Raw genomic sequence first — 144,179 nt, forward strand, 5'->3', positions numbered from 1 at the left:
GGGGTAGGCAGGGTCTCCTAGGATCACAATGGGCATTTCGACTTCCCCTATGCTGATCTTTTGGTCCGGTAAGAAAGTCCCTGCTTCCAGCTGCCTGAATAGGCCAGTGTTCTGAAAGATGTGTGCGTCATGCACCTTTCCAGACCAGCCTGTGTTAAGTTCTGTGAAACGTCTATGGTGATCCATGAGCACCTGGAGAACCATAGAGAAATACCCCTTATGATTAATGTACTCAGTGGCTAGGTGTTCTGGTGCCAGAATTGGAATATGCGTGTTTCAAGGTTCCTCCCCCACTCTGAACTTTAGGGTACAGATGTGGGGACCTGCATGGACACTTCGAAGCTTAATTACTAGCTTAGATCTGGTAACACTGCCACCATCCAGAAATTTCAGTGTCTGGATCACTTTCTGTCCCCCCAAAACCTTCCCCTCCCTGGGCAGCCTTGAGAGGTTTTTTCACCAAGTTCCTGGTGAACACTGATCCAACCCCTTGGATCTTAACACAAGGAGAATTTAACCATCCCCCTCACTTCCCCCCACCAATTCCTAGTGAGTCCAGATCCAATCCCCTTGGATCTTAACACAAGGAGAATTTGACCATCCCCCTCACTTCCCCCCACCAATTCCTAGTGAGTCCAGATCCAATCCCCTTGGATCTTAACACAAGGAGAATTTAACCATCCCCCTCACTTCCCCCCACCAATTCCTAGTGAGTCCAGATCCAATCCCCTTGGATCTTAACACAAGGAAAAAATCAATCAGGTTCTTAAAAAGAAAGCTTTTAATTAAAGAAAGAAAGGTAAAAATTATCTCTGTAAAATCAGGATGGAAAATACTTTACAGGGTAATCATATTTATATAGCCCAGAGGAACCCCCTCTAGTCTTGGGTTCAAAGTTACAGCAAACAGAGGTAAAATCCTCTCAGCAAAGAGGAACATTTACAAGTTGAGAAAACAAAAATAAGACTAACACGCCTTGCCTGGCTGTTACTTACAAGTTTGAAACATGAGAGACTGATTCAGAAAGATTTGGAGAGCCTGGATTGATGTCTGGTCCCTCTTAGTCCCAAGAGCGAACAACTCCCAAACAAAGAGCACAAACAAAAGACTTCCCTCCACCAAGATCTGAAAGTATCTTGTCCCCTTATTGGTCCCCTGGTCAGGTGTCAGCCAGGTTTACTGAGCTTCTTAACCCTTTACAGGTAAAAAAGACATTAACACTTAACTATCTGTTTATGACAGCGTGCCATCTATCACCCCTCTGCAGTTAGGGAAACCCATTTGTGCAAAGCCATCCACAGTGTCACGCATGTTGTCCAGCGTCACGGTCTTTTGGAGCAGGATGCGATTAATGGCCTCTCACATTTCTGCCAACACGAGTCCAGCGGTCGACTTTCCCACTCTGAACTGGTTAGCGACTGATCGGTAGCAGTCTGGAGTAGCCAGCTTGCACAGTGCAATCGCCACATGCTTCTCCAATGACAGGGCAGCTCTCATGCTCGTGTCCTTGCGGGCTGGGGCGAGTTCATCACACAGTCCCATAAATGTGGCTTTCCTCCTCCAAAAGTTCTGCAGTCCCTGCTCATCATCCAGATGTGCATGGCAATGTTTCCCAAGCCCAAAAGCAGCGTTCCGCTGTGGCCAGCACCTCAGTGAATGCCACAAGCAATCTCGTGTTGTAGCTACTACATGTGGCGAGATCAATGTCACACACCTCTTGCCTTTGTAGTTTAAGGAATAACTCCATTGCCGCTCATGACAAGTTGGTGAGAGCGAGCAACGTATTGGTCAACAGTGTGGGATCCATTCCTATAGATGGAAGAGGCAGGGCGCTCAGTATGCAAACTGTTGAAAGATGACGCCAAATGCGGATGGAAGCACAGGGATTGCTGGGATGCAAAGCAATGCATCACAGGGCATTGGGACAGGACCCAGGATGCCCTGCAACCAGGGGTGAAAGTAACTTACAGGACTTACGGGTACTGCTGGAGTCCGGAGGGGACGTGGCCTCTCAAGATTTAAAGGCCCTGGGGCACCAGCTGTGGCTGGGAGACCCAGGGACTTTAAATCAACCAGGGGCTCCCAGCTGCAGAGGTAGCTGGGAGGCCCCCAGAGCTCAGGGGCAAATTAAAGGGCCCGGGGCTCCGGGTGCCACGGGGAACCCTGGGCTTTGCGGGGCTGGGACAGGTATTTAAAGGGCCAAGAGCTTCTGCTGCTGAGGGGAGCTCCAAGCCCTTTAAATCCTGGCCCCACCCGGCCACCGGAGCCGTGGCCAGGATTCAAAGGGCTGTGGGCTGCCCGCAGCTGCAGGGAGCTCTGAGCCCTTTAAATCTCAGCTGCGGCGGGGGGTTTAAAGGGCTCTGGGCTGACCGCAGCCACGGCAGCCCAGAGCCCTTTAATTCTGGCCCCAGCTGGCCGCCGGAGCCGCGGGCGGGGAGGGCTTAAAGGGCTCTGGGCTGCCAGCTGCGGTGGGGAGCCCAGAGCCCTTTAAATCCCCGCAGCGGAAGCCGGTGCAGTCCGGCACGGCGTACTGGCTTGTACCAGCTACCTTTCACCTTTGCCTGCAACCCCCCCTCTGCCTTCCCATAGCTCTTAGTGGCAGAAGAAGAAGAGATGCTCTGTGAGGATAGCTGCCCAGAGTGCACTGCTCTGAATACCACTGCAAGTGCTGCAAATGTGAACACCCTATTGGGCAGGCAGCTGACAATGTGAACACACAACAGCCGTTCTCTTCAGCGCCCTGAGCGGCGCTGTAACTTCCAGCGATGTAACTCTGCCAGTGTAGACATACCCTTAGAAATGGTAAAAATTTAAAATCTGCTTTTCCCTGGTTTATTGGAGGAGCAGTGTGAGGTATAAGCTCCATTTATTGTGAGTGCTTAACACCGTACTTGAAAGGCTAAGGTGTTGACTCTTGAATGTTCTAAATAAAGGAAGCCTTTGTTAATTAGCCACTAAAGATAGCTAGGTGTTAAAACCAAAACAAGTTCTAAATAGTCTGACTAAAATCCCTTCCTGTTCTAAGGGGCTCTACTTTCATTGTAATGTCGTTTACACCAGTGGTTCTCAACCTTTCCAGACTCCTGTACCCCTTTCTAGAGTCTGATTTGTCTTAAACCACTTGCTTACAAAATCCGACACACACATACAACTGTGTCACAGCACACGATTACTGAGAGATTGCTTGCTTCTCATTTTTTACTATATAATTATGAAGTAAATCGACTGGAATATAAATACTGTATTAACTTTTCAGTGTGATACTTTGAAAGCGTTTTTTACTGGTGAGCCTTGTCTGAAGCCCGAGCCTCAGGCGGTGGGTGTCAAGCGTGTAACTTAGCTTTGTGGGGCCCCGGTGCAATTGCCCTGCTTGCCACCCCCTAATACTGCCCCTGCACTTGTGATCCCCCCCCCCCCCAACCCATCCCATGACCCCCCGGGAGCTGCAATCCCAGGTTGAGAAACACTGATCTAGATGGGTACCCCTGGAAGATCTCTGCATTCTCCCAGGGGTGCACATACTCTTGGTTTGAGAACCATTGGTTTACGCTACACTAGCCCTCCAGGCAGCAGCCTTCTTGCCTGGACAGGACGTGTGCATGCACATGTGGACTCAGGAACGATCTCAAAACAACAATCTCTTTATACATCAAAAGAGAACAAAGTAAACAAACCCAATCTATTTTTTTTTCTTTGCAAGTCACCTTTAGTAACAACCATACTGAACTGAAACAAATGTTGGCTATTTTGGGTGCTTATCTGACCCCCATCGCTTAGTGTCTGAGCGCCTAATAATCTTCAATGGACTTATCCTCACTTTATTTTATAGTTCATTTTATAGCTGGGGAACTGAGGCACAGAGACCTGGGGATTGTCTACACTAGAAATGCTACAGCGTCACAGCCGCAGTGTTACAGGTGCGCAGCAGTAGTGCTTCAGTGTAGACACTACCTACACTGACAGGAGGGATTCTCCTGTTGGCGTAGGTACTCCACCTCCCCAAGAGTTGGTAGCTAAGTCGATGGAAGAATTAGTCCATTGACCTAGCGCTGCCTTTGTGGGGACTTAGGTCGACTTAACTACACCAATCAGGGGTGTGGATTTTTCACGTTTCTCAGTGATGTAGCCAAGCCAACCTAACTTTCTAGTGTAGACTAGGCCTTGAAAACTTGCCCAATGTGTCAAAGAAAGTCTGTAGCAGAGCAGGGAATTGACCCCAGATCTCTCAAGTCCTAGGGTTATTCTCTAACTACTCTGAAGCCTTCTTCTCTGAAGGGCTACGATCTTTGAGAAAATGAGGATTGCCTTTTCAAGGGTTTCAGTTAGACAGTGAGGTTGGTCATGCACAGACTTAAAATATATAATCAAACAGTAACTTCTGGTTGGGTACTCTAATCAGTGTTCCATTGATGACGCTGTGTGCTGTACTCCTGAGGTGAATCGGCTAAATACTGACTAAAAGAACCATAATCTACTGATTTCAGTTATGTGGTTACATACTATACCTAGAGTGCCGAAGATCACCTAACATTGGGAAAACCTTGCATATGCAAGTTGATGCTCGTTTAAGTGCAGTATCTCGTCAATCTCTGCCACAGGATTTACTGGCATGGCTCAGGCTGCTGGGTGACCAAGATGCTGTGTCATTCAGCAGTAAGAAGGTTCATGAATCCTCTTGACAAAATCCTTGGGAAAACCCTGATTAAGGGTGCTATAGCCTTAATGAAATCTTACAATATATCTTTTAAAAATCAAAATGAAATTCATTGTCCTTTAGCTATGTTTTAATTTTTATAGCAGCATAAAAATCTCGGGATTACATGCATCTTGAGACCCCGGAGTTCATAGTGAGCATACTTTTAACATGCAGGGCTAAGCTAAGAATGGCTCATGCATCAAGCAGATGGAGCTATAACTTATTTCTGTCTTGCAGAGTACAAGTTTAGATCCAAGGATTAAAACTGATTGAATATCCATCTGAAGGTTATATATCAGCAGAGAGAAACTTGAGTTCTAATTACACCAGTAGCTTTTGATATTGTGAAATATAATACAAAGTTAACTCACTCACTCACAGGAAGCCAGTTGCTAATAAACAATCATGTTAGATGCAGCATTAGAAATGAAGTAACTGACTAAGCATTTTCTGTGGTGTTGGGTGAGTGCAGGCTAAAAAGTGAAAAAAGCTGTCCAAGTTTTGATAACTCAGGGCAGAATGCAGTTCTTCTCCCTTTGCAGAAGGGTTAAAGAGATGCCATCCTAAAGAGAGAGGTTTAGAACTTCTATAAGGAGTGTAAAAGCTTTTTAGATGGGGGAAGAAGGATTGTCAAATCCAGCCCAGTTACGCAATTTAAGAAATCAGAAGCTCAACTTAAAAAGCCTCTTCCAGGGTAAACATCTGCTGGGTAGCATGTCAAGGGTTTGTAGCAATGCATGGAATTTAAAAGTGTGCTGGGTAAGCTTCAGGGCTTTTAACTGTGCTGCTGCTTGGCAGGGAGGGTGCACGTTAAGTAATTGGTTACAGCAGGATTTGTTGTGTTTGGCTGTTGCTGTGCATTGTAGAGTGCCACAACCACTTCCAAAGTGGCTCTATCTTATTAAGGGCTGCACCTTGTAGTGTCTATTGTGTTTAATAAAACTGCTGTTTGCAAACCTTATTAGGTAAAAGGATTATGGTACTTTTTTTGAAAAGTATCCTTATGCTACTGTTAACAAGAATAGACGTGAACAGGTTAAATAGTTCAGTTTCTGTCCACTTTCCTTATTTCTTCACGTTTTCCCTCTATCTTTTGATGAAAGTAGTTTCTCTATCCTACCTTCCCTGCTTCTTGGCAGTTTCTCACCCCCCACCCCCAGTTTGGTTTCCCTTTTGCTTGGGACGCTTGCAAATTGCACAGGAAAGAATGAATGGGAGTGGGAATGAAATTGTTCTAATCGTAAGCTAGTCACGGGTTCTCACAACAGATGCCGGTCTGACAAACTTTCTTAAAATACTTAACTTTAGGAAAAACAAACCTGCACATATACATGCCCAAATCCATTGTAATTTATTCCTGAAGGGTTTTTTGCGCACTCAGTAATAAAAATAACGTACAGTTGAATTTTGGTGCCCCTGGTCCCTGCTCCTTCCACCGTGTCTCTTCCCCCCCCCCGCCCCCCAGACTCTACTGCTTCCCCCCTCCCAGTGCCCTGAGCTCCCTTCTGCAGCTTTGCACCCTGGGCTCAACCTGCTCTTTGTCTCTTGGCCTGGCACCCAGTCAGGCTGGCATTGCTGGAGCCCCGCAGCTGGAGCTGAGGGGGAGAGGGAGGCTGAAGCCCAGAGCCCCATGGCTGAAGCCAGGCAGGGGGGCTGAAGCCTGGCAGCTGAAGATTGTGGGGTGGTGTGTGGGGGGAGGGGCTGAAACCCTGCCTCGGAGCCCCTAGGTGCTGCAAGGAGGGGCTGCTGCTTTGTCCTCTCCCCTATCTCTGTTCAGGAAGTGGTCATGGCCTCAGGAAACCCCCCTGGTGGCCGCATCTGAAAAATGATATAAGTACGACTTCATGCAAGGCAAAATGCTTCCCATTTGTGCTGAGAAGAATGTCATCTTGACTCTGTATCAGAAAGCCTTTATAAATGCCATCGTTCTCATGCTGAAGGCAGTCAGCTTGTCATTCTATTTACACTGTAACTGCAATACTGTAGCTCTGGAAGTTTTCATTATAGCCTTGCTTATGCAGGGGTTGCTAAGTGAAATTATGCTATCAGATCAGGTTTTCTCATCGGGCGTATCTGTGAGAGGCTGACTCCTTTAGAGTGAATGCTTTGACAAGTCCATGGTAGAAGCATCCACTTCAAATCACATCTTAAAGCTTTTATTTTTTTTGGAAACTTTTTCTTCTGTATAAGAGGCGTCCTGTGGCTTCTGAATACTATCTCTCCTATCACACTTCCTGCGTTTATTCTATAGATGTCTGATCACAGAATTCATGGTGGAAGCATGCTTTTGTTCATGCTCCTCTTGACTTTGTAGTGAGTAACAAGAGTAGAACAGGAGCAGAGACTGATTCTACTGAGATTATAGAACTAGAAGTTGTAGTAATATTCTTTGGATCAAGTATAAAATACCTTTAACCATAAAGAGGTTGCAGATGCATCTTCTGGTGCACCTGAGATAAGGGGCTGCTTTCATCAGATGAGTCTGTCATTCTGAAGAAGAAAATGATCAAGTGATTAAAAAAATGAATCCCGATTAAACAATAATTGAATACCGTTTATTTACATATTTTTGGATGTTTTCTACATTTTCAAACATATTTCAATTATAACAAAATACCAAGTGTACAGTGCTCACTTTATATATTTTTTACAAATATTTGCGCTGTAAAAAAACAAAAGAAATAGTATTTTTCAATTCACCTAATACAAGTACTGCAGTGCAATCTCCTTATCATGAGTTGAACTTATAAATGCAGAATTATGTACAAAAAAAAACTGCATTCACAAATAAAACAATGTAAAACTTTAGCGCCTAAAAGTCCGCTCAGTCCTATTTCTTTAGTCAATTTCTTGAGCTCAGACAGACAAGTTTGTTTACATTTGCAGGAGATAACGTTGCCCACTTCTTGTTCACAATGTCACCTGAAAATGAGAACAGGTGTTCTAATGGCACTGTTGTAGCCGGTGTCACAAGATATTTACATGCTAGATGCACTAAAGATTCATATGTCCCTTCATCTTCAACCACCATTCCAGGGAACATGTGTCCATGCTGCTGACGGGTTCTGCTCGATAACAATCCAGTGCAGTGCGGTCCGACGCATGTTCATTTTCATCATCTGAGACAGATGCCACCAGCAGAAGGTTGATTTTCTTTTTTGGTGGTTCAGGTTCTGTAGTTTCCGCATCAGAATGTTGCTCTTTTAAGACTTCTAAAAGCATGCTCCACACCTCATCCCTCTCAGATTTTTGGAAGGTACTTCAGATTTTTAAACCTTGGGTCGAGTGCTGTAGCTATCTTTAGAAATCTCACATTGGTACCTTCTTTGCGTTTTGTCAGATCTGCGGTGAAAGTGTTCTTAAAATGAACAACCTGTGCTGGGTCATCATCTGAAACTACTATAACATGAAATATATGGCAGAATGTGGATAAAATAGAGCCGGAGACATACAATTCTCTCCCAAGTTGTTCAGTCACAAATTTAATTAACACATTATTTTTAAATGAGAATCATTAGCCTGGAAGCATGTCCTCTGGAATGGTGGCCGAAGCATGAAGGGGCGTACGAATGTTTAGCATATATGACATGAAAATACCTTGTAATGCTGGCTACAAAAGTCCCATGCAAATGCCTGTTTTTCCCTTTCTGGTGACGCTGTACATAAGATGTGGGCAGCATTATCTCCTGTAAATGTAAAGAAACTTGTTTGTCTTAGTGATTGGCTGAACGAGAAGTAGGACTGAGTGGACTTGTAGGCTCTAAAGTTCCGCATTGTTCTGTTTTTTGAGTGCAGTTTCCAAATTTAAAGTCTCCTTGCCCCAGGACTCCCAGCCTGAGTTTACGATCCTCGTGGACGAAGGAAAGGTGGTAGCCAAGACCTCACTGCAGGCCTCTCTCAACTCGGTGGATGCAGCAGCCAGAACAATCACCTCAGGAGTGGTGATGAGGCGCTCGGCGGGGCTTCAGGCCTTCTGCCAGAGGTCCAAAATACACTTCAAGACCTCCCCTTCAAAGGGTCTGGTTTCTTTTCGGACTAAACGGATGCCAGGCTGCATAGCCTCAAAGACACCTGGGCGACCCTCAAGTCATTGGGGATGCACACCCCAGCTACACAGAGGAAACCTTTCAAGCCCCAGCCGCCGCAGCAAAGGCAATACCAGCCTTGCCCTAGGCAGGAGCGTATTGCAGGAGAGGCAGAGACAGCAGGTGCAGGCGGAACAACGCGCCTAGCCAGGGCCAGGGCAAGCCGCAACCTGGCAACAAGCAGGGGTTTTGAAGGTGTGCTCAAGGACAGCATACTGAACCAGTTACTGGATCTTTCCCTGTTTCTTGAACCGCTTGTCCCACTTCTACCGTGTGTGGTCCCGTATAACTTCAGACCGTTGGGCCTTACGCACGGTACAAGTGGGATACACGCTTCAGTTCTCGTTCCCTCCCTCCCTTCCACCCCCCTTCTCTGTCCCTGTTCAGGGACCCCTCTCATGAGCAACTCCTTATGCAGGAGGTACAAACGCTCCTCGGGGCAGTGGAAGAGGTCCCTCGGGATCTAAAGGGAAAGGGGTTTTACTCCCGTTATTTTCTCATCCCCAAAGCAAAGTGGGGGGGTCTTTGACCCATTTTAGATCTGTGCAGGCTCAACAAATTCTTAGTCAAGGTCTGTTTCCGCATGGTTTCCCTAGGCACTATTATTCCATCCCTGGATCTGGGGGATTGGTACTCTGCCCTCGACATGAAAGATGCATACTTTCACATGGCTCTTCATTCCGCTCACAGGCGGTTCCTGCGGTTCACCATAAACCAGCACCATTACCAGTTTATGGTCCTTCCCTTCAGTCTAGCAGCAGCCCCTCATGTGTTCACGAAATGCATGTCAGTGGTGGCAGTCTTTCTACGAAAAAGGAGAATTCGAGTATACTCGTACCTAGACGACTGGCTCCTGGCGGGTCGGTCCGAGGAGGAGGTCCGTTCCCATGTGGCGGTGGCACTGGACGTATTCCGCAGGCTAGGTCTCCTAGTCAATGTGCTCAAGTCCTCCTTGATACCCATGAAAGGCTGGAGTTCATCGGAGCAGTCCTGGACTCGGTATAGGCATGGGCGAGCCTTCCGGAGTCCAGATTTGTGGCCATCCAGCGTGCCATAGACTCAATGCCGAGGTTCCCCACAACCACGGCCAGATGCTGCCTGAAGCTCCTAGGGCACATGGTGGCATGCACTCATGGTCAAACACGCTTGCCTGCGGCTCGTGTCTTTGCAATTGGGCAACGTATCTCGCTAAGTGGAAGAGATTCTCCTGTTGGTGTGAACCAAAACATATACAGCCACTCCGTTCCAGTCATCCTGGAATACCTACTGCAACTCAAGCATCAAGGTCTCGCCCCCTGCTCGATTAAAGTGCATCTGGCTGCCACTTTGGCGTTCCACCTGGTGGAGTCTGGGCATTCTGTGTTTTCCAACCCTATGGTAGCCCGCTTCCTCAAGGGAGTGGAGAGGGTGTTTCCCTACTCATGCCCACCGATCCCTCCCTGGAACCTTAACCTGGTCCTGACCAAGCTCATGGGACCCCCTTTCGAGCTCCTAGCCTCTTGCACTCACCTCTCCCGGAAGGTGGCGTTTTTGGTGGCCATTATGTCCGCAAGGAGGGTGTCTGAGTTGAGGGCCTTCATCTCGGAGCCCCCTTATACAGTTTTTTTTTTAATAAGGACAAAATGCAACTTAGGCCACATCCTAAATTCCTCCCTAAAGTAATCTCGCAATTTCATATGGGGCAAGACATTTGTTTCTTTCCCAAACCACACATGGACCCGAGTCACCATAGCCTGCATACTCTGGATGTCCATAGGGCCCTGGCGTTCTATCTGGCGCGGACTAGACCTTTCTGCAAGTTGACACAGTTGTTTGTCGCCATTGCGGAAAGAATGAAAGGACTTCCTGTCTCGACACAATGGATATCATCGTCCATTGTGGATTGCATCCACATAGCATTGTGGTGCTATGAGCTCACCAAGGTGCCAGCCCCGGCGATCACCGCTCACTCGACTGAGGACGCTAGAGCCTTAGCAGCTTTCCTGGCACAGGTTCCACTCCAGAAGATCTGTAAAGCAGCCGCGTGGTCGTCGGTGTACACTTTCACAGCCCACTATGCAGTCCATCATCAGGCCAGAGAGGATGCAGCCGTCGGCAGGGCTGTGCTTCAATCAATTGTTCCATAACTCCTACCCTCCTCCTATGGTAAGCTTGTGAGTCACCTAATGTGTAATGGATGTGAACAATCACTCAAAGAAGAAAAAATGGTTACCTACCTTTTCGTAATTGTTGTTCTGAGAGATGTGTTGTTCACGTCCATTACACTTCCCACCCTCCTTCCCCTCTGTCGGAGTCTCCGGCAAGAAGGAACCGAAGGGGGGTCGGGTCAGCAGAGGTATATATGCACCACCATGAGGCGCCACTCTGGCAGGGGCCTCCCTGCCGGCCCAACAGGAGCCGCTAAGGGAAAAAGTTTCCGACATCCATGCACGCGGTGCGTGCACACCTAATGTGTAATGGACACGAACAACACATCTTGAAGAACAACAGTTACGAAAAGGCAGGTAACCGTTTTTTCTTGGAGATGTGTTCCATGTGTCTTTTCCATGACTTCTCCTCCTTCCCCTCCCTACCCGAGTCTTTCCAGTTGGAAGGAACCCAGTGGAGTCATGGGCAGCTTGGCCCTTTACACCTGGGTGCAGTGGTGTGAGGCACCAGAGGGAGCTCATCCTGCCCCAACAGGTACTGCTGAGGGAAACCTCTCCAACAGCTGTGCCTGAGGTGCACACTCACCCACAGTGGTGTGGGTATGTACAACAGATCTTGCCAACCGTTACGGAAAAGTAGGTAACCATATTTTAAAAACACGTTGAGGTTATGCAACTGAACCTGAATTTCCAAGCTATTTTGCAGTAATCATTCATGACACTTTAATTTGATTCATTGGGATTTTGAAAATCTAGTGTACTGTACATGCAGAATAAAGCTTTGGGGGAACAAACTTGTCAAAAGGAGTTTCACTGCAAAGACTAGAACGTGTCTGCTAACTCAGGAACTCGTTTTATCAGGTACATATTCCTCATTACAAAACTGCCATCATGACGTATTGACGGCTCCTTTGGAAATTATTTGAAGCTTTTATAGACATGTATCCTCTACTGACCCATTGTTCTGTTTAAAAATGAGTCTCTTCTTGTATTTACTCAGGAGCTCTGGTATTCAGCTGTGGTGGCTCACATCTTCCCTAGTGGAGAGCCACAAAATCATTGTGAGGCCGTTACATTATGATACTGCACCGGTTTGGCTGAGCTTCATTTCATATTGATGCAACATCACAATGAAAATGTTGCAACTCATCAAGATCTTGGAGTGTGGTTTTGTGGCTCTCTGCAACTCCTTTCAAAGCTGTCGTGTCCACTGTTCCAACATCTCTTCTGACTACTGGGAGGGATCTTTGCAGTGTTCCTTTCCTTAGTGCACTTAGGTCCACTCCACCTGACTGTCTTGTGTTGAATATGGAGACGTATGTGGGGCAAGGGCTCCAATGAATGACAGTCAATTCATGTTGCTTGAGTCCAGACAGTGTTGTGAGCTTGAGAGTCCTGAAGGAGTCGTATGTTGGTGATGGAGAAGACTGGTATGGTTCTCAAGGAGCATTCTTAAGTAGTTGGATATTGTGAACTGTATAATTACTGTAATGTACTGTAATGATCAATTTAATTACACTTGTGAAAAATCTGCATAATTACACTTTTTTTCAAGGATTAGGCTCTTGTGTAAATGTTCAATATTGACTTTGGCTGAGGGAAATATCAAATTCATTTTTTCAAGAGAACTAATTTGGCTCACTCACTAACAAAAGAAGGTGGAATTATAGCATAACTATAGCTGCATCATAGTTAAAATTGAAGCTCGCGTTCTGTTGTAAGCCCAACTTTCAAACCCGCACACTTATTTTCCGAAAAGAGACAAACCTTCCTGAAATTCCCTATGCTGCATCTCATGCGAGGCTCGACTTTGTCTGGGAAGCTGGATTAAAAATTAGGAGTTTTAATTTATGGTGTCTTGAAAAATTGTCTTAACTTTCATTATTTACTTATTTTGACGGGTGAACTCTTTTTGTTCTATATGTAACTCACTTCCCCTTGTGGGTGAGGCCTCCGCTGAGCTTGTGTGTGATGACGTAGCATGAGGAGAGGTGGTCTTTCAGATAAGTAGACCCTACCCCCTTAGGGCTTTACTTGCTGATTTTTATCTATAAAATTCTAACTGGTTAGAGTTGCCAACTTTCTAATTGCACAAAACTGAACCCTCTGCCCCACCCCTTCTCCATGGCCCCACCCCAGCTCACTCCATCCCCTCTCCCTCCATCACTCGCTCTTCCTCGCCCTCACTCACTTTCACCAGGCAGGGGGTCAGGGTGCGGGGGTGGGAGGGATGAGGGAAGGAGGTTGTCCCGGTTCCCAGCCAGTGGGAGCTGCAGAGCTGGCTTTAGGGGCGGGGATAGTGCGCAGAGCCTCCTTGACCGCCTATGTGCCTAGGGGCCGCAGGGATCTGGTGGCCGTTTCAGGGAGCTGTGTGGAGCTAGGGCAGGCAGGGAGCCTGCCTTAGCTCTGGACCTCTACTGTACTGCTGCAGGCCGGTTGGCGCTGCTGACTGGAGCTGTCACGGTCCCTTTTCAACTGGGCATTCCGGTCGAAAACCAGATGCCTGGCAACCCTCTAGCTGGTAGTGAATAGGGAACCAGTTTAGATCCAAAAGCACTGGGGTCATGTGCTCCTGGAAGGAGGTACAGTGTAACAAAGGCGCTGCCTAATTCTGCACCAGCTTCATTGCTTAGGGCATGTCTACATTACACTCTGGATCAACGGGCAGTGATTGATCCAGTGGGGGTCGATTTATCGCGTCTAGATGCGATAAATTGACCGCCAAGTGCTCTCCCGTTGACTCCGGTACTCCACCAGAGCGAGAAGCGTAGGCGGGGTCGACGGGGGAGCGTCAGCCGTTGACTTACCACAGCGAAGACACCGCTGTAAGTAGATCTAAGTACTTGGACTTCAGCTACGTTATTCACATAGCTGAAGTTGCATAACTTAGATCGATTCTCCCCCATCTCCCCCTTGTAGACCAGGCCTTAGTCTCTTAAAATCATCAAAATGGCTCCGCCTACAAACTCAGGTTATTTTTTATTGGCTTTGCTGACAAGAAATTCTTATTTCTTTGAAGGGAAAGCTTAGAAAAATTATCAGCTTGTACCCCAGACCAAGTGCAGCAGGGAAACAATTAATAGGCTTCTTAAAGAGGGATTATCAATGAATCCCTGTACTGAGACTGTGGTGGAAAAATACTCCATACGGTTTGTCTTCAAGTGTCCGGATGTAGAAGTGGTCCTTTGCTCTCCTCTCCTTTTAATCTATGGCTGTAGCCAGCACAGAATTCTTACCCAGGACTGTGTGCGTGTGAGAGAGAGACACTAACTTGTTACTGACTCCAGATACAAAGAAAATAAAATTTCCTGGTAACTTCTTGGTAGGATTTTTGCATATATTTTGACAAAATTTAGGTGGCACCATTGTGGGTGAATGGGTACTGTAAAGGGGGTGGCTAGAGAGGTGACACAAAATTTATATGGCTGTAGAAACAGGCTGGGTTCCTTGGCTGCTCATCTCTACATATTCTGATAATCAGGTGTAGGTTTTGTTGCAAAGGGAGTGATAGCGTGTTTGCTGGACTCCATTGACGTGCACACTTCCAACCTTAATTATTTTTAAATTAAGTTCAAAGTTAATGAATTTGTAGCTGCATATTTTCAGATGGAATTCTAGCCTCATTTTTTTTGAATGATTATAACTTTGATTATTATAGGTGGATTCTTTTCTTTTGGCTTCTCCACACAGGGATGCTCAGAAAGGTTAATCCAAACTAAAGTTGTGAATTAAAAGTGGATTAATTTAACTGCATTAAACCCTCATGTGGACATTCTCATTCAAAAACAAAGTGGCCTTGATTCAATTTAGTTTAATGGGCCTATGTACACTTGGTCACTAAAAGTTACCTAGGGCGCTTCAATGTAATACTGTTTCAAACACTTTTTATGTTAAAATGCACCAGCAGGGTCTACACAGACCAATTAATGTGAAACATGCTAATTTGCTTTGGCAATCATACTCCCAGAGAGTGCATTATCCCACCCTGTAGACAAGCCCTTGGAAACTAATAGTCTAAAGCAGGTTAAAGCCAGGAAAATAAAATTTGTACAGAAGTCCAACTCTGTTCCACTTTCTAACAAAGTATATCCATGGTGTCCAAGTCAAAAATAAAAGTAGGTTGTCAATTCTGGGCCTACAGTTAGATTTATGGCTTTATTTTGATGTGTGGATGCTTGCATGTATGTTCCCTTGCATTTCTGCTTTGCTTATGTACTCCAGTGTCAATGTGCATGTATGGTAATGTGATGAACTCCATAGAATTCTCTTGACGTCTTATACGCTTCAACTCAGATGATTAGTGTTATTACATGATTCATAAGAACAGCCATACTGGGTCAGACCAATGGTCCACCAAGCCCAGTATCCTGTCCTCTGACAGTGGCCAATGGCAGGTGTCCCAAAGGGAATGAACAGACAGGTTATCATCAAGTGATCCATGCCCTGTTGCCCATTCCCAGCTTCTGGCAAACAGAGGCTAAGGACGCCATTCCTGCACATCCTGGCTTATAGCCATTGATGGACCTATCCTCCATGAATCTACGTAGCTCCCTTTTGAATTCTGTTATAGGATTGGCCTTCACAACACCCTCTGGCAAGGAGTTCCAGAGGCTGACAGTACGTTGCATGAAAAATACTTTCTTGTGTTTGTTTTAAACCTGCTACCTATTAATTTCATTTGGTGGCCCCTTGTTCTTGTACTATGAGAGGGAGTATATAACACTTCTTTCTTTATTTTCTCTATACCACTCATGATTTTATAGACCTCCATCATATCCCCCCTTAGTCGCCTCTTTTCCAAACTGAAAAGTCCCAGTTTTATTAATCTCTTCTCATACAGAAGCCGTTCTATACCCCATATCATTTTGTTATCTTTTTCTGAACCTTTTTCAATTCCAATGTACCTTTTTTGAGATGGGGCAATCACATCTGCATGCAGTATTCAAGGTGTGAGCATACCATGTGTTTATATAGAGGCAAATATGATATTTTCTGTCTTATCTATCCCTTTCTTCATGATTCCCAACATTCTGTTTGCTTTTTTGACTGCCACTGCACGTTGAGTGGATGATTTCAGAGAACTATCCACAATGACTCCAAGATCTTTCTGGAGTGGTAACAGCTAATTTAAACCCCATCATTGTATATGTATAGTTAGGATTATGTTTTCCCAATGTGCATTACTTTGCATTTATAAACATTAAATTTCATCTGCCATTTTGTTGCCCAGTCACCCAGTTTTGAGATCCTTTTGTAGCTTGTCGCAGTCTGCCTGGGACTTAACTATCTTGAGTAGTTTTGTATCATCTGCAAATTTTGCAACCTGACTTTTTATCCCTTTTTCCAGATCGTTTATGAATATGTTAAATAGGACTGGGCCCAGTACAGATCCCTGGGGGACACCACTATTTACCTCTCTCCATTCTGAAAACTGATAATTTATTCCTACCCTTTGATTCCTATCTTGTAACCAGTTACCAATCCATGAGAGAACCTTCTCTCGTATCCCATAACTGCTTATTTTGCTTAAGAGCCTTTGGTGAGGGACCTTGTCAAAGGCTTTCTGGAGTTTCGCAATTCAGGGCAATTGCATTTGTGTTTCCCCTCAGCACTTCAGCAAGGGCACCCACTCTCAGCCCTCTGGCTTCTCTGGCCGTCACCTCTGTTGGGTGGAGACACGCAACTCTCTCCCTTCTGACGGGGATATTTCCAGGCTGAACAGTTCCATGTCTTCACTGTGTTATTCCTAGCAGATACCACACAGTATCTGTGCAAGCCTATTTTATGAAGGTAAAAGCACTACAGAGAAAACATGAAAAACAATAAGAGACTCTACACACATACTAATAAGCTTACCAGGGTTCCCTCAGCCCTAACACAGGCTGTAGTAGGAGCAGTGCTTCCAAACCCCATCCTGTGGTTTCAAGTTCATCACATCTTCAGCTCAGAACACAGTGTTTTGGGGCCTCAGGAGTCATTTTAAACCTTCCCTAAAGATTGGGGCCCTCCATGGACTAGGTCCTGTCCATTTGCCCTGACCCTGTTTAAAACCAGGATATTTATCCAACAAATCCTTTCTTTGTCTGGGGCAAGATTCAGGACATTCTTCAAGGTAGGCCAAGATTTAGGCCTTGGTTTTCTCTTTCCTCTTCCCTTCAGCTCACTTCAGTTATATCATATATCTGGCTATATAATAGGCTGAAATTTGATTTATCTTGGCTAAATTAAAACTTAATAAACGTGGTTTAACTTTTTGCAAAAGGTTTGGATTGAGGGGTGACACTCTGTCACCCGTTACCCTGTATTTATTGGTTCTTGCTGGACAGCCTTTGAAGTATTTTGTGATGTGTTTTTTGGTAATTAAAAAATGTAAATTCCTGAAAATCAGGTGGTGGGGAACCCCCCCGCCCCTAAACTAATGGACACTAGTGTTATAAACGGTAAAGCTTTCCTGTACAGACTAAGAGCCTCTGAGAGGTGATTTGTCCAAGGATAACTGATTCCAGAAATTCTTATTTATGTAGATTTGCACTTAAGAAGTAACTATTAGTTTTGATATAGTAGCCTTAGAAGTAATTATCTAAAAAATATTGTAGTAGTTAAGGAATCTGAAAAAAACTGACCTGAAACTAATTCTTGTTTTCCTTTGTCCTTAGATTTTTTTTTCTTTTTTTTTAAAGGAAGTAGTTGAGAAAAAGCACAATGGAGTTTTATGAGTCTACCTATTTTATCATCCTCATTCCTTCAGTGGTTATTACAGTCATCTTCCTATTCTTCTGGCTTTTCATGAAAGAAACATTATACGATGAAGTCCTTGCAAAACAAAAAAGGGACCAAAAGTTTCTGCCTTCTAAGACGGATAAAAAGAAAACTGAGAAGAAAAAGAACAAAAGGAAAGATGCTCAGAATGGGAACCTCCACGAGTCGGATTCTGAGAGCACACCTCGGGAGTTTAAACTGTCTGATGCTCTGATTGCAGATGAAGAGCACGTACTTCCTGTTCCCTTGGGTCTGACTGAAGCTTCGAGCACTGTTAGAGAACGGAAGAAGAAGGAGAAGAAACATAAGACTGTGCAAGAGGAGCATGTGTCTAAGGAGTCAGAAGGATCCAAGCCTGCAGGCAAGAAAATTGAACCAGTCCCTGTTACGAAACAGCCCACTCCACCCTCTGAAGCAGCAGGATCGAAGAAGAAACCTGGGCAGAAGAAGCAGAAAAATGGAATCGGTATCTCATGTTACATATATTACTTGCATGCCAAAACTGTGTTCTGCTTATTGCAAAGCAATGTAGTATTTAGTTATTTATCAGAACTGTTCTACCAGTTCTGCATTGGGCAAAAGTTCACTTCTCATTTTTAAGGGTTTTTTGCTTTTTCCATATTTCATCTGGCAGTGATAGTCCCCCCCCCCCATTTATTTACCTCTGCCAAAATTGGTGAGAAGTAGAACTACTTTATCTCCTAATTTTGCTTTGTTCTATGGTTTGGCTAAATTGGTCTTAAGCTATTGAAGGCTTGATTACCTCAAAGACTGCAGAAAAATGTTTGCTAGACACTCTCTGGCATCATGCTATCCCAAAATGAGACCCTAGGACATGAGAGAGATGAGATGGGTGAGGTAATACTTTTTATTGGTCCAACTCACCCACCTTGTCTTGCTCATATCCAGGGATCAACATGGCTACAACAGTACTGCAAACGCTAGCACCTAACAGCTGCTCTGATGAGAGTGGGCATACATAAAGCTCTGACTCCTATGACAATTAATTTTGCTTTAAGTTCCCGGGCTCTTTATATAAGTTGGTTACTGCGAAGTCCGATACCTACGATAAGAACCCTTTCCACTGGGTAACTATCTTGGAGCTGTAAGAAGTAGAAAATTTTAAATAAAATGCTACCTGGAGCTAGAAAAGAAACTGGTACAGCCGTTATAGCCAACCTCAGTTACTAGAGTGTAGATCCTTCCTGCAGAAGGCAAGGACGCTGCCTGATCATAGACTGACATCTTGGCTTGGTTTTTATCCATATTATCGAGGTAGCAAAAGCTAGTATGTTAAATGTGTTAACTACAATTGCTTAAATATGAACAACGGTTTAAAAATTATTCCAACTCTTAAAATAATTCAAAAACAATTGGAGGTCTTGGCCTTTTTACATGCAGCTGTAACCTGTTAGACACAGAGTGGAAAAAAAATTACATTGTTGGTTTGTGGTTTAGAATAGAAAAGCAGATGTACTAAATCCTACAGTGTGGGTATTCAGATCTTTTAAGAAACTGTCTTTGTGGGCCTGGCTATGAAATGTGGTTTGAAAAGACTGTTTTAAGGGCAACCACAACTAACTTTTGTCTTTGGATTACAGAAACTGCCATAACCCTATTGTGTGTTCCAGCTCTGATGGGAAGATCATGTGGTATACTCTCTCCAAAAAGAGATCTGAATGTCTATTAAAAGCAACTTTAAAAGCAATAGTTCCATAACATGGGACATTATTTTCTGCTTCTCACAGTTCCAGTGTTTTGAGTGGGGAGAGGGGAATTGTTTAAGGAGGTGGCAGGAATACGTTGCTGAAAATGAGAAGTTAACTTTTGTAACAAGACCATCAATTTTGCTTTTGTGCTGCAACGCATCTTGATTGGAGTTGTTAAAACTAGAGAATGCCGATTGCCATTTGTTTCAGTCTTTGGTTTCATTGCTCTGTGTTCTGCTTGCATGTCTAATTCCCAGCATTGCTGCTGCTGCTAAGTTTGCTACAACCCTGTATTGTCTTTGGGTTTAACTTGGCTTTATTACATATGCACGCAAAACTTTAAATTCTGATTAAAGTGTAGGCAAGAGTGTCTTCAGTCCGGAATGCCTTTACTGCTTATTGCAGTTTCACTGTTTAAATGTAGTTATTTGTAAATAGAGAAGTGAATGTCTCTCTCATATCCTTTTTGTAGATGACCAGGATTCAAAGAGTGAGTCATTTACGTCTCTTACCAAAAAACAAGACCCACTGCTGTTCCAGCATGAGATAAAACAAGAAAGTGGATCGGGAAAGAAGAAAGTTTCTACAAAGAAACAAAAAATTGACAATGGTGAGATAATACTACAGAATATTTCTTGGTTCAGATATCATTAACTGGGTATTATGTAAATAGGTGTGCTCTTGAGTAGCACAACGAATTTACATTCCCTAAGATTGGTAAAGGAGTAGCTTTTCTAATTAAAAAAATAGGAATTTTAGAGAATAAAGACATTTTAACTTCCTTAAAAGAAAAGAAAAAAATATTCAAAATGGGGATTTGTTTTAGGCTTAAAAGCTACCTAGCTTTAGGCAAAAGTCAGTAGAAAGTCTTCAAATTTCAATTACCCCAAGCCTTCTAATCATCCTTTCTCATAAGACAATGTCTCAATGGGACATGGAGTGAAATTGAAAAGCGACATATTTAATACTAATAAAAGGGACTAATTTTTGTTTTACACAACACACAAGCCAATGGTACTCGTTATCACCCAATGACACTGAGACTGAGGCGCTTGGTTAGGATTCAGTAAAGAACTTTGTAGGGTCGGGAACCTCCACAGTTACGTTGGGGATAATAAACCCTCATGTTTTGGAGAATAAGCTGATCATGAACTGGTCCAGGCGGTCATCACTTTGCATTTTGATTACTGCAACATCTTTTTTCTGGCCTTGACAAGTACTTTCTTCCCCTGCTCATATCCATTCCAAAGGCTGCTGCAAGTTCATATTCCTAGCCCACGCTTTGACCGTGTCACCCATCTCTTTGGCTCTCCCTTTACTTTTGCTGTCACATCAAACCTAAGCTGCTTGTCTTCATTTTCAAGGCCCTTCATGGTGTATCCCCGCCCTATCATCTCCCATTTGCTATTGAGATGACAGTTCCTGCCTCCAATCAGCCTGTTATGCCAGCCTCCATCACTCATGTATTTATTTTAGAACAAGCACCTTCCTGCTTCCTCCTCACACTTGGGAGAAGTTCCCTGCAAACATCTACAAAACTGTTATCCTCCTCCAAAAACTCCCCTTAGCCGTGATGCCAAGCTTTCTGCAGGCAATCTTTAGACTGTTGGTGCGCTGAGAGAGACCACTGCCAATCATGCTGACCAATATTTTCTTGTTTCCTCTGACTTCCCTGTCTGTCTTTATCCATCTGCCTCTTGTTCTGTTTGCACAGTGCCTGGCACAGTGGTTCATGATTGGGGCTTCTAGTTGCTATGGTAAAACAAATAGTAAAAATAGCTGCTTCATGAGAGAGCTCCTCAGCGGTATCTTATTGCATAACTGTCCATAAGGGAATTTCTTGGATGTTCCTCTGATGCATATGGGGCTAGTCGCTGTCAGACAGGTATTGATCCTGTATGGCATTTTCTTTCTTCAATCTGTTTCAGCCAGAGTGCTAACATTTCTTGGACCGTAGACCTTGCCCAGGCAGAGGGAAATCTACCAAAAACTCAAATAATTTCCAGCACCAGGTCAGCTGAACTGGCATGAAAACCAGTAATGTAGTCACGAGTCCAACAGTCGAGCAGTTTTTACCCCTGTTTGGATTAGACTCATTTTTCAGCCAGTTTCAGTAAAACGGTGAGGGGGAGATGGCTGTAATGCGCTTGCCTGTAGTATGGCTTCCAGCTGGTTCAGCAGAACTGCTCTTACATTGAGGTTAGATGTAATGATAAACTTTCCTGGAGTAGACATAACTATGTACAGGATGGGGACTTATGATTCAGAGGGAGTATAGAGTGCTCGGCTAAGCGTCAGAGCTGGTTTCTCTTGCCAGCGCTGACCTGCCGGGTGATCTTGGGCAAATCACTCCACCTCTTTTGGCAGGGACTGTCTCCTGCTGTGGGTTTATACATTGCCTAGCACTGGGGCTCCCAATATAACTCTGCATTTCTAGGCACTGCTGTAGTACAAATAACCTGTGAGCTTGCTGTTGCAAAATACTAGATTTCTTAGTGAAATTGACTTCAGTCTGCAAGTATGCTAGGCCTGCCTGCTGTCTCTAGAGTATTCTGCCTAAACAGTTTAGTTTGCTTATGGGAATAACCTGCTGGGTGTATTGCCTATAAAGTAGATCAGTACTTCACAAATGTAATAGTCGTTTTTTCCCCACCTTAGACTTCATTAATGCTGAACTCTCCATGGTGTTACAGCCATAGGCAGTCAAGCCTCATAAGTTACATGAGGCTATTTCATTAAAGCAAAATGGAAGTTGGAATATGAGTCAGTTTAAGTGCTAAAAGGCAATATTGACAAATGTAAATTGAGTTATTAAATCATTGTTTTAGAGACACTCATTTGATTAGTTAATTGAACCCCTGTACTCAGGTTATTAATCTGTGGTGAATAATAGGAATGGGGATTTATGAAACTAGCTGATGAAGTTTTTAAAGGGGACCAGGTACATTTCACCCACCTCTTTCTAGCATGATGTGCTTACATTTTGAAATGAAAGATAATTATTATATGACATTAACATGTTCCATGGAACTGTAGTTGCAGCTTTGGTTGATGAGCCTCTTATTCATGCAACTACCTACATTCCTTTGATGGATAACTCTGATCTGAACCCTTTGGTGGAAAAGAGAGAAGTGGCTGATGTGGCAAAACAAGACATAACCGAGGCGATCCAGAAAAGCGGTGCTAAGAAACTGAAGAATGAAACTGATAAAGGTAATGTAACAGAAAGAGACAATGTAATCAATTTACAGCCTCGATTGTGTGTGGAAGTTGCATGAAGCTGTTGAGCTGAAGAGATGAATGTTCAACTCCATCTTCAGAATGTCACTGTACATTGTCAAAATTATTCCAGTAGGAAAGCAGACGTTGATTTTCTTAATCCTGGAAAAAAACCTTTCTTTTTCCCTAGGAATACCCAGTCTTTTGGGGTTTTTGTGACTACAAGGAATTGCTTTTACACTTACACATCCTTTTTTGATCCTTTTTACAGTTCTGGGTAAGGAGCCCAGTTCCCTTAACAACTTCCTGCTGCATATTTGGAGCCCTCTGCCCCCAAAAGAAAGTTCAGAGGAGACCTGCAAGTCTCACTCCACTTAAATTCATTAGACACTCGCTGACTGTCAGTCCTTTCCTGGCAGGGGTGGCTCTAGACATTTTGCCGCCCCAAGCACGGAGGGTCCGCTGGTCCCGCGGCTTCGGCGGTGCCTGCGGGAGGTCCGCTGAAGCCACAGGACCAGCGGACCCTCCGCAGGCAAGCCGCCGAAGGCAGCCTGCCTGCCGCCCTAGCGGCAACTGGCAGAGTGCCCCTCGCGGCTTGCCACCCCAGGCATGCGCTTGGAGCACTGGTGCCTGGAGCCGCCCCTGTTTCCTGGAACCCACCACCAAGCTTTTTTAAAGTCCAGTCATAGGGCTTGGGGGCCTTGGATACCTGTCTGTTTACATACTCACCACCCCCAAATTTAAGTACCATGTACTCTGAGCAAGCCAGTGCGCTACGAGGCATAAAACAATAGGGACCGAAAGAGGCTGCCGGACACAGCAGGACCCTGAAATGTGACCTTCACGTGTTTGAGTGGTGGAAGAGGGGGATGTTGGGAATGAGTGAGGTGGTGACCCATTAGTCAAGCCTGTAAAAAGGATCAGTCTCTTGATGTCCTTATAAACATGATCTAATTAATGACTTGGCAGTGTGCTTTATGGCACTTTGATTTCTATATATGGTAACTTAAATATAGAATTGTAGGGATCCTGGTGACTTTCAGGGGACTTAGCCTGGCACCCCAGCACTTTTCCCCTGTGCTTGTAGTCCAGATGGCTGTTGGGTGCAACTGAGAAGCTTTTAGCCTCACTGTAGTATACATCCCTTGTTTATTCTCTTGAACGTAATTCAAATGTGGCTAATTCTTCTGTCAACTGGGATTTGTCCACCTAATTTAGAAACGTTCCCTTATTTCAGTTGTAAGCTTCTTGGGCACAGGAGCAAGGTTTTCCTCTATTTGCAGAGCACCAGGCACATGTTGCTTTGAGCCAAGCTCTTCTCTTCCTGCGGCGTCTTAACCTACATGACTCCTGCCAGCCAGGGATTTTGGAGTTTCGCTCCATGATAACTGCATTAGTGACGGCCTTAAATCTAGTTACTGCTTGATATGAAGGCCTGTGGTCAAGGCTAATACGGATTTATCTGCTGAATAGAGCAGATAATTAACTACAATGCTCAACATCTTTCCCTGGTCTGTGGGTTTCAGGGTTTTGTCATTCATTGGCTTGTTCTCTTTCTAGGTAATCTCTTGAGTGCTGGTAAAACTGATTCGATTTGCCACCTGTGCTTCTACCACTTCTGTGTTAGTAAATGGGATTTGGTTTTGATTGGACTTGTATCTCAGTACCCACGTCAAATCTTAAAAAGCCCCTTTGGGGAGTGGGTTTGGATCCCTTACTGTTCTTTGTATCTGCTTTTTCTTTATTTCTTTCATTGTTTCCCAATTAATTAGTTCTCACAAGTTTCTCCACTGACATTCATTCTAGTGCTAATTGATGTTTGGTAGGTATATTGAATATGCCAGAACTTTATGCTAAACTTTACTAAAATGACTAATGGTGGAGTATATTTTTCTGAACTGTTATCATCATTCATATACCAAAGATAAGCAAACTGGATCTGACTGGTCTCTTCTATCCACATAAAATCAGTCTGTTTTCTAGGAAAGAATCAGTTATTTTACACTGAGGCTGTTTTATTCCTGAAAATTTCCATTTTCTCCAGTTCAGAGTCATGCTGCTTGATGAATTCAATAGCCTTGCTATTTGCACATCACTCTTACTTACGAAATAATACTAATTGCCCTTTAAATTGGGAACTAAGTGCAAGTTACTGTCTCTTAACCTAAAGACTCTCCTACCTAGTGCACTTAATTCATGTGCTGGTTTTCGTTTTCTTCAACCTGTTTGTTGTTTGATTTGTGGTTGGTGAGTGTGCAAATAGTGATAGGTATTCTAGTAGAACTATATTCCAGAGAGTCAGCTGGCAGGCTTCGTTCTAAATATAAGGCATATTGTCTTCACTGAATACGTGACTCTTTGCTGTTTAATTTCAGTTTGAAACATCATAATACATGTGAATGTGCCTACATACATTTATTAGTTTGGAGCAAAGTAAATGACTATAAATGTAAATGTCGCTATCATTTAATTATAGAAAATGCTGAAGTAAAGTTTAAGGACTTTCTCTTGGCTATGAAGAGCATGATCTTCACTGAAGATGAGGCCCTTTGTGTGGTTGAGCTGCTAAAGGAGAAATCCAGTGTGATACAGGATGCCTTGCAGAAGGTGAGCACTGTAAGAGCTAGATATTACTATTTATTTTTAATACACAGGTGTTTGGAAGGGACACTATTAAGTTAGCTAGTCCAAAAATGAGACTTGCCTGAATAATGGCTGTCATGAAGATCTTGCATTCATTTCCAGAACGCCTCTTTTTCTACTCACTCAGCGTTGTTTGTGTATAAGAACATAAGAACATAAGAAAGGCCGTACCGGGTCAGACCAAAGGTCCATCTAGCCCAGTATCTGTCTACCGACAGTGGCCAATGCCAGGTGCCCCTGAGGGAGTGAACCTAACAGGCAATGATCAAGTGATCTCTCTCCTGCCATCCATCTCCATCCTCTGACGAACAGAGGCTAGGGACACCATTCTTACCCATCCTGGCTAATAGCCATTTATGGACTTAGCCACCATGAATTTATCCAGTCCCCTTTTAAACATTGTTATAGTCCTAGCCTTCACAACCTCCTCAGGTAAGGAGTTCCACAAGTTGACTGTGCGCTGCGTGAAGAAGAACTTCCTTTTATTTGTTTTAAACCTGCTGGCTATTAATTTCATTTGGTGACCCCTAGTTCTTGTATTATGGGAATAAGTAAATAACTTTTCCTTATCCACTTTCTCAACATCACTCATGATTTTATATACCTCTAACATGTCCCCCCTTAGTCTTCTCTTTTCCAAACTGAAGAGTCCTAGCCTCTTTAATCTTTCCTCATATGGGACCCTCTCTAAACCCCTAATCATTTTAGTTGCTCTTTTCTGAACCTTTTCTAGTGCTAGAATATCTTTTTTGAGGTGAGGAGACCACATCTGTACACAGTATTCGAGATGTGGGCGTACCATGGATTTATATAAGGGCAATAATATATTCTCAGTCTTATTCTCTATCCCCTTTTTAATGATTCCTAACATCCTGTTTGCTTTTTTGACCGCCTCTGCACACTGTGTGGACATCTTCAGAGAACTATCCACGATAACTCCAAGATCTTTTTCCTGACTCGTTGTAGCTAAATTAGCCCCCATCATGTTGTATGTATAGTTGGGGTTATTTTTTCCAGTGTGCATTACTTTACATTTATCTACATTAAATTTCATTTGCCATTTTGTTGCCCAATCACTTAGTTTTGTGAGATCTTTTTGAAGTTCTTCACAATCTGCTTTGGTCTTAACTATCTTGAGTAGTTTAGTATCATCTGCAAACTTTGCCACCTCACTGTTTACCCCTTTCTCCAGATCATTTATGAATAAATTGAATAGGATTGGTCCTAGGACTGACCCTTGGGGAACACCACTAGTTACCCCTCTCCATTCTGAGAATTTACCATTAATTCCTACCCTTTGTTCCCTGTCCTTTAACCAGTTCTCAATCCATGAAAGGACCTTTCCTTTAATCCCATGACAGCTTAATTTACGTAAGAGCCTTTGGTGAGGGACCTTGTCAAAGGCTTTCTGGAAATCTAAGTACACTATGTCCACCGGATCCCCCTTGTCCACATGTTTGTTGACCCCTTCAAAGAACTCTAATAGATTAGTAAGACACGATTTCCCTTTACAGAAACCATGTTGACTATTGCTCAAGAGTTTATGTTTTTCTATGTGTCTGACAATTTTATTCTTTACTATTGTTTCAACTAATTTGCCCGGTACCGATGTTAGACTTACCGGTCTGTAATTGCCGGGATCACCCCTAGAGCCCTTTTTAAATATTGGCGTTACATTAGCTAACTTCCAGTCATTGGGTACCGAAGCCGATTTAAAGGACAGGTTACAAACCTTAGTTAATAGTTCCGCAACTTCACATTTGAGTTCTTTCAGAACTCTTGGGTGAATGCCATCTGGTCCCGGTGACTTGTTAATGTTGAGTTTATCAATTAATTCCAAAACCTCCTCTAGTGATACTTCAATCTGTGACAGTTCCTCAGACCTACAAAAGCCAGCTCAGGCTTGGGAATCTCCCCAACATCCTCAGCCGTGAAGACTGAAGCAAAGAATCCATTTAGTTTCTCCGCAATGACTTTATCATCTTTAAGCGCTCCTTTTGTATTTTCATCGTCAAGGGGCCCCACTGGTTGTTTAGCAGGCTTCCTGCTTCTGATGTACTTAAAAAACATTTTGTTATTACCTTTTGGAGTTTTTGGCTAGCCGTTCTTCAAACTCCTCTTTGGCTTTTCTTATTACACTCTTGCACTTAAGTTGACAGTGTTTGTGCTCTTTCTATACAAGTCAATGGTCAGCCATCAGTATATGTATATTGGTTATTGTACTAGGTTTTGGCCTGGTAGGCTGAGAGTTGGCTTTGCGCGCATGTAAAATGAACATTGATTGGTTGGGGGTAAAAAATAGAGCCATACATTTCAGAAGGCAAGACCTACAAGATGGCGGCACTGCTAAAGCAGCCCTATTTTCTGGCCCTGTCCTTTCTGGTGGAGATGGTATAATATAACTTCTTGTGTTATCGCAGGAGCTTAAACACAGTGGGTCAATTTGGGCTGGTGGCAGGAAGAGTGATTGGCTCAAAAGGGAGAAGGAAATGAATGCTTTCTCACACCTGAGAAAAGGTCACTGCAGCCACTCAGTACAGATGTTAGTTTGAAATGGGGCCAGACTGTCCGCCTTATGTAAAGTCCAACTCTATTACCTGGGCCCTACAGCAATTTTACTCTAGGTCTTGAAGATCATTTGATAACTTTTCCTATGTGAAAAATCTAATGTACTATGTATGCAGCTAATTGTGGTCGTGAAAACAGATAATGCACATCTGCATCTTCAATACACTCTAGAAACAGGAATTGTCATGTTAAGTCAGACCAATGGTTCATCTGGTCTAATATCCTTTGTCAGTACTTGATGTTTCAAAGGAGGGTGCAAAACCCCAATAAGCATGCTATTGCCTCTCTCTCCATTATTTGGGAAGCTTTCTCATTAAACCCAGCAGTCACTGCATCGTGTGTCTTGAAGGAGTGATATCCCTTACACATTTTGTCTTAGCTAGCAGCTGTCAGATGCTTATTCATATAAATATCTAAACTTCTCGAATCCTACTAGGCTTTTTGCTTTCATAGCTTTTGGCATTGGGTTCCACAGGCTACTTATGCATTGTGTGAAAACTTTCCTTTTCATAACTCTTTCCATTTGTTGACATCCAAAGAAATTAGAAGGCTCCTTATTTTATATTTTGTCATTTGTTATTTCAGCTACCCTTATGTAATCTCCTATGAATCCCCAAAGTGGTCCTGATACTTTTAATTTCTCATAGATGTTTTTCTCTGTCTAAAATTACTTTGTCACCTAACCTGAATCTTTACATTCCTACTATATTCTTCTCGGGATGGGGAGACCAGACCAGAACACTGTGTGGATGGTGTTTGTGTAAAATCAATATGTATAGCAGTGATACTTTTCAGTAGTATTCTGTCTCGTTAATACAGTCTAGCCCTGGTTTGCATGATGTATGGCTATTTCTTGCTATTGATTTGAAGGGAGCTGTTCGAAACATAGAAGTCTTGGCTTCTATAACCCAGTAAGTGTTAACTTTTGCAGGTGAAAATGTCGATATTACCCAATCAATAGCACAGGCTGGATGTGCGTGTGCACATCTGTATGTACAATATGCTTTTATAGAAAAGCTCCTTTTTCACTGTGTACTTTTTCCGGGGTTCGCTATAAAGGTTAGTAGTTGTGGCCCTCAGACTCTGCAGAGGAAAGCAGGAAATATTATATGTCAGTTACTTTATCAAGTGAAGAAGGTATTTGCTTTGTATTATTGAGCTGCTATCAAACAATTGGCTTACTTTACCTCTAAGTATTCACGTGCCTTCTACCTTTCTCTCTGCCACAAACACAAAATGGAGATGGAACCATTAATGGACAAATTTCAAAGAAAACTGAATATGGATCTCCAAGATATTTCACCAGTTATCAGACTTAATCTAGAAATTGCCACATAGTCACAAAAACATTTAGGACGTCTGCCATGAGTCACATAAGTGGAGTTCTAAAACGTCTATGTGCAGCAGAGGTCACAGGAGTTTGTCAGATCTAGAATTTGCCCAGTTCCCTTTTCTTCCATTCTTTTTGCATATAGCTTTACAATAACATCTAATTATATATTAACCCTCTCCTAGGATCAACATGATTCAATCATGTTGTTAGACTTTGCCGCGGAGTAATATTCTGGCAAGTACAATGTTTTTGCTGTCATTGCTATATGTGGAAGGGAATCGCAAGGCAACATTTCCTCTATTAGGTAGTAAGATGCTTTAGGAGATCAAGCTTGTTGTGTCATAGCAGCACACAACTTCTTTACTACTTCTGTAGATAGCTTCTCCCCAAACCACCACCACCTTAGCTGACCTAAAATGTGGAGAATAATCTGCTCCAGTGCAGCTATACCTGCTGTGCTATGTGTTTTAAAAGCATCTCCTGGTCTAATGAAATTTGTTAGAGGCCTTTGGTAGCAGACCCAAAACTCCTTCTCATGCATTACGTTGCTGGTAGCAGGCTGACAAATGATTGCGTGCTGGATTGTGCAGCAGTGGGCATTCGCTGAAGGAGGAAAAAAAACAAAACCCCAGTCACGATTACTGCAACTTTCAATATATGCCATAATCGATAATAAAGTTTTAATACTTTCCGCATGTTTGATCACTTTTAATATCCTTTTGCTGTAGGCTATTAAGGGAGATTCAGCTGCAACCATACACCAGCTACAAGAAAAAGACAAAATGCTTGCTGCTCTGAAGGAAGAAGCTGCGGTTGCAAAGGATCAGTTCAAGCAGCTAACTCAGGTGAATATATTGAAGGGAACAGGTATGAAATCGAAAGGAAACTAACAAGGAACCTCATGGAATTTCAGTAAAGTCACTAGTTTAATAGATCAGTGTGAAACAAAAGGAGAGATTTTCTCTTAGGAATTTATCAAGGATAAGCCTTTTTTTTTTTTTTTTTTTTTCTCCTTCCCTCCACCAAATGCCATTAGTGCATTTGTATTGCTCTAGTTTTCAGGAAGCTTTCAAGATATAACTCCAGTATTTCAGTTAATGGAGTATGTGATTAATTTTAAAAAGTTGTGAGCATAGTGTGTTAAACATAAGCATCCTCTTCATCAGTATAAGTAGGCTGGGTGTCAAATATTATGATTTCTAATATTAAAGATATTCATATGCCACAATTTTCAGTTGGTCCATTTCCTGATATCCACAAGCTCCCATGTTCCTACGCACAATGATCAGTGGAATTGAGTGTTAATGGGGAAGGCACAGAAAGCTTAGATTCTTGATTGTTTTAGCCTGCCAGGTTTATGTTCACTGTATCCGATCTCTAACAGTTTAATTGTATGGGACACTGGTTTCATATAGCTAAATATAAAACAGTCTTCAGACTTTCTTAATTTGAAGATTTCAGAAGAAGGCAAAACCTAACAAAAGTGAAGAGAATCCTGTACAACAATTGGTAGATATTATAGTAGGCTGGAGAAGAAACTGTTTTCGCTGTAGCACTTGCGATGGAGTGGAGGGGAATAGAGGTAGAAGTAGGAAGGCTTGAAATGACAGGTATGGACAAGGCTTTTAGTGGGAAGGATTGACTTTTAGAAATGTATAGGGGAAAGTCCAACAAGATATTGAAGTTGAGATCCTGGGCAGATGAGTGGGGACGGTTGGGGAGTGGTATTAACAGTGCTAGCAAATGGTTTGAAGAAGAGGAAGCTGGCAGTGGGGGGCATTCAGGATGAGTTATTGGAAGGGCACGTGTAAGACTGAACAGAGGGTGCGGTGGAGAGAGACTTGAGAGTAGTTCATGTGTAGCTGGAGGCTGAACCTATGAGACTCAATGAGGTGTAAAAGAGAGGGGGAAAACAAGGACAGAACATTGGGGAAGGTGGCATGCAGAGTGGAAGGGAAGAACTACTGGTGGAGACACGGAAAGAGCAGTAGGAGTGGTTGAAAGAAAACCCGGAAGAGCGGAGTAATGCAAGCACAAGGAAAACAACGAAATTGGCAGCATAGAGCAATAATGGTAGGTGGACAGTGTGAGTAGAGCAGGAAGCCCTTGAACTTGAGGACTGTAACCTGGCGAAGAAAACTGACTTCTGCCCCTTCACTCTGCTGAAATGGAAGGAGAATGAAAAGAGGGATGGGAAGTGAATGCAATAGGAGTTGACTGTCTCCAGGCTCGCAAAGCTTGCGAAAGGAGACATCGAGTGGCTGGGAATGACCTTGAAGGTTTTGCACAATGGGGGGGAAAATACTGGGATAGTTTTGAAAGGCAAGAAAGCGGGAAAATGTGGCCAAGGGGACAGGTAGACTGGCTACCTAAGTTCCCTCTAAGCTGTGTGGCCGCGCTGCAGCCTATTAAGTGCCGCTCAGGGCTGCGTCGGGAAGAGATGCCTCTTCCCCAGCCCCAGCCCTGCAGTGGCGGGGAGAGGTGCCCCTCCCCAGCCCTGGCACGAAACCTGCTGCAACCTGGGGAGAGGCGCCTCTTCTGCGGTCCCAACCCAACCCTGGCCTGGACCTGCCATGGCTGGGGGAGAGGCACCTATTCTGCGGCCCCAAGCTTGGAGCTGCCACTGCAGGCAGAGGTGCCCTCCCCTTCCCCCCGCAGCCGAGGTGCTGCTGTGGGGAGAGAGAGCTGGGGGGAGTCCTCTCTTCTCACCCCAGAGCCCGCAGCCCCAGCCCCGGAGCCTTCATCCGCCCGCACTCCAATTCACTTCCCCAGCCCTGAGCCCCCATCCCCAGCTCCACCCCAGAGCCCGCACCCCCAGCTGGAGCCCTCACTCTCCCACTCTCCAAACCCCTCAACCCCACTCCCGCCACATGAATTTGTTATGTGCACCACTATGGAGGTGATGTGTGACACATGTGGTGTATATAACAAAATTCAATCTGCACGTGCTTGGGAAAAATTAGAGGGAACACTTCTGGCTACATGTTAAAGGTGAGATACCTCAGTCTGACACTGAGATAAAAGAGGAAAGGGTGTTTAGTCACAGTGGCAATAACTCTTATCTCATAAGGGGGGCATCTCAGAAGAAATTAGCAAGATCCTGGGAGAAGAAGTGCTCCTGGGAGGATGTTTTGTAAGAGAGGTGACACAGTTGAAAGAAGAGAGAATAAATTACTAGTGCAGGAAGTGTTTGTGGTGTTCTTCGAATGATTGCTCATATCCATTCCAGTTAGATGTGTGCGCGCCGCGTGCGCTTTCGTCGGAAGACTTTTACCCTAGCAACCCCAGTGGGTCGGCTGAGCGCCCCCTGGAGTGGCGCCATAACGGCACCGCATATATACCTCAGCCGACCCACCCGACCCTCAGTTCCTTCTTACCACTCGTGTCGGTCGTTGGAACAGTGGAGTGCAGCTTGTCTGACCTCCGCTTCCCTAGCTTCCTCATAGTTTTTTCTGTAAAAAATTGTACATAGTTCTTATCTTAGCTTAGGTTTTCTTATTTTTGATAGTTTAAAATCAGTTTAGTGTAGACAGTAGCGGGTTCGGGGGTTAGCCCCACCCGCACCCGGGACCGGAGCGTATGCCCGGCTCCCCGGGTTTCAAGCCGTGCTCGGCCTGCCGCAGGCCTATGCCTACAGGAGAGCCGCATAGCTCCTGTTTAAAGTGCTTAGGAGAGTCGCACTTGTCTACTAAGTACCCAATTTGCAAGGCTTTCAAGCCTCGCACTAAGAGGGAGAGAGACATTAGGCTGAAACAGCTCCTAATGGAGGCAGCCTTAACCCCTCCGGCCCCGGCACCGCCCGCTGCCCCGAGGACTCTCGCAGCACCGCCACGGCGCCGGGCCTCTCTGCGGTGCCACCGAAAACGTCTTCGGCACCGAAACCGGCCCAAAGACGCTCCCTCTTGCCTAGGGCGAAGAAAGGAAAGGCCGCTGCCTCCACGGCACCGCCGGCTCCGAAGCCACAGAGTGCGCCCTGTCCGGACCGCCCGGCACCAAAACCTGCCGCGGCACCGGTTTCTCTGCCGCAGACGCTTCTGCCGGCACCGGCGACTCCGGCCCCTGAGAGGCCATCGAGCCCGGCACCTGTAACTTCCCCGGCTCCGGCCGCGGTTGAGATGCCATTGCCATTGACTCCTGAGACCTTCGAGGCGGCACGGGACCATTGCACTGACAGAACCGGTTGTGCCACCGCCCCCGGCGCCGCCGGTGCGGGCGCCCCGCCACATGGGCAAGCCGTCCATGTTTAGACCACCTGCTGGCACTGACTCTGACCGGCACCGAACCCGTTCCCGTTCTCGACGCCGATCCCGCTCCCACTCTCGGCGTCGATCCCGATCTGGCCGTCGATCACACCGCCGCTCGCAGTCCCGGCACCACTCAACCACGCGGCACCGGTCGGACTCGCAGCACCGGTTGTTCTCTCCATCTCCGACCCGTCACTCCCGGCACCGATCAAGTTCTCGGTACCGCTATGGCCGCCGCTACTCGCGGAGTCGCTCCCGGCACCGCACCGGTCGCAGGTCCCATTCTCGCTCCTGCTCTCGGTACCGAGATGCCTCCCGGCACCGTTCACCACAAAGGCGGGAAATGCGATCTGTGGGCACTTCGGCGCAAGGCTTATCTGCTCCTCCTTGGCCCTCTCGACACGTTTCGGCCTCCTCACACGCTGACAGCTACTATGTCGATGACCACGACTCTCAGGTCCCTTCGGGAGTTTTCTGGCAATCCCATCCTGCGGACCAGGACCCAAATCAGTGGGGTTATTGGACTCCTTGGGCCTACCACCAAAGCCAAGGTCCTCCTGTGCCTCATATGCGCACTGTATCGCATGAGCCACGCGTCCCAGAGGCTACCGTAAGCCGCCCCCCAGTTGACACTGAGGTACCACCCGGTGCGGACGAAGGGGCTCAGCCTGCCCAGGAACCTCGGGGGCAGGAACCTTTACAGGGCCCGGATACTGATCCAGACGCCATTCTGCCCGGCACTTCTTCCTCCTCCTCTCCCCCAGATGAGGTGGTGGCAGGCTCGTCATCAGCGGGTCCCCCGCCAATTGACTTAAGGGCGCACCAAGAGCTCCTTCGCAGGGTGGCACTGCGAATGGATCTCCAGGCTGAGGAGGTATCGGAAGTCAGTGATCCAATAGTGACCATTTTGTCCGCGGACGCTCCAACCCGCATAGCTCTTCCCTTCATAAGGACTATCCAGGCGAACGCCGATACCTTGTGGCAGACTCCGTCGTCTATTGCGCCCACAGCCCGAGGGGTGGAACGCAGATACATGGTCCCTTCCAGGGGATACGAACATTTGTATGTGCACCCTGCCCCCTCGTCCTTAGTAGTGCAGTCGGTCAATGACAAAGAGCGCAACGGCCAGCAGGGCCCGGCGCCTAAGTCAAAGGAGGCCAAGCGCATGGACTTGCTTGGTCGCAAGGTCTACTCTGCCGGTGCCCTACAGATCCGTGTGGCTAACCAGCAGGCCTTGCTCAGCCGCTACGGCCATGACACTTGGGCTGAGGTAGAAAAATATAAAGAGCTCCTGCCTCAGGATTCCCGACAGGAGTTTGCGGCCTTTGTAGAAGAAGGCAAAAAGGTAGCACGCACCTCCTTACAGGCCTCCTTAGACGCGGCTGACTTGGCGGCACGTACTGTAGCCTCGGGCGTTACCATGCGCTGGATCTCTTGGCTTCAGAGTTCGACGCGTCCCCCTGAGGTCCAATATACCATCCAGGACCTTCCTTTTGATTCGAAGGAGCTCTTTTCAGAAAAGACGGACTCCAAGCTTCAAAATCTAAAAGACAACAGGGTTATCATCCGCACTTTGGGGATGCATACCCCTGCTACCCAGAGGCGTCCGTTCCGTCCTCAATTTAACCGCCCTTACTATATGCCTCGCTACAGGCAAGACTCTGGTCGACGGCGGGGTCGTGGCGGCCGTGGGCGACGGCCTGGCAACCAACCGTCCCAAGGGCGAGCCCCCTCTAAACCACCGGGGCCTAAACCATCTTTTTGAAGATGCGCCCGGGGACGACATACCAGTTCTTCCTCCCAATTCCTCCCTGCTTTTTTCCAACCGCCTTTCCTATTTCCTCCCGGCGTGGGCCCGGCTGACCACCGATGCCTGGGTCCTGCACACGGTGGAACGTGGTTACCAACTCCAATTCGTTTCACCTCCACCTTCCCACGCTTCTTCCCGGTCCCTCTTCAGGGACCCCTCTCACGAGCAATTCCTCTTACAGGAGGTGCACTCGCTCCTAGCCATCGGAGCGGTTGAGAAGGTTCCGGACGCGGAACGGGGCAAGGGGTTTTATTCCCGTTATTTTTTGATCCCCAAGTCCAAAGGAGGCCTCCGACCCATTCTCGACCTGCGAGAACTCAACGCATACATGCTGAAGTTGAAGTTCCGCATGGTATCCCTCGGGGTCATTATCCCTACTTTGGATTCAGGAGACTGGTATGCCGCCCTCGATATGAAGGACGCTTATTTTCATATCGCCATCTTCCCACCGCACAGACGCTTCCTCCGTTTCACAATCGCTCACCTACACTTCCAGTTTGCGGTACTCCCCTTCGGCCTCTCCACGGCCCCAAGGGTGTTCACAAAGTGCATGGCCGTTGTCGCCGCCCACCTCCGTCGCCGCGCCATCTCCGTTTTTCCCTACCTGGACGACTGGCTCATCAGGGGGGACTCGCAGGCCACGGTCCAGAAACATGTCACAGAGATCAAGGACTTATTCATGCGCCTAGGCCTACTTCTCAACATAGAGAAGTCCACCTTAGTTCCAACTCAGAGGCTGGATTTTATTGGCGCGACCCTGGACTCCTCTCTAGCCAGAGCCTTCCTTCCGCAGGTCCGGTTCCAGGCCCTTACGCAGCTGATCCGCGACCTTCAGGCCTCTCGCATGGCCTCGGCCCGTGCTTGCCTCCGCCTCCTCGGTCATATGGTGGCTTGCACACACGTCACCCCGTTTGCCAGGCTCTGCCTCCGCCCGCTTCAGCTGTGGCTCCATTCCAGGTACCGCCCACACAGGGACCCCATGGATACCATACTCACCATCCCAGCGGGTGTCCTTCAATCCCTGGATTGGTGGCTGACCCCGTCCAACGTATGTGTGGGCGTCCCATTCCAGGCTCCTCAACCTTCCCTGTCTCTGACAACGGACGCCTCGTCCCTTGGATGGGGAGCCCATCTCGGCGAGCTTCAGACTCAAGGTCTTTGGTCGCTACAGGAATTAAACATGCACATCAACGTCAGGGAGCTCCGGGCAGTACGCCTGGCCTGCCAAGCGTTCCAGACTCGCCTCCATGGCCGTTGTCTCAGTCTTTACCGACAACACAACGGCCATGTACTATATCAACAAGCAAGGCGGGACCCGCTCCTCCCCCCTCTGCGACGAGGCGATGCTACTGTGGGAATTCTGCATAGCCCACTCGATACATCTGGTGGCGTTGTTCCTTCCTGGCGTCAAGAACACCATCGCGGATCGCCTGAGCAGGTCCTTTCTCTGCCACGAGTGGTCGCTGAGAGCAGACATCGCTCATGCTATTTTCCAACAGTGGGGGTTTCCCCACGTAGACTTGTTTGCGTCCCGATTGAACTGCAAATGCCAGAAGTTTTGCTCCTTTCAAGGTCTGGCACTGGGCTCTCTGTCGGACGCCTTCCTCCTTCCATGGACTCGTCACCTGTTCTACGCCTTTCCTCCGTTTCCCCTCATACACAAGGTCCTGCTGAAGCTCCGACGGGACAAGGCACGTCTCATCTTAATTGCGCCAGCGTGGCCCAGGCAACACTGGTTCACCACGCTGCTCCATCTGTCGGTAGCCAGCCCAATTCCTCTGCCGCTTCACCCGGATCTGATAACACAAGATCACGGCACTCTCCGTCACCCGGACCTGCCGGCCCTCCACCTCACGGCGTGGCTCCTCAGTGGCTAGACCAGACGGAGTTGCGCTGCTCTGCTCCCGTGCAGCACGTTTTATTGAGCAGCAGAAAGCCTTCCACTCGATCTACCTATCTGGCCAAGTGGAAGCACTTCGCTTGTTGGGCTCAAGCGCGTGACGCTATTCCTTCGGAACTCCCGCTTCCGATGGTCCTGGACTATCTCTGGTCGCTAAAACAACAAGGTCTTGCGCTGTCCTCCATCAAAGTGCACTTAGCGGCCATCTCCGCTTTCCACCCCGGTGAGGGGGGATATACGCTGTTCTCTCACCCGCTGACTACTTGCTTCAGAAAGGGCCTTGATCGTCTCTACCCCCAGGTTCGTCATCCGACTCCCACCTGGGACCTCAACAGGCTCATGTCTCCGCCCTTCGAGCCGCTGGCCACCTGCTCCTTGCTGTACCTCTCATGGAAGACGTTTTTTCTCGTGGCTATCACATCCGCCAGATGAGTTTCTGAGCTTAAGGCGCTCATGGAGGACCCGCCATACACCGTTTTCCATAAGGACAAGGTACAGCTACGTCCACATCCGGCGTTTCTCCCGAAGGTAGTGTCCGCCTTCCACATTAACCAGGATATCTTCCTGCCAGTATTCTTTCCAAAGCCTCACGCATCTCCGAGAGAACAACGACTTCACTCCCTCGATGTTCGCAGGGCGTTGGCTTTCTATGTTGATCGGACAAGACCGTTCCGCAAATCCCCGCAACTGTTTGTGGCAATTGCTGACCGGATGAGAGGTCTTCCTGTCTCATCGCAGAGAATCTCCTCGTGGCTCACAGAGTGCATTCGCACCTGCTATAACTTGGCTAATGTCCCCTTGGGCCATCTCACCGCCCACTCTACCAGGGCCCAGGCGTCCTCCGCTGCCTTTCTGGCGCAAGTACCCATACAAGACATATGCAGAGTGGCGACCTGGTCATCCGTCCATACTTTTGCCTCACACTACGCCCTGGTCCAACAGTCGAGAGGTGACGCAGCCTTTGGCTCGCGGTCCTGCATACCGCCACGTCTCACTCCGACCCCACCGCCTAGGTAAGGCTTGGGATTCACCTAACTGGAATGGATATGAGCAATCACTCGAAGAAGAAAAAACGGTTACTTACCTTTGTAACTGTTGTTCTTCGAGATGTGTTGCTCATATCCATTCCACACCCACCCTCCTTCCCCACTGTCGGAGTAGCCGGCAAGACGGAACTGAGGGTCGGGTGGGTCGACTGAGGTATATATGCGGTGCCGTTATGGCGCCACTCCAGGGGGCGCTCAGCCGACCCACTGGGGTTACTAGGGTAAAAGTCTTCCGACGAAAGAGCACGCGGCGCGCACACACCTAACTGGAATGGATATGAGCAACACATCTCGAAGAACAACAGTTACAAAGGTAAGTAACCGTTTTTTCATCATCTTGGTTATCCTCTCTTGGTCAGGGAATTCAGCCAGTCTTGATTGTTGAGAGTTTGCTACTAGTCTGTCGAGAACCTTAGAAGCAGGTTGGTTTAATTGCAGAATACTGAAGATGCTACTGTTGCTGACCCTACAAGACAAATGCTATAGCTCATATTTTATGACATTGTAAAGTGTTTGCACAGTAATGTGGTTCTAATAGTAATATTTTTAGTTTGCATTTAACTTAATTATCATCCTGCACTGAGTATGCAGAATTGGATTGCACTTGACTGATTGCTTGAGATTTAAACCTATACTGTATGATTTAATGCTAGCAGTTATGTACTGAATGACTGGCTAGTGAGGGGACCTGAACGTTAGACTGAACTCCCCTTTCACTTCAGCTGGATAGTTCATCTGTACTGTACAACATATTTGATCTAAAATGTACTGTACTTTTGCTGCAATCCTATAACTGTGTTCTCCTAGTTCATTAGACAAATTAAATCCTGCCCTTAGTTATACCTATGAAATATCGATTTCACTGGGGCATACAGACGCAATTGAGGGACAAATTTGACTTAATGTGATAGAAACCCTATTTCACTTTCTCTGAAGCAGCAAGAGACCATTCTTTTCATTGCAACACCCAATTTTACTTAAATTGTGAAATTATGAAATCATAGGACTGGAAGGGACCTCAAGAGGTCATCTAGTCCATTCTCGAGCTCTCAAGGCAGGACTAAGTATTATCTAGACAATCCCTGACAGGTGTTTGTCTAATCTGCTTTTATGTTGATGCTAAATCCATATAAAATATCAGAAACATGTTGCTGGTCAGGCCGAACACTTGAATTCTTCTGTGGGTAAAGAATATTGATTACAGCCATTATCTGATGTATATGGAATGTAATTAGTAATTTATCACCTTACGATTTTTTAGGAGATTGAGGGGACAGGGGAAATTAACTTTTTTCCCCGATTTCCTATTCAAGGAACTGGTTGCAGAGAAGGAGAGAAGCAACTTGGTTACGACAAAGATGAGAGAACGAATCAACGTGCTAGAAAAGGAACACGGTACTTTTCAGAGCAAGATCCATGTTAGCTACCAGGAAAACCAGGGGATGAAGATGAAGGTAAAGCTCTATGAAAGCCATTTTGATTTCTTGAGAGAAGCACCAATAGATTAATATGAGAAATGACAGCTCTAGCAAAAGGTGCAACACTTGATTTTGTTTCCATATGAATAAACTGCAGGTGCTACCCAGAATCTCTAGTGATTGAGGTGAGGAGTCTAGGATAAATTCTTTACGTAGGTGAAGGCAGCAAGCTCCTATAAATGGCCTTTGTTTTCAAGAGACAGGTCTTGTCATATAAAGTAACATACTGTACTACTTTTCATTCGTTATTTCCCTTATCTGCAAATGACCAGGGGTGAGCAGCATGTCTCCTGGCTGGAGCAAAGGTTTTGGATCTGGTGACTGCAGTTCTAGTCCAGGCTTTGCCACGGACTCTGTGACTTACCCACCCTGTGCTTCTGTACAATGGACATAACCCCCCAGTTCTTCATAAAGTGGTTTGTGATCTCTTATGTTACGTAATTGAAAAGTGTGATTCTTGAGATGCAAAATCTATTTAAATCATCCAGCTTCAGAAAGATGGCCCTCATAGTCATACACATGGATTGGCGCTATTAACAACTTATCTTCTGAATGACATGCTGGATACAAAGCATCCTTAAAAGCAAATATGTTCATGGAGGGAGGTTATAAAAGGCACTCTGCATTGCTAAACGCCTTACTGAAAATCATGAAGGACCCTAAGTATATAAGAGTGGCCACACTGGGTCAGACCAGTGGTCCATTTAGCCCAGGATCCTGTCTTCCAACAGCGGCCAGTGCCAGATGCTTAAGAGGGAATGAACAGAACCGAGCAAGTTATGGAGAGATCCATACCCTGTTGTCCAGTCCCAGCTTGCAGTAGTCAGAGGTTTAGGGACACTCAGAGCATGGGGTTGAATCTCTGAATATCTTGGCTAATAGCCATTGATGGACTTATCCTCCACTCTGCCATAAGATTGTCCTCTGAGCCATCTCAACCCTCATTATGCTATCCTTCATTAACATAGTTACAATGTGACCTAAGAAAAGCTTTAGCTTTATCAAAATGAAAGGCAAACTTGTTCCATCTACAGTCAATCAAAGCTTTGCAGGAAGAAGTATGGCTGTATTTATACCAACTGGTTGACTAAAAACTCAGATTTTAGCATCACTTTTTCTTCTGTGTCGCTGTAGCAATATTGAGTGGAACGTGGACATTTTAAAATCAAGTGATACGTTTCCAGTGTTTCTGCATACATCAGAGGGCACCCTGTCAAAGTTACTGAAGCAAAGTAAGCTCTCCAGAGTAAGGCCTTTTGCTACCTATGTACAGCCCACTGCACAATAGGGTCCTGAACCATGCTGGGAGAGGGGCAGAAGCCTGTGGGGAGAATGTAAATGGGAACCCTCCCTGGTTCTTGGCATTCTAGTTCAACTCCCCCTGCTGGTGCACTATGGGAATTAGACTGCAGAGAAGGGAATGCTGTTTGGCTGACAGCCTGGTTATCTGAGCTGCCTGTTGGGTTTTGGGTGCCTTTTCTTCCTGGAACTTCTAGGGTTGTGTGGTATTGAGAGCAGCTTGGAGCCCATGTCAGTGTGAGCTAAATGTTGGCACTCCAGTAGCTTGTGTCTCTTTTCTGTCTCACCCCAACAGCAAATGTTTGTCTGACAGCCTTTTTGTATACAAAATCCTCACTAATGAATTAGTCATCTGATGAAACGAGGTCCTGGAACCGGTTTCAGCTGTCACTGAAAGTTTGGCACCAGTAGAGGAGGAAAGAAATGTTTAAACTGCGTGTGTTTGTAGGCCCTCAACAAACTGGTAGTTCTCACTAGCCAGCCCCTCCTGTCATCTGGCATATGGAGTCTGCCTTCTTCAATGCTGAATTAAGCATTCTGGCTGCTGGCGCAGCCTTGTGGTGGGAGTCTCAGACTCCTGAGACAACAGGTGCTTCAGAGAAACTGTGTTCAGAGTGCAAAAAAAGCACATGCATATCTGAAAAGGAGAGGATCTTATTTTGCTTCAGTTAGAATCTCAGGAATAAAGATAAGGCCCGAACAATTTTAAAGGGCTGATTTTTTCGCCCCACTCACCCCATCATGATTCATAGTCAGTCTTCTCATTGTGGCTTTAAACTTCTGTGCACATTTTCAGTTTAACTTAATTTATTTCTGTGGAAGTTTGAAGTCAGCCCCTCCCCTGAATCTACTTTATAAATGTCTAGTGGTGTTTATTGGACTAAGTCATATAATCAGGAATGCTCAGTGATCTACCATTACTAGATTTGCATGCTGCATAAGAACATTGTGGCACATGCACACAAGAGAGAACACTGGTTTAAAAGGCAAATGTGTCCTTAATTCAACTCTGTGAGCTTAAAATATCAATAGGTTTTTGATGGGGGTACATATTTATTTGTGTGTGGACTGCAAAACCTAAGAGCCTTCCGAATAAATTTTCTTGATCTGAGACTATTGTAAGTTTCTATTACAATACAGTAACGGTGTCTGTTACACAGCTATTGACTTCTCTTCCTCAGAGCTTTAAAATATGTGTGGTATTTATTTTAGTTCCAGCAACTTCGTGAGCAGATGGAGGCTGAGATAGGCCACCTGAAGCAGGAAAATGGTATCCTGAGAGATGCTGTCAGTACTTCTACCAACCAGATGGAAAGCAAGTATGTTCAGGAGTTCAGTGCCTCTGAGCCATCAGGGTTTTTAAAACTTATTGAGGCTTTCTCTGAAGATAACTGTTCTGGCCACCTTTTAGGCATTCCACTAACTGACACCGTCTCCACAGCCATGGCTTTATTATACTGGTATATAACTATATTCAATTATTCCTGGGGGAATTCTGTGCCATTGTATGCTTGCAGAATTCACGTCCCCCACAGATTTCTTCACTTCCCCGTAGAAAAATGACTTTCTGATGGGGAAGCAAAGGGAAGCAGCAAGAATGGTGATGCATCCCTCCACAGCAGCTCAGGCACATTATTGCAGGTGCCCGGATCAGCCAGCGGAGAAGTAAATCATTGCGGGGAAGGTAGGGCAGGGGACAACCCAGCTGGCGGCTCCTACCTTGTGCCAGCTCAGCTGCTAGTCTCGGCTGGGCTGGGAGAGGATGGGACCTGCTCTTCCCCTGCAAGGAGTGACTGGGGCTGGGTCAGACCCTCCCCCAGCTGCAGGAAGCTCCACACTGCCTGCCTCCCCACTTCCTGCTCCCATCCCTGCTCAGCCTCAGGGAGAGGGGTCACTGTATGGGGAGCTGCTCCGCTGTCCACACAACTCCAGTGCATCCAGACCCCTACTCCCATACCTGCCCTCCTGCATCCAGACCCACCCCTCCACTGAGCCCCTCTGCACTCAAACTTCCACCCCAGTGAGCTTCCCGTCTTCCCCCCCCAATGCCTGGAGTACTACAACATGACCTCCACACCCAGATCCTCACCCCACTGAGCCCCAACCAGCTACATCTAGACCCCCACCCCACCAAGCCCCACTCCCCCAGCACCTTCAGGAGTAATGTTCTGACACTCTATGAGTTAGGCACCCAGGCCAAGATCTTCAAGTGATTATTGGCTTTGGATGCCTCAGTTTGAGACCCTTATTTTTCAGTGGGTGGGTGCTTGGTACTTTCTGAAGAGCTGGCCTCTTAAAGTTGCTCAAGTTAGAGACCCTCCAATGGAAGGAAGCATAGAAGTGCTAAGTGTCACTATGTCTGATCAGGGCCGGCTCCAGACACCAGCTTAGCAAGCAGGTGCTTGGGGTGGCCACTCTGGAGAAGAGCGGCACATTCAGGAATTCGGCGGAGGGTCCCTCACTCCTGCTTAGAGCGAAGGACCAGCCACTGAATTGCCGCAGATCGCGATCACTTCTTTTTTTTTTTTTTTGGCTGCTTGGGGTGGCAAAACCTCTGGAGCCGGCCCTGTGTCTGACACAAATTATATAGCCCTTGGCCATGAGGCCTCAATAGAAATATTGACGTTGTAGTCTTGGGAGCTGGAAGATTTTAAGTCATTTTAACAAAAATAGTAAACATCTGCATAAAAGATGCATTAGATGGGTAGCAATAAGATGATTATCTGTTGGTTGTTTTAGGAGAAGAGATAAGCAAAGTCGTTCAAAGTTTCATATATTGTGACTTATATTGTTTCTGAGCCAATTAAGAGGGTCGTTTGTGCTGCTGTAGCATCCTGAGATCCCAATAAGGGGAGAAGCAGGGCTCTGTTTTGTTAGGTCGTGCCCAAACACCCAGCTGCAGTTGACATGGTTTGAGTCAGGAACGTTATTGCTTTCTGTGTGTAATTTTGTACATATTCTGAAATGCTAAATACTTCTGTTACTCTACGAAAGTAAATCGGTATTAAACGCTTCTTTTAGAAGTACACTTTTGACTTGATATTGATATTTGAGTGCACTGATATTTCATTGACTTGATCCTTGTGAACTGCAATTGCTTAAGATTCCGTTATGAAAAGCCAGTCATTCTTATTTCTTTAGGCAGTCTAGTGAACTGAACAAAGTGCGTCAGGATTGTGCTAGACTGGTGAATGAACTGACGGAGAAGAACAATAAATTGCAACAGGAGGAACTGCAAAAGAAAAATGCAGAGCAAACAATTGGCCAGCTAAAGGTGACTTCTGTTTTCTTTATCCCTCTGCAATTTTATGCTGTGCCCTTAACAAAGCCTATATTACTTTGAGTGGGGAAATCTGCCTTCTGATATTGTAGGATATATGAGAAATTTGAAAGGAAATGTTGCTAAAATATGTATTGCCTATAAGCCTTCACATTAGCTCTGTATTTACTCTTTCGATGTCTGATAAAAATGGAAAATTGCAATTGGTGGAAAATAGCAGGCCTGCATTTGATGCTTCCTTTCTAGGTGAGCTTTGAATATATTGCACTTTTTTAGTAATTATGAACACTCCTATTTAGTAAAAACTACTTCTACAGAAAAATGTTGTCTTTTTTAAAAGAAACTTGCGTAACTTAAATCTCTGAACATATTAGAACAGTCAAAAAATTGTGACTGGAGTAGTATCCTATAGTAACTTACTTAGGAAGCATTGTCCCAATAGGTGTTTCAAATGATGTAAGTGTCCTTTTTTTTTTGTGGTTGGAGTAACTTATTCAAATACATGTATCTAAACAAAATGCTATATTTGTTAAGAGTAATCTAGTTTTACTGGCCTGGGATGTGCCTGGTTTGCCCCATTCCCTCTCTTTGATAGAACAGAGGTGCTTCTTTTCTTCCTATGTGGACATATAATAATAATAATAATAATAATTAATAACAATAAAAATCTGTCAAAAGGAAATTCAGAATTTCAGAGAGTGCTGGTAGCTTGTTACTAAAAGAAAATCAATTTGCAGTGAAAGAACCCATGAATCGCTGTTGCTGGACAGGTGGCATCTGCTACTGAACCAAATTTTGGATAGCAAATGCAGATTTACACAAGATCTGGCAATTCTGGATTCAGGCACTCCTTCCTGAACTTGAGGAGTGACATTTTCCCGTTAGTTGTAGAAACCTTTCCGCTAAAGAGCTGTGGTTTAGATTGTTTGGGATCCAGTTCAGAGTTTGGACTGCAAGTCTGTTGAAATAGACTGGATTGGTTTAGGGTTAGGCTTATTGAGTGCTGCATGTCTCCACTGTGGCCTTGCTGTATGTGGAAGGGAGGGACACATGCTGCCTTATATTGGATAGAGGTTTAGGAACATCGCTAGGGGATGGTCTACAATAGAAACTTACGTTGGTGTAGCTGTACCTCTCAGGTGTTTGAAAAATCTGCACACCTGAGATGTAGCTATGCCACCCTAACCCCTGGTGTAGGCAGCCCTAGGTTGATGGAAGAATTCTTCCATCAACCTAGTTACCACCTCTCAAGGAGGTGGATTAACTACTGCAAAGAGAGAACGCCTCCTGGTGCTGTAGTGAGGTCTACACTGAGGCGCTGCAGCTGTGCTGCTGTAGCTTAAGTGTAGACATGGTCTAGAAAGTAGAGACGCACTCTGTTACATAGGTCAGTATGGGGACTTGAAAGTTGACCCTTTTTTCTTCTTTCCCAATCCCCACTTTCAATTGTTAGGTCCAACAGCAGGAAGCAGAGAGGAGATGGGAGGAAATCCAGGCCTATCTCAGGAAAAGGATAGCAGAACATGAAGGAGCACAACAAGGTATGAACATGTGTAGTTTCCTATTACTACCGAAGATGGCTGTCTCTCCCCTTTCCTGTATGTAAAAAGCATATTCCTGGGCAAATAACATTGAGCTATAGAGGGTTTAAAGGAAACGGTTCATCAATGTACTCAATATCTCCTCCAGCTGACATCTCAGGAAAATAGTGCATTTCAACATGGTATCTATGGCCTGGGTTGTTTTAAGTGTGAAGGGTTAAGCATAGTTAAGTACTATGCTTACTTAAATAAAAACTGTCTTTTGCTCAGTTTTCCCAATATATTACAAATGTTTAAATATTTTGTTTAATTAAAACCTTGATGTTTCTGGTGCAGATGTGCAGAATAAGCTGGTGACCAAAGACAGTGAAATCCAGAGCCTGCACAGCAAACTTACAGATACAATAGTGTCTAAACAACAGCTGGAGCAAAGGATGTTGCAGTTAATGGAGGCTGAACAAAAGAGGGTCACTGCAGAGGATTCTGTGCAGTTGCAGGTGCAGGTACTGCATTAATAGCTGAAGATCTTTCTCCATGCAACAGAGCTTGAATGATATTACTGGGCTTTTGTTTTAACAAAGCTTTACAACTGAATGCAAGAATGAATATACACCTCTACCTCGCTATAACGCAACCTGATATAACACAGGTTCGTGTATAGTGTGGTAGCAGTGGGGCTCCGGCGGTGCTTTAAAGGGCCCGGGGCTCCGGCTGCTGCGGGGAGCCCCGGGCCCTGTAAATCCCGCTGGAGCCCTGCTGCTGCTACCCCGGGGCTGCGGCAGTGGGGCTCACCGGTGATTTAAAGGGCCCAGGCTCCCCCGCAGCGGCTGGAATCCGGAGCTCTTTAAATCACTGCCGGAGCCCTGCTGCCCCTACCCCAATATAACGGAGTTTCAGCTATAACGCGGTAGGGATTTTTGGCTCCCCACGACCATGTTATAGCGGGGTAGAGGTGTACTTTGTTCCAATGATCAGCTGTCATCCTGTAAGAGGAGATGCTCTAAGCTGCTGCATTGGTTTCAAGCAAGCTGGCTTATGTTGTATGGGGTATATGGAGTGGAAAGGAAGGGAATGTTCTCTTGTGGCACATACTGTGTTGTATTCCTTGTTGTTCTTAAATTTACTACCAAAAGATAATTGTAATTAAAAAATAGTGTCATCTAAACAATGTGGTTAACATAAGAACGGCCATACTACGTCAGACCAAAGGTCTGTCTAGCCCAGTATCCTGTCTTCCGACAGTGGCCAATACCAGGTGCCCCAGAGGGAATGAACAGAACCATCAAATGATCCATCCTCTGTTGCCCATTCCCAGCTTCTGGCAAACAGGCTAGGGACACCATCCCTGTCCATCCTCACTAATAGCCATTGATGGACTTATCGTCCATGAACTTAATTTTTGTTTTGTTTTTTTTGTTTTTGTTTTGGACCCTGTGATAGTTTTGGCCTTCACAACATTGTTCAAGTGTAAATGCCTAACATGCAACTTTAAAACTGTGCAGTTAATAAGAACTAAAAATACATATACCCTTGCACATTTAAATTTGCTTTTCTTTTTGTGTTCTCTCTCCATAAGGAGCTGATGGAGCAGAATGAGGCTTTGAAAGCTCAGCTTCAGAAGTTTCATTCACAAATGGCAGCCCAGGTACAGCATGTTCTAACACTATACATTTTGTCTTGCAGTCTTAACTGGTAAAAATTCTTTCAAAAGCCAGTTAAAACAATTACATTATTTAAATCTGGATATGGTACATTGAATATAGAAAGTTACCGTGACTCCTTAGGCAATAGAGCATGATGAAACATACCCCACATTTTATAGTTCACGTAGAAATAGTGTTTACAACATTAAGTTATGTGGAATAATTTCTTAAATCCAATGACTATTTCAGTGGAAACAATAGAGGACTTGAAAAACTGTGAAAGTTATCGCATGTTTAAACATTCTGGTTCCGCTTGATTTGCTTTGACAACTTATTTCTTTGTACAGTGTCGTTAAATACTGTACATCAGATTTCAGTGCCTCATTAGAGGCTCCAGTCACATCCAGATACTTCCTGGCTTCTGGGTTGCAGACAGTGAGAAGTTGACTCTCTCTACACAGCCAATCGTAGAAATCAGCAGCCTTAGAAAAGCCCACTTTAACTTTTCCTGCTTAATGCAGGCACAAATGGAACAAGTACAAAGATTCAGAGCTCCCTGCCTGCCTGCCTACAGCTGAGTATTGAATTTTTTAGTCGTGCATGGACAAACTTGCTATCCCTTCATAGAGTCTACGGCCAGAAGGCACCGCAGTGAGCATCTGGCCTGACCTCCTGGATAATACCAGCCATAGGGTTTCCCTGAAATCATTTCTCTTTGAACTCGAACCTGTTTTTTAGAAAAACATCCAATCTTGATTAAAAAAAATTGCCAGTGATGGAGAATCCACCACAGACCATAGCAGGTTGTTCCAATTATTAATTGCCTTCACTGTCAAAAACTTGTTCCTTTATATCCTGTATGAATTTGTCCAGCTTCAGCTTCCAGCCAAGCTAGATACCCACATGTGGCCTGAACAAACTGAAGACCACATTAATAATCTGGCACTTGCCTTTTGTTGGAGAGTTTGGTCCCTTCAGGAGTGAGGGCAGTGGTGGAAAGGTGACAGGTTGGGCAGGTTATTTGGAGGGGTGGGGGTAGTGCTGGATGTCTGCCTACTCCTAAGTGGGGACTCATGTAAATGACTGAGATGGCTTGGGTTCACATTCATTGTAGTCTTCTTGATGCTGTTCTCTGCCATCTAATATGAGTGGGGAAACTGGATGAGAAGAATCTATGGCATTGAGGCACAAAACTATAAGAGAACTCCCACAATTACGGGTCCATATGGTCCATTACGGTAATGTTCCTTGGCTCTTGGACCAGTGTGGGTAAGGACTTTGGTATGAGTTTATACCATTTCAAAGTTCTTTGGCCAGGAAATGTTGGGTATTTGGCCTGTGCCAGTTTCAAACATTTCCAGTAAACAAGTCCAGCAAATGTTATTTCTGGCTCAGCTTAGAAAAAGGATTTTTTTTGTTTTTGATTTACATCCAGCTATTTTTTTTCTCCTCTGTAGAGCTCTGCTTCAGTCCTGGCAGAAGAACTACAGAAAGTGTAAGCATCCCTTCTCCTATATGTTTATGAAGAAGTTGCTTGCTTTGTTGCCTGCTCAAGATGTAGAAACTCTTAACTCATGCTCGGCACATACGAGAGAGACCTGTGAAGGAAACGCTGTCACTTAAGTATTTACTTTGCATTGTGTGTGATCCTCTTGGAAGCTGTGAAACTTCCTCCTACGGATTTCCCCTCCCCACCCCAGACTTAGAGTACATTGTGTGTAGCTGTGTTCGCTGTGCGGGAGTGAGAGCTGTCCCTCTTGCTGACGTCTGAGTGTATGGATCAGTGGCATGTGCAGGGCCAGGAGAATGTTAGAACAGCCTCTAAAGCAGACCTTCAGGGCACTTGTCCCGTTGAGGGGGAGGGTGTTGTGATGCACCAGGCTTCGTGCCCGTCTTGTAAACTCTTGGCAAGCATAGAGGATTTAAAACAAAAAAGAAAAACTCTTTACGTCCAAAACACTCTGTCAACAGAATTAATTATAGCAGGTTTGATTTTGCGCCTGCATATTCTTCTTTTAAGTGTAGCCTAACACTATACAGCCATTTCTGTCTAAAAGGTCTTGTTGCAAATTACTTGCATCTCTTATTTGTACAGGATTGCAGAAAAGGACAAACAGATAAAGCAGGTGGAGGACTCTTTAGTCAATGAACATGTCAATCTAGCCGGCAAGGAGGAGGAGCTCAAGGTATAAGAAATGCCCCTTTGAAGGAAACTGAATGACTAAAGAGCAAGCTCATTACAGAAGTTGTAATTGTGAACTGAAACCCACAAACCCAGCAGACCCAAAACTGCCCCACACAAGTCCAGAAACTTCTGGATGTGGAGAACTAATTGTGCATCTGTCTAGCAACAATGACCCAGACCCAACTCATTCCTATCCCTTCAAGAACTGTCTCCTTATTAGGCATGCAGGTTACACAGGCAGATGAACTTCAAGGAAGTAGGGTTGCCAGGTGTCCAGTTTTCAACCGGAAAGTCCAGTTGAAAAGGGAACCTGGCAGTGTCTGGTCAGGGGGGCAGGGGAGAGGGAAGGGGCAGCCTGTTGCCTGGCCATGAAGTGGCGGCTCCTGCGGCACCGCGCATGCACCAGCTTTGAGCAGCAAAATGTGCAGGGCTGCACCGGAGGACAGAGTGCAGGGGCCCATGGTGAATGGAGTGAGGGGCTCCCAGCAGGGATGGAACATTCCCTGGGAGGGAAGAAACGTGTGCTGTCCTGCCAGCCAGCACTATCTCCAGCCACGCTCTCAGGCAGCTCCAGGACAGGGAGGGCTTGAGTGGGCAGGGAAGGGGACTGCGGGGCAGGCAGCTCAGAGGGATGCCTCTGTGCAGGAGGGCCATGTCCTAGCTTGCCTGCAGGGCTGCCTGGCTGCTCCCGTGCGGCTACAATGCTCTTCTGACCTGCACTACCAGGTGGCCTGCTGGAGCTGGGGTTGCAAGTCCCTTGAGGCTGCTCATGCTGGAGTTGATGGGGGAGAGCAGTGAGCAATTGGGGGAGGAGAGGGAGAGGAATGAGTGAGGGGCAGGGCCTCAGCGAAGGGGCAGGGGTGGGGTTTTGGGGGAAGAGGTGGGGCAGGGGTGTCCAGTTTTCAAACATTAGAAAGTTGGCCGCCTTACAAGGAAGTCCGAGATTATCTTGGTGTTAATGTAGGCTCTTAGCAAAAGGTTGTGTGAAATATTTGCACTGAAGAATATGGAATGACTTGAAATAGTGTCTTTAAAAAGCAAATAAATTCATCTTTTTCTCTGTAGGTTGTACAGAATATGAATTTATCCCTAAAAGCGGAGGTGCAAAAGTTACAGGCTTTGATAAATGAACAGGTAAAATAACCATGTTTACTTAACTCATTAAGTGCCAGATTCTCCCACACAGACACCTGAGTGGCACAGTACTTTGCGAGTAACCTCATTGATTTCATTGAAATTACTCTTGGAGTAGGGTAAAGCTATGAAGGCTACAGAAGTCATTAGTGATGACTTTTGAGACCCCAAACATCTAAGGAATCTTTTTAAGGGAGAGTCTGCTTATTTAACATCCCAGTTACTGCAGTATACAGCTTTAATTTGTTCATCATATGGATTCATTTAAATTTTCAAACAGATTCCTTCAGGACACTATGCCCACAGTTGTGAATACAGATACCGTGATTGCATGTTCAGTCTTGACCACTATCTAAAATAATCATACATGCACACTGCTTCCCATGGGCAGTTCTAAAAATCTGGCCCTTCGCATTGCAGCCTCATGGCCAAGTATTTAAAATACTCCACAGTTCTTTATTTCATCGTAGTGAGTGCTGGATATCTGAGAGCACCAATGCGGAGAACCAGTTGTTGAACGTATAATGTGGAAGATGTGAGCTTGCGGTCTTTAAAAATGAGTAAAGATAACATTGTTGGAGACTAATATAGTGAAAGAATCAGCGAAACTGACTTATTCTAGCTTGAATATTGGGGAATGTGGGGTTGATTGAGTCTTGTGATGTAATATGTTAAGACTCTGCTAATCCTCTTTATATCTAGGCTGTTGCTGCACATGAACTGGAGAGGATGCGGAAAAGGTAGATTAAATAAAATAAATCCAACCAGCATTTGGTAAACAATTTTTTGTAGCTCTTTGTGTATACCTTTTTTAATTGAATGGATGCTTTTCGTAAGAGAGTGGAAAAGGGAAGCATTATTAACTGTGTAATTTTCTGTCTCAGTGTTCATATGAAAGATGACAAAATAAGAGCACTTGAAGAACAGCTACAAGGACAACTCGCCCAGGTTTCAAACACAAGGGAAGAATTTAAGGTACTGTACTCTGTGTTAAGCTTATTCGTAACATTTTCTAGATTTCTGAAAGATTCTGAAACAGTGCAAACAACTGCACTGATTTGCAGAGCGGAGGTTGTGTATTTTCAGCTGTTAAGACTGTAGACAGGAATATGTAATATTGCTGGTGTCCGTTCAGGATGTCGTAGTAGCAGCAAGCTGTGCAACTGAGTACATCCGTGTTAAAATCCATTTAAATGTACTAGCTGCAGCTGTGAAGACTAATGTCTCTAAATAGTTAATGAACTCTCTGAAAGGACAAGATGTTCCGTAATAACCATGACAGGTTTTTCTGCATTTCATATTTGAAATGTGTCCTGCCAGATGTTGATGCGTACATAGTTTGGATTATCATGTTGCTAGTGATCTGATTACAACTTTTTCTTAAAACTCTAAATAAATGTAAAAATATCTGATTTTGCTTTTAACTTAAAACATCTCATCTGTACTTTGTGTACATCTCATCCTTTGTGCAGAGCTATGTTTGTTTCTGTATTATGTGCACACAATAGCGAACAACGTTTAAAAAGACACCCCCCCCCAACATCATCACTTCTGGGTTTAAACCCTTATAAAGCAAGGCCTGCTTCCCATGAAGGGCTTTGATGCCTTCTTCCTAAAGGTAGTTCCTTCAGCACAAAGGGGATAGCCCCTTTACTTCTCTTCCCACACAAGATTAACTCTGCTGTGAGCTGACACACAACCTAACCCATAAAGCATGGGTAGTCAATAGGTGGACTGTGCGTCAAAGCTAGACTGCCAGATGCTTTTGATTGAACCCCCAAATTGTTTTATTTACTTATTATCATTATTTTCTTTTCTTTGGAGTCTGGATCTTGCTGATACCTTGACCAAGAAATTTGGATCCTGACCAAAAAATAGACTACCCCTGCCATAAAAGATAGAACAGTGCTGGGAGTTGTAGGGCTTTGCATCAGAGGAAAGGCAGAACGGGATGAGTATCCTAGTCCAAAATGAATTGATTCTCAATCATAACTAGTTGTGCAAATAATTGATCTTTTAGCTCGCTGGGAATTCTGGAAAAAAATGTTTCAGGTCAACCCGAGAGAATTTTTCATTTTTTTAGCAAACTCTGAAAAGTCAAAGAAAAATTAATTTGGGGTCTAACAGTGTGCATTGAAACATTTGTAATTGAATTTTTTTAAAATTCAGAATCTAATTGAAATGTTTGGACTTCTATAGTTTTTTTTTTAAACACAATTTGGCAAAACAGACACAAATTGGAATGTTTCGGTGTTGCCAAACTTGCATTTTTATTGGGAAAAACGCTTTTGGCCAAAATTTTTTGTCCAACACTAATCACAATCTTTTTTGTTGTACTCCTTTCCTGTCTAAACTTGCCCTGTAAACCTTTGGGGTAGGAACCATGTGTTTAGAGAAAGTGCCTAGCAGATTTTTAAGGATTCTGAAAATCACTGGTAAAAGTGATGGAAGCTGGGCTCTAAAAATACATGCTGATGGAGCTGAATGTAGATTTTAAAAAAAGAGTACATGGTGAAGAACTGCATTTCCTGCCTTCTCCAGCACGTGAGAACAATCAGCAAGTTGTGGACAAATACACCGCTACCTCGCTATAACGCCACCCGATATAACACGAATTTGGATATAACGCGGTAAAACTGTGCCCCGGGGGGGTGGGGCTACACACTCAGGTGGATCAAAGCAAGTTCGATATAACACAGTTTCACCTATAATGCGGTAAGATTTTTTTGGCCCCCAAGGACAGCGTTATATCGAGGTAGAGGTGTAGCTGTGGAATGAACTAAAGTGCCTAGAAACTAATAACAGTTTTATCTAAGCTAATGGGACTTTAAAGGTGTGCAGGAAGGGTCCAGCTATGGTGTTGATGCTCTCAGTACAGAAGATAAGAATGTATTGATCCCATGGATCCTAAATTTATTATCTCCATTCTGTAAAACACTTTTACTGTTCTGCTCTTCATAGTATCAAATGGAGGTTTGCATCCCAAGCAGTACTAAGCTGGTGCCAGTATCCAAGAGAGGTGAAGTGTCTATGCAGTCATCTGTGTAACTGGTGGGGAGAAAAATGTGTTCGTTAGAAGCCAGCGTTGTTTCAGAAATAGCAATCTAGGCTAGGTCTGCACTTTTTTTTTTTTTGAGGTCTTGATTTGCCAATTAAGATGGGGTTCTGTTTCTGCCATGCTCCAGAGAAAAACAGCTTTGTCACCTCTAGAGTGATTATCAAAGGCAGAGGAGGGACCCACAGTATGATTACTTGCCTTCTCGTAGTCATCTAATCCAACAACTGGAGCGGGAGCATGCAGGAGACTGCAGACCCATCTGTTTTTTCTGTGTTTATAAACATTTTAGGGTAGCTTGCGAGCATCTGGGAGGGGATATTGGAACCTTTCTTTTACAAAATGAGCATTTTGTAAAAGCCAGTCATCAGCAATAGGTTGACGTGGTGCTAATAAGTGGTTTTTTGGTAGGAGGCTATACTAGATTTCACTGTCGTATACTAGGTAAGAGCTACAACTCCCAGCACTGTTGCATCTTTTATGGCAGGGGTAGTCAGTTATTTTTGTGTGATCCCATCCCTGGGGACGAGGACTATTTCTCTTGGCTATCTGGGGACAAAAGTCTTAAGGTTCTGAGGAAGCAAGAAAGAGGGAAAACCAACTTTTTTTAGTTTTTTTTTTCTATGCTACTGTATTTGTGTTTTTAAAAAAAAAAAAAGCTGCAGCTTCTCTACTTATGATTCATTAGATGGCTAATGTTACAAAACAAAGTAATTTGGGTACGCCGTTCCGAATTGACGGCTTGCTATCTCCTTCCAGGTTCTTAAGGATCAAAACAAAGCTTTGCAATCGGAAGTTCAAAAACTGCAGGCTCTCTTGTCCGAGCAGGTACAATCAATATTTACTGATGTCTTATTACATAGCTGGTGGAGTTGGTTTTTGTTTTAAAGAGTTTTGCTTCTGACCAGGGTCCCTAGTTGAGCTAGTTGAAAACTCCAGCTGCTCCATCCATTGCTTTTAGAGCTCCGGTTTCACTACTGCAAGATGGAAGGTCCTTTGTGGCCCTAACCTGATGGATGAGCAGCAGCTTCAGTCAAGCTGCTGGATATAAAGAAAAACCCCACGGGCCTCCTGAGGGTCTCTAGTGGAATCAGGAAGCCAATATTGAGTCAAAAGCCTGGGAACAGATTGCCCAAGCGGTTGACGAGTCAATCTGATTGGTTAAATATAACTTGGTGAGCCATGCTACACCCTCCCCCACTATGATGTGTCAAGCCAGAGGACATCACTCTTTCCTTTTGTCTGTATGTCACCTGTCCCAGCAGCCAACATGGCCATTGGAGATCAGAGACATCTAGGCTCAAAATCCCTGAGGGTTCTTCTTCATTTGGATTTTGGTGCTTACTGGCCTGTGTTTTCTTGTTATAGGCGTCTCCTTCCCCTGGGGTCCTGATGACCTCTCCGGCACAGTTCATTATCATTATAGCTCAGTCAGATGGGGCTTGTTGTAGCAAAGAGTATGGAAGGTCATGGTGTTACAGGTGAAGCAGCACTGGTAAATGAGACAACATCCTGCTAGTGGAAGGAGCCCCGCTTCATCATTTGAGCTGATCCATGAGAGACCGATGCCCCAAGGAGGGAGGTGGTATGGAGCACTTTAAAGGGACAGCTCCTGGCAGTGGCATGGAGACAGTAAACTGGTCATTCCACCAGGCAAGCTCTTGCTGTGCTAATGGGAAGGGGGATTGCTCTGGGTCACTTTACATGGATGTGATGCAAGGCTGAGTGGAGGTGGATTCTCGCAGGCAATGGTATGACTTTTCTCATTTGCTCCATGTGGCAGGTTGTTACATAAGAGCCGTGGCCATTTGACCCAATGTTTTAGTGTATTCACTCCACAGAGGGAGTGGGAGGTGCAAGATACCTTGCTATCAATATTTAGTTCTGTGTGTACTTTGTAGATGCTGCTGCGTTCGCTCCTCTAACTCTTTTACTGCTTTTGATGCTCTTGGTTTCACTGCAGATGTAAATAGCGCAGGTAATTCTGTGTGTTCATGCAGGTTGTCTGCTAGTGCTGTTCCCTCCCTCAGAGTTTTGGGCTGGTCTCTACTCCAGACTGACCCTTTTTACCACGTTGTCACTCAGCTTCCAGTTTCCAGACTGAATTGCCTGCTTGTTTTCCCTTGAAAGGGAGCGGTAGCCATTCGGCTGTGAGCTGCCTCTTGTTCCGTGCCAGCGGCCTCCCGTCTGCGGTAGGGGCTGTGGCAGGCCGAGGGGCGATAGTACCGTATTTCTTCAGCCAACCAAAACTCTAGGCTTCACAGCAAGCAACATAAAGCTAAAATGGAACTTAAAAAGTCTGGACCCCTTTTGTATTTTTCAGTCTAACCTGATGAACCTTTTTCTAATACACTTTTTTTCCTTGTGACTATCATAATGACCAGTACTACTGGTTATTCTTAGTCTTATTCCTGATCTCTTACCTGGAGCACTCCCCCACGTACCTCGTTCCTCACCTACCAGACAAGTTGGTAGTGGCTGCCTGTGAATAGCATCAGCAAAAAACATGGCTTTACCCTTTCACCACAGGTCTTGCTGCCTCAGCTTTGAAATCTATTTGGCTGCAGTTACAGCCGCCAGTCAGCAGCTCCTACCCCTGGAACAGCTCCATTGTTCTAGGGTGTGACAGTTAGAGATTCCCAACTGGCACCTTGGAACCTGATGCAGGGTTTTCTCCAGCTGTTGGCTTGAGCGCCTCCTCCCTTGTGGGTGGCATTAAAAAAGCTGCTGCCAGCATGCACTGCTGTTGGCCCTTGCATAGATGTAAAAGCCAGAGCCTGGTGCGTGGTGCCCCAGCTAAGTACATTGTTTTGGAAAATGTAGAAACTCTGATCTTGATTATACTGGCAGGTGTTCAGGTCTGTGGGCTGGAAGTTCAGAGCTAGATGCTGCAGGGCACTGGGTGCCCTCAACTCCCACCAACATCATTGGAGTGAGGGAGCAGTTGGCACCTCATGAGATTTGAGCCTGATGTCCAGAGCTCCTTGCTGTTTGTGAACTAATATGAAGAGTATAAAAGCTAGCCTGGCCCAGCACCCCTGGCCTAACGGGTTCAAATCCCGCTTTCCAGTAGCAGTATTGGGAGCTCACATTATGAAAACTCTACCTCTTGGACTAGTTTAATCCAAAAACTCAGTGTCTAGACAAGCTGATGCTAATCAGTCCTTTCTGTTACTAAATCTTAAACCAGTGTTGATCCAATCGGTGACCAGCTTTTCATACTTTAATTTATAGGCTGATAAAGAACTGTTGGAGCAAATGGAAAGGAGGTAAGGGATTTTCAGCTCTCATCAAGGAAGCTAAAATACCTACTTGATCCTATGGCAGTAAGGTTACTAGTTTTTCCCTGAACATTTCTTGTAGGAGCAACTTGTTTCTTCATGGAGAATATCTTGTAACATCTTTGTTTAATTTCTCAGTATTACTGAAAAGGATGAAAAGATAAAGACGGTTGAAGAACTGCTGGAAGCTGGGCTCATACAAGTGGCTAATAGGGAGGAGGAATTGAAGGTAAAAATCTCTTGCAATATTATCAGTGTGAAATAGAGACTGGGGTTTCTCATGTTATGTGTAACTTTGAGCTGTGGGTCCACATGTTAAGGTATCAGAACATTTCCTTTGAATAGGGAAAAGTGACTTCCTTGAGGCCAAAATGTTCACTTCTTTCTGCTGATGTTTTCGTGCACAAGTTAGAACAATCTATTCTTATTCTAGAGGAATTTGGTAATGTCCTAGTTGGTCAGGACTAAAAACCAGTGCGAGCCCACATGTATGTCCAGAGTGATTAGTGACAAGATTACATCTAAAAAAAGTTGAAATAAACTCTTGGGATTATTACTGCAGCTTCTGTGATTTTTCTACTCTAATGGTAGTTGGAAGATGAAGTAAATTGTAAACGGATCGAACTTGCTTTTACTGTCCCACCTAGAAGTATTTGTAAATACATCAAAATGGAAGAATGTTAGATTGATGGGAAGCCCAGAAAGCCACAGTGGTAGAACACCAATCTGAGCATAGAGATCTATGTACTTGTAAATGACCGGCTCAGTGACTGAAACTCCAATCTAGGAATAAAGCCATCTGCCATAAAAAAGCTACAGTTTGCACAAAAAGCAATAGCCTGGTTGTTAAGCAACCAAAGTTGCTGTGTGCACATCACTCTGGTGCTCTTCACTGCTCTAGCGCACTGTGAATTAGTGTCTAGTTCAAGGTGTGAAGGCTGGCCTTTCAGAGTCCATGTAAGAACTTTCACAGAGGCCGTGGAACTTGGTATCAGATGAAATTGTGACAATTACTAAACTCGCTGCAGAACTTTTTTTTTTAACCTAACATTCCCGCAAGAAATATTTCCACGCCCCTCACCCGTGCCCCCCTCCTGTAATTCTGTTCAAAGTAGCCCTTTAATGCTACTTGCTGGGAAGGAGAAGAGGAGTACAATGGTGGGTGCCACCATAAACTACAAACGTACATATTGTGGGTAGGCAGTTTTTAAGGGGTCAGAAAGGTTGATGGATATTTGAAGGGTGTGTAAATTCCAAAAGAGGGGAGGCTTGTTTCACAGTGGTAAAAATAAGAAAAGGAAGCTTTTTAGGCTAAAATAAGAAAAAAAAATTACTGGCTTCCCTTGACATGTAAAACTAGACTAGATAAAACATTCTATACTGGCAGGGCGTAGGGAGATTAGATCTAGGTGGGTCTTTTTTCCATCTTTAATTTCTATCCTGTTTCAGTTGGAGTCAATTTAATCGAGAGAGATATAAAAACTTGAAGTCAAATATTGCTTTTAAGAGGCATCATCCAAACAGCAGTGAACAAATTTGTTTTTGATCTTTCCTAAAACTGCGTTTATCACTTTTCCTGTGTATTTCTCTTTAAAAGGCACTGCGAGCCGAAAATTCATCCTTGAAAAAAGAAGTTCAAAATCTGCAAATTCAGCAATCAGAGCAGGTAGTACTTTAAATCCTAAATTGTATTACGTGCCAACTACATTAAAAGAACACTATTGAGATTTAAAAGTCAAGCACTCAAAAGTTAGGAAATGCCATAACTGAGACTGCCTGTGTGACTTTGATTTGGCACCTGTGTGTGTGTGTGTGATGAAGAGCAGCTGTGTAGCTCGAAAGCTTGTTTCTTTTATTAACAGAAGTTGGCCCTATAAGTAGGGCCCTACCAAATTCATGGTCCATTTTTGCCAATTTCATGGTCATAAGATTTAAAAAATCATCGACTTAGTTATTTCAGCTATTTAAATCTGAAATTTCATGGTGGTGGTGTAATTCTAGGAGTCCTGACCCAAAAAGGAGTTGGTCACAAAAAAAGTGTGGTGGGGAGGTCGCAAGGTTATTGTAAGGGGGGTTGTGGTACTGCTACCCTTACTCCTGTGCTGCTGGTGATGGCGCTGCCTTCAGAGCGGGGCAGCTGGAGAGCAGCAGCTGCTGGCCGGGAGCCCAGCTCTGAAGGCAGAACCTCCAGCAGCAGCAGCAGCGCAGAAGTAAGGATGGCCTGGTATGGTATTGCCACCTTTACTTCTGTGCTGCTGCTGACGGGTGCTGCTTCAGAGCTGGGCACCTGGTCAACAGCTGCTGCTCTCCAGTCACCCAGCGCTGAAGGCAGCACAGAAGCAAGGATGGCAATACTGTCACCCCTGCCCCCCAAAATAACCTTGTGACCCACCCCACCCCCTCCCGGCAACTTCCTTTTGGGGTTTCCCTTTTGAGAAACGCTGGTCTCCCCTGTGAAATCTGTACTGTATAAGGTAAAAGCACACAAAATGTCTATCAGGGATGGTCTAGACAGTATTTGGTCCTGCCATGAGGGCAGGGGACTGGACTCGATGACCTCTCGAGGTCCCTTCCAGTCCTAGAATCTATGAGAGAGACCAGATTTTACGGTCTGTGACACGTTTTTCATGGCTGCGATTTTGGTAGGGCCCTGCCAGTAAGAGATTACCTTACCCACCTTGCATCTCTATGCATTGAGACAACCTTTGGTTACATAATCTTGTACAATTTTTTGATACCCACATGGATTATCAGCAGGGTTGGAACCATTAGATCAGATATTCAGATATTTGCTGACTGCAGAGGAATGGTGAGACTCAAGAATCTTGGGTTCCATTCCAGCTTCTGGAAAGGAGCAGGCTCTAGTGGGTATAAATTCTTCCATCTGTTCCCCCAAGTGGGACCCTCTTCTGCCCCAGCCCTTCCAACCCATTCCTGACTTCTCTCTTCTCCCACTCCTTGTTCCTCATTCCGGACCCATTCTCCTTAGCTAGCCAGTCCCAGTCTCCATTCTGCAGGCATCTCATCCCAGTCCTTTTCCAGCAAGTCCTAGACTCACCTCTCACAATATCCCATCCCAATCTTTGTCCCACCATTCCCAGTTCCATCCTGTGTATCTTCCCCATTCTCACTGGCTCCCAGTCTCTCGCCTCCAGATCCTGAAATGGAATGCAGGATTCCGGATCTCACCGTTCCTCTGCTGTCAGCAAACTTCTGTAAAACCCACTGGGAAAGCCTTTCTCTACTCCCCTCTAGTGCTGGCCCACATAGAGGGTGACAACCTACTACTGCTATCAGTTACTCCAGTAGCTCAAGTGGCAGAAGTCTGTCCCTCGTGATCTAAAGGTTCCAAACCTACTGATGACTCCCATAGAGTCTGTATGATACCATACAATGCAATTTCTGTGTTTAGTATTTAAAAAAAACAAAAACAAACAAAAACCCTAGGAAATTACACACACACAACCTATGTTCAGAATATTAAAGTTGCAAAGTCAAACCTTCAGATTGGGAAATGCCAGAAGTAAGGTTGCCCAGGTGACCTAAATGTAACCCTCTGGTACATATGAATTATGAAATTATATGATCAAAACTTTGATCTTCTTCTAATATTCGTGTGTGTGTATCCATTATAGAATCCTCTTGTTTTATTCTTTGGGCAGTTGCAGGAGGCTGCTCACCTACTGGCACTGGGTTTCACCCAAGCGGCTCATGAGAGCGCTTTTAATACTGAAAAAAGCTCACGGGGAGCCTACATAAATTGATACTTACTGATTTTGCAGTTTATAAATGTACAATATCCTTCCCCATTCTCTACTGGCTTTACTGGCTGCTAAAATGCAATCTATGCAAAAGAACAACAAATCCAGTAGCAAATCCCAACCTCTTTAAACCAGCCAGTTGGCAAGGAGTTTCTCTGCCTCCTGCTTCCCCCAATATCTCAGCCCCCATCTCTCTGTCCTCCCCAAAGCTCAAGGAAATACAGATCATAACAATCTGGTGATATCAAATAGTCTGTTAGGCACTATGTGCCAATGATTTTTTTTTAACTATATGTACTAATAAACCTACCCACTTAATTGGCAAAGCGTGACCTGCCCTCGTGCGCAGAGTTATTGATTGCACTGGGAGTGCTGTCTGGGACCTGAAAATGGACTGGTGACCTTAAGGGCCTGAGAGAGCCAGGCAGAGGTTTTGAGTCTTGTCTTTTTGGCCTGTGTTTGTACAGTGCCTGCCTAGCCCAGTGGGGTGCTGGTCCATGCCTAAGACTCCTATGTACAATGGTCATTCCAGTGCCTTTGTGGTCTGCCTGGACCATTGTTAAAGAAGCAGTGGCTGGGCTTTCTCTCACGAGGCATTGCCGGTTAATAGCTCATCTTGAGCCTTTTCTTTTTGGGGAAAGTTATCCTGGAGCGTGCTGCAATAACTTTGAGTTTTGTAATGATGGTGGGCACCAGTCCACTAGGGACCACCACAGAAGCCATCAAACCGCCATCCTATGATAAAAACTTAGGACCACTACAAACCCAGACCAAATTCAAACGAACGTCTTAAAGCTTGCAGAGCTTTGTGTCCCATTACTGATCCCTGCACTCTCCAGGCCCTTTCCCTCCCACTAACCACCAGTGAGTTCCTTTGAACTCTTCAGTCTCTCTAAACTAAATATTTGTTTTGCTCAGGTTTCTTTCGAATCAGTGGTGGAAGAACTTCAGAAAGTGTAAGTAGCGTTATGCACCTGTCATCCCTCTGCCCTAAACCTCATCCCTCTTTGCTATGTTCAGGGGTATGTTGCCTCTCTTGAACATTCCATTTTCATCAGGTGCACAAAATTTGCATGGCTGTGTGAGCTCTGAGCAACACCTCAAGCTAAACCAATGCTTCTGTAAACCCCGTAATAGATCTGCACTAAATAGTGTAGGGGACAGGAGTTGATTGACGTAGGACTCGTGTTAGTTTTGCTAGCCCAGGCCTTAGACTTCTAGGCCTGTCCTTGGTCACTAGATGCTGGACCATTAGATTATTGGCTGGTTCTCCTTTAATGTGCGTGAAAGGAGTGGATTTGTATTTCTTACTCTTAAAGGTTAAGAAAAAATAAAAAAACAGCAGTAAATATTTTGCTGAAGCATGTTTGCCAGAACTTGAAATCTGAAGGTAGGCGTGTGGCCTACTAGGACTACTGCTGCTGATTACAAACCAAACTAGGTACCTATCAGCTAGGGTGACCAGATGGCAAGTGTGAAAAATCAGGGTGGTGGGGGGGAATAGGAGCCTATATAAGAAAAAAAACAAAACCAAAATCGGGACTGTCCCTATAAAATTAGGACATCTGGTCACCCTACTACCAATGGTGCACAGAGCTAGTTATTGCAAAAGCAAGCTTGTATCACGTTGCCGTATCCCCCTCCTTCCTCTACCCTGGGTGTGTGTAGGATACCCACTTGTGTGATTCTGATATACAGATGTACAGCACCGAGCACAGAGGGGCCTGTCTGGGACTCTTAGGGGCTACTGTGATGTTAATAATGAAGATCGCTTCCCCTAGTTCAACTAGCTTGTGATGTTTCCTCTCTGTTCTGTGCTAAGAATCCATGAGAAGGATGGAAAGATCAAATCGGTGGAAGAACTCCTGGAGGCTGAAGTCCTCAAAGTTGCACACAAGGAGAAAACGGTTCAGGTACCTATCAGAGTCGTGCTGTTGCCTTTCTGTGTCTGTGCCATTAACTTCCATTTCTTTGTTCTTGCCTTGCATTTAATAGTAATGAACTTGTAGAATACATTTTGTGGTGCTGTCTCCATTGTCCAATCCTGTCTGTTTTGTCATTGAAAAGGCTTTCACACAGGAAATAGAGGCGCTGAAAGAAGAAGTAGGACATTCTCAGCTTGAGATGGAAAAACAGGTAAAATTCCTTAGAGCTGGAAGTATGAGGCAGCCTTGCAATGGATGCTTTGCTTACTAGCATATCTGTTCTAGTACGTCAGCTGTTTTACTGGGGCCCTTTTTTATTTTTATTTTATTTAAGTGTAAAAATCAGTGCAAAAATTAACTTCACTTTTTTCTGGGTAAATATCGGGGTTAATACTGGGGGACAGGAAAATACCCCAATGAATAGAGAAAAGTAAGAGTACTTCTGACCCGACTCCTGGCTCCAGTGGGAGAGATGGTGGCCCAGGTTACCAAGCCACCATCTCTCCTGCTGAAGGGGGCCCAGAAGACGTGGGGGTAGAGAGGGCACCATCTACTCACTCTGCCTCCTTTTACCTCTTCTGCTTCCGGGCTCACTCTGGAAGGAGAGATGGTGGATCAGTTACCTGATCTGCCCAGGTTACTGAGCCGCCATCTCTCCTGGAGCAGGGAAACAGGTCTCTGGGGTTCCCCTCAGGTCTACCCGAGTTACCCGAGATGACACCTTTCCTTCCAGAGCAGGGAGTCGGGTCTAGGGAGTTCTGGCACTTTATTTAGGATTTGAGCACTGATGTACATGTATGCACATGTGTATGTGTCTTATACAGCCTTACTTTAACAGACAGTCTCGCATTAACACTTAGACTAACTTATTTTTAACATAAACATGTCTACCTAATGTAGTGTATTGGATTTGATTAACATCATCTGTCTCTTCGTGTTCCTTAGAGGCCCAAAATTCAGTAAAAAAAAAAAAAAAAAAAAAAAAAGCTTTTTTTAAAACTGGGGAATTTTTTTGGTAAAAATCTCTACAAACCAAAATGAAGCCCTTGGTTATAGGGTACAAAACTATAAAGATACAGTCTAACAGACGTCTTCCTCAGCGACCCCATAACAGATACTCAGAGTCCTGTGCTCGCTAGTGAGAGACTTGGCGAGAACTCCTGTAGCTCAAAGCTCTGCACAATTAGTTCCAGCAGTTACACACTTTCGTTTCGTAGAGCCCTGGCACCCTCTAGTGCCTCCAGTGTTCTGTTCCCTTTGACTACAAACAGTGAAGGAGCTTCCTCTTACTGTCTTGCATCAGCTGCTCTACTAGCTCAAAGCTACTGGGTCAAAATGGTTCTTGCCCAAATTCTCCTCTTGTCAGATCCTATCCATCCCCTCAAAAGCTAGAAGGTCTGTGCTCTCGGCATTCTGTTCTCCAGGTAAACATGGCAGCCATTCTCTTCCCTTAGCCAGTAGTTGAAAACAAGTCTTTGCAGAGTGAGTTTTCACTGCATCTACCAGGAGCAAAGAGGTAAAAAAAAAAAGTCTGATGTCCTAGTTTCTCTAGTGTCCCAAACAATGGGACTACTGTCCCTATTTAGGATACTGTTGTCCAGGCAGTCTTCTCCATCTTGCTGTCAGGAAGTTGCTTGATATTTAGCCTATATTTTATTTTTCTTGCTTTCACCCCATTGTTCCTAGTTATACCTCGATGCACTATCCTTACTCTTACCTCTCGTCTGTGCTCATCCCCTTCAAATATTTAGAGCAGTGGTTCTAAAATGTTTGTCTTGGTGTGACCCCTTTCACACAGCAAGACTGAGTGCAACCCCTCCTTATAAATTAAAAACACATATTTTATAAGTTACGCTATTATAAATGCTGGAGGTGAAGCAGCGATTGGTGGTGGAGGCTGACAGCTCGTGACCCCCACATAACAGCCTGACGGGTCACCACCCCATTTGAGAACCTCTGATTTAGAGGGTGTTCGTCAAAGTCATACGTAATTTTTCTGTCTAATCTTTTCTCCTAAAGCAATCCCTCTTGGTCTTGACTGCTCTGCATTTTTCCATTAATTCTCTGGTAGCATGCCCAGAATTAAACACAATATGCAGCTGCAGTCTCACAAGAGCTAGATAGGACACCACCTTCTTGAAGTGCTGCTCCGGGAGGTGAGAGCTGTGCTCGTGCAATGCATTGTGGGAGACTTTGTGAAACCACCAGGGCACTGTGGAGCATTAGCAGAGCGCTAGTTGAACCATTTTGGCTAGTCAATCCACACTGGCACCAAAATGACAGGACCCAACACTGTCTAGCGCTGATGTATAGTCTGCTCTCAACAGTAACTAATTCCCTTGTAAACTGTTTGACGCACCTGCGGGTATGGACATGAGGTGTTTTTATAGTGGTACAAACATTACTTCGCATGTTGCGTTTCTCTGCTGTAGACCAGGCCTTGGAAATAATTCAGGTTCTAATGCAGCACTGGAGCAGGGTACTACCTACTGGAGTTAATGGGCTTTGAGCTATTGTGATTCCTGCCAGGTCTCCTGCTAGGAGTAGGGACTGTAGACTTTTATAGTCTGCTGTTTTGATATAGAATTTAAATGAAAAAATATTCCAGGTAAGCTTTGTCTCTTCCCTTTCATCCACCCACAAAAATTAAATACTCTATTTTGGCATCCTTCTTTGAACAGAGACTTAAAGGGCCACTGGCAGTCTGGAAATCCTATTTAAAAATCTCATGTGTTGAGATCTAAATTAATAAAAGAGATCATGTGTTTTGAACTTTGCTCAAGGTGGCTAGTGGAACAAAACAGATGTCTTTAGGGTCCGTTTATGCCTCTGGTTCTCGTACACTGGCCCAGTGCTGGAGTGCTTCTATTTCTGACACTGAAGGGAGTGTGCTAAATCATTATGAAAAGTGTGTAAATGATAACATTTCAGTTTCGTAACTCTTTCCTACAGACCTAAACTACTAGACAGTGACCCTTTTAACAACCTCTAATGGCCTTGTTTTCCCATTCTTCCCCCCCAAACTAATTTTAATAGTTGTCTGTTTACTTAGCTGTATATACTGGACTTTGGTGTGGATAGCCCAGTCTTATAGGAGTGATTTAAGTACCAAATGTTTGTCTTTAGGTATCAATCACTTCACAAGTCAAGGACCTTCAGAACCTGTAAGTACTGTTACTATAACCGAAGCGTATAATCTGCTCTATGGCATCCTTCTTCAGATTTTGTTTTAAGAACATTTCAACTTCTCTGATGTCCATTCTGTGTGAAATGAACAAGTCGTGTTAGTGGACAAGCATCCTTGTTACGAATGCCATTGCCATAGGGGGCTATTTGCTGAGATCGCCGAGCAGGTTGTCAGGTGTTCAGCGGGCATAGAGACCCAACTACTTGACAGGTGCTACAGCCAAATCGAGTTGAGAAACGCTGGCAGGGCAATGTGGGACGTTTACACTGGTATCCTTTCTGTACTTATGTGGAAAAATACAACTTAAATCTCCATGACTATCCATTCAGCCCCTTTCATGTGGAGCGGGGAAATGTGTATGGAATCACTGCAGTGTATATTGGTGCAGAATTTCAGTCCACTTTGATTTAATGAGCTGTAGCATTGATCAAGTGCGCCTTTCGAGCTCCCTGCAAAAGCAGAGTGAAGTGGAAGTGTTCTGGGGCAAAGTACCTACTTCTCCTCAGCAGGCTCAGTCCTTTTTAGCCTTGGAGACACCAGCTTAGGCAAAGCAAATCCTTCCAGGTAGCACAGGGTCTGGCTGATCCTTCCCTCAGTCAGTCCCTTGTGCTGGTTTTCTCCCCTTCTGGGGACAGAGCGCAGCCTTCCTTGTTGGAAGGGTTGAGAGCCTTGCTGCACCTCACTTGCTGGCAGCTTCTCTCACTCTCCCCCCTGCTTCCATGCCAGGGAGGGTTTAAAAAGGTCTCCAGCAGTTGGGGCCAGCTGAACCTAATTAGTTCCCTGGTAACCCCTGTTCCAGCTGAACCTTATTTCCCCATGGCTCTCTCTCCTCAGTGGATAGGGAGAGGCCTTTAACCCCCTGGGACTAATTACTAGCCCTCCCTTTGTAGCCATTTGTCCTGGGTTTGCCACAGTTCATATTCCTGTTCAGCTGGCATAAACTGCAGTGGAGCCTTTGATCATGCAGCCTGCTCTTGTTTGTTATGCACTCGCTGTAAAGTTTAAGTTTTGTTTCAAATGGCTAACACACTTTTTTGTGCATAATGGTTCAGGTTGAAGGGAAAGGAAGAACAGATGAAAACTATGGAGGCCTTATTGGAAGAGAAGGAGAAAGATATTGCTAAGAAAGGAGAATCGTTGCAGGTAAACTTTTTTTTTTAATTGTCCAGCAAAGTGTTTGATGCAATAACTATGAATACAGAATTTACAGACACTTAAATCTTTTTCTCTCCAAAGAGTCAACAAGATACAATTACCCACTTAACCAGTAAAGTTCAAGAGCTAGAGCAACAGAACTCGGAACAGCTACAGCAGGTATGGATTCCAGAGCAGAATGGTCTGGCAACGTCTTGGGGTTTTTGTAAAGGCCTGGGCCATCCCAGTGTGCCCTGGTACAGCATTGTGGGTGCACTTTGCCTTCCTGCCCTATCAGGGGAAGTTAACAGATTCACTTTCACAGGGCAAGGAGGAGCCAACACACATTAACAAAATAGCATTTCTCCTTTTACTAAGGTTTCAGGACCGTAGCTGGTACAGTAAACAGTTCATAGGGTCCTCACCTCACCTGGGTCAGAGTTCCCAACTTAAAGTCTACAGAACAAACCCTCTGGTTAGGTTAGTCTCCTAGGGCCTGAGGAAAACCACTGCTGCTGCCTGCATGGCTTCTAGTTCCAATACGCTTCCCTCTCTCTAGTTCAGCTTCCTGGTCCTGTTGAAATAGCCAGCCCTAGGATGGGGCAGGGCCTCCTTGTTTACACCCCCGTCTGACCCTTCACACTTCTGCTTCTCCTTATGGCCCATTTGAAAGGACAGGGCCTGGTTTAACTTAGTGATTTTAAACCTATTTAGGACTTGTATACACTTGAAAGTTAATTTGTATTAAGGTAGAGTGTGAATTTAAAGTGCAATATCCATTCTGGAGTAACTCCATATGTAGACAAGCCCTTGGTTAAACCAGTGCAAAAGGCTCTGCGGACATGCTTATTTCGATTTGCAATGGCTTGTCGTGGTTTAGCTTGAGTTGATTAATACAAGGCTAAAGTTGCAAAAATAGCAAAAAGGAGGGGGTTTCTTACCAATAGTGGCGGTAGCAGTGATCTGGAGCCTTTGAAGTTTGTGAACTTTATCACATTTATCTGCTTTTTGGCACCTGGAGGCTGAACTGAAGTGGGGTGCACTTCTTGGAGTTCTTTGTGCAGACCACATGGTAATTGTAGTGAGTGCAGACTGCCTGTCTTTCAGTGTCTCAGACAGATGTGAGTGTGACAGAGACACAAGACAGGGCATCCATCTCCTGGGTGCACTTACAGCCCTGGCCTGGAATCTGAGTGCCTCTCCCCTTTGATTTATCACAGAAGTTGTGATGGGCTGGGATTTTGCTCTTTGTTCCCTGCATGGGAGCACCAAAGGGCTGGCATGCAGCATGATCTCAAGGTAGGTTGCTGCTGCATGAATTCTGCAGTGCTGAAATTTGGTTCATTTTTCTGAGGGCAAGAGGTGGTGCCAAACACACACACACTGTCTTAAGTCAGTCCTGTAGCCAGGGAGTAATTTATCCCACTGGTGGCTGGAGGTGGTAGAGGCTGGTTGAGTTAGATTTGTGCCAGTCGGCATCAGTTTTGTGGGTTTTTTGTTTAAAATTTGGTGTCATGCGGTTTTGGAGCAATATAAATGTTTAAACTCAATTGACCTAAAAACCTTTGGTCTTTCCTAGAAAAGTGACACTTCATTCTCTGTAGTTCCCTTTGTGAAGTGCTTTGAGATCTACTGATGAAAAGCGCTCTGTAAGAGCTAGGTGTCATCATTCCGACGGATGTAAATATTCACTGTTAAACTGAAGGTGTTTACTGTGCTGTCACTATGGATCTGAATGTTTCTGTTTGATAGGTATCTGCTGTGTCACAAATCCAGGATCTGGAGATCTTGTAAGTATGCCTAGCAGCTTCTCAAGTGTCCTCTTCTGTGCTTTCTGGTCTCTGTGCTGTGATTTATCTTAAACTGAAATGTGTGGGACTTCATTGTGGGAATTTTTATGTGCTTTGCTGTAATAAGCTTTAGTGCTGATGGAAGTGCACCGGCCTGACTAAATACTAATGTGCATACACAGAGCAGAAGGAAGTGATCATAGAGGCTTCTTTAATTTCACCAGAATCTTAACACATGCCTAGGAGCTCTTACGTGTTCAGCACTCTCGGTATTCTGTTCTCTCCCCATCTACCTTGACATTAAGTATATGTTTGACAAAGTGCCCAGGGACTATACAGCATCAAAGGGTACGTCTACCCGGCCCTGGCAGCGAGCCTTCAAGTGCAGGTTGACAGGCTTGGGCTTGCACTACCATGCTAAAAATAGCTGTGTACACAGCACTTTTAAACTGGACCTTGGGTTCTTGAGATCAACTTGCTACTACGGGCTGTTTAGAAGAACCCACTCAGGCAGCAACCAACTAAACAGGAAGAGATACAGATGGCTGATTTACTGCCACAGGACTCCTGAAGCACTCTACCACTTGATTTGCAAAGTTACCTTTTCCATTGTCTTTTTGCTTTCATGCTAACCGTTAGTGTGACACTATCGAACATGAAGAGAGAGACTGGATGCGTGTATTTGGTGTTTCATAAGAGAGTTGCTTTAAACGTCTTTAGATTCAGATAGCTTAGTGTGCTTCTCAGAGAGACAATTCACAGATTATAAAGCCAGAAGGGACCACTGTGAACATCTAGTCCGCCCGCCTACAACACAGGCCCCTATTGACAGTGATGGAGAATCCACCACAACGCTTGGTAATGTCCCACGCCTGTTCAGCCCAATAAAAGAGAGATGGACTCGCCTTCCACAGTCTTGAAACATTGTCCCTGGCCATGTGCCTCAGGTGACACTCTAGCTACTTCCGGGCCAAACCTGGGATTCCAGGTTGAAATCACAGAAGCCAGGTTTAATTCTTCGAGGGAGCTAGCTGGAGGAGGATTTGTGACCTTTCCCCTGTTTCTGGTTTGAATGTTATGTACGTTGATGGTGACTAAATGAATTTGCTGTTTAGTGACATGTGAAAATGACTCAATAGCTTCCGGCCAGTTCTTAGTGGCCAGGTATCTGCAGTATCACAGCCGGTGCTATTTTTGGCTTTCTTGGCACAGAGATCATAGATTGCTTGTATGTGGAGACTACTTTGTGCTGTGGTGGTCCCTGTGGATTGACCTTGCTTGGCAGCATCTTATGTCATGTATATGCTGTAAATGTCCAGGCTTAATTTCTTGACTGTTGTGAAGCTAGCCCTCTCTAGAGCATCAAACTCTCTTACCCAGAGTGGTGCTTATTTTTTAATCATTGCACTTTTTGATTTCCTGAATGAACGTCACAGATTGAAAGAGAAGGAAGCAGAGGTGAAGAAGATGGAGGCTGTGTTAGAAGAAAGGGGGAGAGAAATTACAAAGAAAGGAAAACAGTTACAGGTGAGATGTTAGTGGGGAATAAGCATCCTATGCACTAGTGTCCTGGGTGGTAAACAGGAGTGCACGGGTGTGAAGAGACTGTCATCGCTTCTCTTTATTTATACAGGAGGCACAAAAAGAAAACGAATTGTTTAAAGTGCAAGTCCAAGAATTAAAGCAAGAGACTCGTAAGCAGGTACGGCTCCCACTTTGACTGTGATAACTGACATTGATGGGGCTCGTTGCTGTGAGTATGCACAGCAGGCTAATCCCCATTATTTATCAGCTGCACCAATCCTGGAACAATTTAAAGACATGTTAGGGGAATTTGTAACTGTTTCCCAGTTGCTGGATATCTGGTCCCTCTGTCCCTACTCTCCACCTTATTTTGTGGGTCTGCATCCGTGCTGCAGTCTTGATTACCCCACCACATTGCTCCCCTGCTTTGCATTCATTACCTTTCAGGCCACATTTCGCAGTCACCAACCTTCTGGCCAAAAAGACTGGACAGGAGGCTGCTAATGTTGCTGCTTGGTCTGGCAGGGAGCGCTGGTGAGCAAAGCAGGGCACCTCCTCAACAGCACTCCCAGCTACTGTTAATCTGTTTTAATGTATTTCTGATCTGTTTGTAGGCGTCTCTGGCTGTCCAAAGCGACGAGCTGCTGCAAGTGTAAGTATTGCTGGTAATTGTTCTTTAATACACGTGACTTCCATTATTGCACTGAAAACTCATACCTACTACAAACCAAATCGATTTTCAAAAGCATCAGGCATGTGAGTGAGAAATGACCGTAATAAGTTAGGTGTCTGGTAAATTGGAGCTTCACAGATGTAACTCTCCGAATCGCAATCTCTAGCTCAGGTGTTCTGCAAACCCTGAATCTCTCAGATTCTATGTTGAGGGCACAGCAGAAGCAAGCCATTTCTTAGAGTTTAAATTTAAATATGCTCAAGGTTAATGGGCTAGCCTTACCCTTCTGATGGCTGAGATGAAAATTCATTTAAGGTTCCAAGCAAAGTGAATTGTTAGATCTTTGCTTCCCAGTGAATTCTTTTGCATGTCATGAAATTGCCTGGTCGGCCTAAATATCATCTTGAGGAAAAGCTCAGGAATGACAGGGTGTTACAAGCAAGAAGTGAAGCATGCCGAAAGAATTGTGTTAAAGGTTATGCAGTGCTTGCTTACAGTGTGTGTAATGGTCTCTTGCTCTCGTTCTCATGCATTAAAATGTGCCACATTTTTTTCTCTACTTGGTTTACAATCACTTAAATACTGCTGAATACCTCACACTGGTTCTACGGATCCAGGCAGACATGCTCCCTACTCTAGAGAGCCTGCAATCTAAAATAGACAGGAAGTAAAACATCCCTTGCAGAAGCGGAGGGAGTAGATAATTAAGGGTGAGCTTTTGAAAAGGGTTTCTGGAAGAAATGGGTTTTGAGGAGTGATCTGAAGAAAGGAGTCTGGCAGGCAATGAGAGGGGCGCTGGCCCAAAGAGAGGGGCAGTTGGATTAAGTGCTGGGGGGAGGGGATAGCGGGGGGGGGACATGACTAAAATGAGCAGTAAGACAAAAGCATTGGAAGCAAGAGGAGGACTGTGAACAAAGATGTAATGGCACAATTATGCAAGACCTTTCAGATGAGGACTAGGTGTTTGAAATTGCACACTTGTTCAATGAGTACTGCATGATGCTGATGCTGTGCAAGATGGGTGGATCTCTCCAAAACTGCCCTGTTTTGCATGCAGGCTACATTAATCTGCCTTCGCTATAAGCAAAGTGGCAGAAGGAGAAAATCTCAATATTTCACTCTAAGTATCTTGCATGTGAAGATTTGTGACTGACTGTTCTGCTAATTCAGTATTGCAGGGAAAGAGACCGAAATCACCAGTCTCCGAAATGAGCTAGGCTCCCTGAAAAATGCTGTTGAGCAACAGAGGAAAAAGAACAATGTAAGTAAATTCTTCAAAAACTCAAGGGGTATTTCTGTGTGCACAAAACCAAACAGTGCCCAATATTCTGCTGCCATGAAAACAACTTCTGTTCTATAGCCCTGTACCAAGTTGTGTGCTCACTTCATTTCTCCCTTGGGAACAGCTACCCTAAGAATCCCTTAGTTTGCCAAACACTTGAGTTTTGCTATTAAATCTTTGTACATTCTCTTAACCACTGGGGAAGGGGAAATTGATGGAGAGCAAGATCTAATGGCATTCTCATAAACGTAAATTTAATGTGGTTAACCGTACTGTCAAACTTAGTCTCACTGGGGAAAAAGATGGTTGTAGTTATCTGATTTGTGTGTTGGACTGCACAGAAAAATAATACCCTCATGTCTCTCATCTGGCTTCCCCCGTTTCGAAAAATGTATAATCCCAGTTCTTACAGTGAAAGGTGAAGGGCAGCAAGCGTCCCTTCTACTGCAGCCATGGCAGCGCTCTGGTCATCAGCTGATGGGCGAAACAAAGTGATGCTTGCACTCATCTCTTCTCACGCATTAACCTACTGCATTGCTTCCACAACATGCATAATCTGCACCAGGCTGGACAACAGGAGTCTGGAGCCCATGGATGCTATGGGTGTCTTAATAGGAGACAATGAATATATAAACATTGACAAATCCAACAGATCAAACCTATTTATAAAGCAAAGCCGCATGTAAGAATCTCTAATGCACATGAGTCAAGAAAATTCTGGCTGCCTGATGTAAAGGGGACACCTGTAATACAAGAAAAATGCTAAGAAGAGAACTTGCTAGCTTGTCTATGGACAAGCCAGAAATGGTGGGGAGTTGACCAATGAACATGTGTTCTCAAAGAATAGTCAGCATGGGGAAGTAAATTGACCTCGTCTCTTGTATTCCTGGTTCATATTCTGTGGAATGCCAGGTGTACGTGCCCCCTTCACTGCACGTGCAACTCCAGTTAAGGCTAATGGGAGACCACACCTTTAGGTTCACGCCACAATTTAGCTGAGACGTGCTCGCTCTTCTGTAACTACTGCATTGCTGTTGGGATATTCAGGCGGTGATGTGGTGATGCAGAAATGTTGAATGTACATTTGGACTTAATGCTTTTTGTTTGGTAACTAAAACTGCAGCGGTCTAATCAGTAGCTTGCCAAGGACTTACTGTTAGTCTTGAAGGCTGGAAAAGGCAAGTTCCAGCAGTCTTTCTTCCCAACCCAGCAACCCTTTCCAGATAACGGAGGTGCAATATTTATCTTCATATTGAGTTACCTAATTACCTCGGACTTCAAACTGCGAAATATGATCTATCTTGTGGAGAACGTGTTTGACGACCTTGCCAAGAAAGAAGTAGGAGCACAGCAAATGACTGCATCATTCACGGGCAGATTGGGAATGTGCTCATCACTCTGGCAAAACTCCCAAATTAAAGGGGATGAGTTAGAAATGAAGCTGGGGTCTCTTTAATTCCATATAGTGTGGATGAGTTTTGTGTAATAATGCAAATCGAGGCCCTGATCCCATGCTTGGGTACAAGGATCTACCTGCGGGGATCCTATTGCAGGATTGGGATTTAAGCATATACACTTCCGTGTGTATTTAGGGTCATTCTAGATTATGCAGCGCCACATGCCTAAGCTTTGTTTTGTAATCTGTGGTTTGGTGTCTATGTTCCTCACTTCTGAGTACTTTCCTCTTTCCTCTCACAAGTGCAGTCAAAGTGCAGGGTTGTTAGCTCAGTAATAATATGCTTGCAGTACAATAACAACGGGGACAATTCTGAATACATGGGTGGGTGTATGTGTGGGAAATTGGCATTTTTCTTTCTTCATTCAAACTCTTAAACATCACACTTGTTTTTGCTAGTGTACGTCATCTTATTCAGCAAAATCATCTTGCAGTAACCAGCATTTAAATGCAAATTACTGAGTGTAATGCAAAATATACCTCTGAAGTAAAAGCAGAAACAGTTTGAATATTGGATGAACTGAAATCATTCTTTCTAAAAATGATTAGGACCTTCGGGAGAAAAACTGGAAAGCAATGGAAGCATTGGCATCAACTGAAAAATTGCTGCAGGACAAAGTGAACAAGACTGCCAAGGTTGTAATGTTAACTGGTAGAAACAATGCATTAAGCTAGAAACAAATCTGCAGCTGGTTTTTTAATTCAAATTGAAGCATTTAACTTTTACTGCAATTTAAATAGTCTGTTCTGAATGAGCTTTCATATACTTTCACCTCTGCTTCTACCTGTCGTCTTAAATTACTTCTATTTTTCTTAATTTGTGGGCATGCTGATTTGTTTTTGTTTGCATAATTGTTAGAATCATTATCCTTGTGGTGAACTGTCAAAAGCCAGACCCTAACCCTTATGCCTGAACTGCTTTCAGTGGTCAGTGGCCTTTCTCTTTGGTGTCAGGCTGAATGAGCTTATTGCCTAATGAACAGGAACAACTGGATTATTTAAAAAAAAACCTTGATAAAAATCGTGCCCACCAATTTAGTGGGAAATTCATATTCCTGAAAGAATGGGAAGCTCAAACTCCCCCTGAAACACATGTTCAGAGTGAAATCATGGAATTGTGAATGGGTTGTTCTGAAAGTCCTGAAATGTCAAAATAGTAGAAGTGCTGCTTTATTTAAAAAAAGGAAAGAAAAGCGTCTTTGGGGGGCGGGTCAGCTAGCCAGAGGAAGGGGGAAATAAGACTGAATCTCAAAGTTGTTTCAAAAGAAAGCTGCATGCTCTTAACTCAGCCCAGCATTCTGAGAAATAGGTGTATGAAGCTGCTTCTCGCTACATTTAATTGCTCTTTCCTAATCTGAAGATTTTTTGATGAAACTGGCATTTGCTTCTTTCGGTGAAGCTTATCTTGCTGAAAGCTAACATTAAATTTAACTGTGTAGCTTCACGGCCTCGTGTCTCTCCCATCTGTCTCTGACACTGGATCCCAAACTACTAAGGCTGCAGATGTCACTTTCGGCTGAGTAACTGCAGAGTAGGATGCTCAGTAATGTATAAGTCAAATTTAAAAAAAAAAATTAAATTGTATTAGTGAGGAATGCGTCCCTTGAGCACAGTTGGTACAGCTTGCCTTGTTTCAAAAGAAATCCAAAGATCCTGAATAAAGAGCAGTGTGTTAACTGACTGGCAAAAAGTTCATACAAACCCATCTATTACAAATACGGTACCCAAACATTTCATAGGTGGTCCTGTTTAATATTAAGGTGCCCGAAAATAATACTTTATGTCATTGGGCTCATATTGCCACAAACTGTAAAACACGCACAAAAAAGGAAACACACAGAATCTCACCCAGCTCTAATGATGATTTTCCATTTCATCCAGGGCTCTGAGAGAGATGGCGGGAGGGAGGAGCTACCTGTTAATATAGTAAAATAAAATCTGGCAAAGATAACATCGCTTTCTTGGCCTGGTTCAAATCTGCATTAACACAGTTTCCTCTTTGCCTTTAATTATAAATTAGGGGGTTTTGTTGGGGTGATTTAAAGAAAAAAAAAAGGATAAAGTTGATCAGAACCAATGTGGATTCTTTCTACAGACCAATTCCTAATTTTTTACTATTAAAATATCACTTAATTTTTATTACTGATTTGAAGTGTCTATATAATCTGAGCATAAGCTTTTGTGGGCTACAGCCCACCACGAAAGCTTATGCTGAAATAAATTTGTTAGTTTCTAAGGTGCCACAAGTACTCCTGTTCTTTTTGCGGATACAGACTAACACGGCTGCTACTCTGAAACCGCACGTAATCTGTGTATGCGTTTTCTGTGCACACTGTAGTCCATGTTCTGACAGGGTGACTGAGCACTCCTATAAAATTCCATAGGAATGCTTTAGATTGGAGCACAATGTTATGCAAATAAAAACCCAAAATCAGAAACAGTATGAAGGCCAAGTTCTGAAGCAATTCAGTTTCAGAAAATCTTTGGCTGTATTTTGAAATAATGGAGCCTGTGTTAGTCTAAAACTAAGTCCTGGCTTAGATGTGCGATTTTAGGCCTAGAAAAGGGTATTGCCATGTCTGTGAAATGTATTACTTGCTTCATGAGACCCGTTCTCTCTCAATGCAGGAAAGGCAGCAATACTTGGAGACTGCGGAGATGGAAACTAGAGAATTGCTGCAGAAACTGTTTCCCAAGGTGTCTCTTCCTTCTGACTTGGTAAGATAAGCTAGTATGTGTATTCCATTGCATCTAACCTGTCATGCTCTTTACGTACCCTGGCAGCTGGTAACAGCTGGATACGTGGTGCCCACAGCAAGTCTCGGCGAAAAAATGATCGTATTACTGTTGCCTCATGCTGCCTTCCTAGGATCTGTCAGCCACCTGTTAGGTCTTGACATTTGCCAAGATTGCGAACTTGTTAGGGCAAGTACTTGTTTACTATCTAGCACAGGGGTCTCAATATCTGACTGGAGCCTTTTTAGGCTCTGCTGCAATATAAATCATTACTGGCCTGACTTCCCACGTGGGCTGAGCCTTCCCCTCAACTCCCATTAACAGACCCTTTTTAGACTGTTTCTAAAGTAGTTTTATAACCAGCAAAGAAACTGGTTTGAGTCCAGAACGTCTTCAAAGATACGAAAAAGTAGTGTGCTTGATTCTGAGAGTTCACCGCAATGCGTTGAGAGGGAGCGGGATCGAGGCTACAAAGCACGAGGCTCGATTTTGTTTTAAAATCGTAGGAGTATTTAAAATAAACACTTAACACAGAGAGGTGCAGACTTGCTACTGTGCCCCTGCTCTGCCCTAGGCGTACCCCCCCGCCTCTTCCCACCCTGTTCTGCACCCTCCCCCGAGTGCACATGGCCCTGAACAACTGACTGTGGCGGGCGGGAGGCACTGGTAGGGTGAGGTGCTGATTGGTGGGGCCACCGGCGATGGGGAGGTGCTGATCAGGGAGGCTTCCGGTGACCCACCATTTTTCTCCAATGGGTGCTTCAGCCCTGGAGCACCAACGGAGTTGGCGCCTATGCTCTTACATAGCCACCTTTCTGGTGTGGTCTTTGCGTTCGTGTGGCAATAGCCAATTTCATGTACAAGTATCAGAGGGGTAGCCGTGTTAGTCTGTATCCACAAAAACAACGAGGAGTCTGGTGGCACCTTAAAGACTAACAGATTTATTTGGGCGTAAGCTTTCATGGGTAAAAACAAGGCCAATTCAATCAGTAATTGGACACCACCTCATCAATTATTGAGAGTGGACCACATCCACCCTGATTGAATTGGCCTTGTCATCACTGGTTCTCCACTTGTAAGGTAACTCCCTTCTCTTCATGTGCCAGTATATTTATGCCTGTATCTGTAATTTTCACTCCATGCATCTGAAGAAGTGGGTTTTTACCCATGAAAACTTATGCCCAAATAAATCTGTTAGTCTTTAAGGTGCCACCGGACTCCTCGTAGTTTCATGTACAGGGATCTTCAGAAATGATGCTCTCCAGATCCTCAGAAATACCGGTTGCCACATCCTAGCATCTACAGGTGACATAAATACACACGTTTTTAGTCTCTACCCTTTTGGAAAATACCATTTTGAAATGTCACACCCTCTGGGACTCTAATTGTCAGGTTAGTTTGTGCACAAAACTGACACTGCAACTCCTTCAGATAGGAGCTATGCATTAGATTCCCAGTCATTGAATGTTGAAAATCCGCACCATAATTTCCAGTAGGAAACAAGTGTTTCTAAAATAAGCTCCCTGTTCAGATTTTAAATTGTGGATGGTTTTAATTGCATGCATTTTTCCTAACAGAGTCACAGAGAGTGGATACATGGGTTTGAAAAGATGGCAAGAGAATATTTACGAGAGGCCTCAGGGTCAGAGGAGGTTAAGGTCAGTACAAATAGCATAAGGTACCCTCTCTGTAGCACAGATCTGTTTAAACTTGTGAATTGCTTATGAGGTTCAAATCAGATAACAGGCTGCATAAAAACTGACATCCATAATGATATTAACAAACCATCTATAATGAAGGGATCTGAGCAGTTTGTAAAAAGGCAAACAAAATCTTGCAAAATTGTGAGAGCGACACTGCGTAGTGATGTAAAAAGAACTGATGGTTCTTTTGAGAACTTGTCCATGTGGATTCCATTATTGGAGCATAGGTGCCACCTGCATGCGAGATTCTTTTGGTCATCGGTGTCTGTTTGGGCTGCACCTGCACCCTAGGTCTCCTCGTATCCCACTCACCCGAATGTGTGATGGGTGAAGTGGGCCCGACTGTCCCTTATTTCTGTCTTGCCCCTTGTGGCAAGGAGACTGAACCCCAGCAGTGTCTGCCTGCTTTTCTGGGCTACTGTTAATTAGTGCAATCTTCTGGACGCCGTATTGGTGAAGGAGTTGAGTGACAGTTGGGTCCTTTATGCCCTGGCGTGGGGGCTGAGGGTGTGTGAGGCGATCTAGGGTGTAGGTGTGGCTCCGACGGGCTCACACATCTGATTTCACGCACGAACATGTGGAATCTGTGCGGACAGCAAGCCTCGGAGGGTCACATTGACTGAACAGCAGGTTAACCATTCTTTAGCGGCTTCCAGATAAACTTCCCCTCCCCCTCCACTGCTGCTGCAGTGTCGTGACATTAATAAACATTGAGTCTCACTGTCGGTGATGTGCTGAAACACAACACCAGCTGTTACTTGTCCTCTGTTTTTAGAGAAAACTGCTCACGTTTATAGTTCTTGATTAACTGAAGTCAGACATCTACAAAACACTTCATTATAACCCAGTGTACTGGAACACTTTATGCAGCGTGCAGTTGCATGCTGCTAAAACCAGTATTCATTCATATGCCTGGCACAGCATTCCCAGGCTCTGCGGTATATTAAAAACCCTTCCGTTAGATCTGTACTATTAGAGCATGTGAAGCTTACCTCTTGTTTTCAATAGCCCCACACTCATTTATAATTACAAAGGTTAAAGAAACATAGAAGAACCTTAGTTGAATGTTGTACCTGGTGGCATTTGAAGATTTCCCTTTCCATGCTGTTGCAGAATGAAGTCCTGTAACTGTGTATGACATAGGGCTTGATAGTTGCATTAAGATGGTTAATTATAGAACATAAGTGTGTGTCAATTGATGTAAAATCTGTGGGATTTCTCTTCCTCCTCCCACTTCTTCCCCCCCTCCCCCCAATAGGCTATGGAGCAGAAGCTGAAGGAGGCTGAGGAAATGCATGTAATGTTACAGCTGGAGTGTGAGAAGTACAAGGCAGTCCTTGCAGAGACGGTAGGGAACCATGTCACTTTCACCCAATGACACTGCAAACTGCCAGTCTTCCGATCGTGAAATTAACTAAAATTCTGTGTTAGGAGGGGATTTTACAAAGACTACAGAGGAGTGTGGAAGAGGAGGAGAGCAAATGGAAAATAAAAATTGAAGAGTCACAGAAGGAACTTAGACAGGTATTTATAAAGATCTGTGTCCTGAGCCTTTTTTCATTTCTTTTGGATATTTTGTGTGTGGTTCAGACTAACACTAGAATATTTTGCAAACCTCATTTGTTAGGTGACTTCCTAACCACTGTTTATATGTAACATTAAATCAGTCTGTAATCAATGTAATAAAATACCCAGTATCTCTCACTGTAACATCAAGGGCTTGCCATGCTGCATTGTGATACTGTGTGTAAGATCATCCCTGCTTTGGAGAGAGACCTCTACACACTTAAGGCATTACAAAGTGCCTTAGATTTATGGGGCAGTTCCTTACAGTAGTAAGAACAAAGAAAATAAATATTGTTGCCTTTTATCCCAAAGGAACTCAATTTATTTTACAAAGTACGTGTACAACTGTAGTGAACTCCTTTCTTTCACTGCTGCTGTGATGCAGCTATTTCTGGGGTGGCACTGTTTAATAGTGCACAGAAACATGGCATAGCAGATAGGACAAGAAGCTGAGAATGCTGTAACTAACAAATTCCAGGTGTCCCACTGACATGCCCTAGAGTCTGAATTCTTCTTCCCCAGTAAATCACTGTCCGTACTTCTTTCAGTCTTCTATTTTCTCACTGGTAATTGGTATTATGAAGACAATGATCCATCAGTGCATAAAGAGCCGTGTGCTTGTGTCAAGGTTTAGCTACAGTCAATTCATAACCATTTCTCTGATGCTGTTAAAACATGACTGAAAAATCAGCTGTGAGCTTCCTTCCTTTAGAAAAGGATCCATTTATAGCACGAGCAGCAGAAAAGAGGCTTGTAACTCTTACACGCTTCCTTCCCTACCTCAGAATTAAAATAGGTCAAACCAATTTTTCAAAAAGAAATTCTTTCTAAACTACTCCTAGGCTGAGAATTTGAAACCCAGGTTATCAACCTGGAGCAAATGTGTAGAGCTGAATTATAAACCTCTTGTTTAAGAGATTTGTAGTAGGCTGAGGTGTCTTTAACTATAGATGCAGTACCATCTGCTGTCATAATACAGATTTTTAATATGGCCAACTCTGCTGGGTTTAGCTATTTCTAGTTATGAATGGATGCCATCTTCCCCATCAAGCAAACATGAAGGACATTTGCTTAGTATGAATAATAGAGGGCTGGTTTAGTACTTGTTTAATGAGTCTTTTGTTTGGGATCGAAATATCTCAGGCAGAGGATTCCTTGTATTGTGATGGGGGAGGGGGGTAGTATGTGAGAGAGTGGGAGGGGAGGCCCCTTAATATACCCAAGACTTGGACTGTTTTTTACAAAATGTTTACCAAGATTCTGTTTTTAGATGAATTACTGTGGCTTTGATAGATCTCTGATAACCTTAAATTGTGTATTCATCTGTATTGAAAACTGCAGATGCGCTCTTCAGTCGGTTCATTGGAGCATGAAATAGAGAGATTAAAGGAAGAAATCAAAGAAGCTGAAACTGTATGTTTAAATATTTTATCCCTTTGAAGCTTTCCATTCGATAATATCTAAACCTTAAGTCGCTTCTTACATTTGAAACCTTTTTGGGAACTATTTTACTCAAGTAGAACAGTTTTGTATTGTCGATTTAAGCTGCATTGCAGATTCAGCTCTAAAACCTTTTGGCAAAGATTTTGAAAAAGTGGGTGCCTGAAGTTTGGCTCCTAAGACTAGATTTAGGTGCTTCCATAAATGGCCTGATTTCCGTAAGTGTTCAAGTTAGTGGGAGCTACTGGGTGCTCCCCATTTTGCAGCAATGAGGTCTCTTCTGGAGGCTTCTAACTCTAGTTTGAGAGCCGAACTTCAGGCAAACATATTTTAGAAGTTTTTTTGTTCAACGTTCAAATAAATTTTAGGCAATTTAAATGGCCAACCTGTGCCAGCTGCAAGGTTTGAGAAGATAAATAATTATTTTATATTCAACAGTAACATTTAAGGGGAAAAAAAACAATGATGGGAAGCTCTCAGAAACTATGTTAACTCTGTTTTTTGTTTCCAGCTTAAAAGAGAGAGAGAACATTTGGAAAGTGAACTAGAAAAGGCAGAAATAGAGCGATCCACTTATGTTTCAGAAGTCAGAGAGGTAACCATAACTGACAAAACAATGTTCCTTTTGCTTTTCTATGGTAATCAGTCAGCTGGCATAATGGTAGAACCCTTAACTATCAGAGTTGAGTTGGTGCTTGTGACTTTTGGGTAGATGAACACACTAATAACAGAGCAGAAGACAAACAGGCATCCTAAGGAGACAAGTCCTAAAAACTCTAAACTTCATTTCAGCTCAAAGATCTCTTGACTGAATTGCAGAAAAAACTTGATGATTCATATTCTGAAGCAGTAAGACAGAATGAAGAGTTAAATTTGGTAAGAAACGTGTTCTCCAGTGGGCTCACATTATGCTTATATGGAGAAACCTGTCTGTCTGCTAACCTCTTCGGCTTGGTGTTTTTGTCCATTGCAGTATCATTTTTGTAGTATGACTTTTACAATTTATCTTTCTCTGCTCCTAACTATAGCATGACTGGTTCTTTAGAAAAGTCTTAAGCTTTAAGATATTTTCATACTTCAATGAGCTTTTTCAGGATCAGTGTTTCATGTAATGTAGACAAACAAGTGTAGCTGCATGTAGGACACTTGAATTACCAAAAATGCCTGTGCGCCAATCAACCTAACATAGAAAATCCACCTTGGGCTTTCTTCCAAAGATATCTAGAACACAAACACTACACATAAACACGAAGGAGAAGAGTGCGGAGCACCCATCATAATTCGAGTTGCAAAAGCACAGAGGAAAAACTCTGCATATACGAAATGGCACAAACTTCTCTGGTTTTGTTCCCGTTGCTCAGTCACTTATCGCTGCTCTGAAACAGCCAAGTGGTTGTTCTGGGAACTGGCATACAAATGTGCACCAGGTGGCATTTTGATTCTGGAGACTGCCTGATAACTAATGCTGCCACTGGTGGGCTTTTCAAAGTGGAGCTGGATGAACCCAGGTCTGGCCTGCTTCTCCATATACATATTTTTCCAGTGTGAAGGTTAATCCAACTCAGATACCTTTCTAACTCCTCGTCATTTCACAGGGGGGCTGGCATTTGAGCTCTGAGAATGGATGATGCCTTAATGTGCCTGTGTGTGACCAGAGCTTTCTTTTTGCCTTTCAGACCAGAATAACAGAGTTTTCTCCCCACTCCTAGTCTCCATGCCTGTTTTGGGTGTTTGCTAGGATGGTAAACCCAGCGTTAATTTCCCCAAGCTGGATTGCAGTATTATGCTGACCAGCCCTAACACATGCAAAGCTAGTCTGGGTTAAGCCTTCTCAAGTTTAAAAAACTCAAACCTACTTGAGATTAGTAGTTCTAGAAGTGAAGTGGGATTGTTGCTAGCATGCAGACGTTCTTCCAGCTCTCAGCTGTTACCTCCCCATGCTGGTGTCACCACTCTGAATACTCTGGGAGGTTTCTGATTACCTGGTAAAAAGGAGTACTTGTGGCACCTTAGCGACAAACAAATTTGTTAGTCTCTAAGGTGCCACAAGTACTCTTGTTCTTTTTGTGGCTACAGACTAACACGGCTGCTACTCTGAAACCTGATTACCTGGTGTTACAAGTGCAGTGCCCTCTCAGTGCCCTTATCTGCCAATCCTGGCTTGTAAGAACCACTTTGACAACTGCAGCCTCCTCCCCGGAGAGCAAAAATTTACTTTATTGCTGTGCAAGCTGCCTAATGTCCAAAGGAAACAGACCTTAAAAAATGAACATTGCCTTTGCCTTTGTTTAAAGAAATGCACGTTTTTAACAGGGCTGTTACAAACACTCAGGGATTCGCAGTCACAGCTCTGCCTGTCTGGCCGTTTGAATATTGCCGGCAAAGTTCACCCCTCGGTCTATAGCTGTGACCATTAAAAATCCCAGTTTCTTAGCAAGGTAGCCAAACAACTACAGACCAAAGGTGCTGGCTTGGTGATGTCTGTAGGGGCGTTATCATCCCGTCACTTTCCCTGCTGCTTGTTCCTGTGCGATGAGGTAGCAAACCGACTGTACTTCTCACATACAAAACAGACAGGAATATTCTCCCATTTGGATGGGTTTGCACCAGGCAAGAGTTTGAGGAAGGACAGTGAAATTCACAAGAATTCTGCATTTGGAGCACCCTTATTGTTCTTTTTAATCCCCTGCTAGTTCCCAAGAAGAGTGAGCAATAGCACAATGTGTTGCATGACCAGGAATCCACCAAAGCAGCACTTCAAGGTTTCTAGTGAACTTGTCCCTTTGAGGATCGTGCATTAAGTGTTGCAGTCACTGTCCTGGAGGAGTTGACGTGCATGTCAAAGAGCAATACAAATAATAAAAGGATATATTTAAAATGACAGTCATTCTTTAGAGGCTGTATTTTGGTGCAACCAACACAAAGAAATCATTCTCCTTGACTGAAATGTCTTAGTGTTCTAAATAATAAAGTCTAAACACAATGAACATTTTAATCTCTCAGAGATGCTTGATAAACCATTAGACACGACATTGGCATGCTGGTGGAGTGAACATGCTTGTAACGAGTAGGTGCTATGCTACGATGACAAAGGCATGGCAAATTTTAGTAGAGAGGGGACAGTTTGATCGGATCTAGTAATATATTGTGGCAATATCCTAATCTCTGGATGTTTGCTGTGAATTAAGTCAAACATCAACCTTTTTTGGTATCAACTTTTCTTACTGGCAGTGTAGCTTAAAGTTGAAACCATATGCTGTTGTCACACTGACTCTAGCCCCTACTCTCTCTCTGTAGTTTTTGTTCCTTTCATTTAACTTTATAGATTTGAATCTCTTCCTTGGCTCTCCTTGTAAATCTTGTACCACATGTTGACTAATCCCCTGAGTGTAGTAATTGTTAGTCATTTTTGTTCCTTCTGCAATCAACAATGCACTGGATTAATCCAAGAAGGATACTAATTAAAAAAGAGCCTTACTCTTTCTTTTTATTTTACAGCTGAAAACACAGTTAAATGATACCCTAGCAAAACTTAAAATTGATCAAAGTGAGAGGCAGAAAGTAGCTGGCGACTTGCCTAAGGTAAGGGAAGCTATTTAATGGATGCAGATTAAGGTATTATAAAAGCTTGATTATTTTTTTGAACCAGGCACTAATAACATCTGTAGTTCCGTTGTGCTAAAATACAGGCGGACTATAAAATTTTGAACTGAATGTTTGCGGAGTGGGATTGTAAATTCTAGGGCCTGAATTCTGATTTCCAGACAGTGGTACTGTATATGGTCTTTGAGAGCGGACGCACTATCTGACTAAGATACATATCTGCTTACTTGAGAATAGAACAGGGTCAGAAGGAAACTACTGAAAAGCTGTAGTGCCAGTGATTGTTCTGCTTAAAACTGTGTTCTGTTCATTAGCATTCTTCCTGATGCAAATGTAATAGATATGCACTTAACAGTAATGAGTTGCACTTGGTATATGCATGCCTGTTTATCTCTGGAATAGATCCTATAATGTTACAAGATCTAGAAAAGAAAAATATCTGCATGAGATCAGTGATTCTTTGCCAGCAATTGTTGCGAATGTGTTTTGCAGTGGGGATAACCTAAGATGGGTGAGAAACGCTGATGTTGCTAATCAATATATAAATTGATCTCACATGGAGAGGCTCAATACTTGGATTTGAGGAAGTTTCACTTGGTGCACCTGATGCCACCTTTCCGTCACTCTCAGTCCTGGGGCTGGCTGGCTGTTTGCTTTAGATCGTGTTGGTGTGTAACTTCTCCACAGAGGTTGTTGTAAAGGCCTGGGATTACTGGAGCGCAGTGCACTCCAACCGCCCCACTGTCGCTCCTGTTCTGCTTGGCGGATGAGATGGGGTTGCATGAGGCCGGTTGTGTCACTCTCTTATGCTGAGGGAACCCTTAGCTTTAATGCCCTTCAGTGCTGCGGGAGAAATGCGAAAGCAGAGTGCACTAGTATAGGGCAGGTTCTGGCCCTTATTTCCCAAGTCCACATAGATATAACACTCTTGCTCTTCCTGGTTTGCTGAAGGAGCTTTTCCACTTGTAAGGCCAGTCTTTTAATCTTGGGAAGAGTTTCATATGACACGTCGGTGTGTTCCACTGAGATCCTCATGTGAAGAACAGTTCTTCTCAGTAACATTTAAAGTTGTGTGTGTTCTCTAGTTACTCTGAGGGTTGTAGATGATGGTTTGGATTGCGGTAGCCTCCGCCTTGCACCAGGACCCCTCTGTGCTGAGTGCTGTACAAACAGAACAAAGAGATGGTCCCTGCCCCAAAGAGCTTACAATTTCAGACAAGAGACAATAGATGGGGACAGACAGACAGTGGGAGTTCAAGGCATCAATGAGACCGTGTAGGTGAGCATGGACGGCAGTGGTCTCATTGCACCAGAGCTGAACTGTTAGGTTTTCTTTTGTAGGCATCATGGGAAAAGCGCGTTCTAAGAAGGGTTTTGAAAGACCCTGATGAGGTAGCTCTGCAGATGTTTATGGGGAGCTTCTCCCAAGAGTGAGGAGCAGCAGCGTGTGCAAAGGCACAAAGGTGCTTGTTTGAAAATTGAACAAGTGGGTGACGGAGGCTGGGGTCAACATCTTGATAGTGAATGATAGGCCTTGAAAACGAAGTCCAGTAGCTTAGATTTGCCGTGCTAGAGAAAGTAGAACCAGTGGAGGGGTGCAAGGGCTCACATGGTCAAAATGGCGGGCTAGGAAATTGATCTTTGCAGGAGCATTCAGAATGGATTGCGTTTGTCAAGGTCGCGGAGACTCGTGTTGAGTAATCGAGAAGAGAGCCTGGATGGGAGTTTTCGCTAAGTGGGTGGATAGGAAAGGCCGTATCTTAGAGATGTTACGCAGAAAAAATTAGCAAGATTTAAACCTTGCCTGGATAGGAGAACTTAGAGGTCTGAGCTGACGATGACACCCAGGTTGTGAGTCTGAGTGACAGGCAGGATGGTGGTGGTGTTCCTCTCAATCACTGGAAGAAGCAGGGAGGCCTTGGTGGGGAAGATTGAAAGCTCTGTTGAGCTTCAGCTGACTGCAAGATATCCTTGAGGAGATATCAGACACACCAGGCTTTTAGTTTGGACAGATGAAGACATCTTTAGTAGAGGTAGGTCTGCAAGCCAGCATTGTTGGCAGGGTGGACATTGCAATTGGAGAGAAGGGCAAAGGACTACAGCAGCTCTGCTTTCTGGGTGCAGGGTTACATTAAAAAGATATCAGTGGCCTTATTTAACACTTTCTGAGGTGCAGGAATACCAAAGCAAGTGATGGTGCAGTAACCATAATGTATGGGCTGACTGTGTTGATTAATTCCTACAGTAACAGCAATAAAGTCACTCCATCCTAGAGGATTTTTATTGTATTCTGCATAAATGGCAGATACACGAACTGGGTTTCAGATGCTTATTCAAGTTAGTCTTTCACATTAAACCATCTGCTTTTGAACTTTTTTCCTAATCTTGACACAAGGCTGTTAAAATTCCCGACTAGCATAACTTTCACGTGGAGCCAGCCTGACATGCAAAATACCTGATTGTAAGACCTGTCAATCTCAATGAACGGTGCGGTCCCCTGAGCGAATGTGACATACAACAGATTTCCTCCCGAACACTTATTTCCTGTGTGTATCACATTAGCGGGGAGACAGGTGCTTCGCTTTCCGTCCTTCAATTGCTGCTTCTGTTTTCCCTACAGGCCCAGGAGTCACTGGCGTCTCTTGAGAGAGAAATAGGAAAAGATGCCGGGGATGCCAACGTTATCGAGAACAGTGATGGTTGCTCAGAGCCAGTGAGTGTTTTCTTTGAGTCCGTCTCCAGGGGAAATTCAGGTCTTATGCAAAGTGTTAACTCTGAGAAATGAGCTGTAACTGCAGAACGTGCAATATTCCACTGGCACTGAAATCGAGTCAGGAGATTTACATAGCATAGAAAAATGTCAGACGTGCTTCCTCCTTGAGCTGTGTCCTCTCAATGCTCAGGATCACAAGGGTGTTTGCACTGGGGTTTGGCCGGTATTTCCACCATGACCACCTTATCTTTCAAGTTCACCTTTGGGGGTGGGGCCAGAGGGTTGACTCATGAGCCAGGGTTTTCAAAATGGAAATAAAATTGGCATGGTCGTTTGGGTGCAGGCAGGTGGGAGGAGTTTTAACAGCGCTTCTCCCTCATGAAGGGACACTTAAAAACAATCTTCCTGTAACTAAATAAGCTTCAAACATTAAGCATTTGATGGGCATTCTGAAGCATGTAATTCCACGTGGAGACTGGCAGCTTGTCCTGCGACACGCATGCTTAACCCCTTCAGTCAGAGCCGTACGAACCACAGGGAGGAGCGCATCAGCCCACTGAAAGTGTCTTAGTCCCACTTTAGCCGATGCCGGGGCACTGGGAGCATGATGACCCTGGACCGGCGTGGCAGCAGAATCTCGTTGGTCTGCATTTCAGTAAACAGTGATCCGGAGAATCCCTTTGCGCTGCAGTGTGGCAGCTTTCTGGAGTGTGGGGCTATTTTGCGATTCTTGTCATCGAAAGGTTACAGCTGAAATATTTTGGCGGCTACAGAGTTGGACAACCAACATCAAGCTGTGGATGTCCGTGAAGGCCTGACTTGGTTAAACATCTTGGATGTCTCTCGTGAGCCCGCACATGCCATGTCTGTGCACGCAAATTGGGCTAAAAAGCTAAACCATGTCAGGGCAGGTCTGCTTCAGCTTGTGACTTCCCAGCAGCTATATTAGGTCAAAGGGTGGAAGAAGTGTCATACGCTGGACCCTCACTAGAATGCGTGGTTATGTAGGCGAATTCGCATATAACGCAGTCGCGGCCATGGATCCCAAATTTAATTACTTTCATTGAAATTCATTTTAACCCAGTCTCCGCTATAATGTGGTCCCCGCGTTAACGTGGTACCACGCATGGATCTCAAATCCCGCGTTCTAGCAAGGGTCCGGTGTATTTGGAGGGAGGGAGCTGCCGATGTTGATGGGACAAGCAATTTCAATTGACTCCATTTTGCTACTGAAGGTAAAAATGACTTCAGAAGCCTAATGGAGCAGAGTTCTCCACAGAGCACTATAGAAGAATCCTTGCTCTGCAGTCATTAGACACAATGAATGACAGAGTAGAAAGCAATCAGTCATTGACACTGCTTGACTGTTGCATCACAAGCTACGGAGCCCGCAGCCAAAGACACATCTGGTCCCATGAAGCTATTTAAGCTTCAGGACTAGGAAGTTCCCTTATGATACAGAGAGTTTGCAAACATACAGAGATGTCAAGCAAACAAGTCAGGAGATTCAGTCATGTTCCACGCAGAGGCCATCACTGCCAGCTGCACTGAGGCAGGATCCTCTTTGCTCTGTCAGTTCTGAATTATGGTTGCTTAACTAAAAAGGAAACTACACTTGAACCATTGCACATTTAAACTCATTGCTTTAGTGTTAACACCTGACTCACCCGGATGGTTTCAAAGATGCCTCACTGAGCACTAGGGACATGCCAGGTCTGAATTCACAGAGAGGAGCTGTGTGAGTTCTAATAGCGCACAGACATCTGGACACTTTCTTACCTAGCGAGTACACTCCTTTGAAAGCACAGTTGCAGTCTTACCCATTTCTAATCTCTGAATCCTAACGTAAAACCCCACTGTAGCACTAAATACTTGAGTGCCCCGTGTAGTCTGTGACTGGGGCTTACTGTCTGTCTGGACAGGAAGATGAGAGCCGCAGGCACACGTAGGATGGGAGTGTTCTTCGGCTCCTTTGCCAACATCTTTTTATCGGAGGGCTTTTTAGAGAGTGTACAAAGGGCAAATACTGCTTCCCCACCTGCCCAGGGATAGCTGAGTGCAGGGGAGCTGTGGGAAGCTTGCAGCGAGGGAGTGGTCGGCACAGATTCCCTCCTCTTCACCAGCTGCGGAGGAGAGAATAATAGCGGATGCACCAGTCAGAATCTTTTTTTCCTCGTGGTGGAGAATTACGAGAATTATGGGGAAGGCACAGCAGCAAGTGTATTGCAGCCCTGAAATTGTAAGTGTGGCTGTGTGGGGTTGAGCCCACGTCTAAGTGGGGGAATTGGGATTTGACCCCAAGAGGTATGAATAAAACAAGAGTTATAGCCAGTCCCCGTTAGCGAAACGAAATTATACAATGAATATGAAAGGGAGAGACACAGAATTAGAGAGTGAGAGAGGAGAGCTCTCCACTGGAAGAGAAGAGATGCAAGAGTGAATAAAAAACAGCATTTACCTGTTACCATAAGAGAGGAGCAGTCCCAGTTCATTATTGTGTAATCCATATGTTGTGCTCTCGTATGCAGCTGTCAGTTAATTGTGGCTCATTAATTTGCTAGACTGCAAGTCAAACTTGCAATCATACTTATTAATCCATGTTAAACACTTGACGTAGTGCTGAGGTTCAACATACACAGATTTTAATTGTCTGATCACTTATAGTGGCTACTTTATTTAATGTAGATTCCCAGTTAGTTTTACAGTAGAGAAACATGTTTGCAGATCTTACTGTGCAAACGTAGCTCTCTCACGTTCTTACCAACCTACATGTCTTAGACTAGCAGGGGCACCAAGACAGAGAGCTGGGAGGTTTGATTTTAGTGTCCTTCGTTGATTTTTTGATGCATCCCGTCATACTCTTAGCCCAATGGGATACATATTTTTTTCCATGACCACTTTTTGCCTTTTAAGATGACTCATGTTTTGGACAAACCATTCACTAAAGCTGTATATTTTAAGACTTGATTATTACAAAAATCTTACCCTTCAGTAGATTATCTAGTGGTGGTTGAACTAGTTCTGATAACATAGGATGAAGACCTCTTGGGAAACCATATCTTAATATTCAACACCTCTAAAAGTGGTTCTGTCTGAACTTATAATTGTAATTTTTCCATAACTAATAGGGTGGGTTTTTCAGAAGTACTAACCATTGGTGTAAGTCTGTTCCCACTGAAGTTAATGGCAAAATTGCTAATGATATGATGAGAACAGAGTTAAGCTAATGCTGGACACTTTTGAAAATTTCACTCAAAGTGCCTTTCTGTATTCCAGCTGAGTATTGGAATAATTTCAGTCACTGAGGTCAGGTTTTTTTAAACTTGTGGATACTTGCAAATGAAAGCTCCCCCAGTGTCTTCCAGCTTCAGAGTTTACTGAGCCGAGTGAAAATAGTAACATCTCAGTTTTTTTGTATGATGGGCTTATGTGGAATCGTCTGGTGAAAGTAATAAATATTTGCAGTCTAAATAGGGGGTTTATATCATGTTTGGTTCTAGTTTTACCTGAGCAAGTTTGACTTCTGGAATCCAGAATAAGTGGATAGTGAAGTTGAAAAACCCAGGGCATGTCATCTATTTATGCAAAATTATGAATTTTGGATAAATAAATAGCACTGACACTATTTGATTGCATCAGGAGAGTGACCTCTTTCTAGATCTTGTTAGATTTTATAGTCCTCTTTCAGGTGTCGGTTTGAGAACCTTATTAACTTTATAGCCAGTTGTTTTAAAATGTGGTGAGTGCAGCAAAGTGCACCAAACGGGATAGAGAGTCAGTCCGTAGATTCTACTTAGGGCTGGGCTAAGAACCACCCCTGGAGGCAGAGGGAGTGTGAGCAGCCAGCTCAGCAGGCGTTCAGAATCGGAGTGCTCTCTCCTCCAGCAGTGACGAATCTGTGCTGCTGCTACTCGGCCAGCTTTCTGTTCTTGGGACTAGAACTGCGCCGTCTCCAGCGAATAGGAGCTGGAGCTTTGTGCCCCAGGGTATGACCACCATTATATGCTGCTAATAACAAGATCCATGTGGAAACCAAACTGTTTATAAAATGCATTGGTTTCTTGTACGCCAGCTTGTGGGGAAGGGCAGAAGGCCATCACCTAATGTAAACTAGGTAACCATTTCCTCTGCCCCTCCCAGCCATCACTAGCAGCATGTCGATTAGAATTACACATGTACCTAACTCCTCCAGGCCGCTAGCCGGGTCCTTCTGGACACAGATGGATACAGACTGACCTGCCTCACTCAAGGGAGCTGCTGTCATCATTCTGTCAGATTGCTGCATTCTGGTTCCCCTTGCCCACTGTACTATCTCCGCCCCCAATATACATGCCTCATGGGGTGTGTCCTGTACTCTGATCAGATATTCAGTGAGACCTGCTGGTGATTTGGTGCTAAGCTGCCAACAGTCCGACACTGACACATTGTGGCTACCCCACTGCATGTGTAAGTCCCGAATCAACGGACCCTTCACTTTCTCCAGTGTTCTCTGCGTGGGGATACCCCTGTTCGTTGTCATTCTGGCACAGTGTGTACTGGTGCGTAAGAAAGCATCATTTTGGATTGAGAATCTAGTTCTGGTCTCTCAGTAATTTGACTGTAAATGAGCTATTAATGATTCTTCGCTCCCATTTCAGGAATTGACTGAAAAAAGACTAAACCTGGCAGTGACTCTAAGCCAAGATGTAGGACACCTCAAGAAGTTGGTTGTGTCAATAAGCCAAATGCTCTCAAAGGGAAAAGAACACTATCAGCTAGTAGGTAGGAAATGAATATTTTAGTTGTAACCTGGGGTATGTCTACATTGCAGCAAGACACCCACAGCCGGCCCATGTCAGCTGAATCAGGCTCGGGGGGCTATAAAATTGTAGCGTAGCTCAGTGGTCTCCAAACTTTTTTGATCGTGCACCCTTATCATTAAAAATTTTTTGAGCACGCACCCCCAATATATGTATATTTATTTATGTATAAATTATATACATGTACTACTATACTAATATATTATGTACATTATAAAACATACAAAAAAAATTAAAGGATGAGAGATGAAATAAACTATTTTAAAAATTTGTATTGTATTTTATTAATGGTACAAAATACCTTTTTGCTCTCAAAAAATAATGTATGATTAATAATATTTTTAGTGAGAGCAATGTGATTGAATGTGCTTCATTATTTCTGAAAATCTTGGTTTAACACTTTGTGATACAGCGATTCGAAGGTCTGGGTTAGGGTTAGGGTGTGGGAAGGGACTCAGGGTGGGGGTGCAGGAGGAGGCTCAGGGCTGGGGCAGGCAGGAGGTGCAGAGCACGTACCTGGGGCAGCTCCTGTTTGATGCAGGGGGTGTGCAGGTGGCTCTGCGCAGTGCAGCACCGCCTCCATGGCCACGATTCTGGGAGCTGCTCCCCCCACCCCTCCAGCAGGCAGGGCCAGCCAGAACACAGGGCTTTAGGGGCTGCAGGGCCCTGGGCTAAGGGGGCCACGGGTCCCTGGCCTGCAGCTCTAAAGCCCCTTTTGGAATGCGGCCCTGTGAGCACAGGCCGGAGGACTCAGGAGGAGCAGGGGCAGCCGCACAGCCACGGGCTGGAGGACTCAGGAGGAGCAGGGGCAGCCGCACAGCCACGGGCTGGAGGACTCAGGAGGAGCAGGGGCAGCCGCACAGCCACGGGCTGGAGGACTCAGGGCCACATTCCGAAGGGGGGTTTAGAGCTGCAGGCCAGGGCCCCGGGGCCCCCTTAGCCCAGGGCCCTGCAGCCCCTAAAGCCCCGGCGTTCCGGGTGGCCCTGCCTGCGGGAGGGCAGGGCAGCTTCCCCGCTCCCTCATTCCCTCCCTCCTCTGGCCGCCCTCTCCCCCTCCCCCCACGAAAGCTTATGCTGAGATAAATGCGTTAGTCTCTAACGTGCCACAAGTATCCTGTTCTTTGTGCGGATACAGACTAACCCGGCTGCTACTCTGAAAGCTAAAAGTTAGAGAGATGGAGAACTGCAAAGGCCGCAGGCTGAATGGAAAGAGCTACTATAGCAGACTAAACAGAGTTTGAGGTTCAGTTTATAAGAATTAGCCATTAGTTTTTAGGTCATGAACACAGGGGAGGTTCAGTGAAGTAAGTGCCTGAGCTGTCCCACCCTTGTATTTAGAACAGGTACTTTCTTCCTCCTCCTCTTAGCATCCATGGTTCTGTCTCAATGGCTTGTCTCTTCTGAGGGATCAGGAAGCTCAAGTTTCTTCAGAGCTGCTTTGTACATTGGGTAACAAGGCATTATAAACAATAGAATGATGATCACTTTTTGCTATCATCCTCCCAACCCACTGGGCTTTGGCATCCATACTGTGCTGGACTTCACCACCGAGGTGACCACTAGCCCAGTTTTTGGGATGACCCACTCAACTAATGTTTGTTGTACATGAATTTCTTTGAGCAGTAATTATTTGTAAACTCCTTGGCTTAAGTGGATTTTTTTTCTCTCTCTTGCAGAATGAAGTCACAGGGGAATCATTAATTTGAGGATAGCAGAAGGCATTGTATTATATTTTGCCAAATTAAAGCCTTATTTATGTTTTCACCCTTTCTACTTCGTCAAACACTGAACAGAGTTTTGTCTTTTCTAATTCTTGTTAGACTACTGATTTAAAGAAGAAAAACTCTGTAGACACCTCCAGAATTTAGTTTTATAATATAAATTGTTTGGATAATTAGACCTCTACATTCCTGGAGATACGGTAAATGTATAATCTTTTATCTTTTATTTTGCTCAGTAAAACTTGTTCAGAAAAATCCAGCGGGGAAATGACAACAACGGAATAAATATAACATTTTAATACTGATGTTGTACACTGTTTTACTTAGATACATTTTGGGAGTAGCTGCCTCTGACTTCAGCCTCAAGTAAACACTCCTTTTTTGGTTGCTAATGTAATCGGTTTTTGTAATGGTGTCAGCAATTAAAGGGATGCTTATTATTCAGAAAGTGCTTCTGTTTTTCTTGACTTATTGGCCTTGCCAGGAAAGCTCCATGCCTTCCTCCCCGAAGGAATAGCACCAGGCTGTATTTGAGTGCTGGGTACAAGGCCCAGTCTGTTCCCTTCAGAGGTCTCCTCCAAATAGACAATGCAACGCAAACTGGGAGACTTAGGAATGTAGCCCTGCAAATCAGCAGGTATCCGCTTTATGTCCATGGATATCCGTGTACCGTTTCTGTGGATAACGGCACGGATGCAGATACAAATGTATCCGCGCACGGCTCTGAGGGTAAGAGCCGGGCGGGCGGCTGAGAGGAACCGCGTCGGGGATCCTCCACCTGCCCTGGTTGGGGCATCTGGGGGGGCAGGGACACTGGGCGAGGGGCTGCTTGGGCCCTATGCCCAGGGCAGGTGGAGGGTCCCCCGTGGCTCCCCACAGCTGCCAGCGTGGCTCTCCCCGACCCGGCTCCAGCCAGGGGGGCAGCTTGGAGCTGCCGACCAGCAACGGTAAGAGCCAGGCGGGCAGCGATGGGGAGCTGCAGTGGACCCTCCACTTTCCCTGGGCAGCTCCACAGGTCTCCCCTCGGCCAGGCCAGCATGGAGCCTGGCCGGGGAGTTGCGGGGAGCCATGGCAGAACATCCACCCGCCTGTGGTGGGGGGAGGGAGGGGCTCAGAGCCGCCCCGGCCGTGTACCCGCCCCCCAGGCTGCCCGTCCGGCCGAGGGCTGGTAGAGGGTCCGTGACGGCTCCCCACGTGGCTCTCCCCAACCGGGCTCCTGCGGGGCGATGGGCTGAGCAGCCCCCGGGGTAGAGCTGCAAATCCGCAGACAATTTTTGCGGATTGGATATGGATACACGTTTGTGTATCCGCACAAGGATCTACTTACAAAAGTTTTCTCTGACGGTCTCAAGGGGGGATGGTATTTTTAAAAATAAATTCTTATCTCTGTTCATAAGAACAGCCACACTGAGTCAGACCAAAAGTCCAGCTAGCCCAGTACCCTGTCTTCCGACAGTGGCCAATGCCAGGTGCCCCAGAAGGATTGAACAGAACAAGTAATCAAGTGATCCATCCCCTGTCGCCCATTCCCAGCTTCTGGCAAACAGAGGCTAGGGACACCATCCCTGCCCATCCTGGCTAATAGCCATTGATGAACCTATCCTCCATGAACTTATCTAGTTCTTTTTTGAACCCTGTTATGGTCTTGGCCTTCACAACATCCTCTGGCAAGGAGTTCCACAGGTTGACTGTGCATTGTGTGAAGAAATACTTCCTTTTGTTTGTTTTAAACCTGCTGCCTATTGGGGTAAGTTATTCACTTAAAAGCAAAGTTGCAGGAAAATAGCATGGGATGATTGGCGGGTGGGAAGGGAGCCTACCGGAGAACGTGACACAGTATTTCACAGAACTCTGTAAATGTTCTGTTCAGATGGATTGTGTTCATTGGGGATGTTGGCTTAAAACGTGTGCTGGAGCAGTCCAGGGTTTGAAGCTGCAGCTCAGAGACACTCGCCTTTCCAAGGTGGGTGACAAGACAGGCAGGAGGCATTAGTTCGGTAGACTGTGAGCCCGCAGACGCATACAATCGGAGGCTGTTCTGTGTGTCTGGGGCCTCTGGCATAGGTGTCAGTCTGCTGTAATAGCCTTCTAAAAAGCTTTCAACTAGACAGGAGGGCGACTGGCTTGCTGCATGGCTGGGGACGCCTGCCCTGGGCTGTAGGGACCATTGGAGGTAATATTAAAAATAAAATCCTATCCAAAGGCCTTACTGAGCCTCACCACATCTTCCCCCTGCTTTTCCCAACCTACAACCATTGCAGCATGCTTCTCTAGACTGAGTTTCAGCCAGCTGGCTGTCATCCATGCCCTGGCTTCTGTCAACCCCGGGTATAATGCATTCAATAGCACCGAATGGATCAGGCCTAAGATGAGCTGGGTGTTGACAGTGTACTGTAAGCAATTTAGGCTGTGTAGCTGGAGCACTTAGTCTGTTCCTTCGCTAGAGGGAGACAGTGACTAATGGATACTTAGACGCTTTTGTTGCAAATAACCCAATGTGAATGTTCAAACGCAGAAGATGGCTTTTAATTGAAACGCCAGAATAATTCTGCTGGGATGCTGCCTTGTGTTGTGAGCTATATGCATATATATGCTATATATGCATGACCCATTTCTGCTGAAATCTTCTCAAAAACGTAGCCTGTGGCAGACAGCTGCCATGGAGAGTTTCAGGCTGAATGGTTAAAGTTTGGCAAATTTATAAGCGACTGAAACTAGGGTCTTATAATGCAAACTATTAGGCTACCTTAACTCTAGGTGGTGTCTATAATTAAGGATCCATGACTTCCAGCGGCTTTCATAACATAGGGGGTAGCCCAGACGCTGTGGGGGGGATCCTTCTGCAGCTCCCCAGCTGCCACTGCTGGCAGGGCCTCCCCCGGAGCTCCCAGCTCCGCAGGGTGGGGTGGGGGGACCCCCCCAGCTCCAGCCCCACAGGGTGGCAGGGGGAAACCCCCCAGCTCCCAGCCATTCCACCTACTCCAGATTCCACAGGAAAAATCTGGTCCCCACCAAAGGGAGGATGTGGCAATAGAGGATTCAAGGAAGGCAAGTTTGGGTGGGACCCCTGGATCTGCCAGCTACAGAGGCACAAATCACCTACCATGCTTACTCTATCAACAAGGACTCCTCTCTGATTGCTGGCAGCATTGGCGCCAACTTTGTGATTTCCTGGGGGATGCTTGACCCCCTGCTCTGCCCCAGGTCCTGCCCTCCAGTCCACCCCAGGCCTTGCCTCCCACTCCATCCCTTCCCCTGAGCTCCCACCTCCACCCCTGCCCCACCTCATTCTGCCCCCTCCCCTGAGCATGCCCCACCTCCACTCCTCACCCTTCTCCCCAGTGCATCCTGCATGCCATTGAACAGTGATCACTAGTGGACGGGAGGCACTGGGGGAGATGGGAAGGAGCTGATTTGGGGGGGGGCTGCTGGTGAGTACTGAGCTCACTATTTTTTTTTCTGTGGGTGCTCCAGCCCTGGAGCACCCATGGAGTTGGCGCAAAGAAAGGTGCCAAGAACATAAGAACATAAGAAAGGCCGTACCGGGTCAGACCAAAGGTCCATCTAGCCCAGTATCTGTCTACCAACAGTGGCCAATGCCAGGTGCCCCAGAGGGAGTGAACCTAACAGGCAATGATCAAGTGATCTCTCTCCTGCCATCCATCTCCATCCTCTGACGAACAGAGGCTAGGGACACCATTCTTACCCATCCTGGCTAATAGCCATTTATGGACTTAGCCACCACTTCAACCCCTCCCAGGCCATCACCAATTTTGCAGAAACTACCCTAGAATGTCCACCAACCGTGGTGGAACATCTGTGAGGACAAGCACTACAGACTTGACTCTATCTTGGTTTTATAGCACTCAGGACCTGAAAGTCTTAACAAAGCATGAAATACAAGTTCAGGGTGGAACCCGTCTTCAGTGTTCTCCACTTATCTCTGGTCACAAAAATTCATACAAAACACATTTTCAATGGAAAAAAATGACCTTTTGTGAAAATTGAATTTTTTTGCAAAAAAGTGTAGTTCAAAGGAAAAAAATTCAAGTTTTGACTAAGTGAAAGTGTATGAGTGTTTAATTTCCCTCATTTCTTTCTCCTTTCCCTCACTTTTCAGTGATTTAAAATGGAAAAAGTATTCCTGGTGGAATTCTGGGCCAAAAAATTAAAAAACTGCACACAATATTTTAAAATTCTGCATATTTTATTTGTGAAAATAATAGACTATAGTTACTCTGGTTTCAATTATTTTAATTTATTTATATTATAATGCAGTGGATGGAGAACAGGAGTGGGGAGCATTGGAGGAAATCCCCAAGCCTTCTTGCCTAATAGTAATATAGCTAGGTTTGACCCTTATTTATTTCTAGTTATTAGTCAACAAATATATGCAGCCATATGCTTAGTGTTACATCATAGGCAACTGAAGAACAAGCAAGGGCTGGAGAATCAAACTCACCATTTATATTGGCTACTGCCCATCTCCAGAAAGGTCAGGAGCAAAAAGTTCATGGAACATATTTTGATAGGAAATTTTTTCAGTCCAAAAAGTGAGACCATTTCTAATCGCTAAGGGACCATAAGCATTTATAAGCCATACTGTCCTTTATACCACTCTGGCAATGTAAAGGAGCCTTAAAACTTTTATATGTGTTTTATACTCCGGGGGGAGTTCACAAAGACAATGGGAACAACTCACTAAGCAGGCAGGCTGCTACATTCTGCTCTGAGGGGACAGAGCTCACTCCATTTTTACCTCCTCAGAAACACCTCGAAGCCCGTCCCCTCCATGCCAAGTGTGCTGCAGTAGTGAGCAAGAGAGTCAGTCAGTGTCTCTCTCTCTCTCTCTTCTCCCCCGCCCCCCCAGCAGTGATTCACATCTCTACCAACTGCTCCAAGCCCCAGCATGCCAAGCGCGGGCTTGGGGCGGCAAGCCGCGGGGGGGCACTCTGCCAGTCGCCGCAAGGGACCTTCCGCAAGCAAGCCGCCGGAGTCAGCCTGCCTGCTGTGCTTGGGGCGGCAAAATGCCTAGAGCCACCCCTGGCTGCCAGGGATGAGCGAGTGACCGATCTTGTTCCGTTCCCTTTGCTTTCTTGTCAGAAGTAATTTTTCTGCGGGGAAGCAAAGAAATCTGTGGGGGACATGAATTCTGTGCACATACAGTGACACAAAATTCCCTCAGGAGTAAAAAAGGAGGGGAAAAGGGGATGGGAATGAAAACTGAAGAAATAGAATGTTGGTAGCAAATTTTCACATTTAAAAAAAAAATCCCCCCAATTGTTCCTTTTCAAAAAGCTTCAGAATGAAATTTATAAACTGAAAAAGAAATTGCAAAACATTACTAGTATTTCTCTGCCAATGACTGACTTCCAATTGCTAATGGTCCTTGCTGAGTCATACCTGCTTGTTTTTGTTTAAACCTAGATGCGTGTGGTTGGATTTTCCATAAGTCTCTTCAAAAATTGACATAAGAAGTGGTTGCATTTCTGGGGCAGATCCTGTTCTAGAGAAATCCAATTATGTGGTGTATTGAGGATTGTGTTGGACTTGCAAACTATCCCTTTACAAGCAATGGGTGGTCCTTGCAGGCTAGGGGGCTCTCTTGGCAAGTGTGTATGCAGTGTAAGATAGTTTTTAAGCTACCCAGGGTTAATCAGAGAAAACTGAAAGAAAATGTGTTTATGAAACATACCATGGCAGTATACTATGGGTAAGTGCTGGTATTAAAATGGACAATCTCTGCAGTCCGTTTTGCAGGCAGTCAGGTATGGTGCAATTTGCCTCTTTGTGGGAGGGAGCAGCCTGCTTTGTCTCTCTCTGGTTTGGGGTTTTTGTGCCTTATTCTGAATTCCAAGAAATAAAGTGATGTTACTATTATCTCATTTTTCCGTGTGTGTGCTGTGAACACAACAAATTATTGCCTGTTTACTTAAGCGGGAGAATATACACTGGTGTGGCTTTTGCTACACAAAGAAGTACTGGCCTTATTCCCCAGGGGTCAAAAGTAGAGAGTCCTGCCTTATTTCTAGGCTAAAAATAAGGCAGAGGCCTTTCCTTTTGACCCATGATGAATAAGGCTAGTGCTTGCTTGCGTAGCAAAATAGCTTTTTTTCTCAGAAGAGCTAATTTTATCTAGAAGACTTGATTGATGTGAGGACAGCACAAGAATGCAAAACTTCTGTAATAAGATGTGACTGGCTGACTTTGTAGGAAAGTTTTTTGTGATGGTTACAGGGAGAAATTCAATTTTTGCAAGTAAAAATCCAATGTTCAGAACTCCCCTAACAGTTTTGATTAAGCTAACGTGGGTTTATATGACCTTCCCTGGACTTGATTAGGTTATTAGTTAAGGTTTTGGCTTTTGGTGCATCAGTAGAACAATCTATGTTTGGGGCTCATCACAGCTTCTGATCTTAGGTTTAAATCTCTTGCAGCGAATCTTCAATTTTTGGATGGGGAGTTGATCTAAAAAACATGTATTTTGTAATCTCAGAGGAGCTGTGTCTGGTTCCGCATCATTTGAGGGAGGTAATTAGACCAGAGAGGAAGCAGGTCTTTGAGGAGAGCCTATTAGTTCTCAGTTGTGGAGGATGTGATTGTAGCGTGTACAGTTTGGGTTTTTAAGCATGTCTGTCAGTCCCCCATCACACAATTGCAAGCTAATGAAGGCTGGGTGTTTAATCTTTTCTCTGTTGGAAGCTGAGGTTTCAAAACATTGAACATTTAAAGTATTAACACTCAGCTTTGTGAAACTCTTAACTTCTCGAGGCAAAAGGTTAAACGGCTCCAGACACTGTTTAAAATCTGTGAAGTATAGGGATGCGCTTTGGCTGGTGTATGTGTGTGTTTCTTGGTCTACGCTACAGAGTTAGGTCAACGTAAGGCAGCTTACATCGGACTAACTCTGTCAGTGTCTACACTAAAACGCTCACTGCACCGACCTAATAACTCCACTTCCGCAAGAGGCGTAGCATTTAGCTTGATGTAGTCAGGGTGATGCAGTGTGTGTGTAGACACTGCATTACTTACGTTGGCTGTCAGTCCCTCACAGGTGGAGCTTGACTGCTTTGGCTGTGAGCTCCAGGGTGGGGTGGGGTCTGGCTGTCACTGCCCCACAGTCAAGTCGATGGAAGTGCTCCTGTTGAGGACGCGCACCGCCAACAGAGGAGGCATCGCGTGGACATGAACTACTGCAGTAATTACTGCGGTGGCTGTGCGTCAGAGGTGGGTAAACTATGGCCCGCGGGACCCTCCTGCCTGGCCCCTGAGCTCCTGGCCTGAGAGGTTAGCCCCCGGCCCCTCCACTGCAGCCTGAGCTCACTGAGCCGCCGGCGCAATGCTCTGGGGGGCAGGGCTGTGAGCTCCTGGGGCAGCACAGCTGCAGAGCCTGGCCTGATCCGGTCTCTGTGCTGCGCGGTGTGTGGCTGGCTCCAGCTGGGCGGTGCGGCTGCCTGTCCTGATGCTCTGGGCAGTGCGGTAAGGGGGCAGGGAGCGGGGGGGGGGGTTAGATAGAGGGCAGGGGAGTTGGGAGTGGTGGTAAGGGGGCAGGGGTGTGGGTAGGGGTGGTCAGAGGGAGGGGAACGGGGGTTGAATGGGGGCAGTCAGGAAGGAGAGGGTAGGTTGGATGGGGCGGTGGGGGGCAATCAGGGGCAGGGGTCCGGGGGGGGGGCAATCAGGAAGGAGAGGGTGGGTTGATGGGGCAGAGGTCCTGGGGGGGCAGTCAGAAATGAGAGGAGGGGTTGAATGGGGTGGCGGGGGGCAGTCAGGGATGGGGGATCCTGGGGCGGTCAGGGGACAGGGAGGGATGAATGGGGCGGGGGTCCTGGGTGGGGGCAGGGGACAAGGAATGGGGGCATTAGATGGGGCAGGAGTCCCGGGGGGGCCGTCAGGGACCAAGAAGCGGGGGCGGGGGTCGGATAGGGGTCAGGAGCCAGGCCATGCCTGGCTGTTTGGGGAGGCAGGACTGGCTTTAGGTCGATTCCCCCGAATCGGGCCCCGCGCCTAAGAGGGCTCCGCGCCCCAAAGAAGAGCGCCTAACTTAGGCGCCTTTTTAATTTTTACTCACCCGGCAGCGCTCTGGGTCTTCGGCGGCACTTCGGCGGCAGGTCCTTCGCTCGCTCCGGGTCTTTGGTGGCATTTCGGCGGCGGGTCCTTCAGTGCTGCGAAGACCCGGAGCGCCGCTGGATGAGTCATCCCTGCTGGGGCCCCGTCGAAACTATTCGAATCGGGCCCTGCACTTCCTAAAACCGGCCCTGTCGGGAGGCACAGCCTCCCCTAACCAGCCCTCCATACAATTTCGGAAACCCGATGTGGCCCTCAGGCCAAAAAGTTTGCTCGCCCCTGCTGTACGTCGACCTAATTTAGGTCAACTTAATTTTGTAGTGTAGACAAGGCCTCAGTCTTTGACCAGGCACTGGAGAGACAGTCAGGCTCAGTGTGGCAAGAAGCTGATTTGATCAAGTCATTCCTCTTACTGGTATTTTTACCTAGGTCTGTCTAGCAAGCAGCACTCTCACCCATCAAAATGGAGACACATCAGTCCCTGCGTCAAGCCTCTATCTAAAAAGAGCTCTTCATAGCACCCTTCCCTGCAGTCAAGTGATTGGCAAGACAAGTGGTTTTGGAGAAGTGCCCGCTTGCACGGTCTGTGGGGGAAAGCAGGATTGTCACGTTGCCCTCCTATGAGGCCAGGAATCTGGCTTTCCAGCCCAATACCATGGCCAGTGGAAAGTGCTCCTCTGTTTCAGGTCCCTTTTGATTCCTCATTCAGATGCAGCCCACAGGGTGGGGTTTACCATGGATATCAATGAGTGGAGTTGGTCCAGTGCTGAGCCCTTGGACAATCCCACCCCCCATCTCTGGAACATGAGGCCAGTTCTAGGAAGGGAAGTGATGCAAAGTCAGACTTTCACCTGTGCTTAGTTTGCCAAAAGTTGGACTGCAAGTTGCAGTATTGAAAGTTAGCCAAGGTCCATTGTCTGTTAGATACTGGAAGTGTTTAGTCGGAGCTACAGCCAGGAGCTACTGTCTGTGTTAAAAATCCAGCCATATCCACCTGCTCCACTTCTCCCGCCTCCCAGGCTTGCAGTGCCAATCAGCTGTTTGGTGCCGCAAGCCTGGGAGGGGAGGAGAATTAGAGCAGGGGGCGGCGTGCTCGGGGAGGATACGGAGCAGAGGTGAGCTGGGGTGGGGAGGTGCTGCACGGTTCCCCGGGGGGGGAGCGCCTCAGGGCAGGGGAGGGAGCTGCCGCGGGGGGCAGGGGGCTGCCGCAGGGCTGGGAGGGGGGGCGAAAGGTGTAAGTTTCGCCTAGGGCACGAAACTTCCTTGCACCGGCCCTGCCCCGAGCAAGAATATTTTGGGGGAGCCCCCACACACTATTCATACTAATAATAGGGGGCCCCCTTAAGTTTCTTGGGACCCTAAGCAATTGCTTTGTTTGCTTATGCCTAGTGCTGGCTCTGACCATAGCTAGAAGCTAAGAGCACCAGTCATAGACTAGGACCCTATGGTGCAAGGTGCTGTACGAACACAGAACTGGAAGATGGGCCCTGTCCTTAAGAGTTTATAGTCTAAGACAAGCGGGGGAGCACAAAGAAATGATGAGGCAATGTGGGTCAGCATGAATGGGCAGTGGGCTCCAGCTAGACCCTTCAGTGTTCAGATGTGTCTCTGTACCTCAGAGCAGCACCCTGGAACCCCCATATTCACCCTGTTGTATAATTATGATACATTTCATACAAAGCCTGCCAGGTAAGCTATCCCATGGAGAGTCAAGATCTGCTGAAACCCATTGTTCTGTCCAAATATGTATATCGTTGGTGTGTATGGAGTTATGAGATTTTGCTGCATGGTTGTTACTGAAATATGTTGTAAGTTTGAGAGTGTCTAATGCTAGTTCTCCAATGACAACGACAAAGGAGGTGACCAACACCTGGGCAGGCGTTGAATGATCATCACCAGCCATTGACCAACTGGAGAATATTAAACAAGGGGTTTAAAATTCAATGACATTTGCGCAAGCCCCACACGAGGGGGACTGCTCAACTGTCTGACTCAGCAAGGGCCACCAGGCATGCCTGGACTAGTGTCTTCCAGGCACGTGGACTGAGGATAGAAAATTGGGGACAGTGGCATCATGCTTTTGCCTTTCTCCTCCCCCACCTAGGCTGGAAGCAACAAGAACATTGAGAAGCAAAAGAAGCATGATGATGTGCTGAGTGATAACAGTGCGTGGAGGGGTTTGCTGGTTGTAACTAGCAAAGCATTGTGAGAGACAGTCCACCTGGAGAGTTAAAGGTGCCCAAAGGTACCCCAGTTCCAGGTTGCACCCCGGGGATCCTGTCACAGAGATACCTGAGGTTTGGTTAAAAGGAGCCAAGCAAAGAAGAAATAACATAACTAGGGTTAATTTTGGAATAAACATAATTTCTGTGTCCCGTGTCAGGAGACTACAACTCATCTTGGCAGGGGGATAGATGTAATGATGTTTGTCCTGTCTCTAGTACAATGGGGCCCTGATCCCTCTGGACACTATATGAAAATAACCTGAGCTCTTTTTCCACCGCTACCTGATATAATCCCATAGGGAGGTTGTAAAATTTAGCATGAACAATCATACAATAAATATCTGCTCTGCCCAATGGGTCATAATGGAACAGTTAGGCCCAGATGCTCAGGTGGTGTAAATCACCAGACAGCGGGTGCTTTGTTCATTTATACCAGCTGAGGATCTGGCCCTGTTTTCCTCGTACAGACATGTTAAAACTAGGTGAAAGAATTCTGCTATGTGTTTCTTTCTATTGCCCAACACTGTACATGCAGAGGCTCCCTGGCTGGTAGACGGCAAGAGTAGAATTTTTTCAGAAGAGCTCTGGTGGGTAAATGGGGGATCCTGCTTTAATGGTCTGTGACTGACAAGACACTCTATGTCATATGAAGCCATGCTGGCAGACAACTGTTAACATTTCAGTTGCAACTCTGTTGCGATGATCACACAACGTGATGAGTATTGTTAAGCACAAACCGCTCTGAATGAGGAATGGAGGCTGGAGAAACTTTAGACTAACGAATCACATCTGATAAGTTTCTAGAGATTTCTGAGTTAGTATCCAGTTCAAACCCACGGAGGAACCCAGTACATTCTATCGGTGCCCAGTTCAGTGATCAGCAATCGGCCGTACTTAAATGTTAACATTTAATATTGCCTCATTCATTTAAGTCTGAGCTACATTGGTTAGGTACCAAAGCCAAAATATGGGCACTTGAGTATCTCAGTTGGGACCATGTACATCTCCCAGCTTGTTGTGCGGAGCAGCTTGATCTGGTGTCTGGATTTAGAGTGGCAGAAACTAAATGCACAGAATGTAGTCTTATCTAAATTATCCCATCAGTGCAGCATTTCAGTTCTGTTACCCTATCTGCCTTCTCATCTCCATTATCCAGCCTGCTAGCCTAATAGTCTCTCCAAGTGACTAGGGAGATGCGCTTCACTGGTGGTAACTAGATTGATTTCGCCGTGTGGTAATTGTCTTTCTTTTACCTGACACTGGTGGTGGTAAGAAAATAATAATCCACCCAAATCAGTATCGTTAACCTGTAGGCTCCCTTGCTTCTGTGATTAGCGAGTAGTGTTCTCGTTATGCATTGATTTCCCACTGCTTGTACAGAGTGACCTGCTCTGTGAGCTACGACTTTGCCAGAGGAGTCACCTTTGATTTATTTACGTATTTATTTGGTGTGACCTCTGAACTTAAAAAAAAAAAAAAAAAAAAAAAAAGTAGAGAAATTAGCATCAGGAGGAGGCCTCCTGTGGTGCTCTCCAGATACAAGGGCCCACAGCTGAGTGGGTCTCAGCCGCGTGGCAACGTTAAAAGAAGAGGCCTATAGAATTCTTGGTCTTGTGTGGAAGGGAGAAGTGCAATAGGCCGGAGAACAATGTGCATAGCGGGCCTGTGCCACGGAGGCTCCTGGGCAAAGGGTCCCCTGTTCTTTTGCAAACAGCTCTCATCTCAAGCATGACAAACTTACTACACCAAACCCATGTCTTCATAGGTGCTGAAACATAGGTGCTGCTGCACCCCTTGGCTTGAAGTGGTTTCCATCATATACAGGGTTCACAGTGTGGTTCAATGGCTCTCAGCACCCCTGCTATAAAAATAGTTCTAGCACCCCTGTGTGTCTTGCAGGGTATTTTTCCGTAAGGGGCACCATGTGGGGGATGTACAGAAAGCTTGTAATTTATCGAGACTCCTCCTCATTGCAAGAGGTGTGTGTATCGGTAATAGCTAAAGAATAATGTACCTATATGGAAAGTATGCTTTGGGGTCTTGGAGTAACAGTTAGTCAGCAGGGGATAATGCATCTCGGTGATGGCCCAGTCAAGCAGGAGGGAGTTGCCGCCTCTCGCTGGTTAGCCAGTGTTGTAATGCAAGACCAGGGGTTAGACTAGAGCCTTGCAGTCCTTTCTAAGCCTATGATTCTAAGCCTCTGTTGTCTAGACTTGCTCCATACCCAGAGTATCAATGGAAAACCGCCGGAGACAACGGCAAACGATCAAAACCACTTGGGGGTAGAACCGGAACATCGCGGCAGCCAGAGGATCGCCCCGGCTGTGAGTAGCCAGAAGACGGTTTCGGTATAACACAGGATGGGAGGCGGCACTCTGGACCTGTTCACTCCAGTCTTTCTTCAATAAACTTGTTTTATTCCAAGCGCTGTGTGTTCTACAGGAGCGGTGGTTTCAGGTAAAATCAGTCACCTGGGGCACATTGCTCCTTTGGATCAGGGCTTTCTGTGAGTAGCCAGCATCAGGGGCCGGATCTTACAGGGGAACGCCTCAAAGGGACTCAGGGACTGCTGTGCACCTGTTGTTAATCTGCGAAGCAAAGACAGGGCTGGCAAGCCCCATGGAGAGTGCTTGAGTGGCTAACAGCTCGTTAAAGCCACCGGCCTAACACCCCGCCTCCTCAGGCAGGCTGCTTCTCCATAGAGGCAGGGGGTAGCATGGGGACTCAGTCCTGGGTGCCCTGGGAACTGTCACACAGTGATTGGGAGAACGTTCGTTTCCCTTTTACATTCCACAAGAGAAGGGCACAGTGTTTAGTGCAGGGATTCGCTGCGAGGACCCTGGAGTTCTCTTCTTGACAATACTGCTGAGCTTCAGTCTGGCGCTAAACTCCTGCCCGCCTGTGTTCCTGCTTGGTGTGTTACTGCTTCAGTCGCCATCCTCGGGGTGCAGGTGGGACGGCTGGGACGGAGGCAGGAGACTTAGCTCTTTGCTGATGAGGCCCTGTGAGTCCCCCTGCGGAAAGGCTCCGTGCACATGCACCCGCTCTATGGATTGTCAGGCCTCTTTGGTCCTAACCTGTGATCTGCCTGGTAGCTTTTTAGCATGACCAGGAGAAATGAGTCTCAATTCAGTCAGACCTGTGGGGACGGCCTCCCGCCACAGCCTCATTCTGCAAACCAAGAGAGGAGGTTCTGATGGTGACTCATGGGGGGACCAATAACATCCGAATCAGGGAGAGAAAAATGAGCAAGAGGCTGAGAAATATAAAATTCTGAGGTCTAATCCCAGCCCTGCTGGCGTGTTGCTGTCTGGCCATGGGTATGTCAGGTCACTGCTCTGTGCCTCAGTTTCCCTTTTCCAAAATGGGGCAGAACCTAACTCACAAGAATCTGATGACTCTTAAAGCTTGCAAAGAGTTCTGACTAGGTAAAGGGCTTTTTTTTCAACCCCCTACAGGGATAGGAACTGTAGGAAGACGATTTGCTTCTCAAATAGTTACTTGCTTAGAGACCCTCAGTGTTGTGCAGCACACTCCTAGCAGCGTCTAGGGCTGACGGGCAAACAAGTTACCTCAGTGAGGTTCCCCTATAGTCCAGACAGGTAGCGGAAATAGTTTAAAAACTCCTCCTTGGATTCAATCACTTTCCTATTGCATGTGGGCACGAAGCAAATTGGTTTGCACTAATCCAAGCATCTGGGAGTAATCGACAGCTCAGGCTGCATCTGTCATTCCCATGAAATTGTCAACAACGATGTTAAATCTAACGGAGGCAACAAGACCAGAGTGAGACCATCTGGATCAGACCGTCCAGCCCCAGCGGCATCGTTAATCCAGTGAATGCAGTTGTAAATTGGCCAAGAATAGACAGCGGCTGAGATTACCAATGCTGCTGCCTCCGCGCACTGGCTTGTCTGATGGATGCTTTGCAGAGATACCGTTTGCTTTGCTCTTTCCCAGCTTGAGGCTGCTTTCGATGCCAGACCTAGGAATTAGGCGTGCATGTTTGGAAGGGGGTATATGCCTGTAGACATAACATGACTGGAGCCGTTCCTGCATACCTGGAGAGCTGTGAATAGGGCTCTGAGCGGTAATGAAATGACTGGCCATGTGCCTTTTCCAGCCAGCAACGTGAGAAGTGTTGTGCATTGGTTTTTGTCTATTTCCTTTCCTTCTCCTTAGCACTGGATAAACTCCAAATCAGGAACAGGTCAAGCACAATCCCCAGCCTGATCAGAGCGTGGTGGTGGTGTTGGGGTTCTCATCTCCTGCTACTTCCTTCCTGCCCCCTTCCCATTTTCTCCTCTTTTGAACAGGTCTGTGCAGCCCTTCTCTTCTCTCCCCCCATGTAGCTGTCATCTACCACCTACCCAACTCCTCCCCATCAGCCCCTCTCTCTCTCTTACCTCCCAATCTCCCCCACATCCTCGGTGATGTCAGCTTCCATCTCCATGGCCCATGTGACCCTTAATAACACATTTCCACCTCTCACCTCTTCATCCAGCCTGCAGCCCTGCTTCAACTCTCACCCTCGGTGAAAGGGCTACTCACTTGACTTGGTCTTCGCCAGGCGCTGCTCTGTCTCCCTTGCAGATACCCCTCCCCAACCATCACCCAGTCTCCTTCAGCATCACCCATCGACAAGTGCCCTGTCACTCAGCCTGCCCATGATTTCCAGGCCATCAGCATTGATCTTGTCTGCTCTCAGCCCTCTCCTCCTTTTCTTCTGGTGATTGATCTGCTCCATGCTTCACTCGCTTCCACCCATGACTCTTTTGCCCCCTGTCCCATTGCAAAATCCACCCTCCCAAACCTCAGCGCTGGTTCACCCACAGCGTCCCCGTTCCCCCTGCCTGCAGGAATCCCAGGGGCCAGGCTGACTTCCTCCACTACCTGCTCTTTCTGCCAGCATCCTCCCTAACCAGCTCTACCTCGCCAGCTTAACTGCATCCCCAGTCCTCAATCCAAGTTTCCTTTTCCCACCTTTGACTCACTCCTCAAACCTTCCCTTCCTTCCTTCTCCACTTCTCTCTCCAAGCAGGATCTCGCTGATTTCTTCCATAAGGAAACTGACAGAATACACAGTGACTTTACCTTTCCCCTTCCTTTCCACAAATCTTTCCTTCTCCCACCCATCACGGACGCAGAAATGTTTCCTGCTCTGATTGTCTTCTCTAAACCCTCCACTTGTCCCAGGGACCCCATCCCATCTCCTGATCTCCTTGGTGCCCATGTTCATCCCCTCTCTTCCTCTTCTCCTTAACCTCTCACACTCCTCCTCTTTCTCCTCCCAGGCTTTCATCTCCCCCATTTTAAAATAACCCGGGTGTGACCCTGCTTGTCTCTCCAGCTAACACTCCAACACCCGCTTATCTCTAAGCTCATGGAATACACCATTTACAATCACTGTCTGCAATTCCTCTTCTCCAATTCCACCCCAGACCCTCTACAATCAGCTTCCACCCCTTGCACTCCACAAAGACTGCTCTCCTCACAGTCTCTAATGACCTCCTCCTAGCCAAAGCTTCACGCCAGTACTCCAGCCTCAGCCTCCATGACCTGTCTGCTGCCTTTGACACCATCAACCACACTCCTCTGCTCAAAACCTTGTCCTCCCTTGGTTTCCATGACTCTGTCCTCTCCTGGCTTTCCTCCTGCCTGCCTAATTGCTCCTTGGGAGGAGCTTCCTTACCCTGCACAGCTCTGTGGGAGTTCTTCAGGGCTCCGCTGTGGGTCCCCTTTTCCTCTCCCTCTACACCTTCTCTGGGTTGTCTCATCGGCAAATACAAACTCAGTTACCATCTCTGTGCTGGTGACTCACAGATCTGCCTCTCTAGTCTTCTGCCCAAGCTCAAATCTCAGCCTGTTGTTCTGACCTCTCCTTGCGGATATCTAGCTGTCAGCTCAGGGTCAACATGGCTAAACCAGAGCTCCTAATCTCTCCCTCCAAGCTCTCACCCTTCCTCCTCTGTCCATTGCTGTGGACACCACCGCCATGCTGCCATTTGCTCAGGCCCATGATCTGGGCTTCTCTCTAGGTCCTCACATCTAGGCTAGGTCTAAATCTTGCAGATTCTTTCTCCAAGATCTTTAAGATAGGGCCTTTCCTATCCAGCCACACAGCTGGAGTTCCTCAACCTGTGTCTTGAGTATTGCAACGTCCTTCTCTTTGGCCTTGACAAGTGCGGTCCTGCCCCACTAATATCCATTCAGAATGCTGCTGCACAGATCATTTTCTTAACCCGTCACTTTGACCATGTCACTCCTTTCTTCACATCCCTCCACTGGCTCCCCCTCCTCTATCGTATCCAACATTAGCTACTTGTCCTCACTTTCCAGGTTTCTCCCCACCTGACCGATCACCTCTCATTCATTAATGTTGACTCCCACCTCTGATCAGCCCAGGAGATCAGCCTCCACCACTCACTTGTTCAATTGTCAAACCAGCACCATTGGCCTGTCTCCCCCGCCCCCAACCCTGCTTGGGGAGGGCTCCCACTAACCACCCGCAATGTGACCTGACTATCTGCCTTCGAATCACTCCTTAAAACTCTCCTTTGCCATGATGCCTCTATTAAAAAACACTTGGCAAATGGTTACACTGCTGGTGTTCTGAGATCACTGCCTTTCATTCTGACCAATATTGTCTTATTGTTTGCTTGTACTCCCCTGTCCATAGCCGTCTGTTGCCTCTTGTCTTATAATTAGATCAGCTGTTTTCAAACTGTGGGTTGAGGCCCCAGAGTGGGTCATGACCCCATTTTAATGGTGTTCATAGAATCATAGAATATTAGGGTTGGAAGGGACCTCAGGAGGTCATCTAGTCCAACCCCCCTGCTCAAAGCAGGACCAATCCCCAGATTTTTACCCCAGTTCCCCAAATGGCCCCCTCAAGGATTGAACTCACAACCCTGGGTTTAGCAGGCCAATGCTCAAACCACTGAGCTATCTCCCACCCCCCCAAAGAGAAACCTCCTTGGGGGCTGTGAACTGATGTGCCAAGACTACCTCTGCTCCTGTTTTCCCTGCCAGCTCAGGACCCCAGCACCCTGTCTTGCTGAGCCAGACACTCCCATCTGCTCCAACACAGACCCAGGGTCTGAATTACTTGCCCCAAAGCTGCAGGTTGTCAGAGCTGGTTTAGACGTGCTGGGGCCCAGGGCCGAAGCCCGAGCCCCACCACCTGTGGCCAAAGCCGAATCCCGAGGGCTTTGGCCCTGGGCGGCAGGGATCAGGTTAAAGCCCCCCCGGGGCTGAAGCCCTTGGGCTTTGGCTCCCCCCTACCCGGGGTGGTGGGGCTCGGGCTTCGTCTCCCCAACCTGGGGTGGTGGGACTCTGGCAGGCTTGGGTTTTGGTCCCCCATCCTGGGGTCATGTAGTAATTTTTGTTGTCTGAAGTGGGTCGCGGTGCAAGGAAGCTTGAGACCCCCCTGAATTAGATGTTAAGTTTTGGGGGCAGGGACTGAGGCATCTTGTTCCGTGTTTGGACGGCACTGAACACAGTGGGTTGCTTTTCACCTTTCTTCGAAGCACCAAAGACTGGCTAAGGCTGGAGGTGGGACACTGGGGCGGGTGGGCCAGTGCTTTGAAGTGGTACCAAGAATCCTCTTTCCAGGTGCCTGGCTGGTGGGTCTTGCTCATGTGTTCTGAGTCCTACCGGTGGGATCAGGAAGGACGTTTCCCCCAGGCAGGACTGGCAGGAACCTTGTGGGGATTTCACCTTCCTGTACAGCACGGGGCATCATTCACTTGTGGGATCATCTGGGTCAATTCCCTGCCGTGCAGGGGCCTCAGGCATCCGTGGCACCTCGTTCGCTTCTGCTCTCAGCCTGTGGCTCAAGAGTTTAGTTTCCTGAGGACTGAAAAGCCTTTGGCCTTAATCTAGGGGTCTCTGGGTGCAAACTCCTGGCCTGTGAGCTACAGGAGGTCGGATGGCGTGTGTCCATGTCCTGATGGATAGGGCCTGGGTCTGAGGCTCAGGAAGCTGGGTGCTATTCCTGGTTCTGCTAGCGACCTGCTGCGTTGCCCTAGGGCAACTGGGTTCACCTGTCTGTGCCGGTGTTTCCCTTTCCACCCTTTGTCTGTCTTGTCTATTTAGATTGCAAACTCATTGGGGCAGGGACTGTCTCTGCCTACGTGGAATGTACAGCGCCTAGCGCGATGGGGCCCTCTCGACACTTCTCTAATACCGACAAGAAAAACTGGTTTTTAAATGGTTCGATTTGACCGCAAATTTATGTTTAGTTTGAAGCTCAAGGCTGAGCTTTTCTAAGGTGCCCAACACCCCTGGGAATCGGGTTCTTAACACCCTTGGGGATATTGGTCTTTAGGGGTGATAAAATGCCCTGGCCTCACAGTTGAAACTTCCCCTGTTTTTGTGCACGTGGATCAAGGACAATGTATAGCCACGACTCAGCCTTTCCGCTGGCTAGCCCAGGATAGAAAATAGCAGGCTGCGTCTAACGTGTGCTGGAGCAGTCCAGGGTTTGAAGCTGCAGCTCAGAGACACTCGCCTTTCCAAGGTGGGTGACAAGTTAGACAGCAGGCATTAATTCGATAGACTGTGAGCCCGCAGATGCATACAATCGGAGGCTGTTCTTCCATGCGTCTGGGGCCTCTGGCATAGGTGTCAGTCTGCTGTAATAGCCTTCCAAAAAGCTTTTAACTAGACAGGAGGGCGACTGGCTTGCTGCATGGCTGGGGACGGGGAGGAGACAGTCAGTTGCGTTGATGATCAGCCACCTCTCTGCATGCGTCGGAAGGACTTGCATCTAATTCTCACCCAGCCTTCATAGAAACACTGGTCGTCCCAGTCCGGCAGGACTGGGTCAAAGAGAGGATATGGCGAAAGAGTTGTCAGAGCTACGTTAGGAGATGATCAGGCAGCTGAGATAGGTGAAGAGAAAATAGATCCCACATGCAAACATATTTCTATTGGGTAAACCGCTGGGCCGGCTTCTCAGCTAGTATAAACTAGTGTAATCAACAGATCATCCCTGATTTACACCCTGTGGGGATCTGGTCCTTTGTTCTGGCTCTCCGAGATGAATTTTTCTTTCCCGAAGAAGCTTTTCCTCCCTCACTTCCTAGTGGTCCTTGTATTTTTGGGCACTGTTGAAACATTTAACTGCTGAAGTATCGGACTCAGTGATATATGGTGTGATGCAAGTTGCACCAGTGAATTCTCGAATGGGCCCATAGTCAAATAACTCTAGCTGCTGTGTGTGAGAATCCAGGGTGCCATTCCTGCATCTACGACTGACCTGTGGGTAAGTAACTCTCCCTGCCTCTGTTTTAAACTTAATTTTTTACTTTCCTGTGGGTGCCTGGGCCTCAAACGCCGACAAATAAAAATGATCCAGGCACTGCTTGGCCCTGCCCACTTTCTCCTCCCTCTTGTTTCAAATGTGTGCAGTGTGGTCTTGTGGGGAAGGAAGGGCTGCATTCATTTCTCAGCTCTGCCATCAATTTCCTGTGTGATCTGCGGTAAATGGCTAAATCTTGCCTTCCTTCAGTTTCCCAGCTGTTTAATGAACCAAATGTGTTTATAAGGCTTCCCTACCCCAAAGGAGTAGCGTGAGGACCGGTAGATTAAGGAATGTGAGGCACATAGACAGACCTGATGCTGATGGGGGAGGAGGGAGCGCAGCGGTGCAAATCAGTAGAGAATAGTGTAACAGCGTCTGAAGTTTCTTTACTATTGCATGCGCCATTGTTGCCAACTACTGCAATTTTATTGCAAGTCTCACAGTATTTGGTGCTTTTCTTAAAGCCCCTGGTCCTGGAGTCATGTGATTACATGAGACTCTCAGCTTCCATTTTTCAACCAGTCCATTTTATGTGTTGTGGCTGGGGAGGAACGCTTGAAACCACGACCCCTAAAGACTCAAAAACCCAGAAGGCAAATAAAAATAATCCCATTTTATTCTTCTTAGGCCAGTCTCATGATTTTTGAGGCCATGAATTATGATTTGTGGATATTTGGGGTTGGCAAAACTGGATTCCTTTGAAGTATTTTATCCAAAGATGGTTAAGCCATTGTAAGAAGAGAGGGAGATTTCTCTTGCCCCTCATTAATGAAGATCTGGGCGGATAGACTCCTTTTCAGCCACATTCTCTTTAGTGCTTCAGTCTTTATTTCAGGTCTAGCAGTTGCAGCCTTCGGAGCTACTCTGGTCTCACCAAGACAGCAATACCGCTACTTCTCAGTTGCAACAACCTCTATTAATAATCTGAGGGCTACTTTTGATTACAGGACCCGGGAGCTCCTGTTTATCTCTGTTGCCCTGCCTGTTTGCTTCTGGCGAAGGCAGACTACGAGGGACAGGGTATTTTGTTAATAAACTGTGTGCATGCGGCTACAGCGATGGATGTATGTATTGTTACTAAATATTCTCTTTTAAAGAGACAGGCACGTGCTCTGTGCCGCTCTGCTCATTACCTCGTAGTGGGGCATCTCACAGGGTTCAGAAATATGCTCCTTGCGATATCATTTTTCATAATCACTGCTGATGTGTTCCGTCTTGTACTTCCTGAAGGGGAGCACTGATTAGGATAATAAAGACGAGCTGTGCTAATTATTGCCACGGCTGAAATTTACAACAGGCGGCGTGCAGCGTCAGTTAAGAAAAATGGTGAGAGGTAACCCCATGACAGAAAACTCTCTGACCAATCAGGGCCTTTGGAAATGGAGCTCGGTCCCCCACCGCCCGTGTCACCAGTCAAATGCCTTCATTAGGAATGAATAATAGACAGCAGAGGGATCACAGGGAAAGGCTAAGAGTCATGCTGACTTCTTACATGCTGACAAAAGTTTGCACTATGTGCTCCTCTAGCTGCGAGACCCTTGTGGATAACGGTTTGCTATGGCGGCCAGCTAATGGGAGAGGGCTGTACTGGCAGCTGAGGACTCTAGTCTGACTGATGACCGATGCCAGGGGTTGTGGCAGAGTGACCGCTGTAGAAGAGGGAACATTGTAGGGTACCAGCAGTTAGTGCTGTTTCCCCAGGAACAACCCTTCACAGCAGGAGTCTGGAATTCACTGCGTGTTCTCCTGTCCATGCATCCAGGATTGCCCAACTTCCTTGTAGAGAGAGAGATTTTCAGTCAATAGCTGGAATATACATGCCCTTAAAGTGCAACCAACTTAGAAATCTTTGGGCCAGATTTATGGAGTATTTAGGTGCCTAAACATGCAGATAGGTACCAAATGGGATATTCAAAAGCCAACTAGCTCCCATTGAGTTGAACGGGTGCTTTTGAAAATCTCATTAGATGCCTATCTACATCTTTAGGCACCTAAAAACCTTTTTCAATCTCTCCCCTTGTCTCTGGGCTACTGTCCTGAGGTTCTGACCACAGCGGTCCCAACCACAGACCCGACTTCTTGTAGCTAGGCTGGTTGCAAATCTTCTGCCTCGGCTGGGTTAGGCAGACTTAGTGTTAGTGGTAGCACTGGGTGGGAAGTGGGTTTTGTCCTCACAAAAATTATCAGTGAAAAAGTTTGGGTTTGTTGAAATTTTTCTTTAAAGGGCTTTGGGTTTTTGCTGAAAAACTGAAGATCCTTTAAAAAAAAATTTTTTTGGAGGCGGGGAGGCGAGGGGGAAGCTGGTTGAAAATTTTCAGTTGATGAAAATTGAAATTTTTTTGAAAAATTTAGTTGGAAATGGAAAATTTTACAGAAATTTGTTTTGCTGGGCTAGATGGACCTTTGGTCTGACCCGGTACTGCCGTTCTTATGTTATGTTAATTGCCCATGCTCTCTGCATGTGGTGTGTAGAAGTTAGCACTACTTTATTCTGCATTTAGTCTAGCAGGTGTAGTGGACTAACATAATGGGCTAATTTAGTGTCCATCTTTAAAAAGGAGAAGCTGAGGAACTATAGACCAGTCACTCTGACCTCAATACCTGGAAAGCTACTCGACCAATTTATAAAACATTCAGTTTGCAAATATGTGGAGGATGAAGGGATAACCATTAGCAGCCAGCATAGATTTACCAAGACCAAATCATGCCAAACCAGCTTGATTTTCTTCTTTGACAAGGTAACAGGTTTGGGGGATAGGGGGGAATGCAGTGGATATAATATACCTGGGCTTTAGCAAGGCATTTGACACAGCCCCACATGACAATCTCATATGTAAACTAGAGAAATCCAGGCTCAGTAGAACTACCATTAAATGGATATATACCTGGTTAAACATCTGCAAGTGAAGAGTAACTATTAATGGAATGATGTCAGTGGGATGGTTTGCCTGCCCCTCCAGGCTGCCTCGATATATTGGGGTCCCACTGAGCCTGGCCGTTCCACCAGCCTGGGCTCCCTCACCCTGTCCTGCTGAGCCAGGCCCTCAAGCCTCCTCTAGCACACATAGGGTAGGATTACACCCGCCTGCAAAAGGACACAGCCACTGAGATCAGCTCCATGTGGGAAGACTCAGCTCGGGGACTGCCCAGCACTCAAGTCCCACCCCCTCTGGAGTGTAAACCCAGAATTGTATTGTGTTGTTCTGCACAGCGCAAGCTCCTGAAAATCGCCCCCTCCCTCAATGAGGAGGAAAATATGCACACTTTTCACGCCCCCCCCCCCCCGCTATGAATTCCGCAAACTGGTTTATAGAAAACTAAAACAAGTTTATTAGCTACAAAGAATAGATTTTAAGTGATTATAAGGGATAGCAAACAGATCAAAGTAGATTAGTGAGCAAATAAAGCAAACACGCAAACTAAGCTTGAAACTGGCTACAACTAGTAATTTCTTACCCTAAATGTTGTTTTAAGCAGGTTACAGAGAGTCTTGAAGACAAACTACTTCTGCTTGCAGCTTAGAATTCCAGATAATCCTTTCACTGGCCAGACACCTTCTAGCCTGGGTCCAGTTCTTCCTCAGTTCAGTCTTAGGTGTTTTTAGCAGCCATCTTGGGCGGGGATTCAGTGAAGAATTGACCTTGATTAACTCATTCCTCAGCCTTAAATAGGATTTATGTATGGTGGGAATCCTTTGTTTCACAGTTTGATCCCCACCCCCTACTAGTGGAAAAATACTAGCAGTTCCAGATGGTGTCCAGTACCAAGTGATGTGATCACATGACCATTCAGTGGCTTTGGCTACACTTGCATTTCAAAGCGCTGCCGCGGCAGCGCTTTGAAGCGCTAAGTGTAATCAAAGCACCAGCGCTGGGAGAAAGCTCTCCCAGCGCTGTCCGTACTCCACCTCCCTGTGGGGAATAACGTACAGCGCTGGGAGCCGCGCTCCCAGCGCTGGGGCTTTGACCACACTGGCGCTTTGTAGCGCCGCAATTTGCAGCGCTGCAGAGGGTGTGTTTTCACACCCTGCTGCAGCGCTGCAAATTTGTAAGTGTAGCCAAGCCCAGTGTCAAAGCAGCATCCCAGGAAGGTGGAAGATTAGCCTCTTCCAAGACCTATTGTTCTCCCAAATAGTTTATTGACTAACCAGCCAGACTGATTGCATTTTGTCTGGTGGGTGTTCCCCAGGTGTAAACACAGTTGTAATTGTTACATAGTCAATATTCCTTACTTCAGATACAGAAATGATGCATGTATATAAATAGGATAATCATAGTACATCATAACCTTTCCAATGATACCTCACATGACTCATCTTGCATAAAATATCTTAGTTATGGCATATTCATATAACATTATCTCTATGAAGAATATGAGGCATACTGTCACAGTCAGATTGGAAGGAGATCTCAAGTGGGGTTCCACAGGGATCTGTTTTGGGCCCAGTGTTCATTAACATCTTTATTAATGAGCTGGATAGAGAGCATACTGATCACATTTGCAGGGGCGGCTCTAGCAATTTTGCCGCCCCAAGCATGGCGGCACACCACGGGGGGAGCTCTGCCGGTCGCCGGTCCTGCAGCTCCGGTGGATCTCCTGCAGACGTGCCTGCGGAGGGTCCACCGGAGCCGCTTGCCGCCCTCCCGGCGACTGGCAGAGCGCCCTCCGCGGCATGCCACCCCAAGCACGCGCTTGGCGTGCTGGGGCCTGGAGCTGCCCCTGCACATTTGTAGATGACACAAAGCTGGGGTGTGTGGTGGTGGGGAGTTGCAAAAACTTTGGAGGATAGAACACCATCCATAAAACTCAAAGGGATTTTGATAAATTAGAGAACTGGGCTATAGACTACAAAATGAAATTCAATAAAGACAAATGTAAGGTGCTACACTTAGGCCTGGTCTACCCTGGGGCTGGGGAGGTGTCGATGTAAGATACGCAACTTCAGCTACGGGAATACCATAGCTGAAGTCGAAGTATCTTATTCCGACTTACCTCCCGTCCTCACGGCGTGGGATCGACGTCCGCGGCTCCCCCGTCAACTCTGCAGCCACCGCTCGCTCCGGTGCAGATACAGAGTCAACGGAGAGTGCATTCGGGGATCGAATACAGAATGGGGGATAACTGGCTTGTCAGCAGCACTGCTGAGAAGGATCTGGAAGTTGTGGTGGATCACCACCTCACCATGAGTTAGCAATATGATGCTGTTGCAAAACAAGCAAATGCAATTTTGGTTTGTATTAACAAAGGCATAGCATGCAAGTCATGGGAGGTAATAATACCGCTCTACTCGGCGCTGGTTAGGCATCAGCTGGAGTATTGTGTCCAATGATCCAGAGGCAAACAACAAAGATGATCAAAGGGATGGAATGCAAGTTATATGAGCAATGTCTGAAGGACCTGGGTATGTTTAGTTTGGAAAAAAGGAGACTGAGAGGGGACATGACAGCAGTCTTCAAATACTTGAAAGGCTGCCATAAAGAAGATGGAGAAAAATTATTATTTCTTGCAACAGAAGGCAGGACAAGAGGCAACGGGTTCAAACTACAGCATAGCAGATTTAGATCAAATCTCAGGGCTTGGCTACACTTGCAAGTTGCAGCGCTGGTAGAGGCTTTCCAGCGCTGCAATTACACCCTGTCCACACTTGCAGGGCACAACCAGCGCTGCAACTCCCTGGCTGCAGCGCTGGCCGTACACCCAGGTCTGCTTGGGGTATAAGGGTTGCAGCGCTGGTTCTGCAGCGCTGGTCATCAAGTGTGGACACTCACCAGCGCTGTTATTGGCCTCCAGGGTATAAGGAGTATCCCAGAATGCTTTTAACTAAATTATTCCCTTTGTTTTGTTATGCAGCCTCTCTTTGTTTTGTTGTCAATTCGGAGCTCCGGGCTCCGTGCACCGCACCGGGAGCTGCTTATAGCTCCTGTTTGCTGTCATTAATCTGTAACTACTGTCAACAATGAAATGAGATAACCCCTGCAGGGGTTGAGTGTTTGCTTTGCTTGAGAGAAACGGGGGGGGGGGGCAGAGGGGAGTATGTTGGATGCAGGTTGTTTGCAGTTAACAGTAAGGGGGTGGGAAAATTTTCTGATTTTGCACAGTGTCGGTTCCAAAAATCCACTCTCTCTCTCTTTCCCCCGGTCCCTGTCACACTGCCCCACACCCCCCTCTTTTGAAAAGCACGTTGCTGCCACTTGAATGCTGGGATAGCTGCCCATAATTCATCACTCCCAACAGCGCTGCAAATGCTACAAATGTGGCCACACTGCAGCGCTGGTAGCTGTGAGTGTGGCCACACACCAGCGCTGGCCCTGCACAGCTGGATGACCAGCGCTGCAACTACCAGCGCTGCAGATTTGTAAGTGTAGCCATACCCTCAGGAAAAACTTCCTAGCTGTAAGAACAGTGGGGCAATGGAACAGACACCTTGGGAGGTTGTGGAATCTCCATCACTGGAGCTTTTCAAAAGGAGGCTGGAGCCACGTGTCTTAACAAATCCTACATCATGGCAGGGAGATTAGACTAGATGTCCCTTGCGGTCCCTTCTAACCCTATGGTTCTATGGCTGTGCCTTCAGGGGACTCGGCACTGGCCCAAAGCAGGAGTCCAGATATGGTGGGAGATAGAGCAATCTTGGACAAGGCTGCAGTAAATATGCTTGGCCGAGAAACACAAATTCCATTTGGCAAGAGGCTTTGATATTTGTTTTCCTTCCAGAGCAGCGATCTTTCTGAACGTTTCACAAAAACCAAACAAACCTGGTCACCCGCCAATATACCCACCCCAGGATAGCCCATGTCCAGTGGTTAAAGCACTCATCTGGGCTGTGGGGGAGACAGATCTGAGTCCCTGATTTGGAGCAGGGACTTGTCCCTGGGTCTCCCACATCCCAGGGATATAACCAGTGGGCTATTCTGGGCACTCCTGGACCTGCGAGAATTTCCGGTCAAAAGGGAGCCGTGTCCATGAAAAGTTTTGGTTTCAATGAATCAGCACTTTCTGACCCGCCCCTCCCCCCCCCAAAAAAAGTTTAATTGACAACTTCCCCACCAGTTCTAGCAATAAAGGTGGAACCTACTGCATTGTGTCTGTGTATTAGTTGTCCTTGTGCCAGATACAAAACCAGGGACACTACAGAAGAGTTGGCAAATAGGCAACATTTAATCTGCTTTTCCTTCTGGAAGACTGGCGCCTTTTCTTTACAGGGAGGGATAGCTCAGTGGTTTGAGCATTGGCCTGCTAAACCCAGGGTTGTCAATTCAATCCTTGAGGGGGCCATTTAGGGATCTGGGGCAAAAAGCTGTCTGGGGATTGGTCCTGCTTTGAGCAGGGGGTTGGACTAGATGACGTCCTGAGGTCCCTTCCAACCCCACTATTCTATGATTCTACAAAGCTGCAGATAATCTGGTGGGACAAGAGCAATATTCCTATTACAAGAGTCATATGTATCAAAGCTGCTGCGCATGAACAATTGTGTATATAGTGACTCCAGAGAGCACCATCTACCAACACACAAGGACATTGTTCATGAATCTGTAGGGTCCATCAAGTTGTTGTTGTTGTGTGGTGCTGATGACTTCCAGGATCATTCTTCTAGCTCAGGTGGGCCATAGTTGAACAGGCTCTGACATCTTTCCTGGTGTCTGACCATTCTCCCAATGTTTCACTGAAGAGGGTTGTCTGTGGTCTCTGCCAAGAGCTCAGAACTAGCTGATTGTCATGGTTATTGCGCAACTTTTGTACAAGAAACAATTTTAGAGCTCTTCAACACGGCTGATGTTATGTTCCAAAATTGTTGGGAGTGAAACTAGTCGCCTGAGGGGTGGGGGATCTGAGCACTGAGCCAATCAACAGGAGAACAATGGACAGCCCTGAACGGAGCCAGTTTGTGTTGACAGTCTGGGCCAGCTGCAGGCTTTGGCATTTACAAAAACAAAAGAAGCCCAATAAAAGTAAGGGACCCCTGGGCTGTGGGACAATCGGCTGTAATCGTATAAGAATAGAACACAAAGAACAAGGAGGGATCCATTACAGAGGAGTGACTCTGCCAGAAGGGGTTGTCTGATGAAGGATGGATCCCAGCTTTCTACTCTGACAGGCGCTGTTTGGAACTGATGAGGGTGAGAGATACCTTATTAGGCAGGAAAGAAGTGTTGAATTGAGCTGAAACCAGTGACCTGGGGGTGGGGAGGGAAAGGGGCACTGTTTCCCCAGAAGATAGGGGGCTGGGCACTCGAGTATAACAGAGTTGGGGGTGTGAATTGCTAGCCTGCGGAGGGACAGAGTGGGGCTTGTGGAGCCAGGTGTGGAGTTCGTGTTGCCAGCAGCCGGTGGCAGGACAGAGTTTCCCCTAGGGGGCACAGACAGGGCCACCTCATGTTGTGAGCAGGTGGTAGTGATTCACTCGGACATCCCCGAAAAGTGTCTCAGAGGCTGTGCCTGCACACGGCTTCCAGATTACACAGCTTTTAACCAAACCCTCTGGTCAAAGGGAGACAGAGGAAAGTTGTTGTGATTGGCTTTCAAATGTTTCATGAGCCTCCCTTGTTGCTTTTGCTTCAGACATGAAGTTTGAACGGCGAAGAGCAGCTGATGGCTTATGTTAACAGGCCCCAAACATGTCACCACTGAGAACTGTGGCCCTTTACTGTGTGCGTAAGAAACGCTCGAGTGATTGGAGTCTGGTGATAATGGCGCAAAGCTGACCTTTGAAGGCTTCCTTTGACAGGGAAGCTAGAACATCATCGCTGTTCGGTGACAGCCATGGGGGATCGGATTCTTCCAGTGGAGCCATCGCTTTTCACCAGGCCGGAACCTTTAGCAGGGTCACCATAAATGTCACGTCCACAGTTCTGAAGCGGCTTTTCAACGTGAATGAATTTGTGAATCCTAAAGGCAAACTGCTTCCGAAAGCGCGGTCGCTGGGTGCCCCAGCCTGGGCTCTCTGGAGCAGGAGGATGACGGTAGGGCAATTTGCAAACTTCTCCCTCCCCACGTGGAACTCCCTTAAATTTGGATCAGTTTCAGGGAAGCTCCTGAATGTGAAGATATGCTGGTGTGGATCTGCCTGAGGGTGTGTAGCAATGCGGATTCACCCCTGTGGCGCCTCCTGCTGGTTGTCCTCAGGAATTAGCAATTCCAGCATGCGGAGCACCCTCTACAGGCCAGCGATCTGCCTTACCGCTGGCCCGTGTCCCTCCCAGGACCCGGGGCCCCTTTTCCTTGGGGTGCTGCCCCTCTGACAGTAATCCCTCACAGCCTCAGGGTCTCCCCCTCCTAGGGGAACCCCCACCCACTATCCCCACTTTGCCTCCGTGTTAGGCTACTGCCAGTCCCTGTCTGGCCCCTGCTCACTGGGGCGGACTGCAGTATACGCCACTCATCATAGGCAAAGGGGGTTTGGGACCTGCTGCCTCTGGCTACCCACGGGCTGCCCCCTGCAACCTAGTGCCTAATAGGCCTTACCAGGCCTTCAGCCTGGGGCTTTCCTAGGCCAGAGCTCCCCAGCTCCCTTGGCCTTTCCCCAGCCCTGCTCCAATCTAGGCTCCCTGCTTGGCACCTTGCAGCCAGGCCCTTCTCCCTCTACAGGCAGAGGGACACTGCCTGGGCCTCTGGCTCACAGCCTTTTATAGGAGCCAGCTGGGCCTGATTGGGGCATGGCCCCAGCTGAGCCCACGTTCCCCCAATCAGCCCAGGCTTCTTGCCCCAGCCACAGCCCTCTCCTGGGCTGTTTCAAGCCCCGCAGGGCAGGAGCGGGTAACCACCCCGCTACAGGGTGTCAGAGCAGAACGAATCATCGTCACTAAAAAAATCCAGGTAGCTTTGTGGGTGTCAGTCTGTGTCCACAGAGTGCTAACTGGCTGGTCACCTGATAACAGCTTTCCTCCTCATTTCCAGCTGTTAAACTGCATTAAAAGACAGAGCTTATAGTCCATGACTTTCCTAATGTCGCTTTTCTGTGCAAGCAATTGCTGTGTGTTCTACAAGGAGGGCATGCTGAGGGCGCAGGGTTCTACGTGGCGTCGAACGGGCGGCCTGTTGTCTGTTGGACAATCTCTCCCTTAAGATTAAGCCCATGCTATAAAAAAGCTTGAGAGCTCCTGCTTTGTTCTGCATGTAGTGGGAAGAGAGCCTGAGACATTAGCCTTTGTATCAGAGGCCTGGTATGAGTCAGGACCTGCTCACAGAATCTGGCAAGAACAGGGCTAATATTGCAGAAATACACATTCCTCAGAAGTGCTAGTCACAAAGTACTTACGCAAACACAACCCGATATCAAGTGGTACCAGAACATCCCGATATCAAGGATGGTACAAAAACATCACTCAAAAATAACAGAAACACACTGACCCTTCCTAAAAGATAAGGTCAGGATGACAGTATATAATAAAGATGTTTTGATTGAACCAACATGTATAAGGTGATGGGTGATAACTAGCTACGTCGGGGGCAGTAACTAACTATGTCAAAGGGGCAGTACTAACTTGTTTGTGTCAGGATATGTATCTATTTCAGAGGGAGTATCTTTGTTTGGCCTAGGAAAGGAATGGAAAGTCCTGCCTTTCACTGAGCTGGTCCATTGTTACGGGCATACATGTATTAATCATCTGATAGAGTCTGCGGGATACTAGTACCGTGCTTCGTTGACAATAAACCTGGCTGGGTGTCTTCATCCCTTAACGGATCTTGTGGTCATTGGGCGGTTTGCTTGAGGTCTGTTGTGCCAGCTGTCTGTGCAGGACTGGAGCAGCACAAAGAGAAAACACACACGCAGCCAAACATCTAACCACACTGCACTTTGATGAATCGGTCTCTCATGCTGCCTCTTGGTTTTCCCAATGGCTCTTGCACTTGGTGGCACCTGCGTAACCATAACGATAAACACAGGAGCATTCCCCAGCCCTGTGGGTCTGTCCAAGGCCAAGCAGCCATTGACCACACATTTCAGCGCTCTTGGGTAAGAACTTGGACCTCATCACCACTGTTCTTAACATCGTGTTTGGATTTGAACATGGCATCCTGGCTCAAAGCAGCATGGTTTAATTCTTCGTGGAACTGGGAACCAGCAGGTTGCCTTGTATCTTTGTTTTCATTGGGGGCTAGAATTGACTCCATCCACCTTGTCTCGACAACATCCTGGGACCAACGTGCCTACAACCAGGGTCGGCTTTAGGCTGATTCACCCGATTCCCTGGAATCGGGCCCCGCGCACTCACCCCGGTGGCAGTCGGCTTTGGGGGCCCCGCTCCCCTGGCCAGAGCACCGGCTGGAGCGTGGCAAGCCCCGTGGCTCCGCTGTCCCAGCTGGGGCTCCGGTGGAACGCGGCCAGACCCGCGGTGGACCGCCAGCCGGAGCGTGACAGCCCTGTGGCCCCGCTCTCCCAGCTGGAGCTCTGTCCGGAGCGCAGCCAGCCCATGGGCCTGCTCTCCCGGCCAGATCGCTGGCCGGAGTGCGGCAAGCCCTGCTCCCCCCTCCCCCCCAGCTGGCAATCCGAAGTGCCTCCCCAGGAATCGGGCCCCGCACTTGCTAAAGCAGGCCCTACCTACAAGAACATTTCAAACAGATTTGACCCTGTGTAACTGTGCTTCCCTAAACAGTTTGCATGGATGGGGGCAGAAAATCAAAGCCAATTGTCACTTTGCTTTATAAACTAGAAGAGAATCAATACCACGTTTGCATACATTAGCAATAGGCAGACACATTAAATCCTCCTTTCCAGTGTTTACTTTAGCCTCCCGCTCAATGGCATGGGCTGTCATTTCTTTAAAATCTTCTGATTAAAATATTCCATTATCATCTGACCCCTAGTTGCATAATAAACATACCATATGCATTCTGAAGACGGGGTGGGTGCATTCTGAAAATGAGACGATGCGTCAGATTAAAGCAGACAGGCAAACATAGTTCAACAACAACCGAGCCTTTGAACTGCAGCGTCCTTATTTTAGTCAGTAATTTATTTTCTTACACTTTCATCACCTTTCTTCTACACAAATTCCCTTTAATCTGAAAAGCAGGAGTCTCTTGTTGTTGCTGCTGACTAGTGAAAGTGGGGTATCCGGTAAGTAGAACGACTCAAAAATCTTCTGTTATCCCAGAGAAAAACATGTTCCCAATTTTTGGTGTGTTTTTTTTATTTTTTTAAATCTTTCTGTGCTGAAACACAATAGATTTGCTTATTCTAGTCCATAACAATGGAACAGGGCAGTTATGAGGTGACAGAACAATCACTCAACATTTTGGACAGTTAGGGGGTGGGTGTGTTTGCTACAGCTGGGGAAGTAGGTAGTAAATGACGAGCCACTAATTTCTGTAATGGAATTAAAAGATTTACATGCTGTACAGAGCAATAATAGGGCTGGTGATACCGACCTGTCAGTCCTGCCTATCTAAGTGGGCTCAGATAACTCCCTTCATTTTATACCTGGCTCGAAGTTGCTTAGTTACCAACCGAGCTAGTGATCAGCGGAAGAAATGCCTACGGGAAGGCTTTAGCTGACTTTGCTGAAGCATTCCCTTTCCGATACCTCCACCCCCCACTTTGGGCCTTATCTACACTAAACTTTTTCTCAAATGTCCCGTTATTGCAGCTCCTCCAATAGCAGCAACGGTGGGAAGGGCTAGTGTAGACTTGGTGTCATGTAGGCCTCTTCTGCCTGGGGTTAGATACCACAGGGATGAAAATGTCAGAGGCCAGGGCTGGATTAAATCACAAGCCCTAAAGATAGATGGCTACAGCCTGACTCATAGAGCCACATGGTGGGTCAAGATCTCAACTTTCATTTGAAAAAAGTTTGTCCCCAATGATGTTTGAAAACATAACCTGAGGATAAACAATGCCTGCCTGAGTCTGCAGAGAGCCTGAACAAATAGCTCCAAGAGGTGTGAACTGCTCCAATGCATCTTAACTCTGAACCCTGCTGCAACCCAAAAGAGGGCCAGGGCCAAGTGGGGCACCATGTGAGGTGTACCAGGGCCTCAGAGTTCCTTAATTCAGCCTCGCCAGAGTTGGTCTATACAAGTGTCCCCCTCTATTACTGCCACTGCCAAAGGTGCATCCATGCTAATGCAGTGGCGTGTACTGTTAAGAAAAATGCTGGTGCAGACACAGACTATTCACGCTCCTTAGCTGGATCTGTCTGGCCTAGATTCTCCACACAAGTGGAGACAAGGCTTTTCAAATGTCCTGTGCAAGGCAAAATAGGAAATATTGCCCAGAATATGCTCTGCTTCTCAGTCAGGAGCTCTTTTGTCATTTGAAAATGTCAGTGACAGGTCATTTGAGGCTAGGCAGGCTGCAGCTGAACAGAGGAGCTCTGGCCACTCATTCCCACCTTCACTCCAGGGACCCCTGCAGATGCAGCACAGAGCAATGGCATAATTGTTTGCAATTAGCAGGTAATAAACGTCATTTAAGGGATGTTTTTGTATGTGTTTATGGGGCCTGGTAAAGAAGAGACCACAGCCCCATTGCTGATGCTGCCTTGGAGGGCGGGGAGCAGAGGCTGTCTCTATAGTAAGGTGTCAAGTATCGGGGGAAGCTGTGTTAGTCTGTATCCACAAAAACAACAAGGAGTCCGGTGGCACCTTAAAGACTAACAGATTTATTTGGGCATAAGCTTTTGTGGGTAAAAACCCCACTTCTTCAGATGTGGTTTGTTACACTTCAAGGAAGCGTATGTCTAAGGCTCCCAAGCTCCTTTGCACAAAGGGTAGGGGTAACCCCTATGTTCTAGCTCACGTTTCTTCTGTCAGTAAAACAGCTGATGTCCCCAAAGCCCCATGGGAGCTCTTGTGAGGGGGATGGAAGTATAAAAGTTGCCTGATTGGCCTGTAGTGTCACTACATTCCCACTGCAGCTTTTTGCCCAGCAGGTTTAAAACAAACAAAAGGAAGTATTTCTTCACACAATGCACAGTCAACCTGTGGAACTCCTTGCCAGAGGATGTAGTGAAGGCCAAGACTATAACAGGGTTCAAAAAAGAACTAGATAAACTCATGGAGGCTAGGTCCATCAATGGCTATTAGCCAGGATGGGCAGGGGTGGTGTCCCTGGCCTCTGTTTGCCAGAAGCTGGGAATGGGCGACAGGGCATGGATCACTTGATGTTTACCTGTTCTGTTCATTCCCTCTGGGGCATTCCCACCTAGCACTCAGTCGGCACGAGAAGTGGCTCCCTACCACCCCTTCCGCTCCCTGCCTGAGCCTGGCTGCCAGGGAAAGGGGCTGAATGTGCCAGAGGGCAGGCATAGCAGGAGAAGGACAGAGTCCCTCTCTCTCATCCTGGCAGGCAGAGCAAAAATTGGGTGGGGCCTAAACCCTGCATGCTCCCCCCATCACATGTCACCTATGCTACAATTACATCGCAGACTATAAAGCCCACAGGTAAGTCAAAACATGGAGACCTCTCCTCATGGAAACTTCCAAGCTATCGTCTCCGTCTCCCTTTTGATATGAACGATTGATCACAGTCCTGGTGTGTCTCTCTGGGAACGCACTTTGCCCAAAGCTTTTGGGTTCTGCTGCTCCTCCCACGCCTAACCCCCAAATTCTACCTACTGGCTTCCAGTTACCTAGCACTCCAGGGACAGGCATCTCCCCTGACACAGCATTGTCTGCACCGGCGCTTAGGTAGGTGCAACTCCCATCGCTCAGGGTGTGTGTGTGGCTTTTTCATATCCCTGAGCACTGTAAGTTATATCGACGTGAGCAGTAGTGTAGACCTGCCCTCAGACTGCCTCTCCTGTGAGGGGCTAGCATGAATGTAAGAACATAAGAATGGCCATACTGAGTCAGACCAAAGGTCCATCCAGCCCAGTCCTGTCTGCCAACAGTGACCAATGCCAGGTGTCCCAGAGGGCATGAACCTAACAGGTAATGATCAAGTGATCTCTCTAATGCCATCCATCTCCACCCTCTGACAGACAGAGGCTTCCTTACCCATCCTGGCTAATAGCCATTTATGGACTTAACCGCCATGAATTTATCCAGTTCTCTTTTAAACCCTGTTATAGTCCTAGCCTTCACAACCTCCTCAGGTAAGGAGTTCCACAGGTTGACTGTACGCTGCGTGAAGAAGAACTTCCTTTTGTTTGTTTTAAAGCTGCTGCCCATTCATTTCATTTGGTGACCCCTAGTTCTTATATTATGAGAACAAGTAAATAACTTTTCCTTATTCACTTTCTCCACACCACTCATGATTTTATATACCTCTGTCATATCCTCCCTTAGTCTCCTCTTTTCCAAGCTGAAAAGTCCTAGCCTCTTTAATCTCTCCTCATATGGGACCAGTTCCAAACCCCTAATCATTTTAGTTGCCCTTCTCTGAACCTTTTCTAATGCCAGTATATCTTTTTTGAGATGAGGACACCACATCTGTATGCAGTATTCAAGACGTGGGCGTACCATGGATTTATATAGGGCAATAAGATAGTCTCCATCTTATTCTCTATCCCTTTTTGAATGATTCCTAACACCCTGTTTGCTTTTTTGACTGCCGCTGCACACTGCGTGGACGTCTTCAGAGACCTATCCACGATGACTCCAAGATCTCTTTCTTGATTAGTTGTAGCTAAATTAGCCCCCATCATATTGTATGTATCGTTGGGGTTATTTTTTCCAATGTGCATTACTTTACATTTATCCACATTAAATTTCATTTGCCATTTTGTTGCCCAATCTCTTAGTTTTGTGGATCTTTTTGAAATTCTTCACAATCTGCTTTGGTCTTAACTATCTTGAGCAGTTTAGTATCATCTGCAAACTTTGCCACCTCACTGTTTACCCCTTTCTCCAGATCATTTATGAATAAGTTGAATAGAATTGGTCCTAGAATTGACCCTTGGGGAACACCACTAGTTACCCCTCTCCATTCTGAAAATTTACCATTTATTCCTACCCTTTGTTCCCTGTCTTTTAACCAGTTCCCAATCCATGAAAGGATGTTCCCTCTTATCCCATGATAACTTAATTTACATAAGAGCCTTTGGTGAGAGACCTTGTCAAAGGCTTTCTGGAAATCTAAGTATACTATGTCCATTGGATCACCCTTGTCCACATGTTTGTTGACCCCTTCAAAGAACTCTAATAGATTAGTAAGACACGATTTCCCTTTACAGAAACCATGTTGACTGGTGCCCAACAATTTATGTTCTTCTATGTGTCTGATAATTTTATTCTTTACTATTGTTTCAACTAATTTGCCTGGTACTGACGTTAGACTTACCGGTCTGTAATTGCCGGGATCACCTCTAGAACCCTTTTTAAATATCAGTGTTACATTAGCTTTCTTCCAGTCATTGGGTACCGAAGCTGATTTAAAGGACAGGTTACAAACCATAGTTAATAGTTCTGCAATTTCACATTTGAGTTCTTTCAGAACTCTTGGGTGCATGCCATCCGGTCCCAGTGACTTGTTACTGTTGAGTTTATCAATTAATTCCAAAACCTCCTCTAGTGACACTTCAATCTGTGACAGTTCCTCAGATTTGTCACCTACAAAGGACGGCTCAGGTTTGGGAATCTCCCTAACATCCTCAGTAGTGAAGACTGAAGCAAAGAATTAATTTAGTTTCTCCGCAATGACTTTATCATCTTTAAGTGCTCCTTTTGTATCTCAATCCTCCAGGGGCCCCACTGGTTGTTTAGCAGGCTTCCTGCTTCTGATATACTTAAAAAACATTTTATTACTTTTGAGTTTTTGACTAGTTGTTCTTCAAACTCCTTTTTAGCTTTTCTTATTACATTTTTACACTTAATTTGGCAGTGTTTATGCTCCTTTCTATTTACCTCACTAGGATTCGACTTCCACTTTTTAAAAGATGCCTTTTTATCTCTCACTGCTTCTTTTACATGGTTGTTAAGCCATGGTGGCTCTTTTTTAGTTCTTTTGCTGTGTTTTTTAATTTGGGGTATACATTTAAGTTGGGCCTCTATTATGATGTCTTTGAAAAGCGTCCATGCAGCTTGCAGGGATTTCACTCTAGTCACTGTATCTTTTAATTTCTCTTTAACTAACCCCCTCATTTTTGCATAGTTCCCCTTTCTGAAATTAAATGCCACAGTGTTGAGCTGTTGAGATATTCCTCACACCACAGGAATGTTAAATGTTGTTATATTGTGGTCACTATTTCCAAGCGGTCCTGTTGGACCAGATCCTGCACTCTACTCAGGACAAAATTGAGAATTGCCTCTCCCCTTGTGGGTTCCTGTACCAGCTGCTCCAAGAAGCAGTCATTTAAAGTATAGAGAAATGTTGTCTCTGCATTTCGTCCTGAGGTGACATGTACCCAGTCAATATGGGAATAATTGAAATCCCCCACTATTATTGAGTTCTTTATTTTGATAGCCTCTTTAATCTCCTTTACCATTTCATTGTCACTATCACTGTCCTGGTCAGGTGGTCGATAATAGATCCCTACTGTTATATTCTTCTTAGAGCACGGAATTATTATCCATAGAGATTCTATGGAACATGTGGAGTCACATAAGATTTTTACTTCATTTGATTCTACATTTTCTTTCACATATAGTGCCACTCCCCCCCCCCACTTTAAAAACTTGTCACTGTTTATTTGTCTGCCCTTTTCTGATGTGTCAGATTCTTTTTTATGTGACTGTTTATAATCTGATCCGGCCCTTACATTATCCTCTTCCATCCTCTGCTCCTGACTATAACCTAGAGAATCTCTATCATTAGACTCTCCCCTAAGAGAAGTCTCTGTCTGATCCACATGCTCCGCTGCAGCAATTGGCTTTCCCCCATCTCCTAGTGTAAAAACTGCTCTGCAACCTTTTTAATGTTAAGTGCCAGCAGTCTGAATCCACTTTGGTTTAGGTGGAGCCCATCCTTCTTGTATAGGCTCCCCCTATCCCAAAAGTTTCCCCAGTTCCTAATAAATCTAAACCTCTTCTCCTTACACCATCGTCTCATCCACGCATTGAGACTCTGAAGCTCTGCCTGCCTACCTGGCATGCGTGTGGAACTAGAAGCGTTTCTGAGAATGCTACCATAGAGGTCCTGGATTTCTGTCTCTTTCCTAGCAGCCTAAATTTGGTCGCCAGGACGTCTCTCGTACCCTTCCCTATGTCATTGATACCTATATATACCATGACCACCGGCTCCTCCCCAGGATTATACATAAGTCTATCTAGATGCCTCGAGAGATCCGCAGCCTTCGCACCAGGCAGGCAAGTCACCATACGGTTCTCCCGGTCATCACAAACCCAGCTATCTACATTTCTAATGATCGAATCTCCCATTACTAACACCTGTCTTTTCCTAGCAACTGGAGTTCCCTCCCCTGGAGAGGCAACCTCAGTGCGAGAGGCAACCCCAGCACCATCTGGAAGGAGGGTCCCAATGATGGGAAAGTTTCCCTCTGCTCCTGTTGTCTGCTCTCTTGCCCTGAGCCTTTCATCCTCCTTAACAGCGCAGGGGCTGTTTGACTGGAGGTGGGACAAATCTAGTGTGTCCCGGAAAGCCTCATCAACATACCTCTCTGCCTCCCTTAGCTCCTCCAGTTCTGCCACCCTGGCCTCCAAAGTCCGTATGCGGTCTCTGAGGGCCAGGAGCAACTTGCACCGAATGCACACATACGCCACCCGCCCACAGGGCCGGTAATCATACATGTTACACTGAGCGCAATAAACAGGATAGCCCCCCACTCTGCTGCTGGGCTTCTGCCTGCATTGTCTCCTACAACTACCTAGGTTAATGACAGGGTTTTTGTTTAAATCAAGAAGTTTTTATTATAGTTTAGTTTAAAGGTTCTTAAAGAATGGCAAGTGTACCTCGCCCCCTTCCCACTCCCCTTCCAAACTCCCTCTCGCAACTCCCTGTTAGTGGCCCCTTGTCGCTTGCTCACTGCTTTATAAAGCCCTGGCCTTCCTGATAGCCCCGCCCTCTGACTAAGGGTCAGCCAATGAACAGAGGCTTCTAGATTTCAAACCTTGGTTAGAAGCTCACAGCTTCCAACTGCCGGCCACAGCACACGGTCCTTCAAACAAACAAACAAACAAACAGATGGACAAACACGAGCTCAGCACACAGCAAGCAAACCCCAAACACAAACACACACTGCAGGCAGCCACTTACTCCAAGGGTCCCATATTTGCTCCTCCTTCACCTGGAGAACTCCCTCTCGAAACTCCCTGTTAGCAGCCCCTGTTCGCAGAGCCATGTTTCACTGCTGTGCCTAGAGCTGATCCCCTGGGGGAGCTTTCTCAGCTCTAGACCTCCTGGGGATTGTCTGTTAAAGCCCTCCACGTTGGGCTATTTCTTTTGACATTTTCAGGGGCTGTAGGTGGGCTTGGCTGAGCTGCAGCTGGTGGTGGTGCATGCCACACATCGGTTTATTCTTAGCTGTGTAAATCATAGAATCATAGATTAGGGTTGGAAGAGACCTCAAAGCAGGACACGAACCCCAACTAAATCATCCCAGCCAGGGCTTTGTCAAGTTGGGCCTTAAAAACCTCTAAGGATGGAGATTCCACCACCTCCCTAGGTAACCCGTTCCAGTGCTTCACCACACTCCCAGTGAAATAGTTTTTCCTAATATCCACCCTAGACCTCCCCCACTGCAACTTGAGACCACGGCTTCTTGTTCTGTCATCTGCCACCACTGAGAACAACCAAGCTCCATCCTCTTTGGAACCCCCCAAAGCTAGTTGAAGGCTGCTATCAAATCCACCCTCATTCTTCTCTTCTGCAGATTAAATAACCCCAGTTCCCTCAACCTCTCCTCGTAAGTCATGTGCCCCAGTGGAGCAAAGGAGTAAAGGCGGAGGCCAGTGTGTGATTCACTTTGTAATAATGTCCCTGGGCATAGAGATGGCTCGGTGGTACCTAAGGCATCCTTGTAGTTCGGAGAATCCTATGCTGGGCAGGGATGATGCTTGAGCCTCTGAATTGGGAGGGAGCTACCGCAGGCCACATAATTGCTGGCTACGGGTCCTCACCTTGTCCAGCTGGAAATGATCTTAGCAACCTACCCCAGGAATGCAACAACCTCTCCTAATTTGCATAAGATGCAGTAGAGTGACACTGCTCTCAGGTGAAATTCTGGACCCACTGACATCATTGGCAAAAATCCCTTTGACTTCAGTGAGGCCAGGATTTCATTCCTCCTCTTTAATACTGAGGTCTGGCCAGGTGGATCACAGACCTAATGGGTCCCAGCATGCAATACTTCATAGAGGCGCCCCACTCTCATCCGGAAAGAGCACTGCCTAAGGGTCATGCCTGTGTACTGCAGACAAGGGTGCTGGTCTGCTGAGGGCCTGCAGGTGGGAAGTTGGCTGCACCTGCTTCCTGGGAGTTGAGTCTGGGAAGCGGCGTGTGGTCTTTGTGGCCGATATCCTCACGGTGAGGTAGAATCAGCCATGCTACAGCATTTCTATTAAGCTCAGCTGACATGCGGCGTGGGACTGTTGTGCTAATTACCCAAGGACTCCTCAGTGCACTCTAGCCAGAGACAGCAGCTCAAGCTGAACAATGGCAGGAGAGCATGTGGGGTGAACGATTGTCTCATTTTTTATTTTCCTAAGAGTTCTCAGCATCCCTAGAGTGAGAGGGGAGGAGGGTGTGATGGAAATGTGGCATCTGTCTGGCAGGTTCGTTCTCCCCACTCCCACACAATGAGGTGTTTCTCCTCCTTACCTCTCAAAGGAAACAATACAGCTTTTCCAGTACATTAGCTTCTCCTTCTGTAGCAAGGGAGCAGCAGCTGATCACAGCGGTGCTGGCAGAAGAGGCATTTCTAGCGAGTGAAATGGAGAGATGGGTTGTAAGCTCTTTGGGGCAGGGATCATGTCTTCACATGCCTTTGTACAGCACCTAGCACAACGGGACCTCAGCTCCAATTGGGTCCTCTGGATCCCGCAAAGAGATAAATAATAACAACAGCAGATCCACTCCTTTCTGGGTGTTGCGTCCTGGAAAAGGCATGTTGCGTCTCTGTGCATGCCCTTGTGGCCCTGTGTGGTACTACAGATTTGCCTTGCCTTGATTTCCCCCACATGGGAAATGGGGCATCAGTAAGGTCACTTTAAAGGATCTGGGCAAGGAGAAGCCAAAAGAAACTTAACAGAATAGCATGTCCCCTTCAATACGGTCTCAGGGAAGCAGTGATTCTAACAGCTGACAAGGCCCTCACCCCAGGGCATTCGTTGAGAGCTCCCAAATTTAGAGTCCACAAAACAAAGTCTCTGGGTCTAGTCTCTCTTGGGGTGCGATCCATGAAGGTACTTATGTAGCATCGACAGACCCCCCCGGTCATCGTGGGCGGGACTGAACCTGGGACATCTGAAGCTTAGTGCATGAGCCTCTACTGTATGAGCTAAAAGCCACATGGCCCTTAGCTGAGGCGGTAGCAGACTCATTAATCTCGCTCTCTAAGTGGTCTCAGTGCCACTAGCTGGGACAGAGCACCACACCCAGGAGGTGGGTGGATTACACGTATGCATCTACATCCTGTTTTTTAGGCACCACTCTGATGGACAGAACTGCCACTTGGCTGCTGCCTGACCCTGCAGGCATCTAAATTTTTGCCTCCAGGCATGCGTGCCACTGCCTCCTTCTAGGTGCCTATCTCCTGCCTAAGCCCCAGAGCGAGTCACCCGCTGGGGACGATCGGCATTCGGCTGCCTAAATCACACGCGGGGACCGATCCAGTCGGTGGTCTCTGAGCGTTCCTACCTTATTGCCCTGCACAGGACCTAGCTTCTTCCAGTTTGTCAATCGCAAGCAGAGATAGGCACCTCCCTGAGGCCCAACTTAGGTGCTTATTTCTATGAGGGGGTGGGGCTTAGCACACCCCCCTCTCATCGGCTTCCTCCATTGACTAGCTTTAGGTGGCGCCATGCCTAGCATGCTGGCTTTGTGGGTAGCATTCTGAGGCACCTATCTCTCCCCATTTATTGTATGGGAGACTGGGCATTTAACTCAGGCTTTGTGGATCACAGCATTGTTCCTGTGATTTTCTAAAGGTAGGTGCCAAGATGCTCATCATTGCAATGCCTAAGCCCCCATGTGGATATGGGCCTTGGAGCCTAAGAGAGCAACCAGCACATACTGCAGCCTGCATGGCTCCCCTCTTGGTTGTAGGCTCCAGTCTAGCCCTTAACGGGGTTGTACACACCTTCATGCCTCCACTTTTCAAGCGGGAGTTTCACGTCATCAAGCTGAGAAGAATGCAATGTAGGCCTGGCTTGATATGAATAACGGGACAGGGGGGAGGCCTTGTTTCTTGAAAGACAGGATTAGGGAGGTAAATGGGTCATCAGGCTGAAAACAGAATGTCTGGACTAGCTACGATAAGGGGGAACACCCCGGGAACCACTTACAATGCACAAGATAACAATGGATAAGATAAAGAGTAAGGTGTCCCCGGACAGTGCGTGCTGCACAGGGATTGGTTCCTACAAAGTGACCCAGCCAATCCCAACCATGCGATGCAAGGTATAGTAAATGCAATGTAATCGGTAAATGTATATCAAAGAAGAGGTTTGCTGGGTAACCGTGGCTGTACGGTGCGCCCTATGCCCACCCACTTTGCATGAGTCTGGTCAGCTCAGCATAGGTTTGCTGTATGCCAAATAAAGGAACTTGAGTGACGAGACTGAAGCCGAACTGAGTTATTGGGGAGCCGACTGGAAGAGGTCTCAGGGGAACCCTGCCATAGACAAGAGTATTTTAGACTCCAAAGGCATGTATGAAAGATTTCAGCATAGGTCTCTCTGTTTATGATAGCATTACACCTTTGTGTTCTCAGTGGTGATTAGGTTGTTGCGTTGCCTAAAGCAGCTGGACTGGTGAGGGTGTTAAATCTGCTTGTTGCATAAGATCATTAATATTTTTCATGGAATGAGCTCTCTATTCATTGGCTTTAATAGCGGTTCATCATTGAAGCCAGATAAGTTATTGGAGTATGCATCCCCAAAAACGGAACTTTGTCTAGGCTCTTCCAAATAAAAAAGTTTTCTAAATATTCTTCTTCGAGTGATTGCTCCAATGCATTCCAGTTAGGTGTGCGCGCCGCGCGTGCACGGTATTCGGAACTTTTTTACCCTAGCAACCCCGGCGGGCCGGCTGGGCGCCCCCTGGAGTGGCGCCGCCATGGCGCTAAATATATACCCCAGCCGGCCCGTCCGCTCCTCAGTTCCTTCTTCCCGCCCGTGACGGTTAGCTGGAACTGTGGAGTGCTCTGTTAGTCCTCCACACCCCTAGCAGTTTCTCCGGTTTTCTTGTACATAGTTAGTTAGTTTAGTTCATAGTTAGTTAGTTAAGAGTAGTAAATAAGGAATTAGGGGGGGTCCCCCTCCTTTTTCCCCACCCGGTGGGGCTCATGCCCCAGACACCGGGTTTCAAGCCGTGCTCGGCTTGTCAGCGGTTGATGCCCGTTGGGGACGCTCACGATTCCTGCCTCCGCTGCCTGGGGGAATCGCATCGTACAGACAAGTGTCCCATTTGTGCTGCCTTTAAACCGCGGACCAGGAAAGAGCGGGACTCCAGGCTCAAGCAGATCCTGATGGAGTCGGCGCTGCGTCCACCGGCACCACTCCCCGCGGCACCGAAATCGGGCTCGGTGCGCAGCGCATCGGCGGCACCAACCCGGACCTCGGAGGCGTCCCGGCCACCGAAGCCGGCACCGGTATCACGGCGCCGCTCCCCGTCCCCGGCGCGCAAAAAGAAGGCGCCAACGGCGGCGAAAGCCCCGACTCCGGGACCGATTGCCCAGCCACTGTCAACTCCTGTGGCTCCGGCGGTGGTGGTGCACGCTCAGTGCATAGAACCGGCAGCTCCGGCGCCAGAAGAGCCGTTGAGCCCGGCCACCCCCTGCTCCCCGGCACCGCCCGAGGTAGAGCTGGAACTCCCGACTACGCCAGAGACGTACTCAAAGGCGCGGGAGCTTATTGCGCTGACAGAGGCTCCGAGCCTCCGGCCCCCGGCACCGCCGGTGCGGGCCGTGCCTTCGGCTGGGAAGCCAGCCATGATGCAGCGCCCAGGCACCGACGATCACCGCGCAAGGGTCTTCAGTCGGTCCCGCTCGCGCAGCAGATCACCATCTCGGCGACCTCGCTCCCGGCGCCGATCAACACCTCGCCACCGCTCCCCATCTCGGTACCGCTCTCGTTCGCGGTACCGATCGGCGTCGAGGCACCGCTCCCGAAGCCCGGATCGCCGGTACCGTCGGAGGTCGGCCTCTAGAGACAGGTCGCGGCACCGCGGTGACCACAGTCCTTCTCGGCACCGTGACCGCAGTCCTTCTCGGCACCGTGACCGTGCTCCCTCTCGGCACCGTGACCGCAGCCGCTCCAGGCGACGGGACGGCAGCTACCCCAGGCGCCACGACCGCAGTGCTTCCCGATACAGAAGCCGCAGCAGGTCGCCGTCCAGGCACCGATGCGACCGTTGGTCCCGGTCATGCTCCCGGTACCGGGACAACAGACATGGGCCGACGGTACCGCCAGCGGACGCGCACCGGCCAACCGCGGGACAGTCGATTAGTGCGTCAGCCCCCCAGTGGTCACGCCAAGCATCGGTCGCTTCCCAGGATGGAAGCGCAGCGGGCCTCAGAGCGGATACCCCAGGTCCAGCCTATGGCCCACAGCAGTGGGGTTTCTGGGTCCCTTGGGCACAGCACGAGGCACAAGGGCTCCCCTTGCCCACTCGACCTCCGGGTTCTGAGCACCGCGCGCCAGAAGCGACTGTTAGTAGGGCCCCACCATCACCTACAACAGGAGCTTCGCAGCCACTCCCGTCGGTGCAGCCAGCCGTAGAGGTCCCTGCTCCATTGGTGGACGAACCACCTCCAGAACCTACGGGCCAGGGCCTGTCGTCGTCCTCATCTCCGGACGAGGCGGTCGCGGGCTCGTCAACAGCGGACCCGCCACCCATAGACTTAAAAGCGCACCAGGACCTGCTTCGTAGGGTCGCGCAATCCATTGACCTCCCGATTGCAGAGGTGGTTGAAAACGACGACCCCGTCACTAACGTCATCGGGTCAGAGGCTCCAGTCCGGGTGGCGCTCCCCTTTATTCGAACGATTCAGCGTAATGCCAATACCATCTGGCAAACGCCGGCGTCTATACCTCCGACGGCCCGGGGAGTGGAGCGCAAATACTCGGTTCCCCCTACAGGATACGAGTATTTGTATACTCATCCGACTCCGGACTCCCTCGTCGTCCAGTCGGTAAACGATCGAGAGCGCAACGGTCAGCCGGCGGCGACCCCTAAGTCCAAAGACGCGAGACGTATGGACCTCTTAGGTCGGAAGATCTACTCGGCTGGAGGCCTGCAGCTACGCATAGCTAATCAATCGGTGTTGCTGGCCCGATACACCTACGAGATGCTGCTCTCCCTCTCCAAGTTTACAGATCTTGTCCCGGCGTCCTCGCGTCAGGAGTTCACCGCCCTCCTCGAGGACGGCAAAAAGTCCGCGCGCTCCTCCATCCAGGCGGCACTCGATTCAGCAGACTCAGGAGCCCGCACTCTCGCCTCTGGCGTCGCGATGCGGAGGATTTCCTGGCTCCAATCCTCCACCTTGGCCCCGGAGGTGCAGTACTCTCTGCAGGACTTGCCGTTTGAAACGCACGGGCTTTTCTCAGAGAAGACGGACGCCCGTATACAGACCCTTAAGGACGGTCGCGTAGCCATCCGGACTCTGGGGATGCACACGCCGGCGACACAACGGCAACCCTTCCGCAGGCGGCCATCCCGGCCGTTCACCCAGGCCAGATCCCGACCGTATAACAGCCGTCGGAACAACCTTACGCGCCGCCGACCATCAGGCAATAGGCGCAATCAGTCCCAGTCGTCCGCTAAGGCCCCCCAAGGGCCTAAGCAGGCGTTTTGATGGGACGCCCGGGGACGGCTCTTCAGTCTCTCCATCGGATCCTACCCCTTTGTTTTCGAACCGCCTCTCCTATTTCTTCCCGGCATGGGCCAGTTTAACATCGGACAGCTGGGTCCTGAGTACGGTCCAGTCAGGGTACCGCCTCCGGTTTATTTCGCCCCCTCCTTCCCACCCGCCCTCCCGGTCCCTCTTCAGGGACCCCACTCACGAGCAGGTCCTTCAACAAGAGATCGAGACTCTCCTGACCTTGGGTGCCATAGAGGAGGTGCCTCCCGACCGGCGGGGCAAGGGTTTCTATTCCCGTTATTTCCTCATCCCCAAAGCCAAAGGAGGCCTCCGCCCGATCCTGGACCTCCGGAAGCTCAACCGGTACCTGATAAAACTCAAATTTCGCATGGTATCCCTGGGGACTATTATTCCCTCCCTGGATCCGGGAGACTGGTTTGCCGCCCTCGACATGCGAGACGCCTATTTCCATGTCGCAATCTACCCCCCGCATCGTCGCTACCTCCGTTTCATGGTGAACGACAGACATTACCAGTTCGCGGTGCTGCCCTTCGGCCTCTCCACCGCCCCGAGAGTGTTCACAAAGTGTATGGCGGTGGTTGCCGCGACCCTCCGTCGTCGTCGGGTGCACGTGTATCCGTACCTCGATGATTGGTTGATACGCGGTCCATCGCGTCAGCTGGTAGCAGACCAAGTGACCGATATCCTGTCGCTGTTTCGGGAGCTCGGTCTGCTCATCAACTTCGAAAAGTCCGCCCTAACTCCAGCTCAAAGGGTGGAGTTTATCGGAGCGGTCCTGGATTCCCAGTTGGCCAGGGCCTATCTTCCGCCCAATCGGTACCAGACTCTGGCGGCTTGCATCACGGAGCTCCAAGCCTTTCCCACGACGACAGCCCGGTCCTGTCTTCGCCTCCTAGGCCACATGGCGTCGTGCACTTTTGTGACAACTTATGCCAGGTTGCACCTTCGCCCGCTCCAGACGTGGCTGGCCTCTGTGTACCGTCCACATCGCGACCCCATGGACTTGATTGTCACAGTCCCGAGGGCCACTCTCGACACCCTCAATTGGTGGCTGATCCCTCAGGTAGTCTGTGCAGGGGTACCATTCCGCCCGCCGTGTCCCTCCATTACCTTGACCACAGATGCCTCGGACATGGGTTGGGGAGCGCACCTAGGCGATGTTCACACGCAAGGCACCTGGTCCCCTCCGGAGCTCGCCCTGCACATCAATGTACGGGAGCTCCGGGCGATTCGGTTGGCGTGTCAGGCCTTCGAGGCCCATCTCCGCGGCCGCTGTGTCACCGTGCTGACGGACAATACATCCGCGATGTTCTATGTCAACAAGCAGGGCGGGGCACGCTCCTCCCTGCTTTGCACGGAAGCGCTTCGCCTGTGGGACTTTTGCATAGCCCGCTCCATTCACCTACAAGCGTCGTTTCTTCCGGGCACTCAGAACACAATAGCCGATCGCCTCAGCAGATCCTTCCTCGCACACGAGTGGTCCATTCGCCCGGACGTGGTGCATACGATCTTCCGAAGGTGGGGATTTCCCCAACTAGACCTCTTTGCGTCGGAGATCAACAGGAAGTGCACCCGGTTCTGCTCCTTCCAGGGACGCTCCCGCGGGTCCCTGTCGGACGCGTTCCTGTGCTCATGGAAGGATCATCTCCTTTACGCCTTCCCTCCGTTCCCACTCGTTCATCGGGTGCTCCTAAAGCTTCGGAGGGACAAGGGCCGTCTCATCCTGATCGCTCCGGCCTGGCCGAGGCAACATTGGTTCACTCTGCTGCTCGAGCTGTCCGTCCGAGAACCCATTCCTCTCCCGTTGTGGCCGGACCTTATCACACAAGACTTCGGCCGGCTCCGCCACCCGGACCTCCGCTCCCTGCATCTTACAGCCTGGTACCTGACTGGTTAACTTGCGCCGAGCAATCCTGCTCGCGGGCTGTTCAGCGGGTCCTAACGGAGAGCAGGAAACCGTCAACGCGGTCCACCTATCTAGCAAAATGGAAACGCTTCGCTATTTCGTGCGACCAGAAAGGCCACAACCCCTTTCTCGTCCCTATTCCGGTTATCCTGGACTACCTTTGGTCGCTTAAGGAGCAAGGCCTCGCGGTCTCCTCCTTAAGGGTTCACCTGGCAGCTTTATCTGCGTTTCGCCCGCCGGTTGAGGGACGCTCCATATTTTCCAACCATATGGTCTCCCGCTTCCTCAGGGGGTTGGACCGCATGTTTCCACCCGTCCGACGCCCGACGCCGGTCTGGGACTTGAACCTGGTGTTGGCCAAGCTCATGGGTCCACCGTTTGAGCCTCTGGCATCTTGCTCCTTGCTCCATCTCTCGTGGAAGACGGCCTTCCTTGTCGCGATAACATCGGCGCGGCGGGTCTCCGAGCTCAGTGCCTTGACGGTCGGTCCCCCTTATACTGTCTTCCACACGGACAAAGTCCAGCTCCGACCGCATCCGGCCTTCCTCCCGAAGGTCGTGTCGGCCTTCCATATAAACCAGGACATCTTCCTCCCGGTGTTCTACCCGAGGCCGCACGCCTCATCTCGGGAGCAGCGGCTTCACTCCCTGGACGTCCGCAGGGCCCTCGCCTTCTATATCGAGCGCACGAAGCCGTTCCGGCGTTCGCCCCGGCTCTTCGTTGCAATTGCGGAACGTATGAGGGGCGAACCGGTCTCCTCACAGAGGATTTCCTCGTGGGTGACGGCTTGTATTTGGGCGTGTTACGATCTCGCTCGAGTACCACCGCCTCGACTGACGGCCCACTCTACCAGAGCTCAAGCCTCTTCGGCTGCCTTCCTGGCCCATATTCCGCTCCAGGAGATATGCAGGGCAGCCACCTGGTCCTCCGTACACACCTTCGCGGCACACTATGCGTTGGTGCAACAATCAAGAGACGATGCAGCTTTCGGCTCCGCGGTACTGCACTCTGCCACGTCTCACTCCGACCCCACCGCCTAGGTAAGGCTTGGGAATCACCTAACTGGAATGCATTGGAGCAATCACTCGAAGAAGAAAAGACGGTTACTCACCTGTAGTAACTGGTGTTCTTCGAGATGTGTTGCTCCAATCCATTCCAGACCCGCCCTCCTTCCCCACTGTCGGAGTAGCCGGCAAGAAGGAACTGAGGAGCGGACGGGCCGGCTGGGGTATATATTTAGCGCCATGGCGGCGCCACTCCAGGGGGCGCCCAGCCGGCCCGCCGGGGTTGCTAGGGTAAAAAAGTTCCGAATACCGTGCACGCGTGGCACGCACACCTAACTGGAATGGATTGGAGCAACACATCTCGAAGAACACCAGTTACTACAGGTGAGTAACTGTCTTTTTCTGGCCTATTTTAGGTATTCCAGTTGCTACTATTTCCCATTTAGTCTCCAACCTCTGTGAACAGGAATGCAGGTGAAATTCTTGAGGAACAACAACTGATGTGTTAACCAGCTTAACCCAAAGATTAGATAGGTTACAGCCCTGATAAAGCAAGTTAACAGAAAAGAGGTGAAAATGGACATCCCCTTGTTATTTCTCAGACACTTGCACTTCTTTTCAACTAGTGTGTGCAATGTTTTTCTAAATTGCTGAAACATTATGGTGAGGGTTGCAAAACTGGTAAAGCATTGTGGGTGCTTTTTAAAATTTGCATGCTCTTTTCCACCAGCACTGCTGCGAAGTAAGTTTTCTCCCTTATAAGATGCTCATTTAAGCCCATCGGAACTTCTCATGTAACATGTAATCACTCACATTTCCAGATGTAATTAAGGCTTATTAGCTGTGTTTTACACAGACTAGTTTAAATTAAGCACCCTGATAGCTGGAGCCTTGTGATCAGTGACAGAGGTGCTATGGAGAATTCAGTCAAAGACTAACTTTTCTTCTCCAGGAGTTTCTCTTAGGACATTGGGGCCCAGATCCTTAAAGGTGTTTGGCACCGAACTCCCACTGATTTAATCTAAATCCCTTTTGAGGATCTGGGTCTGGGACAATTTGAATAACTAGCATATGCTGGTCACTTGCTCTTAACTCATTTGCTAGCAGACGCAACTGAGAGCTCTTTCAAATCATTCTCAACAGGGGCATAGGTTGCTTTCTCTAAAATAATACACAAATAACTTTGAATGGGTATTTGTGGCTTTATACACAAGTTGGCTAACTTTTCACAAGCCATAAAAAAGCCCTCTCCCACTAGAAGTGTGGGTGAGAGCTTGTAGACAACGTGGTATTTCCTTCAGTTAGACAAATCTTGGCTTTGGGAGAATTTCAATTTCAGCCTGTTTTCTGTAAACCATTAAGTGAAGCACTTTGTTTTTTCATTTGAAGTTTTTTGTGGGGGCAGCTGCCAGAAAGGATGGGGCAAACACTGAAAGGAGAGGGGCAAGGGTTAGAAGGGGCGGGTCTTAAGCAGGAGCAGATAGGGTTTAGTGAGTGATGTGGGAACGGATGGGGCTTATCTTTTATTTATTTATTAATCTCAATTTGGCAGGTACTAGGGCCAATGTACTAGGGCCAGCTTGACTCTCAGATCCCAGGGTGAGTTTTCAGTGCTAGAAGGCAGGACAAATACTGTTTTTATTTGTAAACTGAACATCTTTGATCTGGCACTTCATGGGACACAAATATTTGCCACCCATAATATCATTTGAACTGAGTTACTGC

At 46.6% G+C, this 144,179-nt stretch overlaps 1 protein-coding gene across 6 annotated transcripts; it reads left to right on the forward strand.

Annotated features, from left to right (window-relative positions):
* Positions 1-17,602: 17,602 nt before the first annotated feature.
* KTN1 (kinectin 1) lies at positions 17,603-94,512 on the forward strand. Of its 6 annotated transcripts, none has more exons than XM_045013831.1 (43): positions 17,603-18,153; positions 19,869-20,006; positions 22,433-22,609; positions 25,092-25,222; positions 29,888-30,004; positions 39,473-39,613; positions 42,149-42,255; positions 44,078-44,210; positions 45,670-45,757; positions 46,094-46,254; positions 47,334-47,402; positions 48,858-48,895; positions 49,496-49,586; positions 50,651-50,719; positions 51,422-51,459; positions 51,604-51,694; positions 54,534-54,602; positions 57,009-57,043; positions 57,194-57,284; positions 58,653-58,721; positions 61,735-61,772; positions 62,639-62,729; positions 62,884-62,952; positions 65,868-65,905; positions 66,981-67,071; positions 67,165-67,242; positions 68,815-68,852; positions 70,289-70,379; positions 70,486-70,554; positions 70,991-71,028; positions 72,220-72,310; positions 74,337-74,423; positions 76,416-76,505; positions 78,101-78,181; positions 79,485-79,574; positions 79,658-79,750; positions 81,134-81,205; positions 81,744-81,827; positions 82,025-82,108; positions 84,731-84,814; positions 87,456-87,548; positions 92,186-92,305; positions 94,024-94,512. In XM_045013831.1, the coding sequence occupies exons 1-43, from the start codon at positions 17,631-17,633 to the stop codon at positions 94,051-94,053; spliced, it is 4,116 nt and encodes a 1,371-aa protein (XP_044869766.1). In that variant the 5' UTR covers positions 17,603-17,630; the 3' UTR covers positions 94,054-94,512. The 6 variants fall into 6 exon arrangements, with proteins under 6 accessions (XP_044869766.1, XP_044869769.1, XP_044869771.1 ...); XM_045013832.1 differs by having other exon boundaries at positions 17,604-18,153; positions 46,094-46,260; positions 92,186-92,309; XM_045013830.1 differs by having other exon boundaries at positions 17,604-18,153; positions 46,094-46,260.
* The last annotated feature ends 49,667 nt before the right edge of the window (positions 94,513-144,179 follow it).

This window comes from Mauremys mutica, chromosome 4 (genome assembly GCF_020497125.1).
Source record: "Mauremys mutica isolate MM-2020 ecotype Southern chromosome 4, ASM2049712v1, whole genome shotgun sequence".
In the NCBI taxonomy this organism is placed as follows: domain Eukaryota; kingdom Metazoa; phylum Chordata; order Testudines; family Geoemydidae; genus Mauremys; species Mauremys mutica.

Coding starts and splice junctions, on each gene's coding strand:
- KTN1 (XM_045013830.1), top strand. CDS start 17,631: ATGGAGTTTTATGAGTCTACCTATTTTATCATCCTCATTCCTTCAGTG. Junction 61,773..62,638: donor GTGGAAGAACTTCAGAAAGT/GTAAGTAGCGTT, acceptor TTCTGTGCTAAG/AATCCATGAGAAGGATGGAA. Junction 92,306..94,023: donor GAAAAGAACACTATCAGCTA/GTAGGTAGGAAA, acceptor TCTCTCTTGCAG/AATGAAGTCACAGGGGAATC.